The sequence below is a fragment of the Glycine max genome, chromosome 16 (genome assembly GCF_000004515.6).
Source record: "Glycine max cultivar Williams 82 chromosome 16, Glycine_max_v4.0, whole genome shotgun sequence".
NCBI lineage: Eukaryota > Viridiplantae > Streptophyta > Magnoliopsida > Fabales > Fabaceae > Glycine > Glycine max.
The window spans coordinates 3,563,215-3,667,994 of record NC_038252.2 but is presented as its reverse complement, the minus strand read 5'-3'; the positions used below and the strand labels follow the sequence as shown (position 1 = coordinate 3,667,994).

Here is a 104,780-nt window from a genome sequence, read left to right as displayed (position 1 = left end):
ACTGATCTTTGCTTTTAAGTACAAAGATGCCACTGTTATTTTTTCCTTTTCAATGAATGAATGAATGGAGTACATGTTACTGTTATCCTCACAACTAGTTCGCATATTCCAAAAATATTATTCTTTACTGATCAATTTTATTGATATTGATCATCTGCATTGTCAAATTGTACAGAAGTTGTGTGATATTATAATAGATCTTTTACGCAAATAAACAGTGGAGATGGAGTAATGTATAAACTAATCCTGGAGGATGGAGTGAATATTAAAAAAATTACGCACACTTTAAAATATTAAATTAGTAAAAGTTATCTAAAAAGATTACATCGTATTCATTTTTAGAGTATATATACACAAGTGTGTGTATGCATGTGCATGTGTATATATATGCATTCATATTTAAGGAGTCGTTTAATATATATGTTGATATATTTAACAATATGATCAAATAATTTCTTATACTTTTAAAATTTGTCCTATTTGATTTATTGAAAAATATAGTATGATCTCTAGTAAAAAAAATAAAAATAGGAGCAGTGTTCATCAATATTGTTTTAATACCTTTTATTTATATATGTGAGCCAAATAAAATCATAACAATACGAGAAATATTAACCCTTATACAACGCATACAATCAGACCATTCAGATCGAGTCTCTCAGTCTCAGGTAGCTCCACATCTAATATTTTCAGGGTTATTACACCAAGTAAGAAAGGAAAGAGATTTGCTCAAATGAAAAGAAAACCACGCCCAAGATTTAATCATAATCAAATTCAGTAGTCCTAAAAGATCATATGGCTGGTTTCTAAATACCACCACATTACTTAAAAATCAAAGATAGACCAAATAATTTGGATACCGAAATAAAGTCCGACATATATATTTAGCCTTTTTTCCTGTGTGCTGCAAGTAGTGTTGCTGTTCTTGAATAGAGGCTGATATATAGAACAGAATAAAACTCAAGGCAAGCATGAACTTTACTGCAGACCAAGTGGAAACATTAATTAAGGAAAAAAAATGCACTGTTTTTTCTAACATTAGAACAAAACACAAAAACACAGACTTGCTCTTGTCCCAAATTAATATTGACCTTAATAAATATTAAATAGTAATTCTATATCATTATTATTTAGGGGACAACTATTTAAGGTTGTCATTTAGGGAAAAATGGAGTTGTTAGGCCAAATGGTATCTTTATTGAAGTTTAGAAAAATTTAGTAGAATAAGATATCATTTGACTTACTATGTTATTTAACGAGATTTTGAGATATAAGAAAATGTTAGATTTTTTTTTGGTACAAGTAACAGTAATATTTTAGTCCCTATATTTAAGAACAAATTAAAGAGAGATTCAAAATTTTGTTAATTATAGAAGTTTATAAAACTTATGGATCAGACTATATATGAAACTATAGAAAAAAGATAGTCGAACAAAACTTGGTTTTGTATCGAGAAGTTTACTACAAAAGTAATTAAAAAAGAAAATAAATTATTAGTCTCAATGTAAAATTGTAAAGAATCAAAGATGTAGAGATGTTTCAGAATCTTGTAGAAGATCAATCAAAAGTCTAACTATGGTAGTTAAAAAATATAAATACTAAAAATTAAAACTTTTGAAATATTTTTTTACGAGTTCTTCTATTAAAACCTACCATTTAAAAATTGTTAATTTAGTAAATATAGGTCATTATGTAATGGTCTATATATGTACTAAACCTAACGGGGTTACCAAAAAAAAAATATATGTACTAAACCAATTGCATAAAACAATAGGGGGAATCAACGTTAAGGTCTGATACTCGAATTCTTTCAGTAAAATTTTGGACTCAAAACACTTCACATCTACAACATATTAACAAGAGAGTGAGAATTCACAAAAAGAGAGAGAGAGAGAGAGAACAACCCGAGTCTAAAATGTCATTTACATTTTTTTTGTCTCTTGCCAAATTTTTTACTTACCCACACAAACTTATTTGTGGTCATCAAGGAATCCTATAGCAAAATATGACTTATACTAATGAGGATTGGTTTTAACAAAAGGAGCTAGACTCCTGTAAGATGACAAACAAAGGGTCAAATTTTCGTTAGAATAAATTTTTACATCTATGTTAGACCATGTCTCAAGCATATATTAATTGATTAACTCCGAAAGAAGATATATGTGAGAAACCATGAACATATACAACTTTAAAGATATTGCATATTTTAATTTTATTAAAAAAACATTTCATATAGATGTTAATCATGTTATATCCATAACATACGGTGAAAAGATAAACAAAGAAAATAATTATGTGTGGCTATATTTTTCTAAAAAGAAATTATCTTCTAAAAATTTAATCCACCGGTGCATTTTTTTTCTAAAAAAAAATAACTAATGGCTCTAAAAAGGATTAATCCATTATATTTTTACAAGATAATTTCTTCTTTTTTTAATATTTTTTCATTGTTGCCAGCCTATCAGAAGTATTGCTTCTTAAATTGAAAGATCTTAAAGGATTCAAAATTGAGCATCAAATCAAAATTACAATTTGTGGGAGTGATGACGTGGACTAAAAGTTTAAAACTATTAATTAGGTACTATTGGATGAGGATCATGAGGTTTCTAATTTTTCTTTTTTCTGCGTCGTAACGTGTTCAACAATTATCCAAATGCATCATGGCCTCTAGGAAGCAAGTTGGGAGAAGCAAGCAACTTCCTCCCAATTCATTGCATTTAGCAAGATCCTGCTGTACTATGTCTATTATTGCTCGTTTTATCGTAATAAAATTATTAAATTTAAATGCAAGCGTTATTTTAAACATTAATTTTTACACGTTTTCACATAAAAATGAATTAGTTATAAGAATTTTGAAAATTTAGTAAGATAATCTAAAAATTAGATGTATACTAAAAAAGACAATACTACTCCTTTCTTCCATCCTTAAATGTAAGATTTTTTTTTTTTTATCTTCTTGTAAGACTCATTCTAATATTACAACTCGTGTTACATCAATAATTATTAAGTAATAACAAGTAAATCATGAAAAAAAGGATAAATACAAAGCTAATTATAATTATTAATCTAATATGAGTTGTAATCTAAAGAGTCTTGCAAAAAGGTTAAACAATTTTTTTTAAAAAAATCTTATATTTAGAGATGAACAAAAGAAGTCCTATTATTTTTTTAGTATACATCTAGTTTTTAGATTATCTAACTAATAATTATCAAGTTAACAAGAGACCTTTTAAAAAATATTGAAAACTCTAAAGCTAATGAATAGTTAAAAAGTAAAATCATGAGACTAAAAAATAAAACACATTTAAGTCACTTTTTATCATTTGGTATAGATTCTTTATCAAACTAGCAATATGTTTCAAAATTATAATTATAACTTTTTTTGAAAAAAATTATATAGTTACAACTTACAAACTACTAACAATACTTTATCAAGCAAAAATAAATCATATTAATGTTAAACTAGTGATCACAACATTACTACTCACTACCAATAGTCTCATTGACTAGATGAACATGATTAGGGATGATATTGAATAGAGTCTGAATAAATATATGTATCTATCATATTCACGCGGGAATAATAACTTTAATTTTTATTTTTGTACTCATTTGATACCTATATATTTATGCCCACAATTATTACTTACACTTTCCTCAGGTAAACAAATCAATAAAAAATATCAATTAAAAATTATTATAAGTAAATTTAGAATTCATTCTTAAATCATTTAAATATAAACCATAACATTAAAAGCAACAAAGCATAACCTTCGGTCATTCAAACACATGTCATAACTAAACAACGTTATAAACGTAACCATCTAACATTAAATAATAAAAAACTACATATTCACTTACTTATAACAAATTAAAGAAGAAATTTATCAAATAAAATTAAATATGAAGTCTTGTAATTTGAAGCAGTACTAAAAAAATGTTAAACATTCTTTTATCATAGTCTTGTAAATCTGACCGAGTTTAGGCACTTGCAGGGAAATTGAAAGTGTGGGATTTGACAAATTAAGCAAGACAAAAAAAATTGCTAGCTGTGGGACTGAGTGACAAATTGGAAAGGTTGCGCCCTAAAGTGAATATTTTGAAGGGAGAAATGTTATTTACAGAAGATGGAAAAAGTGTATAACAAATTTTATAATTGGGAGAGAAAAGACAACGAATAATAAGATATAATAAATTATGTAATAAAAAAGAGAAAAAAGTGTTATTGGGAGAGACGTTATTTACAGAAGATGGAAAAAAGTGTATAACAAAATTTATAATTGGGAGTGAAAAAAAGAGAGAAAAGACAAAGAATAATAAGATATAATAAATGATGTAATAACAAAAATAAACACAAAATATTTTGCATAAATTGTTGCTTGATGAATAACAATTCTTTTCCCTCTCAAAAAAAAAAAACAATTCTTTTGAACGTGATCATTAATAGTACACATTCAAAAGGAAAAAAAAAACAAATTCCTCCTATTTGATAATTTTTTCATTTATTTTGAGAAATTATAGTTTCTTTTTTTAATTATTTCAGAAACTCATAAAAAATAAGTAATTATTTCTTTAAAATTAGTTTAAAAATTTAATAAGCTCAAACATTCCTTGAATTAGTCATTGGAAAAGTTCACAATGCTTAGAGGGCGAATGCTTAGATTATATATAGTTAATTTACATTTTTCAAGCAATATTAGTTTAGAGACTGCAAAGTATATTTCATCAACAAATAGTGTTCAGTTGGCAAAGTCACCCCAAAACTTTGAGTTGGATTTTAATATGATTTTGAGTTGTATACTTCATACTTATAGTATGATAATAAAAAAAGACTGTAATTCAATCCCAATATTTGAAGTAGAAGGCACTATGCACATGAATCCGGTATGGTCGAACACCTCTTGTTATCTTCCAAAGGAAAACATAATAAACCCATATTGAGATTGATCATATGGTTATTCAGGGATATGTTTTTAGAATCTTTAGCTTATGCTTTAGATGTCAATTTATCAAGGTTATGTTAAATATAAAAAGATGCATATAATATCTCAAGTTAAGAAAAATGAAATATACAGATATGTAACCAATTTTGGAACGGATTAGATGGTTTGATGGGTCTGATTTATCCTAGAACTTGGTAAATTATGGTGTGAAAACCGAATTCAAAGTCACAAATTACAATACTTTGGAAAAGTCAAAATTGGTCAAAACCAAAGTTGATTCTACTGGTTTCAGTGCTTTGTTTAATATAGATCGATAATCACTCAATAATACGTTACTTCTACTTTTCATGGATAAAGTTTAAGGTGACGAGGTGCTTTCTTAGTTTTAAAATCAAGGCAAAAAAGTTAGCTAACTACTTATTATTGAGATCTTGTATTCGATCTAAAGTCAAGTAGATCATAATAAAAAGTCATCTTCCCTTGACTAATATCCCAATAAGGTGTGAAAGCTCACTAAATTATACCAAAATGTAATTACCTAACCATAAGACCATACTGAAACCTCCCACGAAATCCTAGTTAATGATTAATCTCAGCAAGACTCGTACCAAATATTCGACTCGTGGAACTCCCATTATTATACTATTATTGAAGTGTAAACCTTTATCTTCAACAATTAGAAGCATGGCATTAGACATCATCATTTGCGCACTAGTAAATTACAACTGAGTTGATCCATATAGGTGCATGATTGCTTCTAGTGTGATTGTTTAACCACTCAACCCTGTTTAGTTAGCATTGCATATAAAGAGTTCTTGAATGGCAAAGCTTTTCACCAACCAAATTAACCAAACCCGGCTTATAATTCAAAATTTGTATTATGAAGTTGTCAAATTTATCCTATATTTTAAGATGACTAGTTGGCATTGTCATGAAACTTGATCCGATCAAGGTACTGGATCAGTAGGTCAATGGTCTAATTGGTGGATTAATAATTAGTTCGATTTGATCTGATATATATTAAAAATTTAAAATATATGTATCTATTATATATAAATATATAACTAACATTATTTAATAAAGAAAAGTTCATCCATACTTTAAAATTCAAAATAACAATTGATATTAATGAGACATTAAAAAGACATCGTAGAGGTAATTCATTTTTTTGTAAAACCCACGGAATTGGACCAGTCCAATCAAGATCCAATGACCTGACCCGTCAAATTTGATCAGATTATCCTGAATCAATTGTATGACTGATCCAATAATAAAATCTACTCGATTAAATCATTGGATCTCGGTTGAACCAATTTAACCGATCAAGCCGAACCAAATTTCATAACATTGGTTACAAATATTAATTATATCAGTTAGATACAATTAAAAATTTAACCACATTTTTATTTGTGGTATGTTAAACAACTCTTTTAATTTCATATGTTTAATGTTTTTCCTTCATTAATACTGATGACCTTTGTGACAATATAGGATTTTCCTTTCTCCACAAATGGGATTATTATTTAGTAAACAAACTTGTTAGGCTTACAAGAAAGGTAATAATTCTAATCATAGATAAGATGATCTCATTAATTATTATTAATTAAACAAGAGTTTGTTTTATTTTTTAATCATATTATTAATATAAAATATTAATTTTATCAATGATTAATTTTTATTAAAAAATATGATCAATCATTTTTAATAAAATAAATTTAATTTGTTTTTATTCACAAAATTTAAATACCAAACATTTCTTAAAAGACCTAGTTCTTTGGCACACAATCCAAGATGATACTTTCTTCAATTTTGGCATTACAAACATTAACTATTGTCAGTGTAGGTGAAGTGGTTGAACATAATTGCAGATGGAAAGGACAAGAATAGTGAAGAAGTGGGTTTTCTCCCATGATTGTGCACATTTCCTATGTCATAAACAATCTTCTTGTCCTTTCTCATCTTGGTAGTTTCTTTTAAAACACTTTCATGCCGCGTCGGGAAACGTCACATCATCTACATCAAATAATTGGTATCTGTTCCCAGACACACTAAAAATTTCACAATGTTCATGGGGTTATCACATCATAATTTTTAGTGGATTTTTCACCTTTTGCTTTGTCTCGTTGAGACCTCCTTCCTCAAATTGCCACTTGCCCCCACTACATCTCCAATCACCCTTTATTTTCTTTTTCTCTTCATTGTCATTTTTGTTTCTTAATTTTCTTCTGACAAAATGTATGCTTTCTATGCAAAAGGAAAATAGAGCAAACGAGCAGCAAGCAATTTCTCATTGATCACAGGCTATTGATTGTTCATGTCTCCCCTCTTGTTTGGCTATAAAGACACAAAAGCTAGGATAATCTGTAACTGCATGTAAACATATCAATGAAAAGAATCATGCCACATTTGCCTGAAATTTAATTTATATAAACTCCTTATTGACATTAGTTGAGCATCAAATTGGTCTAATTATTTCAATGTTTACAATTAACCACTTGATAATGTAGTTAAAAGTTTTAGTAGTTTATAAATTTTCTATTTGGTACATTTAACCAATAAATACCTAAATCTATATAAATAGCAACTTTAATCTGAGAAAGAAATGTTTACCCTCAATACATCCACAACTAAGAACGAAAAGTAACACGTCCATGCCAGATCATTTGAAACAAATTTGTATTCGTATTGAATAGACTTAAATATTGGTATTCTCTATAGTTCTTATGGTGGATGTATAACAATTAACAAGAATCTTTCCGAGATCCTCTGAAAGAAAACAAGAGTGTTGGTGTGGTGGGAAAATTAACCATCTAGGTCCCACCAACAATTTATGTCCTATCACAGCGACAATCACATGATTTTCTGTGTAATATGTTTTTTTATAAGTATATAAAAAATTAAAAATAAACTTCTATTGCGTTGAATGAAGTGAAGAATCCAACGCAAGGGGAAATTAATTCACCAATCTTTATATAAAATACGTGTCACATAAGAATCAAGCCTGCTGAACTGTTTTTGTCTTGGCATAAGCATTTCAAAATGCTTGTAACTTTTACTAAAATTTTGGACATATAAACATTCGTATAAAAGGTGAAAACATTCACCGTATATGTACCTTATTAAAAAGTTGAGGAATGCTCTTTTCTCCTGGCAGAGTTTATGAAATTTAACAATAGTATTGTTGAATTTGATTAATGATAGGTTATATGATGCCGTAGAGTAAAAATTGTAGGGAAATGGTTTACATGGTAGAACTTCAACTGAAAGTATGCGCCGTCCAATTATAGCTTCTAAAGCTAAAATAGTTACCCTTGAATGTAAAAGGCTTTGGTAAGGGGATTGAAAGAAAATTTGAACTTTTGAAATAGAGGAGATATAATATGCCCAAAAAAAGAGTAAATACTAATTCGCAATAGGCTTTTACTCTATTGTTCAATAGAAAACGTAATAATAAATTTATTGACTTTATAACTTATATTTTAAAAATCATACCAATCATAATTTTTAACTAGTTAATAGTATTAAAAAAGCATAAAAATACTTATGAAAAAAAATACAATTATGAATAAATAATAAATATACCAACAGCACAAAAATGTAATGTTGCGTTGTTATCTAATTATACCGAGCATATTTTATTATTGATTGATTAATGATATAAATCCTTGATATACATTAATAATAATATATATCTGTTGAAATTTATTGCCCACAAGAATATTAAAAAAAAAAAACATTGAGGAGCGTTTATTTCACAAAATAATATTATATTCTCAATAACTAAAAATGTTATTTGTTGGTATATTTAAAAATGCGTTTAGTTCTGTGAAAAAATAAAATACATGTTTAATTACATTTTAATATTCCTAAAATTATTTTTTAAACTGAAAAAGAATTTAAATTTAAAAGAAAAATAGAAGTTTGTACATTCGTTGGAAAATAATTTTCCATATTTCTATATAAGAAAAATATCACTTTCAGTTGTTAAAAAAAATTCAAACTAGACCCCATCCGAATCACCCTGATTTCAAACTTTCAATAATAATACAAAATATGGGTAATCTTTTCCTTTTCAACAACCCTTCATCCCACTATCTTTTCCTGCGGCCTAAAGTCTGCTGCTAAACCAAACCAAGGGAAAAGAGCATAAACCTTTGTTTAAAATAAATAAATGAACTTGACTTGCAAAGCTAAAAGGTTGATAGAGTCTACTAAGTTGCTGGCATACAGAAAGCTTATAAAAAGCAATTTGAATAGTTATTATCACTCCAAAGTCCAAATCATCCTCAATGGAACAACATTAAGGCTGTTGCAGTTGAGAAGGGTCACAACTCTGGGTGGATATATATAGCATAGGGGGGTGAGATTAGGGGTTTAAGATTGATGCAATACCCCTAAGTATGGGACCATACAAAGGCCTTATTTGGAAAGAAGTTCCCTCTTATTCTGACATTCTTGAGCCTTGAAGCAACTTGGGGAAATCTGTAACCGTGGCTGTCCTAGACATCAGGTTCAGGATCATTATTGACCAGTCTCTAACTTGAGACGGTTAAAAATGAGTACATAAAATAAATCTTGGGTCATGTACAGTGATAGTTTGGAAACACAGAAAATGGAAAAAGACCCAGATACTAAGAAACTAAAACTACAATTTTGATATGGAAAGAAAGGATGTACACTGCAACTATCTGTACAGATTAATTCAGTCATTGTACTAATAAGGAAAGTGAAAAAAGGATGAGAAAAAATGGTAATGCTCAAGGTAGAGGAGAACAGGAAAGAGCCCTCTTGCTACTTTATTAGATAAATTATTAAATGGCATCAAGATTGCTTTCTGACAATCTTGACACTGCTATAGAAGCGCTTGAGATCTTTCATAGCCTTTTCCTCAATTTGAATAGAACGAATTGAGGACGGTGTTTCCACCTCAGGCTTGAACCAGCGACTCACACCGGTTGTTTCGGACGGCGAGCCTTGACAGGTAGGGATGGAAAATCCAGCTGTTGTAGTCTTTGGACTGTGCGAAAGGCTTTGTTGTTTCTTTCCCTGAATTTAAAACAACATCCTCAAATTGAACAACAGAAGTTACATAATACCAATAATGAGCTATCTATCACCCACTGATTCAAAGCAGACATTATTACACAATTACAACAGTGATATGAGGATAATAAGAACATGAAATGAAGCCTTAAATCACAAACCTGTTGCATTTGGATGTGCCTTAACGATGGCCGAGAAGGTTGGGGAGGAGTTCCGGAAGCAGCCCAAGGAGGGGTGCTTATTTCTCCATCAGATACCTGGGAACTTCGAGACGAGGTAACAGGTATTGGGCTGGAAGGAAGAAATGAACTCAACTTTATTTTGCCCCCACTGCCAAAATCAGAAAGATCTTCAACCTTATCTTTGCTCCCAGCCGGTTTGTTTACCTTTATTTTGCTTTGTTCATCCTGGATTTCACGAAGAGAAGCAGAACCCTTCGTGAACTTCGCCCCACCCCATGCAGGACCCTCGTGTTTTGGTGTTGGTGTTGGTGGAGGGGGAGCCACCTCCTTCGGGGCTTCATCAAGAGCGCCGCTCAGAAACATAGAAAGCCCACCCTTCTTGCTCCTCTTCTTCTTTGAAGCCTTTGGTGATGGACCCTTGGCTTTCAACAACTCTAAAGCATCTTTCTTCTGCACAACAAAAGCTAAATCTTTTCCACCCTCGTCTGCGCTGATCTGTTCACACACGGCATCCTCTTCCACCTATCAAATAAATTTCAGAATTTTAAGCAATACAAGGAACTATGCAACTAAGTCTTGTTGATAAAAGAAAGGAAAAGACAAAAAAACTACTTCGAGACTTATTCTTCAAAATATAATAATATTCATGTTAAGATGTTGGTGGTGTTGCTTCAATGTACAATCTCTTTAACAAGTGGGATTTCCTTGGAAGGTACAACTAGTTAAATCATATTTGTTAATGAAACGGACAACGACTTCTATATAAACATATCTTGAACAAACAACAATATGAAATTGCATATACACTCTTCTTAAATGAAAGCTCTACAGGCCTGAAAATAGGGCTCAAATCTAATAATGTTTTACTAAATGAATTACCTAAACCAGGAACTTTATAAGCAACCCATAAAGACTATGGAGCAATCTGTGAATTAGCAGTACTTCAGACTGCATATCTAAGACAGATTTTCATCAATGGCAAATACTCTCAATAAGGGTCCAATCCAAAACTATGCGTGATCAGTCTATAACTGGCTTTATCTAGTCTAGTACAGATTACTTCATGCTGGAATCCTTTAAACAGGAAAATATAAGCAAGAAAAGAAATTAAATGAAAATATGATTTTTCAACCAATATTTTCAAATATTAAGAACAGCACATCGAAGAAACTAACCTTTGAATCAGGAACCCCCATGATGTCAATGTCCAACAGGTCCTCAGATTTGGGAATGGCTTCACTTTTAGAGTAAACAGATTCTATTTCTGTCTGCTCTATGTTTGAATTGCCACTCTTTCTCCTTTGTTTTTTCGATAGTTTACCCTTCTTACTACCTTTCCCTTCTGGTAACATAGAAGATGATTCTTTATACCGTGATGTCTCAACAGGAACACCTAGCTCTGCAAGTGAGCTCTCAAGTGCTGACTTAGATTGAAGCTTTGCAATCTGCTGGTCATCAAGAAGATGCCCATTAGACTGCTTATCTTCAAGCATCTCAATCTGCTGCAACTTCTTCCTTATAGCTCGGACTACTTTGGAGATTTCTTTATTAGGATCATCCTTTGGCTGTAGAAAAGAATCTAGCCTGAGGACTTTCTCCAATTTCATGGGTTTGTCACGAGTCCTCTGAAACTCTATCTCACTATCATCCTCTTCACTGTTGATGATGGCAGGGAAAGTAGCAGTTGGAGTAGGGAGCCGACGGTGACTCCATGGCTCAGATGATCTCTGGTCGAACAACCTCTCGAGGTTAGCCAGAATATCTAGTGAGGCACTTGCTACAGTATGTGATGATACTGCAAATATAAAATCAAGGTTGCGCATGACAATCTCCTGTAACCAGTGAATAATAACAGCTTTAGTATAATAAACCACTGTACCATGTAAGGGATATATATCCAACTAAATATATCAGCAAAGATAAATTAAATTATAAGGACGATTGCCTGATGGTAGAATAATACGATCATTGTAATCTATCATGAAGATAATACTAAAGCTAATGTTAAATCTATCATGAAGAAAACTAGAACAAAAACACTTGTTCATTGTATGGAATACAAAAAATGAAAAAAAAAAATATATATATATATATATATATATATTATTTTTTCATAAAATACAGCATAGGAGGGAAAAAAAACTCTTGATAGCGGAGGTCCAAATAAAAAAAAAAGATGCAAGAAATCCTTTCATATTCAAAATACACAACAACTTTTTCCCTTATTTCTATATTTTAGTGATTCATACAAATATATAGTGGAAGTACTTTCATGTGTATGTTTTCATGTGATGGATGACATCACAAAAATTAAGAAGAAACAAATTATATAATGAATCTGAACAAGAAACAAAAGAGCACAGCTCCTACTTGATACATTATAATTCAAATACTTTGAACAGTAGTCAAAACCAGTACCTCACAATATTTCTTCAAATCATCAGCTCCAAGAGAATCAGCAATCTCAAGCAGTTGTACAGCATTTCGTGGCTCTACTAGACACTCGGCAGCTACTTTTTCACAAAGGCTTTTTAAGCTGGGTATAGATCTCTGGCTTAAAGTATCATTTTGCACATTAGATATTATGTTACTGGAATCAATATCTTCAAATAAAATGTCTTCATTTAACTCTTCCACATCATCCTTGTTATTCAGCTTGGATTTCTGAGAATTCTCAATCATGTTGGGAGGGTAGACAGGATGATACAGTGAAGCCACAATAAGTAAATGTGTTTCACCAACTGAAACTGATGTAGCCTTCTTTACACCATGCAACCGAGTTGCAACAAGGGGCTTATCCTTACCTTTCTTCCCATCCCACATGTAAACATCACCTGTAGCTGTAACTGCTGCAGTCCAGTACTTTCCAGCTGATATGCTCACCATATTCCTTCCACACATAGCATACAACTGTTAAAAAAAAATAAACAAAAAGGGGGGAAGTGTTTTTAATCAACATGTTTTGTCTCGGGAAAAATAAAATACATGTGAAGAGAAAAATTCAGAGCATAATAAGAACCTGTTGGCATCTAAGATCAGGATCAGAAGAGACCCAATAAAATAATGCACCATCATCTGTAAGAGCCATGCTGTGTACCATTCCAGCAGCTATAGAAACCACATTAAGTCGTTCCTTGCGGTGAAATTTTAAAGGAGTGCTTCCACTTTTCTTTAAGTTTCTACTAACTACTACACGTTTTGGAGTAACAAGTCGATGACCCCAGGTAAATACCTGCAAAATATGGAAAATTTGAACTTAAAGATGAAAACTAGAAAGTACTTTTATTTCCAAAAAAAAATGGAAAATAAAGTACTAACAAGTTGAAGACCCCAGGTATATGCTCGTGATAAAACTAATAATGGAAAAAATGCTATGTTTCATATCCATGTACCTTAAAAAATAAAGCAGTTGAACTTGAACATAATTTTAGGAAAGAACAATAATACTATAATAGAACTCAAACTTAGGTCTTATCCCCCTCTGTAAAATGTATATATTCCAAAACTATGTAATACAGGAGCAGTAGAAAAGAAAAATAATTAAAATTGCAGTTAGCTTTTATAATTTCAAGATATTTTAATTCATTTTGTGGCTTCAGTTTATGAGTAAAATTTTAGTCCAGATTTATGCATAGTGTTTAGGTGTGCCTTATTTGCAAGGCCCAAGGAATCTTCATGCCCTTTGGTTAGCCTTTAACTGAGGCTCAAATATGAAGATGGTAACTACAGTTTCTTAAAATTAAAAGAACTAGAACTTTTAACAAAATGACAATAATCTGCAATTAGTTACCTCTCCGTCAGATCCTAATACAATTGTGTGATATTTTGCAGCAGAAACTCTGGTCAAAGTCTTCCCCTTCAAGGATTCAACCACATGTGGGGTGTAATTAGATGCTGAGTTTGAGGTGCCATAACCAAGCTGACCCTCCCTGTTGCAACCCCAAGTAAAAACTTCGCCCAAATCAGAAACTACAGCAGTGTGTTTGTTTGCGGCAGCAACAGCAACAATTCTTGACCTCAAAGAAGATACTCTACGAGGAGTGGGTTGTGTATCAACGGAAGGGTATCCAAGCTGTCCCTCTGCACAACAATGAAACAAGAAAATAGACATGCCAATTATGTGTCATTCTCATTTTTCAAAAAATGCAGAATAAAGCATAAAGAAAGACTAATTCTTTCTCAATTAATCAGTGATGATTGGTAGAAACTAGAAAACCATAAGTATACTTGATAAAACAAAAAGCAGGGAAGGGATGCAGGGGAAAAGATTATTTGATTGCAATTTAGTTAAGTAGTTTACAGTAACAACTCACAAGACTCACAACTTATACAAACATGAATATCGTCAAGTTTTACCTCTATTGGATCCCCAGGTGAACACTTCCCCACCCTGGGTAGAAATAACCGTATGATGCTTAGCTGCAGCAATTGCCATCACTCTGCGGGAACCCAGACCAGAAGTCACCTGGCGGGGAGTGATGACAGCAGCTTGGCCACTGCAATGAGTATAACAAACTCTGATTGACAATTGTCCAAAAGCATGAACAGATGACAACGATAACCACCCCCCCCCCCCCCCCTCTGTTACTCATCCAAAAAAAGTTCAAGAAAGCAATTGTACAAATGAAACTACTGTTCAACTGAAAAAAGTTCCCATTTGCTATTTCTGTGAAATTTCTAACCCGACAAGTTAATAAAAATCACTATTTTGAAAAAATAAAAAAGCTGGCTTTTGCTACTAATTTGTCCTTTTAAAAGAAAGCTGAGTAACTGCTTCTTTTTGACAGGTATAATGCCACAGTAAACCAATTTAGGTTCCCAGAAAACACCATTAAAAATTAGTTCAACACCATGAACAAAATGTTTGAGACTAGGTACTTAAAATGTGACCATGCACAAAAATGTTCTACATCAGAAGCAATCAATACAATTATGAGCTTTATTGAGGGTTTTTTTATATTTTAAATGAGCATTTAGTTAGACCGTCAATTGGATTCTCATCCAAGGAATTCTAAAAAAGGAAAGTGAAGAAACCCAAGGAACTGTTTGGTTTGAGTAAACATTAGTTTTCATAGTAATTACAAAAATATCACCTTATTTTCACAATCTCAAATTTTTAAGAATTAGTACAGAAAATGGTGAAAAGGCAAACACAATGTTTTTCAAACCAAATTCTCTATATTCAATCTTCATAATCAATAAATATAATACCAATAAATATAAAAATCATGTTAATATGGATTCACACAGAAACAGACCACATACCTGTGTATATCAAAATCAGGATGCCCTAGACGGCCACCCCTCCCAAATCCCCAAGTATACACTTCTCCACGAGCAGTGAGTGCCACACTATGGAATTTCCCAGCAGAAATTAGTTTTATGAATGAACCACCAAGTGAATCAACTTTGCATGGTAACTTCTGAATATGCGCATTTCCAGTTCCAAGCTGATAATTTGCACCACTGCCCCAACTAAAAACCTCAGTAGCCACTAAAGATGAACCAAGAGTCAGAATGTCATCCTATATAATCACTTTGTACTGGTGACAACAATACAATGCATTCCAAGTACAGAAATATATACCTGAACTGTGTTCATCTCGAAGAACCTGAAATACAGAGCCAGATAAGAGATCTACAGGTATTCGAGATTTAGAGTCCTCCAGTGTAATAGAGGCACCATGCTGAAGAAGAATGCTTGCCGCAGCAAGATAACCAAAATGCAGAGCCCTGTGAAGGCTACTCCATCCTGACTCTCCATCCTAAAAAACAACACAAGTTTCAGAATTAATGGATTCAAAGAGATAAAGCACTAGTTAATGAATATTATTAATTGGCATCGTATAACATTGATTCCACTAATTCACCATAAAATAATAAATAACAAGAATGAAATTATAAGGACATTTCATTTCCTTACTAGTTAGGGTTGAAGGTTTTATGACAAGAAGATTATTTTCATCCCTAAGTTTTGCATCTCAAAAAATCAAGGAGATATCCATCACATCAATGCAATACAAGTTAAACATTAGAAAACTCAAAATATTAACCATGAACTGCCTTCCTAGGGAAGTTAAAAATTCATCTTAATTTATGTAGAGATATTTCCACCATTTTCTGAATTCAGCTAAGGACAGATCATGGCAAAGTAGTTCAACAATCATCTAACAACCATTCACCATTTGATGTGCAGAGGTGATTAGTATAAACATAGAGTGATCATCACAAGGTATAACAAATAAACAACCATCCCTATGGTCTTGACTCTTGAGAACAAAATACAAATGAAGTAGCAGAACAAATGCCTCAAATGGATAAGGGTAAGCAAATAAATGCCCAACTAGAAAATGCAGAAAAGAGAATTGTCATACTCGGGCATCAGGATCTGCACCAGCAGCAAGAAGCCTCCCTACAATGGGAATGTGGTTTCTCCAAGTTGCAATATGAAGGGGAGTCAGCCCAAAAGTGTTTCTCAAATTGATATTGCCCCCACTCTTCTTCAATGATGCCAAGGCCAGCTCTACATCGCTTAGAGATCCTTCTCTAACAACATGCCACAGATCCTTCTGAGATCCAGTACATGAAATCTTGCGACCTGTTGTCTGCAAATTCGGCTTTTGTACTTGAGGGGAAAGAGCTACTTCCATTATTACGAAATGTGAACTCCAAGTATCTTTAGCTATCTTTAACAATATTATTATTATGATTATGATTATGATATCATAGATCAGAAATATGACTCCAATGGCTCAGCAGTTATATTACATTAATCCACCACCGGATAACATCAAGACCTGGATTCTCAAAAACTATTTCATCTCCAGACTACACTGGAACATCTAACAAAAATATCCCTGAACCTTTAGTCCATCAGTTGATTCTCACTGATCCATGGTAATGTAAAATAGTAATGAAAACATCAACTAGAGATATCCACTTATACAAGGAATTGTCCCTTTGCTAATCTACCACCAACATCAACATCATTGCAGCCACCATCTTTACCATATTGTCAACTGGCAGCAACCATTGGTAAATCCCAGTATGGTTCACGGGCTACAGAGAAATCTGTCATAAACAGAAACCCTGATATAGGTAAGAAAAACATTACAGGGAAAATAATAATTTTGGGGGAAGAAAGACATAAAAGCATGCACATGCAACTAAAGTCTACACAGTCTCAGTCTCTCAAACCATACAAGCTGCTAAGAACCAACAAAACACAAATCAAACAGGTCTTGAAAAGAAATCAGACACTAAATTGACCCTGTGAAGTGTATAAAAAGGCATGACGCCAAAATGTACTATAAATATAACTTCACAACAAAATCACACCATCACAACAAGGTCAAAATGTAACGAATTCTAAATTGAAACCAGTGAGATTGGTGGAAATACAAGATCCATCGGTTCAGCAGTTCACAAAACTAAAAACCATCATCTAGATTATTAGAATTGAAACAACAAAAATTCAGACATTGATGCAACCCCTTGGCGAGGAAAAAGATACATATTTTGAAAGGAAAATAGCGAAGAATGCAAAAAAAAAAAAAAAAAATGCCATGAATCTATACAATTGATCTATGCACTCAAAACCTAATTCATCACTCTCCCACCCAACCACCATTTCCAAACTCAATAATTAGTCCAAAAAAAAAATTGAATCAATAAATGACAACAATCTCAAAAGAAAAAACCACCAAAGAGTACATCTCGAAAATCACAACAAGATCAAGACAAAGTGAAAAAACACAGCCTTTCAACGAAAATCAATGGACACCCAAAACCATAACAACGACAACAACAATGTAACACCAACCCACATAAAACATTTCGCTGGATCACCCAAACCATAGCCAGAAAAACATTTCCCACAGTGAAAAATGAAAAATGAAAAATTGAAGAGACCCAGATGGCAAAACATCGAGTAAAGTCAAGAACAGAAACAGAAGTGAAGAAAAAACGGTATAAAAGAATGCAAAGGTGAAAGGTCATCTTACCTTACCCGATGACGTGGTGAGAAACGAACCCAAAACTGAGCAAAGAATATATAAGAAGAGAAAGTACGCCACAATAGTTAAGCAGAAAAGAGTTATAAATGGTGACGATTTTTCGTTACCAAAAGAGTATCGAAACCCAGAATATACCCTTCTCTCTCACCAGACCAAAAAATGGCACAATAAAAATTTTATTTTATTTTATCTTTAAAAAAAATGATTTATTTCTTTCGTTATGTGAGAGAGAAGGGAAGACAGGGAGAGAGGAGAACTAAGAAACGGTCCCATCTAGGAGGGGTAGTTTCGGAATTGCGGGTGGTCTTTACGCTTGGACAGAAAGGCCCATGACTCGCGAGTCGCCAGACTTTGGTTCCAAACCACTTCCGCTAAACAAGTGTTCCAATATGACACGTGGCTGATTCTTCATCTGACGCGTGGTTAGAAGACCTGGGCTGTAGGACCACACAAGAAAAATAATTTTTTTCGTTTTTACATAAAATAAAGGAAATTTTTCTTTTACAGAAACGAGTCATGAATCATGTATGAATAAAAGAATAAATCATGAATAGGAAAAACGAGAGACATGCATCCTTTTTTTTTTTATCGGGTGCATGCTACTTTAAATCGATTTAATTATAAAATATATTTATGGAAATAATTTAATTACAAATTATCATATATATATATATATATATATATAATAAAATTATTATATATTATGATAATAATTATTATTATTTTAAAATTAAACTTTATTAAACTTTTAATTTTTATAAGAGATTAAAAATATAATTAAATTATAATATATATATATATATATATATATATATATGTCACCTTCATAAAATTTATTAGATGTTTAACAAAAAGAAACTCATAAAAAGACTAAAATTTCACAATTATAATATTTTTTAAAAATTTAATTTACAAAACTAAAACATAAAAATAAAAATATAATTATTGCATTAAAATGTAAAAATTAATAAATATTATTTTTAGGTATTTAATCTTATTTTATTATTTCAGTTTACAGGAACTGTTTTAAAGGAATTAATTAAAAATTTAACAAAAATTAATGAAAATCATAAGAAGAGTATATACGATTCATAGTAAAAATGCATTAATAATTTTTTTATATAAATCTGACTTTTTATTTCCTAATTTATGTCTTAAAATATTTATTAGCACTCTTCTTTAATAAACACTAAAAAATATTCTCAAACTATTGTTAAAAATGCAAAGAATATTTATAAAATATATTTAATTAATTCTTTTTTAAAAATATTAATTTTGTATATTTAAACATATTTTATGATATATGTAAATATTTTTTTTAAAAAAATAAATATTTAAATATTATTAGGACATTTGTTATCATGTGATTAATTATAAACATATATATAATACAGTTATAAAAAAATATACATATATAATATTAATATTAAGCCAAGTTCTCATATGTTCTTAGGGTTAATCTTGTAGTTAAGGTTACTCTTATAGTCACTAGTGAATCCACATATGAATGAAGAAGTATATTAGTACTTTCTCACTTTTAAAAGAATTCCTTGTTCATAATTTTTTACTTATTTTGTGATAATAATTATTAATTTTATTTTTTAAATAGATTGTCTGGATATCTTACTTTCGGGAAGGGGGAAAAAATATATACTGTGATGACACATTATTTTTTTTGTATACCAAGACTAAAATACTTTTTTTGTCCCTATAAAATTACCAAAATTTGAATTATTTCATTTAAAATTTTGGTCCTATAAAATTATAATGTGTTACTTTTTGGCTCAAAGCAAATATTGGGTGATTCTGAACCTATGTGTTTGATATCTATCCATTAAAATCTGGACATGTGTATTTCAATTTTGATCCCAACCATTATCATCCTCCCTATTGACCCCAACCACTCTCCATCTCACTCTCAATCATGCCCTTATTGTCGTCGTTAGAGAAGACAAATATGTGACCCATCATCACATGCATGCACCACCTCCCAACCCCATTATGTACCTTCATGTCATCATCATCACCTCTGACACCGCCACCATCAACCAAAACCCCAAATCACAAAGGTTTCAAACAATCTTGTTCTCTTCAAGACCTAATCTCTTCACCTTTGTTGCCATGGGCTTCTCAAAGAAGTGAAAAATTGAAAAGAACGGTGTGGTATGCAAAGAAACCAGATATGAACATGAAAAATGGCATTGTATATTCAAATCTGAACATGAGAAACGAAAAGAGCATGAGAAAAGACCTAAGAACCACATGCAAAAAGTCCAGAAGCAAAATTGTGAGCTATTCTGTAATTTCAACGAGGAACCAAATTGAAATTTTGGCTAAAACATCACCAACTTTCTCCATTTCAAGGCTCATCTAAAATAGAGAACTTAGGCCATAATTTGACTATTCTTTCTTCATGGTTTTTCTCTCTAAATTACAAGTCATTCTTGTCATCAAACACCATTCTTGAAGAGCCATTCTCTTGGCATTTTTTGTTGAAGACAAAAACCTATTAGGCATTGCTGAAGATTCACACAATTATCTAAAGGTTGCACTCAAATTAAAGACTACCACCCATTGTAAAAGATGAACAAGAAACAATCATTGTTGAAGACTACCTCTATTAAAGTTCGTCAATCTCTCTTATTTTAATGTCTTTTATTATGGGATAAAGTCGATGATAATTTAGTTGTATGACAAGATGTTTGGTGGTGTTTGTCTTGTTGGGTTTGTAGTTGAGAGTTTGTCTTTGTCCCAAACAAGAGGTTGAATGAGAGATTCATAATTAAGTACTAAAGTGAAAAAAATACCACAAGAATGGGGTTGAATTTGAGTTTTGTAAACTTTTAAATCCTTTTCAAAAGATAACAAGTTTTTGATATAAGTTTAGACTGAATAATTGTTCTAAGCTCATAAAGAAAATGTAAGTAGTCCGGGAAAAAAGGTTTAGTTTAGAACTCTTGTTTCAAAAAGATTGTTTGTTTGAAAAGACTTTAACAAAAAATTTAGTTTTAGGTGTTTTTGTGAAAACTTTTTTTGTCTTAAGGATTTACAAAAATTAGTTACTAAAACTAGTTCAAAGAGAAAGAAGAAAGTGCACAATGGATTTTTACATTAGTTCACCCTAACCTTAGGTTACATCCAGCCCTCACCCTTAAAAATGATATTTCACTGACACAATCAATCATTGTTAGACCAATAACCATTGGATTTCAATAGTCTGCCAGTACTTCCACTAGACTTCCAACCTAGCCTCAACTAGATCAACAACACCATTGGATTTTAACAATGCATTCACTACTAAACTTTCAACACCAAAAGGATTTTTGTGTTTTGGGACTGCATAAACACAAATTTTCACCTCGCAAAGGGTTTCCACTCAATCAAATACATTTTCTCATTTCTATCTTGGACCTATTATAGATTACAAGCTCAATAAAGAAATGGGTCACTTTCAACAAAGAGAGTTGAAACAAAAAATACATATTTCTCACACATATATCAAACTCAAGTTTTTATAACTGGAATGTTTCAACTTGTCTTCAAGATGCTTTTCAATATCCTCTTAAAGCCCCAAAGATGTCTGTTGAAGTGAAGCTCACTCAATTAACATGCTTGTGGAGCAAGTAGACAAACTTGACTGTTGTCATGACAAGACAACTTAAAGAGTCATTCCAAGGTGGTCATTACGAGGTTCATTCTAAGGAACTTTTTTTATGAGCATTTTGAGGTATCATTAGAATATTCATTTTGATATTTGTTGAGAAAAATCTATACTTGTAGTAGAATCAAACTCTTCAACATTATGATGTTCATAAGTCTTTTTTATGTAAGACATTGTTGTTCAGTACTTTGTCAAAAACCCAAGTACTTAGAGGAAAACATTATTCATCATGCAGATGGACTTTAAAAAATCTTTTGAGTTCTCAATTCTTTATAGTTGTTCTAAGATAATCTTTTTTAGCTACATTCTAAGCACCTAAGAATGAATGAACATATTTGTTTCTTAAAACATTTAACACAAATACTTAAGGAGAATGTTAGTCATCACCAAAACTCATCACCCTTATCATTTTTACATTATTAATGGTTTGTCATAATTAAAACTAGAGATGTGCATTTAACAAGTACAAGAGAGTAATTTAGCAGACCGAGCCTTCTATTTTTGTGTGTTTAGTTTGTGGCAATTTTAATAGCTAGAAATCATATTTTGATTATTGTATTTTTTAAATAATTTGTGACAGTTTTTAACTTTCATAAATTATATTTCATATAGATTTAGAACCATCCAAACTTAATTTGGAGACAAAAGAACAGCACATTATAATTTTTTTTATAGGAATGAAAAACAGATAAAAAATAAACTTTCATATATTTATAAGGAAGAAAAAAACCTATTTTAGCCGTATACCAAAGTCCACTTTTCTTTTGGCAGGCTAAGAACTGCTGAAACCACGGAAAGGTTGAAACTTTGATAGCCAATGAAAGATCAATTTATTACGGTGAGAATTATTTTAGAAAATTAAATGTGAATTATCTCCCTTCATTTTCTTTCATTTGCAATCCGTATGCCTATATTCAAAGAAAATTAATGTATGTTTGGTAATTTGGTCATGGGATGCAACAGTTATTGTGCGTCTGGATTTTTCTTTAGATATTTAATATTGAATGAAGCAAAGTAAAATAGAATAAAATAAAGGAAAGATGTTATTATATTATTTGAATATTAATTGTAGAATTAAATAAAATTCATGTTTTAATGTTGTGTTTGTACATTAAATAATTTTTTTGGTGCATATTCATATTTAATGTTTAAAAGAAAAATATAACTAATGTTTAAAAAAAAAACAGAATAGAATGACATAATATAAATTATAATTTTATTGTTCCAAAAAAATATTATCTTTGTACTTGTTCGCTTTCTACATTAACTTTATTTTTATTTACACATTATTATTTTTGGTCATATGATAGATTACAATGTATCATATATCATATACTTGAATAAAAAAACAATGTATCATATGTCATTTCCATATGTTTCTGCTGTTGTTTTTAATAGGAATCATTAAGGAGGTGATACTATATAGTGACATATTAAAGATGAAATGTTTTATAAAACTCAAGAAAATGATATGCGCAAAGTATTAATTGAAAAAATGGTACAGTCACTCCATTTTGATAGAAAAATAAAGAAAAATCAATTGGCAATGGAATTATTTTACAAGCAATGTTTTGTTTTTTGGCTACGTTTTACAAGTAATACTTTAAGTGCAGAACAAGTAGTTGAATAGATTGCAAAAGACGTCGTGAAAAGACAACAAATATGTAAGGATATGAATTAAAAGGGATAAAAATGTAACGAGATAAAATACTAAAATTAAGATGGAGCAAAATAAGACTTTTTCATTATATAAAAGCAAAATAAGACTTAGATCTGATAGAATGAGTTGAAGCTTTGAGATTATTATTAGATGAGTTTGTTTAAATTTTTTTTTTTGAAAAAAATACTTTTTTAATAAAATAAATAATTTTTATTTTCTTAATAAGTTCGTCTAATAAACTGATTCTGCGTAAAAAAATTATTATTTTTATTTATTCAGAGAAGTAAATCTGCTTATTAAAAAGCATTTTTTTTGAGTTTACATAAACCATCCTATTATCATTGCATCCCTATCACAATCAAAAAATTCAAACATAACTAATATTTAGAATTTATGTTAAACTTTGACTATAAGGCATATTTAAATAACGAAAGTTGAAACAAACAAACAAACACACACACACACACACACACACATATATATATATATATATATATATATATATATATATATATATATATATATATATATATATATATATTTTGATATCTCACATTTAACGTATGTTTGACATGAATATAGTTATTGCTTCAAAGTGTTGGTCGATCACAACTAAAGAAAATACCCTTGGCATTGTTGAACAAAAAGAAAGCTACCAAATTATTATCTTTCCAGGAACACACATATGAATTAATTAACATACGTACACTCATTTTTTTAAAAAAAAAATGTGTTAACAAGTTATAATTATAGTTATCTTAAAATATATCTAAAGTATAATTTACTAACATACTCTTCTAAAAAATGAGTGTATGTTGGCAAGTATTTGTGGAGATTTACTAACACACATTTAAAATGAATGTGTTAACAAGATATATAACTACAATTTTCTTAAATATGCCCTCTTAATTCCTCATATATATATATATATATATATATATATATATATATATATATATATATATTCATATGTTCATAAAACATAAAATAAATCTTAAAAAAGTAAATTCAAATAAAATTAAGGTTTAAGACATCACTTGTGTGATTCTGACATTTTAGAAGGTCCACTTATATAAGCCATAAATTCATGAAATAGATACTCTATTTAAAGTATATTTAAAATGGATACTTGGATTTATTTTATGTATGGGATTGATTGGTCTCACATGCATTCCACATGGTTCTCCAACTTCACTGATTTTATTTTTTTTCCTTTTGTTTCTATACATATTTCGCGTTGGCAAATGTATTGAAAGCCAAAAAGAATCCTTTCGGCTTCTTCTTTAATAAATTATGGGCCTATGGGTACTGAACACAATTGATAGGTACTTTCTCAACTTGAATTTCCCCTTTTTTTACAAAGTAAAGAAAAATGAAAACTTGTTCCTTACCTAATTTGAGATAAACTATTAAATTTATGTTTAATTAATCTGTCTATATCTTGTGGTTGAAACTAAAGTGCACATGTATTCTTGCTTGTTTTATTATAAATAATAATGCAACTGGAATGCGTTTATTCTATAAGAATTAATGTATGATGACAGTCTATTTATTGAAGGATGTAGAGAGCACACTAACTCACTAAGTCAAGAACACAAAAAGAAATTAAAATAGCCAATAGTTTAGTTCAAGTAAAGTAAAATTGTTTTATTCTATTCCAATTCCAATATTGAATCCAATTCAATCGTTTTACAACCGCGTTGATAATTATCTTTAAATTGCTCACTTTACCTTCTATCAGTTGGTTCCATTCGCATACACACAGTAGATAGATACTCTTTAAAAGATGTAAAAGCATTAATTTGAGGAGTCATGTAGTCCATTTTCTGAGTAAAAAACAAAAAGTTGAAGTATGATTTCCCAAAATAATTAAAATTGGAAACGTAAATTTTATTGCTTTTATCTGAAAAGAAGTAGAATGGTAAATGGTAAGTGAATTTTTCTTGAGCCAACTCCCCATTTCCAAATCAGATCAAGAAGGAAAAGGAGAACTATCATAATCAACTTTCAGGAACTGGGCCATTGAATTGTTGTGGTCTGTTTTGAAAGGCACGGTATACTTTTCCATTTACACATTCTTCATATACCCTTACTGAACACCAAGTACATTGTGTAGGATTTTAAATTTGAGTCCTAGATACCTAGTTATGTTAAATATTTGGAAAAAAAATTATTGTTTATAATAATTTTATCCTATTCAAATAAAACTCTTTTCAATAAAAAAATAATTGTGGTCTAGAAAAAAAAGGTATTTTATTGAATGGTGAAGAATATATACTACACTCAATTAGAACAGTTATTTATATTTATTTTTTTTGTTTCATAAGACAGTTATGTTTATACAACTCAACTACTTACCCTCTCCTTTGTTTCCTATAAAAAAAAAACATTTTTGTTTGGGCTGACATGTGCCCGTGTATACGTGTCCTTTTAGCTATCTACCCAAATCAGGTTGATGCCCTCCAAATAGATTTTGATTGGTAACATTTTCAAAATTAATTCCTCTTAAATCAATCCCTTCAAAACTAATATTACTAAAATCTAAAACAAAGAATCCTGTAATGTATTTTTATAAAAAAAAAAACGGTTTGAATTGACTGGTTAAACCGGTTCAATTGATAACCACTGGTTTAAATAATGATAAAATCAATCTGAATTAAATGCTACAGAACCGGTATAATTGACTGATTTTCCTGTTAACTGATTCGAATGAATTAGTGACCCAAGGACTTTATAAATGAATCAATATATTGTGAATATTGTAGATTTTTTCAATGTATAAAATGGACTCTTTATTTTTTGTCAAAAAAAATGAATTTTTTAATAATTTTTTAAGTAAGAAACCATAGGTTATAAATGTTGATTTTTTTTTAATATATATCAGTTCATTCAATTGGCCCAATAAGTCATTGCCCTTAACCCAATTGATCACGGAACTGAACTCATAGTATCCACAGTTAACTTTTCATGTTTCACACATTTATAATCAATATTTTTTTTTTCCACTAAAGAAAACATCTTTACGGACACACATTTAAAAATTATACTCATTAGATTAGATGAAGATTGATCAACTCAAATTTTAAATGTTTTCAAATCCAATTTATTGAGATATAAGTTATAACTACTTATTATTATTTTAAACTTTAAACGTAAATTAGTATTATAAGTCACGCCTATGTGTAATCATTAGACTAATATATTTGACAAATTACACTAGATTTTCTTTTCTTTTCTTAACAGTACTACACTCCTAGGAATACAGTATTATACGACCAAAATGACCTTTTGCTTGCTTTGTTTCGTTTTGAATTATAAAATATTTTTTAGAAATTTATTTATTAATTTTTGTAAGACTTTTTTTTTAAATATCTATATGCATTAATTATTTTTTCCTATATATCCTATTAAATTATTATCTTTTCAAACATTAATCATAAACAATTGAGTAGATAGAAAAATAAGAAAAGAATAATTTTCAAATAATAATACAATTAATTGATAGATTTAATGTGATTAATTAATCTAATTACTTTTCTTTAAGAGACATAAATTAGTTGAAAAAAATCTTATAATTAAAAAAAATGAATACAAAAATTAGGATCGGATGATCTCCAAATCAATAACATTGTTATAAACATTGATTTACTATTCCTAAGTTGTAAGAAATTAACATAAAATTGACTTAATAGTTGAAGGAAAAAAAAGAAAAAAAATTAGTGAATTTAAATCTCTTTCACTAAAAAAAATTAACAAATTAAGAATTAATATTAGAGGACCACAATAATAATAATAATAATAAGCTATTGCTACAGCTGTGTCTTATCATAATTCCTGATGTTGACTAATGGGACATATATAAACCAATTGACCTCTTGACCTATCCTATTAGGCGCCTCCAGATGAGGCTGAAGACCAGTAGCCATCAATATGAACCGAGTTATTAGGTGCATAAAAAAAACCTCATTAATTAGATACTTTTACTCTTGCTCATGTAATAAGATGCAGTCAATCCAAGTCCTGTGCACAAGAATTTTTGTTTTTACAGAATGTGAACACTTTGGAGCACCCAAATGCGATGTAACATGTTTAAAGAAATGTATTTTATTAGAGATATTGACAGAGAAAGACCTTTGACAAAAGATAAAAATGAGGACATAGCTAGCACGTGAAACGACAATTGATGACTGTACAAATTCAAAAAATTTATCCAATAGTTCAAAACTATAGTATTATTAAAAATTTTGTCTGTATGCTGAGGAGTAAGGAACACTTTGATTAGCCGACAAGACCGCCACCATATTGATCAAAAGTGAAGTGCACTAATATAAATTCATCAAATTATTACGCCTGCTAGGATCCTAATAATTGTGATTATTAGAGCATGGTCAAAAGTATATGCTTGACTTGTTATTTTTCATCCATGTTACAGTTTGAAACACACAAATTAGACCGAATTGGAGCTAACACAACACAATTCTTTACAATTTCAATCAATAGCATCAGCTAAGAAATGAAATTTTGTAGTCTGCAAGATGATAATTTCCCACAGAAATCTTTGGAACAATATGTCAAGTTATACATGCACAACAATTTTTCTGAACTTTGACAAAAGAAATGCAGTAGCATCACACCTATAAATTTCCTTTTCACAAAAGGGAAAAAAAGAAGAAACCAAAATCACTCTTGCTAAATTATATGGAAGTAACAACTAAAACACCAGAGTGACAAAAGAATACAAAAAATAGGATTAAATTGAATCACCGCACTTGCCACATGCATCTAACCGTTGGAGAGGAAGCAAGCAGCACATGCTCAGAAAGACCAAATAGTTTCAAACACGTGTTCTGAATGTCCTGATGAAGTGACTTTGATTACCAAAAATTGTGGCCTATGCAGCAGCCACTGACGGTTCCTGCATCAATAAATGAAACCATGTTACCAACTCATAATATGTTTCTCTTCCACTCATTATATGTTTTCCTTAACAAAATAAAAAATTATAGGTTTAAAATTTGGAATAAACTTAGATATAGTTCTTTAGGTACTTAGTGTTAGTGTTGTTTTCCAAATCAGAATTAGAGTTTCACCTCAGTAATCTATATAGTAAAGGTTTGCATTAAAGATTAACATAAATTATTGCAATGAAACTCCTTTTCTAATTGGAAAACAACACCAAAAACAATTACGGAACTATATCTAAGTTTTTCCTTAAAATTTCTTGTCTTTATGACTGACATTGCAAGAGCATATCAAACCTTTGATGTCAAGTTTGAAACAGCCAAATGAAATTTTTCTCTAGTTTTAGAACTTGCAACATGTCCAGCCTTTGCCACCTTGCTAAAAGCACCATTGAACCATGCTGTTCCAGCAGTCACATATCTGCAGCAGACAAGGACATACCATTAGCAAGCATATCTTTTATAATCATCATCCAAATAACATACAACCTTAGGGTCCAATTAAGTCATAAGGATCATCATGCATATTTAATTTCTCCCCAACACGTAGTTAATCCAGGTAATAGACTTTGTATTTCCCTGTTGGATCTTACCACAAAATCATAACAATTTCATGGAGAAATCCAAGTGCAGAAATGGAGATCATGTATTGTATTCAACCATACCTGCTTGTTTTGACAGCTGATCCAGTGTCATTTATCTTCCTCTCAGCTGCAATTATTGCTGCCATTGTTTTATCTGACACCTGAAGCCTCTGATCCACAGACTTGACTTTCTGGTTCATTGCAGCGATGCCTACTGTCAATTTCTCCGTCAGTCCAACTCTCTTGTCAAAAGAAATGACCTTTGCAGATGCATTGGCAGTCAATTGATGCTTTTCATCAAATGCTTTAGCTTTGTTCACTGCATCTTGTCTTATTGCTGAACCTTTCGCCAGCATATTTGTAACTGCATCTTGTGCTCTACTAAGGTAGATTCTTCTATTGGTGGGGCTGGCTATCCCCTCCTGAAAGAGAAATAGTATAGCAGACCATGAGCTCAATCAGAAAAACAAAATGTGAACAGTTTATAATTGTTGCCTAGCTACAAAATCAAAAGAATGCACTGCTTAAGATTGTAAGCATGTGATGCAGGATTGACACAATGGCAAGAAGCCCCAAAAAGTAGTTAAGATTGTTATTGACATAACTTGCTTAAAACAAAATATCATGATTGAAACTTTCTTTTTTAACAGTTTTCAGAATTGCAATGCTAAAGTAATAATCCAATATATTCAAAACACACTCAAATTTACTAACAAAGCCATGGGTATAATAAAAATAATTTCAACTACTTTTTAGCCAACTGAAAATTCCCATGAAGAACAGCTCATCAAGAGAAATGGATCATGCAAATTCTTAATCTGGATTTTGGGTTTTACCTCAATATTTGAGGAGACGTTCTCAGAATTCTCAGAAGGAACAACATTTATAGCATTTTCCACCACTCTTACTTCCTGCATTAATTGCTTCTGATAAGCTCTAAATTTTACATCAATATGTGTACCATGATATAAGAGTTCTTGCTATACTTACCTGCATCTCACGATTTGGTACATAGTTCTCAGCTGGAGTTATCTTCACAACCTGGTCTACTATTGTTGCTCCCTGAGAAAAAGACAACAAAAGTTTTACTCCCACAAGCCAAAAAGTGCAAAGGCTTAAATAAGATCTATAAGTTCTCAATTCAATATCAAGACCAAAATGTTATCATGTCAAAGGATAACAAGCCAGAGAGGGAACGGAATTGACTCAAACATTAGTAAAGATATCCAAATAGACATTGCTAGAGAAATATAGACCTTTCTGATGTGAAAAAAGATTAGGCTCTGTAATTTGTAATTCTAATTGCAACAAAACAGTACTTTCAAATTAAAATGCTATGATGCTAACTTAAAGCCTAATTCTAATATATTAAAAAATACAACAGAACTTCTACATACTTGCAATCTACTTAACATAAGTTATATAATGGCATCTTGATTCTCAAGGATTTCAATGTTAAGGTTTCCTTCAGGAGTTGAAGCCTATCTCACTTGCACCAGAATCTGATACACATCATTCATCAGAAGTCAAGTCAAGTCACTTTCCTTCCCTTTCTTTGAAGTGAGCTGCATTAAGTGAAAGATATATCCTTAAGAAACCTAGTTACTCCATAGTACCAATGTACCATGTAAGTCATGTTTTCTTTTTTCTTAACTACCTATAGCAAGATGTGCAATCCTACAACACATCTCAGTACCTAGTACCTACCGTGGCAACATGAAAAGTTACTCAAATCCACAATGTGCACCATTCAGAAACCATAATATTCTCAACGATCTGTTTGTGCTTCTCAGCACATCCAAGTCCAATTCCAAACAACAAGGGACCATCAAAATTGAACATAAAACAAACAGAACCAACTTATATCCTTCCAGAGCTCCATTAACAAAATCATAAAAGGAAAAGAGGTATTACCGATAATAATAATGCAATTTCAAGTGCTTTGGGATCTTTAAATGTCACATATGCAGTCTTTGATTTCCCATCTTCACTGCAACAAACAGACACACAAAATGCAATCATATTGAATTTGACTTCTCTCAGCAAAAAGGAAAAGGAAAAATACACAAGAGTTCAAATCCTAAAGCAGAAGACTTCAAGTTTATCTTCAATTACTTTGCTTGACTAAGATAAGGTAAAAAAAAAAAAAGGAAAGTAGATTAATGCACCGTGAGTCCGTGACAGCACAATTTCCACTAACAGCTGAACTTATTAAAAAATTATACCCTGACCTGTCCTTCTTTGTTTTATTTTGATTTAATTAATACAACTTCAAAAAAAATCATTAAAATTTAAAACCAAAATTAAGAACACCCCATATTTCTTCTCAGTATTTTCCAACACCCACCCCCTTTTTTCCGTTCTGAGCACCCTTCAATCAAAGTTGTGAAGATTGGAACTTACAAAAACTGAATCCAAGCAACAAAAACATGTACCCCCGCCCCCCAAAAAAATGCATTTTGGCATAGAAAGTACCCACCTCAGGATCTCAACATGCTCGATTTCTCCAGAAAAGGAGAAGAACTCGTGAATCTCTCTTACACCAGCTAGATCTGAAAGCTGCTTAACTTGAACAGTCCTCGTCTGAAATAATCAACAGAGAGAGAGAGACCCAGAAACAGAAAATCAAATAATGCTCCAATTACAACGAGAAAAGGGTAAAAAGATGGAGTCTTGAATTCAAAGAAGAAGTGAGAGCTTATTACCTCAGTTACCTGCATTGCGATTTACTCAGTGGAAACTGTATCTGTTCTGAGAGCAGAGTTGTTGAAGAGAGAGAGAGAGAAAGAAAGGGGCCACGCGTGCTATGTTCTTCAGAGTGATGTATGTTGTGTCACCGAACAGAATAGAGTTGCATTGAAGAAGAAGAAGAAGAATAAGAAAACAAAGATAAAGAAATAACAGAGGAATGTGTGGTGTTAGAATGTAATAATGTCCTCAGGTACCTCGTAAAGACCAGGAACAATGCAGTGATTCTCACGTAAATTCCACAATTGCCCCTTTTAAAGTTTCGGATATTTTTTTCTTTCTTTTAATAAAATAAAAAAGATACTGGATCTATGAATTAAAATTGGAAGAGCCGAAATTAAAGGTATTTTTATTTCGAAGCAACATTCTTCTTCTTTATTTGGTGCATTTAAATTCTTTTCTTTGTATTGGAATTTGTAAAATATTTTCTAAACTTTAATTGAAAAATAATTTCTTGATTAAAAACTGGTTTTGAATATATATAAAAAGTAATAATCCTTATTTAGGCTCATTTTTTGGGGTGATTTTTAGTTATAAGTTTAAAAGGTTATAAAAACAAAAAAAAATAGAAAAAAATTACAACTTTCAAAAATCTTAAAAATATAATTTTTGTCAAGAGATTGGACGTGAAAATACTTTGTGATTATTAAAAATAGTAAAAATTATTAAATTTGATTGGTGTATGAAATATTTTTTTATCAAAATAAAAATAAAGTGTTTTTTGTACAAATAATACGTATGGTTGATTAAATATATCATCAATAAAAAAATTCAATAAACAATAAACAGCACAAGGAATCTAGTCCACCAAGTGGCTGCTTATAGACCAAATAACCAACACCATTAAATCATTGCAATAATGCTACTGTAGAACAAGAAAGCATTCGTTGTAGTCATATATATTGGCCTATTGGCCACTATTACCTATTAAGATAGTAGCAAAAAACACTATGTTAACACCATCAATGTCCTTGTCTAGAAGAAAAAATCAATAATAGAGTCGTGCGAGTTGGGAAGTCATAGAGAATGATGTTATACATACGAAAAATGTTAATAACCACACCTTTTTAATATTTATTAAGTGAAATTTTATGATAATCTCTTTAATAAAGAGTGATATAAGATTGTATTTAATAATAAAAAGTTATAAAAACTTTAAATATGTGTATGTTTATTGTAATAACTCACATAATTTTTTATGTGCTCAAATAATTATTTTTTTTTCACAATTCTTTTATTAAAATCAATTCTATTACAGACAAAGTTAAATACTAAAGGTAGACATCTCTTTAATCGAAAATTCTAACCTTAATTCATATGTTAACTAGAAGTGTTTAAATCTAAATTGATCTAAAATAAAAATAAAAAACTACTAAAAAAAATCAAAAATTGAAACAAATTTATTTTTTTGGATTTGTTTGAATAATTTTTGTTTCTCATACGATTGATTTGATTTGGATTGCATATTTGTGTTTTTGGAACCTAATCAAATCACAACTCTTATAGTGTTTTTTAATGTTATGTATATTAAATTTATCTAGTATATACCATTTTCTTTTTTAGACATTTTTTGAGATATATTTAGTTGTACTGGTTATTATGTTCTCAAAATTTTATCAATTTAGTCAATTAATTATAATTTATATTGATTTAATTGTGTTCTTTTTACATTTTATCAAAATTAAGCAACTATAAATATATAGTAAAAAGTTCTTATATTTATATTTTTTTTAAATATATATTATTTCAATTTTGACGTATATCAAAGAATGAGACTACTTTAAGTTAATATAAAATTTAACAAAGAGACTAATCGCTATTGAGATAATGAGATTAATTTAAGGAGTTAACTTTCATAATAAATATTTTTTTTAAAAAAAATTAAACTCTTGACCATATTTTTAAATAACAAGACTAATAGTTTTTATTTGAAGAATATGAAAATTTTAAATTTTGGAGCATTATTATATATGTTTAAAAGTTTAAACTAGTTTAAATTTGAACATTATTTAATAATCAAGTATTCACTTTTAAAAAATCATAATTTTCTTTTAATTTTAATTATTTAAATAAAATCTAATAGTGTATATTTATAATTCTCATTTGTTAACCATAAATATTGTTGTTTGTTATGTGTGTGCCAACTCATTGTGTCACCTTCTTTGATTATCACGGGACCCTAGGAATAAACCGTTTATTGTTCACAGACTTTGTAATTATTTTATTATAAGAAATAGATCAAAGTAAAAATCAGTTCCGGCAAACCGGCTTATATAATGCTAGGCCAGGGGTTTGTAAATACTAAATAGACATTTTATTATGTGAAACACTTTCAAGTATTGATTAAATTTTTTTATAAAAATATATTTATTGTGGAGATTATAAAAAAACATAAAAAAATTCATGAATAATATAATTTTATATAAAAACATTTTCACTATTACTAAATTAACCAATATCTCAACAAACATTTTCCTCTTATATTTATATTTTCTTCTCTCTAAAAGTTAAGTAGTATTTACATTTCATTAACTATTTTATATATCTATACAAATAATACGAAGAGAATTGACTAATATTATTTTAAAAGTAATTGTTAAATGATTTTTTTATATTTATGGTATAATAAATATTATTTTAAATATTTTTTATCATATGTCTAAAAATATACATCTTTGAAAAATTCTTGAATTAATTATACTTAATAATGAGTACCTCGTCCCTGCCATAATAGTTATTTCTAAGTATTTAAGGCAAGTCATAATTTGAGGTCTTTATTCAAATAGTACAATTTAAGTGATAACACATGTTGAATTTGTAAAAAAGATCCTTACATAATACATCTTGAGAAGAGTAAGAAACTTTAAGTATAATTAAGTCACGCACAGAAGATTAATTTCATAATCATGCCAAAGGATTGAAGTTTGTAGTAATACCTAATGACAAGTGATGGAAAAAAAATAGGTTATCCTTTTGACTTTTCAATCCAAGTTCCTTTGACAAAACAAATTCATAAAATATTTTATTTATTTATATCCTTTTTAATTTAATGTTTTTGGACTAATTATTGAGATAAAATAAAGTTAAATCTAGGTTAAAAAAACTAAAAAATAGACTTTGTTTTTGTTTTATCTAAATAAAAATTGGATGCTCAGACACAACCTATGTTGTACATAGCATTTCTAAATGGGATTAATATAAAACTCGCATGATACATATGTTACAAGCTAGTCTAAATTAAATCTAAAACATTAAGCATGTTTGGTTCTCACATCACTTTTTTGTTTAAAAAACTATTTTCTAAAACAATTCTACACTACTCCGAATCAATTTCCCATAAAAAAATCTATAAAATTTGAAATTATTTCTAAAATAAGTGGTTTTAAAAAAAATCAGAAACAACTAAAGATATGTTTTTTTTCTATTTTTTTTTGTTTTTCATATGTCTCTTTCTTTGAAAATATTGGTTCGAAGCATGACCTAATCCTAAATATAAACACCTCTTAAATCTTAGTTCAGATATTAACCCTTTCTATTAAACTCAACTCCAATTGGTCCCTTTTTCTATTTTTAAGTGCTCTTTTCAATCGTTCATGTGATAAATTTTCAAAAAGCGAGATTAGAAACAAATACTTTCAGATGTACTTAAGAGGCAAATAAATTATATAAATTTTTTAAAAACAGTGAACAAATAAGATCTTAGCAATAAACAAAATGACAGATTTATATCTACCCATATATATTAACAGTGGGGAAAGTTCTATGAAACATCAAGATTAAAAAGTTCATGAACTTAGTCCCAAGTACAAGCCTCGTGACAGATCCCTTTCTTGAGACATGCGAAAATAATGAATTGTTAAACAATTCAATTCAAAAGATGAAATCCAATCATCTTAGACTTCCGGGATTTTTGTTCCAAGACAAGTATGATGCATCCCCAAGTGACCTGCATATACAACAATAAAGCAATGTCATCATCTATTTGCCAGGGTCAAACATTACTTAAAACACTTTAATTTAAATTAAACAATGTAAGCAAGAAAGACAAATAATGAGTCATCTTAAGATATTATTTAAAAAATAAAAAAATATTATTAAAATACGTAAAATTATATTTTTTAAGATTTTTTTTTAGATTTTCTTATGATTTTTACGTACAATAAATATTTATTTCTTTTAATTCTTTAAGTAATGTGGTAAGGATTCTAGTTAGGAAGATCCCAAAAGAAAAATCAATCTTAAAGAAAAAATCATGGCCAATTTGTTAATGTTTTTAACCATAAAATTAACAGCACCATGAAATATGTAGTAGTTCGTCACCTTGTCTGCATCACATATAGAAGTAGGAAAGCTGCAGCAAATAGCAAGGAAATCCCACCAACGAGAATATATGTCATCCCCAAGAAGTGATTTCTTCCATCAACCCTAGTTGTGGTGGAAAGAACAAAGCTCTTTCTGCCTCCAAACTCGTATGTATTATAATTGTTTTCTATTACAAGCATTACTTCATCATTAACTTCAATATTGCCAGTCTCAATCTTTCCATACAGTTTTTTGAAAGTAGGCAGTGCTGCTGTCCGCATTCAAACAATGAGATCCTCTTGTTCACTCAACTGGCGCATGCCACATGTTGATCATGATAAAGATTAATTTCTCAAAATATCAAAAGGTAAAGAGGAATTAAGGCCCCATTTCTTTTGTTTTCATTTCGTGCATTTACTTTTAATTTACAAGTTACAACATTGTCACCTTTTGTTTTCAATATCAAGATATAAGTGGGTTGGATAATTAAGGTAAAAAGAAAGAGGATAGATGGTCAATATCGCAAGCTGGATCCTCTCTGCTACCAAAAATTAATAATACTAATAATTAACATTTAGACAACAAAAATAAAATGTTGTTTTCACTTTTTGTGTATAAATATTCAAAAACAAGAAACTGATTGAAAACAAATTGACAATTTGGTAAATTAAAAATGAAACTAAAAAATGAAGATACAAATAAGGGGGCAAATTTTCTCAAAATAAAAAAAAAGTGAACATAAATACAAATTATTCAGCAATGAAGATTTATTTACCGGTAAGCTCTGGTTAAGTCTAGCACCCCCAATCAAACCTCCAGCCTGAAAATTCTTTGGACCCAAATTTCCCTTTTGGTCACTCGTCCATGCTATGTTCTTTTTGTTGATCATCAAATCCTTGTTATTGCTTGAAAGTTTGTATGTGTCATTAAATAGACTCCATGCAATAAGGCCACATGGAACAATTGGTTTATGGCCCTTGTCATTTGGTGTATAGTCTTCGGGACTACATGTGCCTACATCATTCTCAGATGCTTTACTCCTCAGTTGTCTATCATCTCTACTTTTAACATATCTGAAAATATCATCCAAAATTCAGGTAGGGAAAGATCATTTCAACATTTAGCATAAAATGATTTTTTCCCCCTTTAATCTGATATATTGAATTTTGTACAACATGAAGTCCATGAAAATTAAGATGTTCTATAGATAGATGTGTACACCTGTATGCAGAAAGGGACATGGCACAAAATCAGAAGAGTAAATATAGAATTAATTTTTGGAGTTGAATTAGATTAAGTTGAAATTCAAGAACCGGAAACAAAACACTATTATTGAAGATGAAAAAGTACAAAACTCGAATCTAATGAGGAGGCCTTTCTACTAAAAAGTGAAATGAAATGCCAAATCAAAAGCACTGATGCAAAGGAAAAAGGGAAAAAAAGATTTTGCTAGTTAATTGTGCATACCGGCGATGGTTTTGGTAAAAGTTCTTAAGCTGATAATAGACATAAACAGGGGCCTTCAATTCATTCTTAACCTGCAAAATTTGCAGCAAATTATCTTTTATAAAAGTCGCAGCCTAAACTATCATATTATAACAAACAAGGAGAAGTAAATTCCCCAAAGCAATGCAGAACTTCATTTTTCAATCATATCAGTGATAAGCAATTGTACTACAGTCAATTTCATGGTGCAAGTTTTGTTTGACCCGAAGTCTTTAATATATGCCACTGCATCATTTTTATGATCAGGTGGAAGGCATTCATCATCATATCGGAATGGAACTTCCACCACCTGCATCACAAGATCTTGTTCAATACACATTCAATTTGAGTACCAAAATTCTACTATTTGATACCATGAAATATACTAAAATGTGAGAGATATAAGGTGTCTAGTGGTGAAAGGAGAAGAAAATGGGAGAGAGATCGTGGTTTTGAATTCTTCGGCTAACAAAAACCAACAATTCTAACAATTAATATTTATTGATAAAAAAAATAATTTAGTAAGACAATTTCTTACACTCCCTGATGCAAACATGAAGCAAGACCAACAAGAATGAAGATGAGTTCTATAACCGTAAATATTGAAATGGCCTGGAAAACAAAAAATAAAATCATTGAGAAAATCTAGAAGAGACAAACAATGTTTCCATACTATGATTCTGTTGTGAAACTACAAAAGTTACATTGGAAGTTGTACCCAACTAGGTGTTAGAATTGGTTGCCATGCATGAAGTTCTTGCTGTGAGAATCTAGAATCTACCACAAATAAAAAAAATAATTAATGAGTCACAAATGCTATAGAAAACACAGAGACTCCATCGTGTAAAAAATAAAAATAAAAGTCCTTCAGATTTAATAATTGAGAAACAAAAGAGCCGTAAGAATAACACAATAAAAAAGGTAACATTTTGTTTAACAAAGAAACCATAAGACAATGAAAATAATGATGTTTATTCTCGTGATGCAATATGATAGCTAGATATATATCCTGTAACCATTCTATAAAGAGAAATCAATAGAATTCAATGGATAATCTCATTAATACAAATGTTTATATGACAATAGAATCAATCTCATGGGATTCAAACATTTTTCAAGATCCTAAATGAACCAAAGTTTTGCAAATCCAAACATTTTAACAAGCACCCCTAAACATCATGTTTATAGTAAAAAACCCATGTTAATCATCAAAACCCTGCATCATTGTTATGCATGGACATTTCAGGCACCTCAATGAAATTCACCTAAAATCCAAAAATTAATTAATTTGTAAATATAACAAAATTGGTGGGAAGAAGAAAAAGTTACATTTGGGCTTCATGGCATTCTTTGATCGTCCGTCTGCGACGGCCACCGAGTTGGATGGAGGTTCTACAGACATAGCCACGATATTCAACGTGACTAAAAATGGACGAAGCAATTAGGAGAATGTGATTGAAAATAACATGCAAATGCAAAGTGCGAGATTTTGGGAAGAATTTTTTTTAAAAAAAAAATAAGGAAAAAAAAGAAAGCTTGGCATTAATTTTCCCCCTCTCTCTATTATATATTTACATCCATAATACCTTTCAAAAAAAAAAAATTACATCCATAATATTTAGGTGTATGCTGTATCTACCTGTCTGTTATGTTTCGGATATTTGAGGATGGTAGTGATAGCTCTTGAATCTCAAAGCAGCACACACATTTGGAGTATATTATTCACAAAGTGTAAATTATTTTCTAGCTCAATTTCATTTTCAGTGGAAAAAATACTACCAACCACTCAAAACTTAATTATTATTGATATGATTGGTAAATAATTGTTTTAAAAAACCAATAGAACTAATTCATATATACATATATATGTGATAATGATAATATATCAATACATATAATATTTACTCAAAATTTTCAACTTTTTGAAATTATTTTTTAGGCTAAATTATTAATTTAGTCTCTTTATTTATAGTTCATTTTAGTCTCTTTATTATTAAAAATTTTAAATTGCTTCCCTTAGTTTTAAAACTGATGTAATGTTGCTCTTTTCGTTAGGGCCATTGAAATGCAATTGGTCGAAAATAGTAACGTTGCACCAAATTTCAAAATTAAATATCTGATTAATCTTTTTAATAATAAAATGATCAAATTGAATTAATTAAAATAATCTAAAATCAAATAAGTAATTTAGTTTTTTTTTGCACTTATTTTACAACACCCTTCTTCATTTTCTTTTTTATTTATAAATTGTTGTACCAAGTAAAAAACTCTCACTCCTCAATTGGTTTTGAAGATGGGACTACAAGGTGGCTTTTTCACGTGTGCAACAAACAGCATCAATGAATGAGCATCATCTCTCCTAGCTAATTGTCTAGTCCTAAAAGTGAAGACCGTGCACCTATTTATATGTACACCTGTAACGGGTCTGTTTTGTTTTGTTGTCCGAATTTGGAACTTGGTACACTAAACCCACTTTTAAGTTTTCTCCATCATCGAACCTACAATTCCCTTAAATTCTTTTTTTTTTTTATTCCATTCTTTCTTCATTTTCCACACCGCCAATTGATGAAATTAAATGCAGTCTCAAAGACAAAGTTGGGCATACATACACAAGGTGCGAGATGCATTTTTTAATGCTAAAAAGTAATATGACGTAAAAGTTGTTTTAGCATAACTACCGAATGAAACGAGAGAACAGACGTATAAAAAAAATCAAATGAAAAAAGAGAATTTGGGGAAAAAAATTATAAATGAGCATTCAATATGTAAATGAATATCTAATGAGAGAAAGATAAAAACGAAAAAATATGGATGTCCATATCACTTTTTGGAAAACGTTCAAGAATAAAAGGCTACCAAATTTGTCTAGAAGGTTGATCATGTTCATGAACTCTTTACATTTGCTTCTTAGTTAACTAGCATTGCACTCTTCGAAGTTATAGAAGTACAGAGAAAAAATGTTTTTAAAACTTTTTTTGTTAAATTTATTCTTGGTTCATGTATTTTTAAATTAATGAATTCAAGTCTTTCATTTTTATTTTTAAATATGTGAACTTAATCCTTTTTTATTATTATTTTTTATTGAAAGTAGAATATCTTCGTAACCAAGAAGTCATCAGACTAATGTTTCTGTTAGATAAAGAAATTGTGAGTTTTATCTCTTCACACAAATCTTGTTTGAATGCACTGTCAAAAATCAAACCCAAATTGTCTACCACTTATGCTGAACCTCGTTGATGTAACAAACAATTTGGTTTAAAGTTTGTGGCGATCTAAAATACAGCTGTTAGCGATTTAAAACTCTAAAACTTGCATGCACAAATTTTTAAACTGAGCATTTTGTGACAGTTTTATACTGCTGCAAACAGAGAAGTTAGACTCACTTGCACCATAACTAAACCCCATCCCATCAGCCCCACAAGCCATGGACCAACCGATCGAGAACCATCACTCAGAGCATCCAAATTCCAAACCCATAACCATCACAAAACCAAAACAAGAAAAAAAAAAAGTGAACGAGATAGAGTAGAAGGAAAAAAAAAGGATTCCTTTTTCCTTTCGCGTTTGCTGACTACTCCAACATTTCGACCAAATGGACTTGTTGGGTTGAGTGACCAACCTCTCTGAAGGTGCTTATAGGGACATGGAGTCTGGGTGTAGGCCACAGTGAAGATTTATAACCACTTCCTTGCCGCTTTGCTTGGTGGAAATAGTTTTTACATTATTTGTGATCCTTAAACTAAAAGTTGCATCAGATTTTGTAATTAGGTCTTTAGAATTGTCAAAACTGCTACAAATTATATTTTTTTCACTTTACTGTACATGTTTATAGCCATCGTAAACTAACTCTAATGACTTAATTATAAGAAAATTACAAGAGCAAAGATTCAATTATATATATATATATATATTTTTTTTTTAAAAAAAAAATTTAAGGCCTAAATAAAATCCTCAATTAATTTACTCAATAACTTAATTGATAATACACAATAAATTTGTGAAGAACACTTGAATTTGATTTTCTGAATCAAAAGATTAATCTCACATCAATCTAAAAGGAGTAAAGAATAAAAAATTAAAAGAATAATCCTAAAAGGGACAAAGAATCTAATTATGGTGATTAAAAAAAATGTTCAATTAATTTATATTATTTGATCTATGCATGTTTAATTTATCACTCAACTTATGGACGAATTATGAGACAAAAACCAATGGGTGAATTAAAAGAAGGATGTAGATACTTTTATTAACCTCATTTTCCTACAAACGTCCGTCCGTTTGTATGGCTGAGACAAACATACCGCAAACATACCCTCTATAGGTTGTGAAAAAACAATTACCGCAATGTATTATACCATACTGCATAATGTTGTGGCACCCTTATATTAGGGACTTTATTTTTTCGTTTGACAATACTGTACCCTTTGATAGGCTCCATTGTAGCACTCCTTTTTCTTTATTAGTCATAATTGCTTTGCCTAACAATAAAAAAAAATGAAAACAAAAAACTGGCATAGAGACTCTGAAGTTGATAATTTGGTGCCTGTGTTAGGCCATAATAGGCTTGCATGCATGACAAACAATCCTCTTCTTTGATTTCATTAGGGCTTCTTTGTGGAAGTGTTCAACGACAATAGAGATAATCAAGTATTTGCAGAGGACACAGCATTCGGCGGCGAATCCAGCCGGTGGCCGTGGCTCCTTCGTGTCATCGTTTTCGCCGTATTTTATTGGTACATTCACATTCCTCCGTTCGGGCAATTTCGTCGTTGTTTCAGCCTCACCAGGTACTGCTACATTGCGTGCAATGGATCGACAGGTAGGATAAGCACACACATATATTGATTATTAAAATTTATTTTTTTGTTTGTGATATTGAACAATATTCATCGAAAAATATTAATATCTTAAATAGATTTAATCTTTGATTACCGAGAGATATCCCAAGGTCACCCAAAATACAATATTATTAAATCTACTTTTATTCAATCTAATTAGAGAATGATTTGAATTTAATTAAGTAATCTAGTTTTTATATTTTTTTAAAAATACATCAAGTTTTTGTTAGTAATATATGTTTCAGAATACGATCATGGCTGACCTAATAAGAGTAAAATAAATTATTTATTCTTAATTTTTATAACACAATAACTACATATATTAATAAAAAAAAGTCACAAATGCTAGCAAAAAAGGTTCAAATGTAAATTTTATTTAAAATAATAAATTTCTCTTTAAAATTTTCTTTAAGCCTCATTTATTATTGGGTCAGGCTTGATAGATAAATGTTCAAAATTTGAATTACATGTCATTGATATGAGATCAGTAATTCAACACATAAAATAATTATAATCATTATACTAATTTTAATAGTAACCATGTTAAAGATTTTTATTGTTATAATATTTTTAAACATTGATTATTACAATTAATACTTTTCATTGTATGCTTAATGATATATATATATATATGAGAATTTATTTTAATTAAACTAAAATATGAGTAGTTTAATTTAAACTTAGAGTACATGGAACTTTTTTATTTGTAAAATATTAACTAATTCTCATGGCTTGCTTCGTCGTATAGTATTCGCATGCGTTGTTATCACGAATGGTACAACTTGAATGATCCCAATATTCCTATTTCTTAGAGAAATATATATATAACGAAGGAAGAGTATTTGTTTATAAATATAAACAATATATAGAAATTACTAACCCTCAAGCTAACGAGACTTGGAAAGGTTAACAAGGGATAATTCTAGTTCATGATCGACGAACCCAAAAGGCAACCTTGAAGCCCTTTTTATTTTACCTTACCAGTCTCTTCTATACGTTCTATATGTAAAAGAAGCTACGGAGACACACCAACATATATTAATTGGTTCCTCTTCAACCTAAAAGCAACTCACACACCAAACTTCTGGAATAATGGAAATTACCAAGCATGCTAATCGGTCTTATGAAGATTTTGATCCTTTGTTTATGTGGCGCAGAGAAGAGGGCCGTGACACCCTTGAACTTCACCTTCCAGGCATGTTAAATTGCATGTATCTAAAGTTATATATATAAAAGAGTTCAATAAGTTTTTAATCTTTGATCAATTTTAAATTTTGAGTTATAATCTTTCTATTTTATTTTTTTTAGATTTATTTCTTGTTTATTTTTATTGTTTATAATTAGTACTTATAAGGTTAACTTTTTGCCCTTTTATTGTCCATTTTTGTCTCTCCTAGGGATTAGTTATCAACAATAAAAATTAATAAAAACTAAAAATAAACAAATAATTTTGGATCAACCAAACACAAAATTCGAAATGACAAAAAAACGTATATAATCCTATAAAGAATAAATAGCATATTTCATGAATGGTTCCACCTCTTCATAAAAATAGCATATATATATATATATATTTAATTTATGCATACTCATATAAACATTTTATACAAACTAGACCACACATATTTCATATTTGTTTTTTTTTTTTTCAGGTTTTAGGAGAGACCAAATAAGAATTCAGATAAACCATGTTGGTTTGTTGGTAATAAGTGGGGAGCGTCATTTCGAAGGAAATAGATGGAAACGTTTCAAGAAAGAATTCGAAATTCCATCACACTGCAATGACGATGCAATTCATGGCAACATGATGCAGAGCATTCTTTCGGTGGTGATGCCAAAGAAAAGTCCTCAAATTAACCAAGAGGATCAGCAAGAACACAAGAAAGAGAAAAGGGCAAATAAAAAAGAAGAAGCTGAAACCTCAACCAAAGAGGCAATAGCTGAAGAAGATATGGCTCATGCAGAAGAGTACCAGCAGTTTGAAGAAAATTATAATCACGTGGGGCCGTTACCACAGGAAACTACTAGAGAAGTTGCCCTAAAATTCATGCTTGTGATGGTTCTGATATTGGTTATAGCAAGTTACCTAGCAGATGTAAGCAAAAGCCTCATGGCCCAAGGTGCTTCATATTTTCACAATTAGAGACCAGGATCTTTGGTTCTGGTTTAATTAAGGTGATTGCGTTGTAAATTTTAATGATGCGAACAAGGAGAAAGTTGTTGTGTCAGAATAATTTATTTGGCGGAATTGATTGCTTGTTTAATTTACTTTTGAAATAATGGATATCCAAAATGATGCAAATTAATTCAATGTGCAATTGCTGCGGTTGATCATGGGTTTTTACGCGCGTTTTTCAATTCAGCATTATTCCTGTTTTGGGTGAAACAAATCCTCTAACTACGTGCCTGATCATTATTTTCCTTCAAAAATAGTATATATATCGACAAAAAGAAAGATTATATATAACTTACACTAACGAAAAATAAACTACAGTGTCAAATTTTTTTAATATTTAATTATTCATTTAATTCTTATACTTGTATCAATTTTAACTTTTAACCTTTATACTTAAAAATCATTTCTTTTTATTCTTTTACATATTATTTTTAATTTCTTTCAGACGACTGAAACCAAAAAAGATAAAAATGAGAAGTATAAAATCTAAAATAAATTAAAAATAATAACACGTATATGAACTAGAGTGAATCATTTTTAAGTATAATAACTGAAAAGTAAAATTTGTATTGGTATAAGTACTTAACAAGTAATAAAACTTTTTTTTAATTTGTGAGACAAGACAAAATCACTAAATGATGGAAACAACATTTGGTAACCACCAACAATGATTAAGTGATGGGAGTTTGAACTTCTTAAGTGATAAACACATTTGATTATATTTTTTATGTGATATTCATATATTTTGATATATTTTATTTGACAAAACACATAATTTGGTATAAGTTTGTGAAAAGCAAATGCTTAAGAAGTTTTATGTGAAAAAAATTAAAAATCTTAGAATTTTGATGTAAATCAAAAGATCAAAATTATGATAATTTTCTACCACTCCGTTAATTATTTATGTCTATGATTTGTCATCTCTCACTTATAGATTACAATAATCACCTATCAAATTTAAACCCTAATTAATTGATAAGATTAAGAGATAATTAATTATTTAATTAAGAAAAAAATAGAAGAATGATCTCCGAAGAATATTACAAATAAGGAATGATAACCTCTTTTTAATATCTTTTGTTCTATGAGTTTTGAGAGAATAGTTGTGTGAGAGTCTTTTAGTTGTGGAGGAGTGTAAAGATCAAAATTGGGATGGATTCTTGTCAAATCTCCTTTTCTTTTGGTATATTTGTGTTATTTATTGGGATTTTTAGTTTTGTCATGGTAGTGAGCCACTAATCTCCTTAATCAGTCTAGTATTGTTTCCTTTTTCTTTTTTTTTCTGATTTTAATGAAACACTCAATGTTTTCTAGTCAATTAATTTTCTTTTTATTTTTTATTGTTAATTTAGAAAATTTTAATCTATTGTATAAAGTGATCATATGTGTAATTGATTGACCTAAGAAGAGATTATCTCTATGTAACTTGCATGATCAAACTAGTCATAAGAAATTTCGATAGATTAATTAATTGAATTGATCACCCTTATTTTAAATTTAATCCTTTGACCTAATATGATATTTTTATAATCAAATGAGTATTAATTAGGACAATGAGTTTTATTAAACCATGACCAAAGCCTAATAATTGAAAACATTGATAATTGACAATATTTGTAGTTTGATTAGAATTAGAATTGGGGAAAATTAGGGTAAGTATGAAATTATAATCCTAGATTGTTTATTATAAGTGCGTTTAGATCCACTCTTCTATTTTGATTCTTATTTATTAAATTAAATAATTTGACCACAATTGTCTTTCATTTAATTTAACCATAATTGATTACTTTTATAAGATTAATTGTTTGAAAAAATAATTGATCCTTTGAGTTCCATATGAAACTTTTGATCTAGTGTTATTATTGTGTAAGATACATTTATCTTGTACAAGTATTATTTATACGTATTCATGTAGTTAAGAATTTGACTTTTCATCCATGCATATGAAATAATAATTGTTGAAAAAAATAACACAATTATGAGTGTCAACAGATATTCTAGTGATTTATAGAGATATTCTTTTACGATCACATGCATGCAGAAGGAAAAAGAAAAATCAACAACCACGCAAATAAGACATATATCTTCTAGTCCAAATCAAATTAGACATGTATTATTAAGATCAGCTAGCGTACAACAACAAAATAAGTCATGATAATAATTCATTCATTCAACAAGCAGGGAAAATCAAACAAAAAAGAACACACATAAAGAAAGATGCTCAAGCAAAGATGGCTGCGATGGCAAGGAAGAGGAGTCCAAATAGAGATGAAACTAGAGAAGGAGCAGAAGAAGTGGGAGCAGGAGCAGGACCCTGGGCTTCAACGTTGATAACAAACTTCATTTGATGAGCAGCGCAGTGGTTTCCTACGCCACAAACGTACCACTTCTTCCCTTCCGTTTTCAGCACTATGCTGTCCTTTCCGCTCGAAAGTACCTCGTTGTTTGCCGTGAAGCTGCACTCCTGGAATTCTGTCCCATTCACTTTCACCACGTTGTGCTTCGTCTTGTCGTAATTGAACCCTGCCCATTCATTAACATCAACACACAGTCTTCATCTTAATTAGGGATCCAACAAAGTCTTACTTACTACACACTATTCAAACAAATACTTAGAATTGGATCCTAATTCTCGATCTGCGGTTGGAAATTAAATCGCGCATTCACGTAGTCACTCAATTAAAATCGTCTGATAAAAGATTTAACAGTTCATAAATCATTCAGTAAATTCAACTAAAAAACACCTTTATAATCATGACTGCAAATAATCCAATTTCGTTAGAGTTTTATAAGCTTGAATTTTGACTAATTAATTATCATGATTTTTGTCATTAAAATTATAAGATTGATTTGCCAGTTAGAGGAAAAAATATAAGAAGAAATCATGGATATAAGTTTTTCCGCTAATAAAAACTAATTATCACAGTTTTCATCTTAGGAGAAAAAGGGAGAAACGTGTTACTATACACTAATCAAACAAATAATTAGAATTTTATAAGCTTGAATTCTGACTAAGTAATATGATTTTTATAGTTGGAGTTATAAAATTAACTTAAATAGTTGAACGGAAAAAGAGAATTTTTTTTTCATACTCTAATCCTATCCAATGAAAAAAATGAATTTTTTTTGGAACTTACAAAGGGTGTCACCAACACGGAAAAGTTTGGCCTGTGCCCACGCTGTGTAGTTGAAGTCAAGAGTCCAGCCAGTCCCATCACCCACAGTGAAGTCAGTTGCTATGGCAACTGAAGAAAGCAAAACCATGGAAACGGCAAAGAAGGTCAAGCGAGCTGCAGAAGCCATTTGATCTGAACTAATGAGTTAAATTAAAATATATGAAACGAGACTTGGACTAGCTAACAAATTAATGTCTATCTATGCAAATATGTTATTGCTTAGATGAATTAATTGTTAGCCCACATCAATTTGCATTTCAATGTTGACTATATATAGGACTTTGTTATGTATTGATTTTATCGACATACATGGAACAAGCTTCCTACCAAGACAAGGGTACCGGATCAGGCCGGCTTTTACCATATAACTTGTATTTACACGCAGGGATATAATTTTTCTTGACTTAATCATAAAGTGGATAATTATTTTTATTCATAAATATTAATTCTTAAAGGGTACAATTGTAAATTGTAATAGTCTGAATAAAATTATACTTAATCTATAATTATAAGTGATAATAAGTAATAACATATATATCTCTTAATCAAATGGTGTATGATTTAAATTATGATATTTAATATGAAATAAATTATGTTAAAAAATAAATATAAATTTTATGTGTCCTTATGATCTTAAATAAAATTAGTAATTACTTCTAATAATAGATACTTTTGTATTAATATTATGATAAAAAAAAAAGAATTATACATTTTTTTGTTTAAGGTTTTTCTCGGTTAAAAGTTAGAAAATATGTTGAGATACAAAAATCTATTTAAAAGCTGACATATCTTAGTAAGTATTTGCTTAATAATAATAATTATCTGTCAATTATATAAGACATAAGATATATTTATTCCTTTGTTTCGGAATGGTGAGTTCTTCAATATATGCCATGTGGAACGTGTCAAATGGATATTCATTGGAAAAGAGTTATTTGTTTCCCGCGGCCTGCCTTCCCTGTCGTATTATTAGCTTGCAGACTTACATGTGTAAAATGTATAGATGCCAAAACAATAGTTACCGTTGTGATGATTAATGTTTTGGTGACTATAATACATTTTAATCACCACTTTCTAAGTCAATTACTAGTGTAAAAATATTAATACGCACAAAATAGTAGTATACATCTAGCATTTTGACTAAGAAAAAACAGATTATTTAAATTTTAAATGCAGAAAAAAGATTGAAAATCTTTTGTAATTAAAATAAAATTAAGAATATTGGAACTTGTAGAGAACTAGAGAGATTAAAATTAAAGAAGGGAAATTACAATAAAATTCATAAAAGAGAATGTCTATGTGAAATTCTTAAACAATCTCATCTATAACCGGATTCATTTAAAATTACATCTGTTACTCTTAATCTATTCTATTTGTTCTGAATAAAAAAAAAAGTTTTGTTAGGCACATGTGAATACTAAATGAAAAAATTTCCCTCTAAAACTGAAAAAGAGTAAATTTGTTCTCATGGCTTGCCATCTGCACTGTTTAGAAATATGATAATTTACATGAATTAGGGTTTGGATAGCAAAATATAGAATGGAAATTTGTTCTCACTTTCTTCACTACAAAAATAAAAGTTATTCACAATTACTTTTTTCAAAATGACAGTCCCTGTCGAATCGTTTCAAAGACAAATAAAATTAGAAAAATTTATAGCATTGGATTAACCTAAGTCAAACTTAGAAATATGATTCAATTTGGTTCATACATTCATTCATTCTCTTATAAATATAAAGGGGAAAATTTTATCGAACAATTTGTAAGTAACTATAAAAGAATTTGAAAACACATAAAAACAAAGGTGAAGAAACAAAACAGAACAAGAACATAATACAAGTCAAGTTTAATATCATCAATCAAATTCACTAAATCAATGTAAATCGAAATATCACAGTTTCTAGTTCGATCAAATCAATCTCTAAATTGTTTGAAATCGTAAATTAGGTTGGAAAATCATCCAAATAATTTATGATTAAATTTCAAAATTAGGAAATGAATCCATAACCTTATCCATTTTCAATCTTAAGCATAATCATAATCATGAAAATCAAAAATAAGATTGGAGAGAAAGATGAGCATTCACAAAGATTAAAAATACTAAACTAGAAGTCAAATTCAGCCTTACTTGGAGTGGATCCTTGGATTAATTAATTGTTTAGCCCTCAATGATCATCAACAATGGAAAAACCATGAAATTTTGTGCAAGAAATGAAAGAACATAAGTGAAAATAAGAAGAAGAATAAAGAAAAGTTGAGAGAAAAAGAGAGAAAAGAAAAAACTTGCATAACAAATAACTAATTCATTTTTTTATAAAATGAAGTAACTAACTAACATTATTATATAGAGTGACTACTCAAAAGGAATGGATGAGTCTTGACTAGGCCCATTTAATCTCCCTAATTAAACTAAGTACACCAAACAAAACCCAAACTCACAATCCAATTATTCAAGTGTAGAAATTCTGACTTCAAAGTTTAATTTGACCCTCGAGATAACAGGATTGACCAAAACTTATTTGTGACAAAATTGAAGATCTTTTTCTTATATTTTTAGGGATTACTCACACGCTCCATTTGGAGTTCTGAAATGTCCTCTAGGCCCTCTATAAGGCAGATAGGTCAAGTATGCACAAAATCTAAAAATTAGCTACAATTCTCAATTAAACTCAATCTTTTTCTTATCTTTCTAGGGATTATTCACACGCACTAACTATATTTTGTTTTTTACCTGTAAAATGCAAATATATAAGATTGAATTATAATTCATTCTAAGTGTAATTTGAACTTAAAAAAAAAAGTGTAATTTGAACTTAACTATATTTGTGTGTGTTGATTAGAGCATTAGTTTCTACTTCATATAACTTATTAAGTCAAAACACGTTAAATTTTTAAATGTATATGAATTTATTAGGTAAAGTTGGACGATAATGTCTAAATAAAATTTTGAATGTTTGGTAGTGTTAATGTCATTTTTTTAGTTAAATTAAATATTTTAAAAAACCACCCAAAAATAAAATTAAAAATATTAAAAATCGCTAAATCAATCCAAACGAAACTAGAAAAGATTGATCTGGATATAATATTTTCAAATCGAACTATATATAATTTTTTTATTTTTTATGTTTAGTTCAAATGATTTATTAAAAGAAAACCCAAACCAAATCAAATAGCATCACAAACATAGCATTTATATCCTGCACTCCTACTATTGCATCGGACACCTCATAGCATTCTAGAAAGCTCATTCAATTTATATTCTGAAATGAACTTTCCGAAATTTCCCAAATGTAATGAGAGGTGTAGGATGCAATAATATATGTGCAGTATACAATAGCCCACAAACCCCGCCTTAACGAATGGGCCTTTAATTTTCAGGCCGATGAAGTGACCTATTGCCCAAATTTCAAACCCAGCAACAATCGTCTTCTTCCTCAGGTTCGTTCTCGCCGTTCTGCGTCTTCACCGGCACCATTATTCCTCTAACCTTCACACCCTTTTCTCAGCTTCACTTCCGAAGCAAAGCATGGGTAACCCTCTTTCCTTTAAACTTTAAAATTTATTATTTTTCAGTTTTGCATTTCAATTTCTTTCTTTTTTATTGGGTGTGTTTTTGAATAAACTACATTTCAGAGAAGCAAACCTTGGAGAAATCGCGCCGGGAACGAAGGAAAGAATCCCGCTTGGCAAAGAATGCATCAAAACATCACTCCTGGCTCCTCCACCAGGTAACTCTATCATAGCTTTTTTTTTTTTTGTTTTATTTGTATGTATTGTTTTCTTATAAAAACAATGAAAATTTTATTTTTAATTTCTTGTTGTATAGAAATCTCGAGCTTTGAAAAAACATGGCAACAATTCAGATTCAGAGTTAGAAACTAAAAGCAAATCCGACACATCAGTTAGTCCTAGTGTCAAGGAAACACAAATTGAGAAGTTGGAATCTTACTCTAGGAAACATGAGACAGATGAAGAATACATGTTGTCAGAGGAAGAACATGGTGGTTCTGTTGCAAAGAAAAAGAAGAAAACAAAGAAGGGTTTTTCTAACAAATGTTCCAGCAAGAGCATGGTGGAGATGATGGGCCTGCAGGATGTTTCTATAGCTGCCAAAAAGGATCTAGAACTTGAAAGGAAGCTTTCCAAGAAGCTCAAGGTGAAGGAAGGAAAATTGAGGGGACTGGATGATGGGCTGAACATAATACTCGATGGAATGTCGTCAGCTTTTGATTTCATGGGAGAAGGGGGGGTTCTTGGTACTGGTGAATTGTCCACGAAGAGATTGAAGAAGAGCTCATCGACTAAGAAGGACAAGTTTTCAAAGAAAAGAATGAAAGTGGAAGCAATGGATGATGTATCACGGCATGTAGAAACTTCTGAAGAAGACGTAGAATCGGATGATGTTCCTGATAGTGCACCTTCAAGGAAGAAAATTAAGAAAAGCAAATTGTCGGGTCAACAGAAGGAAGACAATGCGGAGGATGATGGTGTTGGCATATCCAAGCCTATGAAATCTTGTGGAATGGAAGCGGAATTGGGGGATGCTCCTGCTGAAGTTCCGGAAAAGAAAGCCAAAGAAAAATATATAGCGCCTCACTTGAGAGCTCGTGCAGGCAATGAACCTGAAGAGCATACTCAAATTCGAAGACGTGTGCGTGGTAAGTAGGATAGGCTTTGTTTTGAATTGGCATTTTTAATTGTATACCATTAATTGCTTTTCTTTCTACTTGAACTTTTTTCTTCAGGCCTTCTTAATAGACTTTCTGAATCTAATGTTGAGTCAATTACTGGGGAATTGTCCTTGATCTTTCAGGTATGTCGCTCATATAGCAGTCTTGCAAATTAATGTTTGTTTGATTTCTTGTAACAAAATTATGAGTTTGTTTTGAAATGGATAAAAGGAGAGGTGAGCAAGAGGATGAAGATGATTCTAGGAAGGCTTAAAACTTAGTCTCCCCCCCATCCCTTTTATTCCGCTATTGCACTTAACATTTTTTAATTGAAAAGAGCTTATCTTTTTAAATTATTTGTGAGGTTGTGCCCATTTCTAAAGATAAAGTGATTAATCTTATTCCACTGTTGCCTTGTCAAAGTTTAATTAGTTTGGAAGAAATAAAGTACGAAGACCTTTTGCTAACTCCAGCATGGAGGTTGAAGTCACTTTAGGGCATAGATTGATAACTTTTATGAATTAGAACAAGTTTGGTAGAACATTTTTTTTTTGTTGAATCATCTTGGTTATCTTCTCCACGTAAAGAATGAGTGATCATTGTAAAATCGTTTGTGCTGCTACTCTTCCCCTGCTGTTTATGCTTTAAATTGAATCATATAGGATCATATTAACTATTGGGAACTTCTGGTGCAATGATTTTTCAAAGGATAGTTACTATTCCAACTAATTGATTTGTCCACTCAACATACATACTTATATGCCTATGTTTCTTATGTTTTATTTTTCCATACTAGTAGCTTCTTTGAAACAAAAGCAGTTTTGTTCCTCTGGAGTTTTAATAGTTACTTAACTTCTATGATGTAATCCGTTGCAGTCTGTTGCTCGTAGTGTTGCTACACAGATCTTGACTGAGGAAGTTTTGGCATCATGTTCTAGTGGTCCTCGTGGAAATCAACAGTTAAGGATTTTTGCCTTACTACTCTTACCTCCCTCAGTGAAGTTGCTAAATCCTTGATTTTTTGTTTTTTTATGTTGGAGGCAATTTGTTGAGCTCTATTTTGGTTTTAGGGGAAGGTCAGAAAATAAATGAAGATATTCAATCGAATTTAGTTGTAGTCTTAAACGATAGGATAAGATGAATTTAAGCTTTTAAAGATTGATTGTATAAGGATTCTGTCAGATTTAGTTTTAGCCTTAAGCCTTATATTCAGATGCTCCAACCAGGAAATGTGAAAACATACAACATTAATGGCATAGGAAAAGGAAGAGGTTGAGGATATTCTTTGTCCATATGAGAAGGTAAAACATGGTTAAAAAAGCTTGTTTGACAGTGATATCTAAGATATGATTGAATCACTCTAGATACTCTGGTGCAGGAATCTGTATAGTTTAGAATAATTAATCTTGGGTGTCGAGATTGAGGCCATTGTTATTATTGTAAGCATTGTGTAGGGATTCAGAAAGTTTTATTTGGTCTTTGGAGATGTCAGATTCTTCGTCCTTTATCCTGTGTTAAATACTATGTTTGTCCCTGTGGCAATCCTAATTCCTGTAATTTTTCCTGGTGGCTGTTCCTGCTTTCTATCTTTCTAGCCTTTTTATGTTGTTGTGTTCATTGTAACTGAAATTTTTTTTCTTGTGAAGGTATGCTGCTGTTTTTGCTGCATTTGTTGCTGGGATGGCATGTTTGGTCGGTGTTGACTTCAGTGCAAAGTTTATGGCTTCCTTTGCAAAATGCTTTGAGGTATATCATGCAAACAAATAAATTAAAAACCGATTTGCTGATATGTTTTTTACTCATTTCCCTTTTCAGTTTTAGTTTCTTCTCCAGACCACCTTTTGCTCTCATTACAGTGTTTTAGAGATTACAAAAGTTATAATCTTCGTATATTTTCTGCCCAGGATGAGTACAATAAAGAAGACAATCTCTCCTTGCGGAATCTTACTCTTCTCTTATCCTATTTATGCATATTTGGAGTCTGTTCTAGGTGGGTAAACTGTACTGCACCAAACACTTTATATTAACTTTTTGTTAACTACATTTTTCTAAAATATATCTTGTAATGCTTTTTCAGTGATTTAATATATGACTTTCTGGTCATGCTGAGCAAGCGTTTAACTGAGGCAGATGTATCTATCATTTTGGCATTGTTACAATGTAAGTGTTCTGTCTTTTTAGTTTTTGGTTTGTGTTCAGTTCTAGTTAGAGCTTCCATGTATGTAAATGGTAGAGGTTTATATAAAAGTTTCCTAGTAATCCTTATCTCTAGCAGACTGCTATATCATCATATGCTTAAGCATTTAATGGAAGTACCCCATTGAAGTGATTACTGGTGAAATGGATTCTTTTCCTTTAAAGGCTTTTTGTGTTTGTTGATACCATATCCATTTTGTTTTGTTGGGTTTGCATGGGACTACTTTGACAAACTTAAGATTGTCAGATAGCTATAGTCATACAGTGCAACCTTTGGTTTGTTCATAGATCTAACCAAGCTTGGTTGTGGTATCTTCACTGAAAAATTCTGATAGTGTATCAAGCACTATGGGTATTCTTACATTCCTCATTTTTTATATCTGCAAGACAGATCTCTTCTGTTTGCTTTATTTTAATCATTTCTACCACTTGAGTTTCAACCATAAGATTTTGATGCTGTATGAACTATGGAGCAGAATGTTGGGCTATAAAGACAGTCACTAGGAGCATAAGCTATTAAACTTAGTGTTGCAGAGATAATAATGCTGTGGTAGATGAGTGTACATACAAGATAGAGGATAAAAAATGCATACATTAGAGAGAAAGTAGGGTAGCATCTGTTGAGGAAAAGATGGTATAATCTTGCCTAAGGTGGTTTGGCCTTGTGAGAAGAAGGCTAATAAAAACACAGTATGGACTACGGAGTGAACCAGATGCTGGATAGCCATATAATTAGATGTAGGACTAGGAGACCAAGAAAGGTCTAGGTGAAACCATTAAAAATAAATCTATAAATGGATTTTCTAAGGATTCATGATAGAACACATGGCATCATTTGATTTCTGTAGCTGGCACAACCTAGTGGGAAAAAGGCTTTGGTGGTGGTGGTTGTAAATTTGTGTATGTGGTTTTTACCTCTTTCCTCTCTTCACTCATACATTTATCCCCTTAATTATCTGAACTGATGATTCCATGTAATATACAGTGGCTACTTCTCTGTATAATTTACAACGGAACTTGATCAATTAGTGAACCATCTGATTTATTTTTATTTTATTTGTCTGAATAGGTTGTGGGATGAAAATAAGGGCTGATGATCCAGCTGCCATGAAAGATTTCATTCTTAGTATTCAGAATACATCAAATAAGTTGAAGGCTTCCTCTGGAGATGACAATGAAAAGCAAAATAGTAAAAGAGTGAGCATGCTTTGTTTTATCATAAAAGGGAAAAAACTATTTTTTCTACACACATTCAGTACTGATTACTTGGTAACACTTGTAGATGGAGTTCATGCTTGAAATCGTATGTGACATCAAGAATAACAAAAGAAAGCCAAATGAGGACTCTGCACATCACACTCGGATTAAGAAGTGGTTACAAAAGGTACCCTGTCTCTAATTTGTGTTTTGTGGCATTGTTTGTTGTTGAAGTTTCTTTTTGCAAAGATATTACCTGTTATGTTCCATTATATTTTTTTTCTCAAAAATAAAATAAAACATTACCTTGTACTTTGCTAAAAAGAAAGCTAAGTTATATGTTGGTTGTGCTTTGCTAAGGCAATCCCTTTTTTTCTGGATAACTTACTTGGTCATCTAAGAAATGATGTTCCTGTGGCCGAGCATCCTTGCTGCAAATGCTACTGTTCATAAGACCAAATAATGTACTTTCTTTAGAGCTATTCAAACATATATAATTGAAGATCCAAGCTTAGGTATTATGGTTTAGGGAGTGTCTTTGACAGTTGAAATTCTTGGCTTGTTGAAAGACAGTGTTGAGTTCCATTCTTACGATGCGAGTAGTTTCAGAACAGATGATCTTGTAAAATTTTCAAAGGTTTTAAATTTCTTCACAATATCAGCCTCAATTTTTTTTGCTCTCTTTGTTAAAAGAAGATTCATACTCTTGTTTACTAACTTTCCAGACTTCATCTGCTTGGTAGCTCTCAAGTTGATTGATTTCTGCATCTTTTAGTTGTTTTGTCTTTTGCACAGCATATGTATTGTGAAAAAGATACTTGTGATCATCATTTGAATTGTTGTTATTCAAAAGACATTCATATGCCCTTCAAATTCTTAATTTAAATTTTGTTTTCAGTTGAGAGTTGATGACATTTTGATTAGAGGGTTTAAATGGAGCAAGTTACTTGATCCTGACAAGAAGGGCCAATGGTGGTTGTCTGGGGATGTGGCTTCTTCAACAGGTAATGTTGAAGAAGTTGCCAACAGAATAGACAAGGATGTTCATGAAACCCAAAGAATGCTTCAGCTCGCTGCTGCTCAAAAGATGAACACAGATGCCCGAAGGGCAATCTTTTGTATAATAATGAGTGGGGAGGACTATCTTGATGCATTTGAGAAGCTTCTAAGATTGGAGTTACCAGGCAAGCAGGTAAGCCTTTCATTTCCTTCATTTTTTTAAACTTTAGAAATGTTTTATTTCAATTCTGCAGCCTTCTATCTTGTGATATACAGGACAGAGATATCATGCGGGTTCTTGTGGAGTGTTGCTTGCAAGAGAAAGTTTTTAACAAGTATTATACAGTGCTGGCTTCCAAGTTATGCGAGCATGACAAAAATCACAAGTTTACTCTACAGGTATTGATTTTCTCTCCTTGTAGGATTTAGATAAGAACTAAATTGTAGAATTGTGTAGTATTTGCTTCATGAGTCAAAACAGTTACATTTTATAACTACTTACATAGAGGAAAAATATGACAAGAGGAGCATTTGTTATGAAAAATATGAGGAGTGCATCATAATTGTTGAATTGTGAATTGATAGATGCACCTTATGCAAGGGTTTGCATGTCCAGTACCAAAAGAAAAAGCACTTTTCTCCCTCCTGCCAAAACAGCAAAACCTTTAAAATGAATTGGATGAAAATCATCCAAAGTGGATCAAACTGTCTCATAAAATGTGCACAGCTTTTGTCTCCTTACTCCAAAAGTGCATGTCGAGTTGAATCAACAACCAACAAAATCTCCTTTTATATCTATTTTGGGCATATTGTATTGAGGTGCAATCTGAAAAATTAGGATGCAAATCCCAATAAGAAACAATTAAACTGAATACTTCAGGTTTTTTTTAGGGAATATTATCAGATAGCTTGAATTGTTTGCATTGAGATTGTCTAATGAATTTCTTAAGCAAAATGAATTTGATAAACAAATTTATTTATTTTTAACAGCTAACAAATTATTTGCACTCCATGAGGCCTTCCGGTGGTAATGGTACATTTTTAGTTTCATGGATTTAGATGTTTTGTTAATAAATTTTCTAAATCTATTTACTACTTTCTAAATCTCTACTCTCTCTGAAACATTTACTTTTTTCTAAAAAAGAAAAAAAATGAACCTACTAATAGCTAGACTTTCTCAAAGATTTTCTTATACCTTAGAAATTGATGATATTGCTTGCAATAACAAGAGCAAGTTAACATGTTCTAGTTTTTTTTCATATATACATATAGGCATATTGACTTTCAAATTCTCTTAAAATTGGTGAACCATGGCTAAGAGGTTTACAACAATCCATGCTTAGGAATTGGAATCTGAATCGTGTTATTTTACTAGATATTTTTATAATAATACATTACTGTATGAACCGTTTTCATATGTTCTTTTCCAATGATTTTATTTGCAGTTTTGCCTGTGGGACCAGTTTAAGGACCTGGAGTCAATGCCGCTAATGAGGTCAATGCATCTTGCAAAATTTGTGGCTGAAATGGTTTCCTCTTTCACTCTCTCCCTTTCTGTTTTGAAGACTGTGGATCTGAATGATATCACCCTATTGACACCAAAAAGGATCATGCATTTCCGCATTCTGTTTGAGTCCATTTTAGAGTATCCTGAAAACCTGGTATGGAATATCTTCACACGTGCAGCAGTGACCCCTGAACTTGAAAGTTTTAGGCAAGGCCTTGAGTTTTTCATAAAGGAGTATATTGTGAAAAACAATAAAGATCTAAGTCAAAAGTTTAAGTTAGCAAAAAGGGCCCTTAATAATGTGGAAGGAATTTTGATGTGAAAGTAAATTTTGGATTCTACCCAATTTTGTAGCTTAAAATTTGTATCCATTTTTATGGCAAGTACAGGTTGGCACATTAATGATGTCTCTAGAGAGGAACTGTTAAGCTTTAGCGGATAATTTGGAAAATTTTGATTATCATTGCCTTGATTAAATGCTGTAAAGTATTTTTTTTTATTGAAAGTGGAGTTCAAAGCTTGTCAAGTATTACAAACTTTAAGGACAAGTGCCAAAGGTTTGAAGCTGAGGTTTAGGATTTGTAAACGGTTTAGAAAATGGGTAATGTAATCTCTTATATATTCTTCCATTAGTTTTCTAATATTTTATAAAGAAAGAATTAAATGAAACACAAGTGAATATATTATTCAATGTTTGGAAACATGAAAACATTCAATATTTACTTTATTTAGAAAGAGGTGATTGAGGAAAATCCTTTTAAAAGTCATCATAGAGATGCAGAATATGAGAATAGGCTATGGACTTTATTCTCAAGATGTCATGGAATCTCCAAGAATGTTGGAGTGTCTATCTCAGCAACTATCACAGTAGCTGATGGTAACATGTCATCATTCACTGTTGTTGAAATCACTTAGGGTGTGTTTGGAAAACTGTTTCAACCACGTTGAACATAAGTTTTCCACTTTCCCATGTAAAAACGGAGAAGCATGGGGACCTTGGATTGGCGTTTAGGTGGACTGAACATAGATACAAACACGCACTAAATAACCATACTAGTGTACTTGTATTGTGAAGGAGAATACTGGTTGTTTCACCACATATATTTGTACTATAATCACGTTAACAAAACCATACCCTCCCAATCAATTATTTCAAATGATTAATTTGTACTCTTGAAATTTGTACAAAATCATATGATTAAGAGAAGCACCACAAAAAGAAGCGTTTAGGTAGACATAATAATAAAATTATCTAAATAGCTAAAGGTGTTTCAGACTAGCCACTTGTGCTATTGCATGCTTTCACGCATTAATTTACGGGAAACACCTAGTCCTGTCTTAGTTTAATTTGGAAAAAATATATTTTTTCTGTATTTTTAATAACAAAACTCAATGAAAAGAAAGATTTTATTATTAGTATAGTTTTGATACAAATCCTTAACCATGTGTTTGGATAGAGAATTTTCAAAATGCTAAAAAATTTGAAATGCAAGTAATTCAATTGAAAGCAATTAAATTTCATTCAATTACAAAATAACTTGTTTGGATTATTTAAATTTTGAATCTATTTTCACATAAATTCAAAATTGTTATTAATTATTAATTTTAAATAAGTTTTTTTTTGTCGCTCCTCACTTTCTCTCTGCAACACAGCACACTCAAACAGTGAGCATTGCTATAGTTGCAGTGTTGCACCAGCACCATTGTACTACAAAACACTCCACCATAGTGATTTCTGGTTGGTGGTGATCTTTAAGCCCAAGTGGAGGTTCGCTGGTTAATCTTCTCTCTTTATCGGTGATTTGGTTCAACTCTTCCTGCCGCTGATTTGGATTCTATGTTGGAGAGTGTGGAAATGATCATCAACGGGTTGGGGCTCTGGCAAAGATGATCATTGACGGGTTGGGATTTCAGTGAGGAAGGTTCGCTAGAGAAAAATAATCATGGATGCACAATTGGGAGGGATAGGAAAGAAAATACACATACAAGAGAAAAATATCATTGAGTTTGAGACACTCTTATGTCTGCAAATGAATGATTTTAAAAATTCCAACTCTTTCAACGGAATTTCAAATTTTCAATTTTAACAAAGATTATCCAAACACTAAATTTAAAATGATAGATATTTAATTTCCTTTAAATTATTATCCAAACACTAAATTTAAAATGATAGATATTCAATATCCCATTTAAAATAAATTACTTTCTTAAAAATATTCATCCAAACACAAGGTAAGGGAAATTTGGTAGGAAAGAAATTTTTTCATTCCTGAAAATCATAAATCTTAAGAATCATATTTCCTAAAATGAATAAAATTTATTTGGTTAATCATTTTGATCGATTATTTTAATTATTTACCACATTATATAATTTAAGTAAGAATATAAATTTTTTTATTTTAGTAAAAAAAAAAATCAGAAGATCATCTTTCAAAATTTTCGTGAGAAACTGATTAAAAACATTTTTGAGAAATCTCTTTATCCAGGAATGTTATTCTTTTAAAATGCATACTAAACATGAAAAATTAAAATTTTCAACCTATAATTCCCAGAAAACTAAAAATTCGTCTCCTATCAAACATCCCCTGAAAATAAAACAAATAGAATAATTTTGTATGAAAATAAGAAATAACGTTAAGGACGGCCCACCCACTTGGAATAAATACGTAGACTAAAGTTTTTCGTTTGGGCATAGCATTGACATTGGTTATTGTACAGATGTTGCGTGTGTCTATGACAAAATTCAATGCTTAAGTCAACTTACAACATGTAAGGACAAATATATCCATCGTCAAGGGATTTTGTCACATACATTGATGAATTATTAGTATTGACTCTGCAAGATAATTAATGAAAGATACATTAAATCATTAAGTCTAATTTTTGGTACAAAAAATATGACATTGCGTTTGCCGGGAGTCGAACCCGGGTCTATTGCTTGGAAGGCAATTATCCTAACCGTTGGACTACAAACGCTTCACAAGCTACTAAATTAAAAGTAATTATATAAAACCTCTAATCTGGCTAATTTTGGAAAAAAAAGATTAACTATATTTTGGATCCTGCATATTTTTTAGTTTTCATTTTTAGTTCCTGAATTAAATTTTGATTGATCTTAATCTTTAAAATTTTATTTTGTTAATAATTTTAGTTTTTACCATCAAATACAATTGTTAAATGATGATGTGATATTATTTTTATTATTATTTAATTATGTTTTGTGACGATTTTCTTTTTTAAATTACTTTGTAATGCCATAGGAACAGAGACTAGTCAAAATTTAATTTAGAGATTAAGAGTGAAAACTAAAAAAAAATCAAGACCAAAAACATAATAAAAAAATGTATTAAATTCTTATTACAAAGTGAATTCATATGGCATTTAAAATCATATCGTTGGCCAACAAAAGTGAACTCATATTATAACTTTAATACACTTTGATTGGAAATGTTGTTAGCCTTAATCTTATTCCCTTATAAGGCTGACAAGATTTCAAGAACGAATGTATTAAGGCACTTAAGACTCCTAGGTGAGCTCAATGATGTCTTGGTCCATGGGGAAACCGCGGATAATCTTCTACATACACAATAGAAAAACAATATTACTCAAATGTGATCCAATTTGACACTTCTTGCTCCCCTTCATCTTTGCTGTGTCAATATCAGCTTCTTCGTGCCACATTTGCTGCCTTTTCCCTTTCAGGGTAAAATGCCCTCAGTTACAGAATCTCAAGTGTACAATGTTATCACATCTCAGTGAAATTATAAAAAAAAAACTACTCTTTAGTATGTGAAAAAATATTTACGAGCTTAGCCAAATGTTTGTTTTCCCATTATAAGTGTGGTTACATCCGTAAATTTAGGTTATATAAGAATGTTTACGATAATGTAATCCAAATAGCTATAGCTTATTAATTAGTCAAGGAATTAATTAGTTTGTTTTTAAGAAAAAAGAAATACTCTGAAACCTTTTTTTCTTAAGCATGTATTTTGAAATACTCGATATAGATGCTCATAGTTATTTGCACAAAACTGGTAAAATTCCAGATCAATAAGGATTGCGGCGAAGCCGCAAAGATACAACATTCATTAGGGAAAACAGGAGTGGGGAAAAATAAGGGGGGAGGGGTTGAGGAAGAATCAATTGCTCACAGAGCATGCTAAGACACCTAAATATTCCACACACAGTTATTGAAACAACCCAATATAGAGAAAATTTTTCTTTGGTGTATTATAATATAAAGCAGAACCAAATGACTTGGAAGATTCTACTTTCTTATACCATTCACTTGGCAAGTTCGTTGCGGATGAGTTTTGCTGCGGCAACCATGTTTGTGAGGGCTGGCTTCACCTCAGTGTACTTACGGGTCTTGAGCCCACAGTCAGGGTTCACCCACAAGATGTTCTTCTCGAGCACTGCCAGCATCTTGTTGATTCTGTCAGCAATTTCTTCAGTTGGTGGTATTCTTGGGGAGTGGATGTCATAGACACCAGGGCCAATTCCAGCACCATACTTCACACCTTCGCGGAAGACTGACAGAAGCTTCTCGTCGGAGCGAGAGTTCTCAATGGTGATAACATCGGCGTCCATGTCGATGATGGAGTGGATGATGTCGTTGAAGTTCGAGTAGCACATGTGAGTGTGGATCTGTCAATACGAAAAGTTGATTATTACAACATATGTGAAAATGAGGATGAACAAAAAAAATTTCTAATTCAGTGATTTGCGATGATCCAAAAGAGTGTACCTGGGTGGTATCCTGGACACCAACATTGGTGATTCTGAAGGCATGGACAGCCCAGTCCAAGTAGTGAGCTTGCTCTGATTTCCTCAGTGGAAGACCCTCTCTCAAAGCAGCTTCATCAATTTGGATAACAGTGATGCCAGCCTTTTCAAGGTCTTCCACTTCGTCCTTGATAGACAAAGCAATCTGGTAGGTGGTCTCAGATCTGCAGATGGATTCATACACTAAAGTTAGAAACAGCAACGTGGTGAATAATTGTTAACTTCACGTTACCCTCCTTGATGTTCATTTTTCGGTGTGGAGTTTATACCTAGGTTGGTCATTTCTAACAAAGGACCAGTTGAGAATGGTAACAGGACCGGTAAGCATTCCCTTCATTGGGCGCTTGGTAAAGCTCTGAGCCAGAGATGACCAGAAGACGGTCATTGGCTTTGGGCGGCTCACATCACCATAGATGATCGGTGGCTTCACGCAACGGGAACCATAGGATTGCACCCACCCATTAACGGTGAAGGCAAAGCCTGACAATTGTTCACCGAAGTACTCAACCATATCATTTCTCTGCAGTGAAATGCATATACAATTAGTTGGAGGTGCTGCAATTTTGGAATCAGCAATCTAACAATAAGGAAAGAAAATATGCAAAGAGTAGTTGCTCTTCAGAAAGAAAGAAGCTATCTTCAATTCAAAAGACTAATATTTAGTCATGTTATGAAATGAGAGCGGACCTCTGGTTCTCCATGAACAAGAACATCAATATCAAGCTCTTCTTGAAGCTCAACAACTTTGCGAATTTCCTCCTTAATTGACTTTACATACTCTTCCTCGGAGATCCTGAAGAAAACAGCATAATGATCAGTAAAAGAAAGGCACATGATCAATGAAAACAAGGCAGAGATCAGCAGTCTCAGCATTCTCACTTGTTAGCCTTGAATTCACGGCGTACCCTCCTCAGTTCTACAGTCTGAGGGAAGGATCCAATAGTGGTGGTTGGCAGGATTGGAAGGTTGAGCTTCTTTTGTTGAGAATCCAGTCTGGCACTGACATTTGTTGCACGGCGATGATCTGAACCCTTCAATGCAGCAGCCTGAGAGGAAAGAAAAGAAGCCATGAGTAACAGCAGAATAAATATTACAACATATCCAAGTTAACAAAAAGGGCAGTTGAAATAAAAGCACTCACAGCCTTCTGAACAGCCTCGTTGGTCACTCTTGGAGAAGACTTCCTTGAAGCCAGAGCAGCAGCATTACCAGAGAAGAAGGCCTGAGAATGAAACCACAAGATATTTTTCATTAGTGAATTGTGTGATGAAACAAATAGGAATTTGCATAATATTTTTTTTCTCATAGTTCCAAAATTAATCATGAATTTTCTTAATTCTAATTCTTGTGATATACTTTTTTTTGCTTCTCTTTATTCATTTAATTTGTTTCTCTTTCCATTGCACTATTCCACTCTTTCAACTCTTTGTATAAAAAAAAGAAATCTTATTCGCCAATTTATGAAATTATATAATATTTATATTAAAATATGATCTTATTGTAACTTAATATTTTTAATGAAAACCTTCTAGTTGTGTGTAGTTATATTTGGCCCCAATAAATAGCATGTTGCATTGTTTTAAGGAAACAGATATATAATCAGATTATATTACCTCATCCTTGTGGCCAGACAATGCTTTAGCCAATGCGTTAACTTCAACAATTTTTTGGGCAGCAAAAGCTAGCCATGACTTGATCTCATCATCCAACTTGGTCTCGTTAACTAGATCAACAGCAGTGTGAAGAAGGGAGGAGGAGGTGGACACAACAAGCTTATCTGCATACAGTTTAAATAATAGATACATCAGGTAACTATAATAACTGTAAAAGTCTCCCAAAATTTACTCTGAAACACATGTTTAATAAATACCTTTGCCCACAATGCCCTCAAGACCCTGCAAGGTAGTGAGAGAAGCAGCAAGGTCATTGGCCCAGATGTTCCTTCCATCAACCACTCCAGCAAAGAGGTATTTTCCGCTGGGAAATCCACCCTTGATCAAATCAAGAGTGTTGGTTCCACGGACCAAATCAAATCCATATGCAGTGACGCCATTCAGAGATGTGAGGGTCTTGTATGCCTCAGCAGGGATGTCAGCAAAGTAGGTCTCAACAAGAACATTCAAACCAGACAAAGCAGGCGCAAGTTCTGCATATGCGTCAGTGAATGCTTGCAACTTGTGAGACTCAAGGTCCAAGACAAGGGTAGGCTCATCAAACTGAATCCATGAAGCACCAGCTGCCTTAAGGTCAGCAATAACTTCCCTGTGTTTATAGTTATAAGCAAGTTAGACAAATGACATGAATATACAGAGAAAATTACAACAACACTCAACAAGTTAAAATTCTTACTTGTAGACAGCAAGAACCTTGGGAAGGAGAGAGAGGAGAGAAAAGGATTTCTCAACTCCCTTGGCAGGCTTGGAGAGCAACAGGTATGTAACAGGGCCAACGAGGACCGGAACGGTATCCACTCCAAGCTGCAAGACAAATAAATATACATTCAATGACAATGTTGATACATACAAGCATACAAAAAGGGCTAAGAAATCAACTTTTTTATCACAATGACCCACACAGGACAACATGTGAACACAACAACTGCCAACAGAACAATTCCCTGTCACGCACTTGCTCTTGGCCACAATAAATGAGAAATTCACAACAAGTGGTAATTAACACAATCATTTCTCATATTTCACCCTTATCTAAATGAAGTGTTGCACACAGCAATGCTTCTCAATTATATTCAGCTAAGCTATTGCAATTGGCTTTTAAGTTTTGACACAATTATAGAAAAAAAAAAAACACATACCGCCTTGGCCTCCTTGTATTCATCAACAGCCTTGTGAGAAGCATAGGTGAAGTTCACATCAGGGCCCAATTCAGGGACAATAAAGTGGCTGGATCAACACAAAAATAACAATTCAGGAATCAGATCATTACACCACAACAACACACCATTAATAGAAGACAGCATTAGGAGGCATCATCACTTACTAGTTGGTGTCGAACCACTTGGTCATCTCCATAGCTGGCACGGTAGCATTACCTCTGGCCATGGAGAAGTAGGTATCAAACCCAATCTCGCCGCCGGTCCAGCCGTACCTTGGTGGAACGGCACCGAGGGTGGCGGTGGCGTCGAGAACCTGGTCATAGTGAGAGAAAGTGTTGCTGGGGATGTACTTGATCCCAGCATCAGCCATCTGCTTCCAGATGGATGCCCTGAGATCAGAAGACACCTTCTGCAAATCCTCGGCGCTGCTCTTGCCATCCCAGAAAGACTCGAGAGCGAACTTGAGCTCTCTCTTGGGACCCATACGGGGGTATCCAACGATGTGAGATGCCATTTTTTTCTGTCGCAACAGATCAAAATCCCAAATCAGTTCACAACGAATAACACATGCAACAAAATTCATAGATCATGGCAATAATATCCGCATTAACACATGCAACAATATTCAATAATCATTACAATAATCTCTCATATCCAGGAGTGCAAGCAGCTCACTCTCTAGCTAACTCCTACTAAAACACTCTTCACTCTCCACTCTCCACCATTAGTTTAAAATTCATTGAAAAATACAAAAATCATAAGTGAAACTCATTGATTAAATAAGATTCCAATAAATTTCAAACAACATCAGAGAACAGAGAGTAAGATGCTAACATTTCTCATTTCCATAATAACACGTGCAACAATATTCAGAGATAATGACAAATTAACAACAACACATATATCAAGAAAGACTACATAGCGAGATTCGTATTCCCTATGTTGCATGAAAGGTCACACTTGTCATTTCCAATCCGTTGAGCAGAAGCACGTGAAAACACACACACACACAGAGAGTATAAACTAATGACTACATAGCAGTTTTAGCTACTAAGATAAGTTCACACGATTTAGTAGAAGAATGATTCTCATATCAAGAAATACTAGATTTGAATAGTGTTATAGAAAAAGAGCGAAATAAGAGCAAAATCGATTCAGATCCAGAGCAGATCTACATATTACAACGACAAATAGCAACAGATCTAGAACCGTCACAATCATTCACAGAAGTTGAGCATTACGTTTTAAGTGTAGATCTGAGGAAAATTACGGAGTGAAATTGAAGTGTTGAAAGAAGAAAGAAGAGTAAGGGAAAATGAGAATTGTGGAACGGATCGTGAAACTTAAGAAAACAAAGGAAGGAGGAAGTGAGAGAGAGAGAGAGAGAGGGAGAGAAAGCCGGTGAGAGAGTCTCGTACCTTGCGGGTGAGAGTAGGAGACTAGTTCTCTGTGGCTTCTTCTTCGCTTCTGAGGGAGCAAGTTGAAGCAGAGAAGAGAGTGCGAGGTATTAGGAGTGGTTTACGGGTTATTTATAGCCGTTTTCAGCCCCAGATCTGAGTAGCTCCCTTTTCTCTTCACATTTTCTTCATTCTTGCTATTAATGACTTATTAATTAAAAGAAAATTCCTACTTTTTTTTTATTTCTATGGCCATGAATTTGTGGGTGCAGGGGTTTTACATCTACGCGCGCTTCTGTGGCCCCTAATGGCTGCCAGTCGGTGTAAATTTAACCACACTTCTGATTTTTATACCCCTAATTCACACTCTTATTTATACTTTATCATTTCTTTTCTATTAAATCATACTACTTATTATATTTATACTTTTTATTCTTCTCACTCAAATATCAAATATCATATAAATAATGTTTATACATCTTCATTCATTTGAGAAATGCGCAGCACAATCATATGAACATGTTTATTGTAGTAACAGTTAAAATTTATTAGAAATTAGTATACATTTTTGTGTATCTTATATTTTATATAATCAAGTTTTTACAATTTTTATTAACTTGTGATTAATAAAAAATATTGTTAATATTTGTTTGTTGTGGAAATATATGCTGTGATCATACGTGGAGCTGTAACATGACTTTCTGTCACCGAGTGAAGGACACGTGTATTCAACTATTACGCCACATTGCCCAATGAGAAGATTTTTTTTTTATATAAAAAATATATAAAAGTTTCCTTTACTCTCTTTTTTTTAATGTATAGATAATTAAGTTTGAGATCTCGTGTAAACTAAGATTAAATCTAGTGGATTAAAAAAATTTATTTTTTATCCTTAGGAAATTAAAAACTTCCTTTACATCATGTAGTAATAAATTAAATGATGGGAGACATATGTTGAAATTAAAATTGAATTATTTGGATATTATTTGAATTTAATCTTTGATAGAAATTATTTTTAATTAAATTTTATTTATCTTTTGACTAAATTCTAGATTAGCTTGATTAAATTTTATTTATCCTTTGACTGAATTTTGGATTAACTAGGTTTCTTTCCCTGATAAATTAAAGGGCTAAGAAAAAAAATAATCTAGTAGTGATATTTTTATATTAAAAAATAAAAAATATTGGTTTTGTTTACTAAAATTGGTTTTTTCTATTCTTCTAAAAGTTATAATTTCAAGTTATTGTTCTGATGACTTGTTATATAATTTTTTTATATCATTCAAACAAAGTATATTATTTTTAAATCAATTTTAATTAGTGTAAAATTATATGAAATTAACTTTGTCACAACTAAATTTTAAGGCCTTAAAAAACCTAGTTTTCAAGAAAATCGAATCGTATAAAACATCATTGATACTTTTACAAATACTTACTTATCTTTAAAATCTTTGATATCATAAATTATTTTTGAGCCTCAATTATTTTGAAAAATAAAGTTCAGTGAACTTAAGTTAAGAGAGCAATGCTCTTTCATCGCTTTTCCCATTCACAATTCAAATTTTGGTTTAAAACAAATTAAACTCGTTATTACTTAAATACATTCAAGTTAGGAAAAACCATCAATTTCAACCCGCGTTATATTATAAAATAATATACTGTATTTTTTTATCAACAAATTATCTCGAAATCAAAGTCAAAATTCCAACTTTATACGAGAAAGACTAATGATGTGCTAACAGACGTTTGTTAATCAATTAATATAAAAAAAAGACGTTTGTTAATCAGTAGGCATTGATTTAAAAATAGTTTTATTTTTAACCTAAATATAGATTTGTTTTTTTTATATTCTGATCCTTATAAATCTTTATTCGTAAATTTATATGTTTTTTTACTTTTAATTCCTTAATACACAAAATTACAAAAACTAAAAATGAAAAAAAAAAACTTAAAGAAACTAAAATTGTAAAATCGTTAATTTACAAAAGACTAAAAAAGAAAAAAACATATAGAAACCAAAATTTTAAAAAACAACACAAAATTATAAAAACTAAAAATATAAAAAAAAAAAAAAACTTACACAGATCAAAATTAAAAAAAAAAAAAAACATCAACGTACATGAATTAGGTTTATATTTAAGCCTTTTGTTTTTTTGGTACGTTTAATAGTATTTGGTACAAGATTTATGAAATTGCTTAAATATACACACAGAATATTCTCGGTACTTTATAAAAAAGAAAAAGTCACATTACTCTGACATATAACAGGCTGTATTCTTCTTATTTTAAATTTTATCTGTCTGTTGCTTATACTATCATGTAGGACTGAAATTAACTCTTCTCTGTTTTGAATTGTATTGTTCTGTTAATAAAATAGCCAAGTCTAAAACTAACTTGGATATGGAAAATATTTTAACTGTATATACCACCAAAAGCTAAACATGTAAATTAAAATAATTTATAGATGGACTATTGCTAATCAATAAAAAAATATTATATATGAAAAGTTTATTAATTTTTATAATAATTACTTTAATTCACTATCCATATTAAAGCTAATTAAATTCTATAGACTATACGCATTTTCAAACAATGCATCTGAAATGTCTTTATGTACTCTCGGACATGCCATTAAAAAGAATCATTTACTCTGACAAGAGAAGGTAAAGATTGTTCTTGGCTTTTATTGTCATTACCATATAATAGGTTGTTCATTAGGTTAGACTTAGCACACAATAAACATTCGTGGCTGACATTGAAAACAAAAGCAAGATATTTATTTACAACAAATTATTTGGTTTGGTGATACATAGGTCAAAAGCCTGAGTGTTTATCACCAATAATAATACTGTAACACTTTTGTCATTTGTTACACACGGCTCAACCAGAAACACTCACCTTATCAAGTTACTTTCTTACTTAGCTTCCTCTGCTACCAGCATGACAAGTGTGAAGCCACACTTTACACTTCATTTTCCTCCAAGGCACTTTTCAAACATATTTCCAACAACAACCCAATGCGATCCCCTGCACTTCATCTCAAAACTGCAGGATGTACCGTTCACAATCCACCATTAATTGTTTCATAAAAAAATATTAGCTTAATTCAAATTTTAGTTTCTTAAACATTATAATTATGTGATTTTATTCCATGCTTATTTTATTGTGGACAGAATGAGATTTACAAACGTATTCAGACCTTTTCTTTTACAAAACAATTAGATTTACTTTAAAATGCATGCATCATGTTTTAAACGGACAACTAAACATATTAGTCTCCTCAATTTTAATTATACTCTCTCTAAATTCATATATAAACAAAAATAATTAATTTCATATTAATTGAAAAATCAATTAATATCATTTAATTTTATTAATCTTAAAGTAAAAAATAAAACTATTTTTGAAATGTCTTTTATAAAACTTTAGCATCATAAATAAAAAGAATCGTTAAGAATAGAGTTATAAATAAAGGATGTCGATAAGGATAAATAAGAAAAATTAGTTATTTATTTACATTTAAGTTCAACGTATAATATTACTTTTTTTTTATAGATACTAGTCCAAAAAGAGTATCAATCAAGTCTTTTAGATATTGGAAATGTTCAATTTTAATCTCCAAATAATGTGGTCAAGTATTATAACTGTATGATTTTTTCTTATATTTTATAATTAGGCCATTGAAATTATTTTTTTAGAATAAAAATTACACTTTGAGGACTAAAATTATAAGTTTGCAAAATTTAAAGGACTCAATTATATAATTCAAACCTAAAAAATTAAAATTATACAATTATAATATATAAGGGAGAAAATTGTAATTAAGCCTTTTTTTTTTTTTGCAAACACTATTTTAGAACCTGTGGACTGTTAGAGTGTTAGATACAAACAGAACACCGTGCCACATATATATTTAAACTGTAGAAGATCTGCATCCAACAACAACACGTTCATCCACGACCGTCACGCGCCACATAAACGACACCTCCGAATCTCAGCAACAAAATTATGGAGAATAATGCAACACTTGTTTGAGGAATGCTAATACTACACTATCTAACATATTCTTTTTAACATACATTTTGTTTTTATTAAAATTTAATAGAAAAAATTAAAAATAAAAGAAAAGAAAGATTTATTAAATGGAAAATGAAATCCACTAACATTATCATTTTCTATAAATTTCAATTAATTGCGGAGAGTGTAATAGAAAGTGTTGTTAAAATTTATCTGTTTTTATTTACTAATTTACTAATTTTAACATACTTTTTATGACTAAATAACTTATGTGTGAAGTATAGAAATTAATTTATGTTTTATCAAAGGAAATTTATATGTAATTTCTAATAAAAATATATTTAAACATGGTGTAATAAATTTACTTATGTTAATGTAGGAGTATTTGGGAAATCAGTGGGTGGGGTAGAGGGGGGGTTGGTAATGGTAATGGAAGTTGGTGGGGAATTGGTGGTGGGCCCCACGGTTCGAACTAGTTTGCACGATGTGTTTTAAGATTATTGTTTTTTAAATGTTGCTAATAATTATTTAATTGGCATCCTATAATGGAATACCCATATTGCCCTACGCTTAGTGCTAAAATGACGACTTTAGCCTTCGGTAGGTGTGTAACGTGCCTTTTGTTTTGTCGTGTACATGCAGGGGTTGGTGGAATTAAAAGCCTCGTAATCTCAGTATAAAAAGCTGGGAGGGAGTCACAAATTTTTAGGGTAAAATCAAATTTAGATGTCTCATTTATATTTTAAATTTTAGTTTGGTTCTTTAAATTTAAAAAACTTCATTTTGCTTCTTTAAAAATTCTTGGTACCATAAAAAATTCAAACATATAATTCTCAGTTAAAGTAATAAAATATCTTTTAAAAATTTGTTTCAGGTTACATTCAACCTTGATTCGACCAATATGTAAGTCAAAGTTAACAATGTTAATGTAAAAAACTGACAAAATAACTATATGGTCTAATAGAGACACAATAAATATTATAAAAGGCTATAGTAAAAAAATTTAAACTTAAAAAACCAAACTGAAACATAAAATTAATGTAAGTAATAGACAAATTTTATTTTTGCTTAATTTTAGTATTATGAGTTTTTTTTTAACTCAAGACATTTTTTAATTGAGAGTTAACAGACTAATTTTTTATGTACTCAGATTTATTTAAAGTGTTAAATATCTTTCAATTTTTTTTTCATACATTAAGGTGTGATTTACTGTTTATGATTTTACATACATGGTATAAAAGTTAGCTTGTAATTGTATAAAATTTTATTATTACTTAAGAGTTGAAAATTGTTATATTAGTTTATTAAACGTTAAATTAATTTATAGGTCTTGAATTATTTAGTATTTTTTTTCAATTAGAGAACTTCTTTTTAGTCACGTCCTTTCGTCTAACTATTATTATAAAAGATTAACCAAAAACAATTAATTTTTCTGTGATTTTAGTATGTCAACTTTTACATGTTTGCATTAAGTATTTTTATATCTCCAAGTCAATATTTTTACCTCAGGTTGTGAACCCAATATTTTCAATTGGATTCTTCAACAAGTACTCTTATTTCTTCATGTCCAATCAACCCAATTATTCTATGACAAGCCTCTCCAAATTTCACCCCACATCAATCTTATGGTAAACTCACACAATTGACTCAAAGAATTAATTTTTCATAACAATACTTAGACAAAATAATCTAATTAAAAATAAATACAAGTGTCACAAGGATCTAAATGAAAGAAAGAGAATAGTTCAAAAACCGAATTAAAATTATCATAATAATTCAGACACCTACAAACTAATTTAACCTTTATTAAATTATAAATATTTATTATAATTTTTTAAAAGTAATTGATAAATATAAAAAAGATAAATGAACATATTTTTATGTTATTTTGTATAATTTTTAATTTTATTTTACAGATAAATATATTTATAAATAATTATATTTTTAGTTGTTTTAATGAATTTTGAACTCTTACAAATTTGTGTTTACGGATAAATTATTTTAATTATAATTTTTAGTTTCAATTATTTGGATTTTAATTTTGAACTCTTCTACTATTATTTTTATATTATAGCTTAAAATATTTTTAACTAATTTTAAAATAAAATAAAATAAAAGGATACATTTAATTAGTATATGTCATATTTTTATTATGTTAATTAATATGATAATATCATTGTATATTTTAAATATCATTGTTTATTAGTATTGTCGAATTAATTAATTATCACTATCTTGAAGTACGATTCTAAAATAATAATAGAAAAAATGAAAATAGTGTAATGATTTAAAAAATAAATACAAAAAATATTATAAAAAAAAGTAACAGGGAGAGTAAAGTAAAATAAATTTTCCATGTATCACTCAACAATATATAAGGATAAAAGTAAAGTAAAAGATAAGAAAGTAAAGCTAAATATTACTTTAAATAATGTTTTAAAAATAACTCTATATACTATTAAAAAATTATCAAATTATGTTAATATCACATATAAGAGACATTTGGTACATCCCAATATTTTTTTAAAAAAATAAAATGAAAGAGAGAGGGAATGAAAATTAAGGTTATGGTTGACAAAATTAGTTGAAAAGTAGGTGGAAGTGAAAAATTGGAAGTTGAAAAATTAGATTATTAAATTAGAAGTGTTTGATAAAATTAATTATTAGAGTAGTTGAAAAATATAAGATGATAAAAATATAGTAATACCAAGATTTATTTCTAAAAAGGTAACAAAGAAAACAATAAATATATCAAAGATAAAAGAGTTGAAAACATATAAAAAATTAGGAGTTACTATTTTAAAAAATGTTACTTCAAGTAAGGTTTTAAAATATGTTAAAAATTACTAAGCTACTAAAAAAGGTTTGGTTGCCAAACAACCAAATAATTTTTTCAGCTAATAAAAAAGATAGAAACTAACTCAACTATTTTGTCAAATATAAAATTAGAATGTACTAATATATTAAAATTAGACTTTATATATAATTAGTAAGATGATAGTGGTTAAAGACATAATATTGTATTTTCTCCTTCTCATAATAAATGTCATTTTTAATTTTTTTTTACACAAATTTAAAAAATAATAAATAGAAGAAAAAGAATAATAATTTCATGAAACTAACCTTATTAATATTATATTGAGAAATTAATATGATACTTACAAGGAGTGGTAGTGAAAAAAACAATTAATATTAAATTAAAAATTTAAAAATGACACTTATTTTGATTTTTTTTTTCTTCTTACATGACACTTATGATGAGATGAAGGAAATATAATTTATGTGAAACAGTGAAAGGATTAAGTTAATTCAAGTGTAACTTTAAAAGAGTTATTTCTTAATTCATCTCACTTTTCATTTTCTCTTAATCTAAACTAAACGTTAAAGTTAAATTACTTGTTAGAACCATTAAATTAAGAAAAAAATAAAAGGTGAAAAATGAAAAATAGCTTTTAGAGTAAAAGATTAATTTAATCTCTTCTTATATTGTAATTTTAGGTAAGGGACAACTTAGTTAAAAAAATATAGAGATGAAAAGTAGATATCACCATTATGATAATTTTTTTTTAGAGGTGCCATTATAATAGTTATAAATTATATAGATGATCAAATAAGTTTATCAATTACTAAAAAAAACTAAAAAGTAACTGAAAGTGTAAACTTATATGTGTAATGTTGTTTTGATTTGAATTTTTGTTTTTTTTTTATCAAACATGATATTAATATGGAATATTACACAAAGTGAGTATTTTCTTTTCAATGTTATTTATTTCATATCTAATATTAGAATTCATATTTTGGATCACTTAAAAAGGAAATATAAATTATTATTATTTGTGTCAACAAGTGTGTGGGTGGGTTGAATTTTGTTGTTTTTTAATCCTTGGATAACAATTTTATTTGCAACATTGTCTGTTTATCAGCTTAAATTGTGAGTATAGACGAAGTGAATATTTTCTTTTTAACATGATTTGCTATATATCCTGGAACACTTACAAAGGAAATAAGAAAATACAAGCTATTATTAAGTGTGTCAAGGGTTGAATTTTGTTGTTTTGAATCTTTGGATAACAATTTTGTTTGCAAGTTGTTTTTTTTTTTGCCTGCTTGAATCATGCGTCAGTAAATTCTCTTTTTGAGAGATAAAGCTAATAGTTAAATCGTACAACTTGATATTATTTTTTAGTTATTGAGGATTGCTCGATAGCCTTGCATATGTGGTATTCATGTGTGCGGTGGTTGCATAATAAGGATAAGGCAAACTTTGTGCAGTTTCAGAGTTGGAATGTAACACCCGGAAGACGAAACGACAGTCGTTTTGGATTTCCAATCCCTTCGAATGTCTTAGCAAGATCAAGGAAAGCTTACCCATTTCTGCATATATAATACGGTTGAATGGGTTCATGATGGTGTGATCACATTCTTTTTGTATTATGCTTTAAGTGTTGTCATACATATTATAGTTTTCGGGCCCTTCATAGGAGATAAACTTTTAGATTTTGGGAAATATTAAATTTTCATGTTTATGTTTGATATTCATAAGAAATGATATTTTTTAAATAAATTTTTACGAAGATTTTTCATGAAAAGGTAATTTTTTTATTGTATGATATTTTTATTACATTAACATAAATGATAAAATATCACATAATTTTTCTATGATTTTAAAAAACTTATCTAAATATTTATAATGATAAACTAAATAAATTTTATTTATTTTTAGAATTTATATGGTTCCCAGACATCATGATTATCAAACGTAAAAAATTTCTTTCCTAACAAATATTCTTTAGAATTTAGTTTTTTTTTTTTGCATGACACTTGTTTACGTGATAGTCAGACTTATATTGGTATTGCTGAGCTAATTGATATATATATATATATATATATATATATATAAGATAAGGACTACAAGAAGAGGATAAAGGGTCTTATGTCAAATGTTTGAAAGTCAAAGGAAAAGTTTGTAAGCAAAGTAATGTTAAATAATTTATTAAAGTTTATTCGATCAAATAGTTCAATCATGACAATACAAAAATTCATTTAGTTTGATATTCAATTGGCAGTTTGGCACAGTCAAATTTTCCTAACGAAACGATCGAACTGTTAAAAAAATTGTTGAGGAGGGTTATATATTATTTTCTTTTAACAAATAATTTATTATTGATTAAAATTTATAAAAAATTATATAAGAAAAACTTATTAAATATTAAATGAAACTTACTATAATTTATAATTTTTAAAAGATTTCAGTTAATAAAAAGGAGAGTATTAAAAAAAAAGGTGTTGTTGACATTTCTCAAAATCTGTTTTTTGAGACGAGATATCCCAAGATAAGAAAGGTGCATGACGCAAAGTTATATATTTCACGTTCAAACATTCCAATTTTTTTCAACATATTTTAGTAATAAATTAGGTAGAATACTACTGGTGTAGTTTGAAAAGGCAACACGAACATTTGTATCGTTGATTGGTTTAGAGAAAAAAAAAATCCTATTTGTAAGTCTGTGAGGGGTTGGACATAGCTAGAGAAATATTTGGATGAACCAGATAAAACTTTTGTGAAGTAGTGTAGTTTTGATTATTATAAAAGGCATAGTATCATAAATAATAATCTTTGTATTTGGTTCAGGAATTTCAAACTTTTAAAGAATTTGAAATATCTAAAATTTAAATGTTTTAATTTTAATTTTCTTTATTTTTCAAATACTTTAATTTTTAAGGAATTCTCATAAATTTTCTTTATTTTTCAAATCCTTTATTTTTCAAATTTCCTTTGAAATATCTAAAAAAATCCTATTTTTAAGGAATTCTCATAAATAATAATCTTGTATTTGGTTCCATTTTAAATTCTTTGTTTGAATAGAACAATTTAATTTCTTTTATATGTAAAATTTCAATTTTATATTTTAAATAGATGAAATTTTAATATTAAACTTTATAGAAAATAAACACAATCTAATTTTGAAATATTAATTAAAAAATATTTTTAATTTTTAATAATTTATAAATACAAAATATTGATAATTTTAATTACGGTTGTTTTATCTTATCATAGTCAGTCATGTTTTTAAACCAACATCAACTAAGACTATTTTTCAGTCGACATCAAATAGGGTTTTCTTTTTGTCAAAGCATGTCGAAAATATTTGTCAGCTGATGTCAGTTGGAGCTATTTTTTGGCTAACGTTAGTTGAATCTATTTTTCAATCAATGTTGACTAGATTTTTTTACCAACTTCGACTAGGATTTGTTTGGCCAACACCGGCTAGGGTCTTTTCGAACAACATTGACCAAAGCTATTTTTAACCAACATCGGCCTGAAAAATCCTAGCAGGCGTTGACAAGAAAATCTACCCAATATAGGTTAAAAAATAGATTGGTTGATGCCGACCAATAGAACCTACCCGATGTCGGCTGAAAAACATCATTGGTCAACGTTGGCCAAAAAATCTCTAGTTGAAGTTGGCTAAAAAATAGTCTTGACCAATGTCGGACAAAAAACCCTACCCAACATCAGCTATAAAATAGCCTTAGCTGATGTTGGCTAAAAAATAACTCTGACCGATGTCGATCGAAAAAACTTTAGTGGATGTTGACTATAAGAACCTAGTCGATGTCGACTAAAAATAGTCATGCCCGATGTCGGTAAAAAAATACCTAGATGGTGTTAGCAGAAAAAAAAAACTCTAGCCAACATCAACCAAAAAACCTAGTTAATGTGGTTAAGAAATAGCTCTGGTTGATGTCAGTAAAAAAATCCTAACCAACATCGGCTAAGAAAATCTAGTTGACCTCAGCCAAAACACCCTAGCTAACATTGGCTAAAAAATAACCCTAACCGATATTGGCTAAAATATAGCTTTGACTGATGTTGGTTGGAAAACCTAGTTGACGTCGGCTGAAAATCCTTAATAGGTGTCTACTCAAAAGTTAGTCATGACCGATGTCAATAGAAAAAATCTAGCCAATGTCGGCCAAAAAAATAATTGGTCAACATCAACTGAAAAAACCTGGATGACAACGGCAAAAAAAATTCTTGGCTGACGTTAGCAAAAATTTCTCATGACTGACGTTAGTGAGAAAATAACCTTAACCAACATCATCTAAAAAAAATTTAGTTGATATTGGCAAAAAATAACTATGGTTGACATCATACAAAAAATTTATGATCGAAAAAACCTCGGCCAACGTCAGTGAAAAATAACTTATGTCGATATCGGCCATAAAAACCTTGGTCATCCGTAGTTGTGAGTGTTGAACGAGAAAGAGTTGCAAGCAAGAACGTAAGTTAGAGTAAGCATATCCGAAAAAAGAATTTCAAATTTTATATTTTTTGAGAGAATTTGAAATCCCACTATTTTAGCCTATCAAAATAATTCATAAAAATACCAAAAATTAAATATTTTTTCAAATACTCTATCCAAACAAGTTATTTTATCACGAATTATTTTAAATTTCTTAAAAAAAAAAAATTACCTATTAAATTATTCTATCCAAACTCACTATTACTTCATTTGTTTATTATCAACCCGAGTGATATGAGTTTTCAAAATGACTAACAAGAAATTGAAACTTCTAGCACATGCATGAGTTTAGACCACTTGGACATGTCGTGATACAAATCCACTAGATTTTCTTAATTTCAAATTATTGGACCATTGTTTTTATTAATGTGTTTAATTGTCAGTTTAATTCTCAGATTATTTTTTTCATTTTCCTGTTCCCCTTCACCGTGTCGATACAATTTCTCAGTCCTTGTTTAAAGCACACCAAAAACACTTATCCTCTTCTTTTTGTTTTTAATGCTCTGGACCTAAGTTTGAGTTTTCCTCCTTGTCAATTCTATAGCCTCAGGCTGAAAAATTCATGTTATATCCTCAGAGTTGCGTGAGATACCACGTATAAGTCCGACAATGACAAATCACGTCTTAAAAAACAATCATATTTCATCTCCAACAAAGTTTCCAACATAAAGTACACATGAATCTTCTTTTCCTACTTATTTAGTCTCTGAAATCATCAAGTTTGCTGCATATATAATATATATCAAATAATTTTAGAAAACTAAGGATCTTATTATTCAAGTGATTACTATACCAAGTATTTTAATTTGTATTTACTTACTATTACTATTTGTTTCACCTAAATTGTTTAATACTAAGTCAACCAGAAAGTTGATTTAGAATATATATTTGTAATTTTTTAAGCTGCATAATCTGATTAATTAGAATCTCTTAAAAGATTTGCTTATAAACCTTTAATTAATTATTCTTTTTATTTTAATCCTTCGTAAGAAAAAAGGGACTCTAAGTAATCTAGATTTAAACAAAAAGATAAGAAAAATCTGATTAAAAATTACTTTCATCAAGAATTAAACTCAAATAGTACTCAAATGAGTTAATTTGCACTACTTGAATTATTACATATAAAACTTACATATGTTATTATTGTTGCTTATTGTAGAAGACCAACAATATATTTGTTTTAGCATTATTAAGTATATTTCTACTTGATTTAGCTTGTAAGAAGCTTCAATCTTTTAATTATAACAATTAAAAGCAAACACCTCGTCAAAAACTAATCAAAGGCTTCGGTCTTTTAATAATAACAATTTTGATGTGAACACACCAAGAACAAGGGGTTAATTTAAATGGTACAGAAATTAATTCTTAATTTCTTAAATAAGATCTCATGTTTGATTTTTGTGAATGAAAAAATGTAATTAAAAAAAACTAATTCTATTAAAAGTAATCAGTTAAGTTTTCTAACAAAAGATTGATCATCCATAAAAATAATAAATATTCTATATTAATAAGATGATTAAAAAAAAATCTAACATGAACACTTAACGTATACCATGTCCCAACATGCTTATAAGCTAAACCTGAAAATAAAGCCTTATTCAACCTAATTTATTTCCATTGCTCTTTCATTCAGATTCCCTCTTTCGCAGTAAAAGCTAAACTGGCTAAATTGTGTGCTGACAGTATTTCCTTTGCTCTTCTTAAAAGCTAAACTTAGGCACGCAGTATATCATTAATATATAGCAAACACTTCAAATTCAATATATTAATTTGTGTTGGAAGCAGTATATCGTTAATACACCAAACATTTCAAATTCGTCAATGTCATGTCATTTTTATAAGTAATATGCAACCAAACTCTTATTAGCAGTTAACAAGCCACTTCTTCATAATTATATATATTTTGAAGTGCCCATATAATTTTGGGGTCAGCCTTGTTTTGACCTCCAAAAAATCATCTTATGCATTTTCAAACGTGTACGCTCTAACTGAATGATACATGCCATTGATATTGCACAGACACATGCCTTTATTTGACTGATTCACTAGAGACATGTAGCAAGACCTCTTTTGTTTTGGAACAAAAATGTCTTTACCTTTTAGACATGTCATTGTGCAGTTGTGCCGATTTTTAAAATATATAATATATATTTTAACATATTAAAAGTATTTAAGAGTATTATGTAATGTCGCTTAACTTATGTATAAAAAAAATGTCGCTTAACTTAATTATGCATCAAAGACAAGATTGATTAATTTTATCCATACATTTAATAAAAAAATCTCTTTTGAAGTATTTAATTATTTGTGATAAGTTAAAAAATGATTTTTCCAACAATATCACTTTATTAATTTTTCGGTTACCATATTATTGATATCAAATTTTCATTAATTTTATCGATAATTAATTTTCATCAAAATATTTAATTGACTGCACTCTTAGTAGGATCTTTTAAGTATATTTTTTTTTCTATCTATTAAGTTCAAACATAATATCTTATGAACCAGTACTATATTAAGGATTCATATCTAGTTTGATATGGAACCAATGCTTTTTTGGTTGAGCTTTAATAGTTTTATAATGCAATTCATATTTTTCAATTTTGAATAATGCAAGTGTGATTTTATTTTGCAATCTATTTTGAAATGTTTATATTTTTAAGTAATATTCTATGAATAATTTTTTTAAAATATAATATTAGTGAACATATAGTTTAATAAACTTTTTATTCAAAATTTAATATTTTATTAATTATTTTTGAAAAAATGATTTTCATTTAATAAAAAAAACACCTTCTCAATTAAATAATTAAAGTTAAAAAAGTATAAAAAGATGTCTAATATATTATCATTAATATATTTATATTTTTTTAAAATATAAAATAAATATATTATTTATTAAAATTTAAATAAAATAAATACTATTAAAGAATTTTTAATATAATTTGTTAAAATTTGATTAAAGATAATACAACTTATGAATATTATACTATAATAAAAATTATATTAATTATCCACCGAAGATATTTTAAAATATTGATGAACATACTTTTTTACTATTTAATTCATTATTTTCCTACTTAAATAAAATTTTGGAAAATATTTTTTCACCTTTTTAAAGTTTGTATATTTTGAAAACAAAATAAAAAGTGAAAAAAATTAATAAATATAATGAGTAATATTGTTAAAAGAAAACCATATATACTTCAAAAAATATTTAGAAAGTAAGAGAATTATGATAAATATTAAGTCATAAGTTAATGTTGTGATTTCACAACCAGAATTAAAAAGTAAAAACATTACAAAAATTAAAATCAAAACAAAATTTCTTAAAGTGTTAAAATTAAAATCCTATTAGATATAAAAACTAAAAAGTTATTTAAGTTAAGCCTTAGGAAATGATACAGCTAAAAAAAGGTCACATGAGAAAATATTTGTCAATTTATATTTTATAGAATAAAATGAATAAGTGATGCAAAAGAGGCTAGAATCAGTTGCGGTTTAATATTGTGTAGTGTCGGCACCACGATAACTGTCGGTGGTACCACGGCAAATCTGAGGTGCTCAGCACTCACGTGACGTGGCCCCCATCCCAAGTAAGAAAACAGTCGGTGATCATATCAATATTTATATATAAATACTAAGAGTATTATTTAATAATATTCACATATTTATCATATCATTTATTTATGTATAAGAAATAAGCTTTCTTCTTCTTGGTACAGGAGATTACAAGAGATTAAAAACCACGGGAAAATCAAACCTTGGACTGAATTTTTCCAAGCTATTTACAAGTTAGTTGGCTTCTATTCTAACATGCTTGAAGTGAATATGTTGACTATACTGAATAAATACTACTTAGCATCTTCAATTGTTTGTAAGTATTAAGATCTATTTTCCTGTTCCTTTTGTTTCTATATTATAAATTATATATACTATTTAATTTAGAGAATGAAATTCTTATATATTCTCTTCAATCTCTTAATTCGAAATTGTTAATACTTTTTCTCTCTTTTATTGAAAGATATATTAAACACATATATAATTTCCCCAACTAATAAATAAGTATTTCTTACAATCATTTCAAATACATTTATTTTCTTAATCGTCCATCCTTTTCAATATAAAATAATATTACATTACCATTTTAATTATCATTATAAATTTAAAATATATTTATATATTTAAAAATATTTTATTAATTTATTTCGAATTTAATTATAATATAAATTTAAAAATAATATTATAATTATTTAAAAAATATTTTTCATGTGTAATGCACATACTAAAATATTAGTTAAAAAACAAATTTGAAACTTATAAATATTTTAAATTATGTTCCAGCCAACACCAAGCTCATTAGATGAATTTCAAAGTTAGACATTGTCTAGTCTATAGTTGTGTGTTGTCTTTTTCCAATGGTGGATGAATTTATTGTAAGAGAAAGTCATTATTTTAACGAGAGATGATATTAGGGATCAATGGACGATAATTTTGGCTCCATGTGTACATTTATCCATCTTATGGTGTGATTTTTGTGGCGGTGTTTGTTAGTTTGATCCATGGTAATTGTGGATTTGAGCTAATTAAGTACTGAAGCTAAAATTTGGGAGTGCCCACATCATCTTTAATATGAAGTTGAAGGTGAAGGCATTGTTGGCGAATGATATATCATATATAACAAATTGTAGATTAGATGTGAGAAAGACCATTTTTACTTGAGCTCCTGAAGTCATCAGTTAAATGCAGAGTGGGTTGACAAATCAAATTGAATAGAAGAAGATACAAGAGTGTGATCAGTTGACGTATATATCAAATTAACTGTGTTAAAACTTGCATGGATGTAATGTTTATGTGCTGTGACAAAACGAAATGCGTTAAACATTTTTTTTATTAACAAATGTTTGTTAGAAAGATAGTTTTGTTAGTAAAAGAAATTAAACTCATGATTTTTTTTTCTTTCTCTCTTAATCATCTAATCCATCTTGGGATCAAAATCACCTGTACCTTATGTTTCATTCTGTGTCTCATCCAATAAAATATTACCACACCATTTAATGATTACAACTCACTCACAACATATGATTAACAATATTTTCTTCTTTTCGTTATTCCCCATCTCAAATCTAAACCACACTCTTTCTTCCTCTTTGCTAAAATGCCGTTGAAAAACACTCCAAAACATCACCATGCAACTCCCATCACACCACCGTGCCTCATTGACAACAGCACTCTACTTTTTTTTTTCCTTCTCGGTGGCTGACATTAAGGTTGTCATTAAGGGATCAATGAGAATAATTTTGGGGGCGTTGGTTATCACTAAGCAATGAAGGTTTTCTCATGGGATAGGATGAAGGATTTTACCACGGTCAAGACTTGAGATGGAGAATAACAAAAAAAAAATAAAATATTGTTAAACATGGGTGAGCTGAAATCAATAGATGACTCACAACATTTTATTGGATGAAACAGAAAATGTGACACAAGGTGAGACTCATGATTTTGATCCCCAATCTTGTATCTTCAAGCGTGCTAATAATCAAAAAGCGCAAATGTGATGTTAATGCATATTTACATAACGATATGCGAGGATGTAATCTCAATAGTGACTGCAAATTAAAATGTTGAAGCGTGCAAATATAATTGTTGAGAACTTTAATGCAATGTTAAATGGATTCAAATAGTGTTTTCCTAATCAGTATTTTGTTACCTGGGGTAGGATTGTTATTGATTGGAGTGATGTTTCCAAACTTAAGTTGGCAGTGCTTTCAAACAGTTGTGTTATCAATGGTAGGATTTAGTAGTTTTAAAATAGTAGTACGTAGTTGATTTCCCCACCTGGTCACAAACTTTCATATTTTTTTTCCCAGGGAGATTAACCTTAATTAGGAGTAGTGCCGAAATATATATATATATATATATATAGATCACAATTTTTATAATTGCTTATAGGAAGATCGAATTCTCACAAGTGCCAAATGAATATTGTATTCTATTAATGTTTATTTATTGATAAATGTTAATTATTAATTTTTGTTAGAAAAAATTTGAATATGCGACTTATTTCTCTTTCTCTTCTCATTTAGTGATCAGATGAACCTTATATCTACTATTAATGTTTATTGGTGGAGTATTCACCAAATTTATTTTAAATTATAAATTATCAAGGGAAAGAAAGGAACATGAATATACTTAATAATTTAATTAATAAGCACCGTTGGTAATTAAAATATTGTAATTGTGGTAAATGATAAGAGAAGATAAAGTAATAAAGTATTAGAGAAAATTAAAGAAAAAATAATAGAAATTAAAATAACAATAGAAAATTAAGGTAATAAAGTATTAGAGAAAATGAAGCATTAAAGTAATTTTTCTTTGAAATCGTAGCATTAAAGTAAATTTTAAAACATCAACACCATAAAGTATTTGATTATGTTTAATATGGTTAAGCATTAATACCAATCTAAGAAATGCACAATTAACTTTATTTGAGTTATTGAGTGTGCTGAAGCTAGAAAAACATCTTCAACCATATACTTCTTATCCTTAAAAAAACCCACATACATCTTAAATAGTAGTAATAAATAGGGGGAAAATTAGAATTACGAAAATATTCAGTGTAAAACGGTACGGATTGACATGTAAGGATTTTGGGGGATAAAAAAAACATTTTCCTCTCACCTATATCATTAGAATTTTGATTATCTAACAATTTTGATTATTCGTACAAAATAGCAATTATGTAATAAATATAGTCAGATTCTTTATATAAGTAAACTAGTAAAGAAAGGGTCTATGTATGAAGAAAAATCCTTAAATCCTTTTATTTATTGGAAACTGAAAATCAAGCTTGAAAATGGATGTTCAACAAACCCTCTTACTCATATGGTTGTAGTTAGGTGCTCCTACTGGAAACCGTTGATGCACGTTACAGTAAAAAGTGAGCATTTTCTTAAGCAAGTTTAAATGGGTGGATATCAACCAAAATAAAAGATTGAATGGTGGATGAAGAAAATCATGTACAATTTACTAGTTTATAGAGGAGAGAATTCGTACCCTTAGATCTAAATGTTGTTGAAACACCCTTGCATTTGCCTGAAGCGATATATAAATTGGAACAAAAATGATAGAATATCCTATAAGGGCTTTATTGATTAATCGCCTCCTCAATTGGGTGGTTCAGCACGTGGTTTACCTGGTTGAGATTTGAGAGAGGTTTGGGTGGGATACTCAACACTCAATGAAACTCCAAGGTTGATGGCTTGATGCAAATTAAAATTGTAGAAAAAGAAAAAAGTACATGCAATATTATTTATATTCTAATTAAAATGAAATTTTGACCAACCCTTTTAAAAAAAACAACTTTTATTATTATTACTTTTCCTTTTATTATCATCATAAAAGATAGAATATCATTCTCATCTTTTGCTTTATGATATCTTGAAGTACTTGAGTGGAAATGACACTTACCTTGTCAAAACGACATCCATGTATAGTAAGTTTTGATAACGTTTGAGTGAAAAGGAAAGTGACCAAAATAATACGCTTGAGGCTAATGTCACACAACCCACCATGATCTTCTTGAATAAGACTTGGGTTTATTTGGAAGTTCAATTTCAATTGTGACTGGTAGGCTAAATAAAAAAAAAAGTTCATTTGAGACTGGAGAGTAGGTATACACAAAAATCCAAGTAAAAACTTCAAAGTGTTGGTTTACATTCCACATAATCTGGGGTATCTAAATTCTAAAGTGATCACCAACCCAACCTTTGAATAAAATTTAATTTCCTTCACTCCTAGCGCGGTTGGTGATCTTCTACATGTCAATTTTCATGGTGGCTTAGCTAGCTATTCACAGTTTATACCAACCATTGAGTGTTACGTTTTACAACCAACATGAAAAGTCCTCTTATATGGTACACATCATTTTTTTAGTATAAAAAAAATACGAGACTAATGTTGTTGTCATTTTTCAGCCATCTAAACTCTTGATGCCATTTTTGTCTCTTCCCACATAGATTGCAAAAATGAGATTTTAGTCATTTGACTATGGTTTGTTTGCTCGTCAAGTTGATACAACAGTTATAGCGACACACCGAGAAAAAAATGGAGAAAATTGAAGGCTAGAAATGAGTGTTATTTCCCCCTCCCCCCACCTCGGAAAAAGTCAAATTACACGTATAAAGAATTATAGATTTTAGTAGTATTCTTGGTCTCTAATTTATTTGAGTTGATTGAAAACAAATAAATCATTTAAAAAATTATAACGTGTACGTAAGCTAGAAATTAAGTTGCGAGCCATTAGTTTTTTGGAATGTCATAAAGCCCAACAAGTGCATCTGTTGCAGTCAGTATTCATTGGCCTCCCAAGAACAATAAATACGTCTTTAATTGGGTGTAAAACTTTTTTGGGGTCAAATTACAAATTAACTATTTCAACAATAAAAAAACATTTTTTTTTTCCATAAGTTATCGCATACTATACATAAATCACCACTCACTTGGTCCTTATGCATTTAGTGATACTGTAGGCATTTTTTAGCATGTTTATTTCAACTTAAATTTAGAAAAATAACTATATTTTTTTTCGAAACTCTCTCATAATGCTAGAAAAATTAATATGTGATTATTGTCATACTAAGCATGCCTTATTATTTATTAACTATTTTTCTTACTTGGTTAATGCTAAATACACCATTTTTTTATTTCATTTTCCTAATAAAAATCCTTTAAGCATTGAAAATAATCCATCCAAACGCATGCTGGTTGAGAGGCATGTAGATTTCTTTTGGTGAGCATTATGGGTTGATAAACAAAATTAGATAAAGGGTTTAATGAACTTATTTGTCAACAACACTTAAATTTATCTTTTTTTTTTCATTTTATTTAATCTTAACTCAATTCTCAAACCAAGACAAAAAAAATAAATGTAAAATAATAAAGCCCATGATTCAAATTGGTATTTTCTTTTCTAAGTACAGTCCCCTTATTAGAATAAATACTCATTACAGTTAAAATATCTTTATATCATCAATCAGGAAGTACATTCCAAAATTGATGTTTACTTTTTTGTATTTTGGAAAGTACTTTCTGACCTACAAAGATTTAAACATCATTTGAAAACATACAAAAATTAAACATCAATTTTGAAATGTACTTTTTGAAATATATAATTATAGGTTTTGGAAAATACTTTTTGAAATACAATTTTAATTTTTTATTCCAAAAAGTACTTTCCAAAATTTAATGAAAAAACATATTGCATTTGTTTCAAAATCCAAAAAAATGATCATTTGAGTAAAGTGATAGACAAAGAAATTATTTTAATGTGTCTATACTTCACCACTTAAACTTCTAACCAAATTATACAACATGTGCAAATCAGGTAGGGAAATTCAAAACTTGTAAACATTTTTCCTAGTTTGTAACAAGATAATAAAACTATCAAATAACTAAAACCAAGAAAGTGAGAAAGAAATGAATGTTTTATTGCCATGGACGTAAGTAAAACAAAGAGGAGTCTTATTTCAAACCTTATTCTTTCCTTCACATGACCGCACACTCCCTCTCTCCCCCCAACAATGCATTCCTTCCATGACAACAAAACATTTCTTATCTCTTTCATTAGAATTCTTCCTTTGTTTCATCCTATTTTTTACTTCCATGACAATAAAACATTCCTTTTTACTTCATGTTTTTGGTTTAGTTATCTAATATAATAGATTTATTATCTAGCTACAAACTAGGAAAAGTGTTTACAAGCTTTGAATTTTCATACATAATTTAAATGTGTGTAATTTGATTAGAGGTTCAGATGGTGAAGTATAAACATATTAGAATATTTTCTTTATCTGTCACTTTATTGAAATGACCATTTTTTTAAAAAAAATTTGAAACAAATACAACATGTTTTTTTTATTAAATTTTGAAAATTACTTTCCAAAAAATATTTGGCTTATGAAAAGTACTTTCTAGAATTCAAAATCAAAATTGTATTCTAAATAGTATTTTCCAAAACCTATAATTATGGGTTCTGAAAAAAATATATTTTAAAATGATATTTAAATTTTTGTATTTCAAAAAAAGAATAATTTTCATAACGTACTTTCTTGAATGACGATATATGAGTATTTTTTTGAAAAAAAGTGGAATGAATGTAGTAAATGTCATCTTCAAAACAAGGAGTTGATTTGTTTTGCCCAAGAATTCTCTTCATTTTGAGAGTATTCTCTTTAAAAAAATTTATCATCAATTTACCACCCGTCGGATCGCATCGAATAATAATTTTCATAAACTCAGTTTAATATTATTACAATAAGTAATGAAAATTAAGCAGAAGAAGAAGACGTTTGATAAAATGAACAAATTTCCTGCACAAATTACAACAATAATCTCAGTGATTTGACGAAGCAGAGAGCAAATTTTAGCAGCTAGAGAACAGCCAAAGGCATTGACCGGTCAAAGCTAGCCCGAATCTCCCTCTCCCTCCTCCTTGCAACCTTCTTCATCCCTTCCGCCACGTGTCCCGCAGCACCACCAACAAGCACCCTGGCAATCCCACCATACCCCAACGCCTCCGCGATCTGCAACGCACTCACACCCTTACTCGTCCTCGCCTCCACATCCACGCCCCTCTTCACCAGCACCTCCGCCACGTCCCCATGCCCCGCCTCCACCGCGCAATGCAGCGCCGTGTACCCCTCCTCATCCCTCGCGTCCACCTCAACCCCTCTCTCCAACAACAGCGCCCTCACCGCCTCCACGCGCCCCTTAAAACACGCCCTGTGCAACGCCGTCCACCCGTGCTGGTCCCTCCCGTCCACCGCCGCTCCTCCCTCAATCAGCCTCTTGATACTCCTCACCTCCCCTTTCCTCGCCGCCACACACAACCCATCCCCCAGCCTCAGCGCGTCGAACACGCTCGCCTTTCCTTTCTCCACAGCAACATCATACGCAGTCTCTCCCTTAAAATTCCTCACTTCCTTATTAGCTCCCTTATTCAACAAAAGCTTCACCATGCTCTCGTCCCCCACACCCGCCGCCACGTGCAGACACGTGTCACCGTCTCTTGAATCTCTAATGTCTGTCCTCCCCTCGTTCGCCAGTAACAGCCTCACGCAATCTCTCAAACCTTCTCTAACCGCAAGGTGCAACGCGGTGTAACCGTCTTTGGTCAACGAGTCAACTCTGGCTCCTTTCATCAACAGTAATCTTAATACCTCCACGTGTCCTTCTCTCGCCGATAGATGTATCGCTCCCAATGAAGAAGATTCCGTTCTCTCTGTGTTTGCCTTGTGAGCTAAGAGAAGCTCCACGATTAGTTCCTCTCCGGAGGAACACGCTGATTCTAACGCGGTCTCGCCGGAACGGTTTTTTGATTCCACGTCGGCGTTGAATTCGAGGAGGAGCTGCACGAGGTCGGGTCTTCTTTTAGAAATCGCCACGTGGAGGAGCGTGTCTCCGTTTTGATCAACGGAGTCAACGGCTTTCTTCCACGTGTGTTCACTGTGTTCCAGCACTTGTCTGATTTCATCGATGGACCCGTCGTGGACTAACTGTGCCAGGATCAACGAGCCGACGAAGATGATCTTGATGCCGCTGTCGATGAAGACTTGTTTCTTCTTCGTGGTGAACCAGTCGCTGGGAACGGATTCGAACATGGAGGAAGGTTCTTTCACGGTGGCGCCGGGAACCACCACGCTGTGGATGAGGAAGGAATCTTCGGACTGTGGAAATGAGTGTGGTAGAGTGGATCCTTGTGGAAGATTGTAGAGTATTTCTATTGTTACCGTGGCTAACGGAGATATGATTCCCGATTGTGGCTTCACCGTGTAACGCGTTTTGATCAACGGTTGAAGCCTGAATGCTACGGGCATGGTGTACATGACGTTGCGTAGGGTTATTTGGCCATGACATTTTTGGCCTGGCTCCATCCTTATTGTGACCGTGTTTGTTGGATCAACTTTTATCAGCCTGTCCATCTGATTGTTGAGAGTCAAGGTATTAAATATCCGTCGTGTTGCTGTTTTGTCAGGTTTTTTTTGTTGATATGATGACAAATTACAGACAAATGCGATTAATACAATCCTAATTGTGGTCGCAAACAGTTAAACAAACTTTGATATTAGGACCCAAATGACGATCGTGGACAAATGTTGCGGTTCAGATCATGGTCGCGGAGGATTGTTTTTGAAAAACCTTGAGTTGAGTTACTGGTACGTACTCTTTGTTGTTGTTGTTGTTGTTTCTCAGTTCTCTCAGTTTAGGGTTTTGAAGAAGAAGGGAATTATGTGGATGAATGGCCGTGTGCCTTTAAATTTTAAGGGAAGGGGTAATGGGAGAAACTATATGTGTGAGGGGCCGGCTTGGTTTACTAAGAAAATGCCAAGTGGTGCTGTAAAAAACAATGGTGACTTGTTCTATTCGGCGTCTCTAATGAACTACGAAGTAAAGCACGGTTGTGTAAGTTAAAAGGATGATAACCAATCTCTGTCTTCTTCCTGCGAGTTACTATCGTTGTAAAGGCCAATTTGTTGTTTAATGGTGCCTTTTGTCTTTAACTAATTAGGAATTGTGACGTTTGGTTATGGTATTGTACATGGATGCATGTTGCCCCAAGAATGAGTATAGATTTCTAATGCTGCTAAGATGCTTTTTTATTCTATTTTCTCTCCTTTGTTTTCTATGTAATTATGTACGTATTATGAGAAAGTCACGTTTGAAAATACGATTGTTTATGACAGGTAATGAGTTATCAGACAGTATTGTTTCTGTTACTTTATTATTAGGTTTGGTCGTTTGGGAAAACATTCTGGGGGTGATCAACAAGAAATGTAAATTTTATATATTAATCAATCTGAATGATCAAGGTACCGGTTTGGCGGCATATTCGATTACTTGGCCAACTAAGGTGACATGGTTTAATTATTAAATACTGTAATGTTGTTTTCTTCTTTCAGTGTTACTGGTTGGTTTTTGCCTTTTACTATAGTGGCCGAGCATGCAGCCCAAAATCTCACTCCTTGTTGCCATTTGCAATCACACCCTCGTTTATTTCAATTTTAAAATTAATATGGGCAGGTCAAATATTCACCCCTAAAAGTGTGTTAAGAGATAATTTTGTTATTTTGCAAATTAAAGGATCAATATCATAAGAAAATATGGACTTTAGTGTATTAAGAGATCCTTTTTTACACTTTTTTTTTTGTCTTAAAGAGATTACGAATGTTGATTCCAATTAATTAGATCAAAAATTATAATTATCGTTGATTTAAGAAAATTTTACACTAAAAAAATTATATTCAAATTCTCATATTAAATAAATAATTCCTTTACATGTAAATATAATAAAATCTTATATGACTGTACTGCGTCAATAATGTGAGTTCTTCTTTACACTGTTTTGTACATGCATGAATGCACACTTTGGGCAGTACATTATCCTACAAAATAATGTTTTTCCCTTCATCTTTTTGAATGGTTAGTTGGATAATTTTTTTGTGTCTTTCGAAAGCAAACGTTCATGACTCCCAAATTTCAACAACTTATAATGCGGGTAACAGGCAATTTAGCAAACTATATAATATGTTTTCTCAATCTCCGTGAAATGTTGAAAATTCAGACATTGGCTTAATAGAATAATAGTTTATCTATTGCCTTTCCTAAAACTTTTTTGGGTTTGTATTATTGGCTGATAAGATATAAAAGGTTATTCTCTCTCTGTCACCAACACAGTCGCTCTCTATATTTACTGGAAACTGCTGCATGCAAAATCCATTCATTGTTGTGAGAGTGATACTATATGTAGCTGTTTCGATTTGATTAGTAGTTTTTGTTTTGACGTATTGTATGGCATTGTGAGTTATGGTGAATGGCAAAAAAACGCTATAAGAAACAGATCATATCTTCTTGTCGAGGAAAATATTTGAAAAATAGAATATTCCTGGGATCTAATATATTATTGTCTTACCAACGAGCAAAACAATGGCCATAAAAGGACAATTGGAAAATGGATAAATCACTTATATTTCGTCCTTAAATATATCAGCACTGTGAGACCTTAATTCTAGAAATTAAGAAAATTAGCACAAAAAATCTTACAAAAAGTCAATCAATTACATTAGTCATTACATACAACATTAACTTAATTAAGTGATATTATATATATATATATATATATATATATATATATATATATATATATATATATATATATATATATTACTTATAAATAAAAATGATAAAATTATTAAGTTTAGAAACTTAAGTTGAACATCAAGGATCTTGTTTTAATAAGATGCGTAATTTATTATAAATTTGTTAATTTTATTTTCAATTTCTACCTATAAAAAATTAAAAAAACTTAAAGTTGAATAATTTGCAATTTTAAGACTGCCACCTAATCATCCAAACCAGCCATAATAAACAACTAATCTATTTATACTTGCAACTTTAAATAAAGACTTTATTTTACATTTTGGGATATTTTACTATGTAAATAAGGTGATACCACAACCACACTATAGGTGCTTCAATCAATGTTTGGCTATAAAGGCACATTACGTGTGCTTTTTTTTCCTAACACAAACTTAAATGAAACAACATAAATGAAGTTTCAGTACTGATGTAAATGCACCGCTTAGGAACCTTTTCTTACTAGATGTACTTGGACACCTTTTGGTACTTAAATAAATTCACTAAGTTTTTGTTAGATAAATTCAGTAAGCAAAAATTCTAACGGTTTCTTGCATCAACAAAGTTTGGCGGTAAATAAAAAAGGTTTGTTTTTTGTGCAACAATTATTAGTAGATCAAATTGATTTATTTTTTAAAATTTGAGAATTAAATGAAATCTTTTAAAAATTTAACACCAGATTAATTCATTTTAAGAACGTGAAGATTAAATTAATTTTTTAAAAAAATTAAATTAAAGCATTTAATATAATATAGGTCCAAATTACTAATTAAGCTTTTTTTAGGTGTCGCATCCAGTAGTTATCTGAAATTGCACAACGAATGTGAATTTTACGCGTCAAAAACAACTTCAAGTAAATTATTTTGATAAACTATTATTTTATTTTGGATTATTTTAGTTTAAAAGTCATGATCAGTGGCTTATAATAAAATCTCAAGAATAAAATGTGATTTCACTCTTTCTACGTTTTGAAAGGGGCCTCTTTCTTTGTTTCTCACAAGATGCATTACTAAAGTAAAAAGAACAGAGCAAAATTGTGACGAGTTCAACTTTCATCATCTAATAAAGGCGAACAAAATTACAAAGAAAAATTAAAAGGTATAATGTAATGTAAAGACCAATAAAAATTTACAATAACACAGCAAATCAGTTTTCTAACAAAAAGAAGTTACAATATTTACAATGTAGACATGAGAGTAACCAAAGATTCAAGGCCAAACGAGATCCACACACACCCTCGACTCTAATGGATTTTCCACCACTATATCTTCGGTTTTCTGGGTGTTCTTCTGCATGAAACCTTCATCTTTTAATGTTTTTTTCGCAGCAACAGCACAAGATGATGAGGTTATGGTAAAATTAGAAGAAGGGTATGCTGCTAAGAGAGCTTCAGCATCCCACTCGTGATTGTGAACGAGTTCTGAAAAGAGAAGCACGAGCGAAGCCATTGAAATTCAAGATCAAGAAGAATCTAGATTAGAGTTGTGTATGTAAAATATTGGTTGTAGGGGTGAGAAGAAAAATGTCAAAAGTTATATATAGAGGAACTAAGACAGGAGTTAAGTCAAATTAAAGAGGACACACACAGATTCATGTTGTTTGTGTTGGCCAGTTGTTTTGTTTGTGACACGGATTCATTCATAAACAGTGGCTCTGTTTGCCGCTGATTTCCTCTCTCTCTTCTTCTCGTACCTCCAGGTAAATCTTTTTGTTTTTGTTTTTACAATGATATTGTTATCAAATAATTAATTTTTATTAGAGATCTCATACATACATAAAATAAATATTCTTTTATATAATTTATTTTATAATTAAAATTTAAATCTTATATAATCGTTATTAGTTCGACATAAATCTTTTTTAGGTTACTTTATTTAATAGTATTTCTTTTATTTCTTTTTATAAAAATAAAGTTAGATAAACCTAGTTTACATGTACATAGATAATGTGATTTGATGGGAGAGAAAACAAAATTTTCAAATAAATATATACTATATATAGGTGTTTAATATTCATATATAATTACTCTTTTTATAAACACTAAATTTCATTATTTTTTTGAAATGGATAGTTTCATTAATCTAAATTTTATTTAATTAAAACTTTTCATGGAGTAGCAACATATTCCAACTTTTAATACCAAGAAAAAAATGTTCGATTTTTTTTCAAGAACGTAGTGTTAAATTCCTTAAAATTCATGTATAAAAGAACCACTGTTTTCTAAAATCTCTCTAAAAAGTATTTAATGTGTAATATAACTTTGAAATATAAAACTATATATTGTACTTGAGAACATTTGATTTATTTTAAATGATACATATATAAAAAAATTATAAAATTTAACAGTTAAATTATTACGGTTATGTTTTTTTTTAAAATATTAAATGAAATTAAAAAAAAATCAGAATAAATATTTTTTTTTTGTCGGTAACGGTGCAAGAGGTGAATAAAAGACGTATATTACAAATACGTTTTTTTATTCGATTATAATAACGCATTGTAGAAGTCGTCGTTTTATTGTTTATTTTATTTCTTAACATGTATTAATTTATTAAATAAATTATACTGACATTTATATTTTTTTCTTATATTATGCAGGACATTTTTCATTTTTCTATTCTTACATCAACTTCTTAATTACTTAAAAAAATACATTAATACTCCTTATACATTACACTGATTTTTCTTAATTATTTTAAAAAAATTATATCTTGTATCCTTATAAAAAGAACTTGTTGTTAACATTACAAAAGTAAGAAAATTATATGCAATGTTGATTAAGTTTGTAAATTATTTCAGCTAATTTTTAACTTTTTTTTATAAGTTAGAAAATTTTGTTTGAATATTTATTAAATAAGTTTTTTCTAAAATAATTTTTAATATTTTTGAAAATACTACTTGAAATAATACTTTTTAAAATATTAGTCTCTAATTTATAAATTTTTATATTTTATTATTTTTTACCCTTAAAATATTTATTTAATTTTCTTATTATATTTTTTAATATATCATTTTATATTTTTTAGTTATTAATTAATTTTTCAGCTTTTTAGTTATTTTTAACTAATTTTTATCAAATATAACCATAAATAATATAAAAAAATAAGAAAAAAATTATATTATATATAATAAATTTATTAACTTTTATAATAATTAAAATTATTCTTAAAAATAATTTATATAAAATAATTTTAGACTATCACATCATCATAAAACTCTTATTATAGAGCATGCTGCAAAAGTTATTAGAATGAAGATTGTTCGAATTTTAGAATGATCTCTGAAGTGTGAGGATCTCTAAATCGTTACGGCAAAAGAAGTCTAATAGTCGGCAACACTAAAACAACTCGCCTACAAATACAAACCAACGAAACCACTGATGGTTTTTTAGGGTTTTTGTGGGCAAAAAGTCAAGGCTTTATCCCTACACTAAGATATTTGCTTTATAGGTGCTGATCACCTAAGTGGGTTCTTGTTTTTGAGTGCTCTTCACTCTCTTCTCAACATTATGGGTTATGTGATTATTTTTTAGAGCTTTTTCAGATAGGAGATTATGAGTTTCTTGTAATTTATTAGGTTATAGATTAATTTTTCTCTTCATGTGTAGTTATAGAAATTTTACATATCATAAAAATTAAATATGAATTCTCTCGTTAAATAAATTATTTTTAATTATGTGAAGACAATAATTTATACTTTATACAGTTTAATTTCACGCTTATAATTATTTAAAAAAATGTTATGTTTCCACTGTGATTTAAAATATAAAGTCGAATCTTTACAAATACGATCATAGTAATTTAAAAATGTTCGTATAATTATAATTTCCCCCTAACAGCACCGTTTATGGGACACGTATTATTTTTTTAAAAGTTAAAAAATTGAACCTCAAGCACACCATTAGTTTTTAAGAAAAAAGAAATTGTGCTCTGGATCAGGCCTGGTTCAACAATGACCCATGAGGCTACTTAAAAGGCCAGCCAAAGTTCCAAGAGTTCTAAAGATATTTTTCAGTTTTTGGAGCTTAAACACGATAGGCATTTTTCTCACCCTCACTTTTTTCTATTATCACCCTCTATTTTATTTTTAAAAAAATTATGAATTTATTTTCTATCCTTAGGACTTGTTTAAGTAAGCTTATTTAAAAAGACTTCTACGAGAAAAATAAAATAAAAAATAAACATTTTCATTAGTTCAAATTAACTTATGCACAAATTAATTTATAAAAATTCTCTCATTTTTCAGAAAAAATTATACAAGAGAACCTCCATAGATTAATTTATGCATAAACTAGTTTTAATTTATGAAAAAATTCCTTTTTTTTTCTTCTTATTTTCTTCTCACACACATTTTAAACTCTTCTCGACTCTTATCCCTCTCATCACTTTTTGCCTCCCACACACTCCCTCTATTCTAACTTAATTTTCCAACCCGGTTCCGTTGCGGTTACATTGTGGTATTTCATGTGATTGAAAACCACATTGCAATCGTTGGCCGATGTGGTTGCAGACAAAACAGCAATATTAAGGTTGCGGATCACTATTTAAAATCATGCTGTCATGTCATACTAATAATACTGATAATTTAAATTTTTATTTCTTTACGAATATATACAATCAAACATAACCAAAGCAGTGGGGTTACAAACCAACCAAACCGCAGACTATTAGCAACCAGAAACACGCACAAATATAGATTAAAATTCACAAGAAAGAAATAAGAAAAGGCTCAACCATCACTACTATGCTCCCATACACCTGCAACCGACAAGGAGGAAAATAAATCAGAACATATGCTAGCAAACGTTAGTCACTATTTTAAAAGAAATCCTAATTGGTGTGTCTTATATTTCATTCTTTTTCTATCACATCATTTGATTTATTACATTTGCCCCCTTTCTTTTTATCTTTATTTTTCCTTTACTTTTTACGTCTCAATTTTTTTCTCTTTCTTTCACTTCTTATGTGTCAATTAATTAGAATGCAGTGTACACTTATCATTGTCCATTTTAAATTTGAAGATACATGCAGGAGCAGAAAGCGATGATCATAATGCTCTCCAATTATAGAAAATAAAATTTCACGAATAATCCCATGATTATAAAATCTTAAGTCACCCCAAAAATGATAATAAAATAAGATCTCAACACACATGGTGCTATTGTGTGACTTGTGTCAAAAGGTATAATTTGCTACTGTTAACTCAAAAATCATAGATGAAAATAAGATCATAAATTTCCTAACTCATTATCATCCATGTGTGTAAAGATCAATGTTGAATTAAAATCTATGACGAAAAATAATGTTGAATTAAAATCGTAGAGAATTTTGATAAGGCATAATAGAACAAGATAAAACAATTTAAAGTTCACCTTATCTTATAACACAGATCATCTAATCACTATCACTGCCACTGCTACTGTCATGGCCATCCTCATGGCCATGTTCACGCTTCTTTTTCTCCTTCTTCTTCTTCTCGCCCTCGCCATGAATTTTGTCCTTGATCTTGTCTGCGAAACCCTCTTTGTGTTCTTCCCCATGTTGCTCCCCTTTGTGTTCTCCACCATGGTGTTCACCCTTGTGCTCCTCCTCTTTCTTGTGCCCTCCCACATGAAGGGTTTCCTCAATCTTGTGAATGATCCCTGACATTGTCTCTGTTTTTTTCTCTCTTTCACTTAGCTAATTCTCTCTTGTTTTTGTTTTTGGTATGGTATATACTATTGAATGGTATTTTATAGGCACAAAAGTGAGGGATAAAGCGGAAGCGTTGTTAATTTGTTAGAGAAAAAAAATGTTATCCACCACTTGTGATGAAATTATGGGAACGACCATGAGCATGTTCTTTACGAGTGGGTGTAGTCGTTTATACTAATTTTGTTTTAAAAAAATATACAAATCTGAAAATCACAAATATTAAATATTTGTAACAATTATAAAGTTATACTATAATTAAATTGATCACAAGTAAAAAAAATTAAGTTTATCAACATTTTTTGGTGGAAATGATCAAAGGTTTTAAAAAATAATTTGCGGACCATAATTTCAATCATAATATCATTGTTTTTGGAATCACGGTGATCATAATTATAGTCACATCAATTGCGATATGTTGGAACTTGGAATAACAATGTAATCACAATAGAATTTTTTTTTTCTGCTGATCTAACCACAATAGATACCATGTAATACTACTAATACGCATTGATAATTTAATCTTTTATTTCTTTAAGGATAATATACAATCCAGCATAACCAAAGCAGAGGGGTTACAAACCAACGAAACCACAGACTAATAGCACTCGAATTAGCAACCAGATACACGCACTATTTCTCTCGCTCATAAATATAAATGACAAGTAGGAAAAAAAGAGAAAGACACAGCCCTCACTACTATGGTCCCATACACCTGCATCAGACAAGGAGGAAAAAAAAAAATTAGAACATATGCTAGCAAACGTTAGTCATTATTTATTTAGAAAAAAAATCCTAATTTTATATACTTCTTTCTTATATTTCAATTTTCATGTTTTTCTAATCTTTTTTCCATCACAATTTTTTTATCATCTTTCTTTACCTTTTACTTCTTCCTCATTTCGTCTTTTTTTTCTTTTCTTTTTTCTTATCTCTCAAAAATGCAGTATACACTTAACATTATCCATTTTAATATAGAAGATATACATGCAGGAGCAGAAATTGATGAATTATATATATATATATAGAAAAGAAAGTTTGACGAATATTCCATGAATATAAAATCTTCAGTCGGTTATATTAGGCTAAAAATGAGATCTCAACGAGCAGGGGTGCCATTGTGCCAAAATGCATAATTTGATTTGTTAGCTCAAGTGTGATAGAAGAAAATAAGATCATAAATTTCGTGATTCATCACCCATGTTGTAATAGAAAAATGTGGAGAATTTGGATAGAGCATAACATAACAATGCAAAACAAAAGTATACCTTATAAGATATATAGGTGATGCAGCAGTGGGAGATAATCTAATCACTGTCACTGCTGCTGCTGCTGTCATGGCCATGTTCATGCTTCTTCTTCTCCTTCTTCTTCTTCTTCTTCTCGCCCTCGGCGGTGGCGCCACCCTCCTCGCCGTGGATCTTGTCCTTGATCTTGTCTAGGAACCCCTCTTTGTGCTCTTCTCCTCCATGGTGCTCCGGCTTGTGCTCACCAACATGATGCTCTCCTTTGTATTCAGTACTGTGTTCACCATGATGCTCCCCTTTGTATTCTCCACCATGGTGCTGCTCACCCTTGTGCTCCTCCTCCTTCTTGTGGCCTCCCACATGAAGGGTCTCCTCAATCTTGTGAATGATCCCTGACATTGTCTTTGACTTTTCTTCTCTCTTTCACTTGGCTTGTTTTGTTTTTGGTATGATCTGACCCCAAGGGATGAATGGTATTTATAGGGAGAGAAGCTAGGTATAAAGTGGAAACATTAATGGATTTGTTACGAATTAAATAAAAATAGTGTAAATAACTAAATTCTTCTCATAATTTGTCACATTTTTTTTTATTAAATTTATATTTTTTTATCTTTTTATAATTAGTTTTTTAATGCATCACATACTTTTAGAGGGGACAAATTTAAGTATTTATCCAGATGAAATTATGGGAATCACCATGGGCGTGTTCTTTGCGTGTAATCATTTATAATTATTTTGCTTCCAGAATATATCCAATCTGATGCATGATGATACGATTTTCCTTTTTAAATATTTCTTGTAACAATTATAATAATGTTATATTATTTAAAGATTTGAAATTTCATTGACATTTTTGTCATTCAAGTGTTTTATAAAATAAAATAAAAATGATTATTTTTTGACATTTTTAATTCATCAACATTTATTGGTGCAAATGATCAAAGTTTTAAAAAGATTTGTGACTGTTATTTTAATTGTAACGTTAAGATTTCTGGAGTGACCAAACCATGATTGTAATGGTGATTATATTAATTACATTTATCTATAATGTATATATTTTTTTGCTTGGTAACGAATTGAGAGGTACCAAATTAAAGTATGAATAATCAATTAATTAGACAATGACCTAGGTGAGGCTTTAAGCTTAAAGGCAAACAGGTGTCGAGTGGTTAAGGCGCAAGCAATTGAGTCGTTAAAATTTGAGCATTTGGAACCTAATTGTAGCTTTTCCTGTGTATTACGGAACCTATTGAGAGAATGAGACAATGCTTACGAATTGCAAAGACAAAGAGAGAATCTTTTAAGTTGGGATATGGCCATGTATTATGCAAATCATGACAATGTCTGTCCAAATTGTTAGGTCCCTTTAATCAGATAAGAAATGCATTTTATAAAGTTAATTATCCTGTATTATAGATTACTACTTTGGGATATAGTTCATTTCCATTTCATATTTTCTTCCCTTATTTCAAAACTAAAGGAGAAGTAGAAATTCTATGATAGATATTAGCCAACTCTAGAGAAAAAGAATAAGTCATGGGAAGAAGGTATGAGGACATAATCATGTCCAAATCCATCACATGCTTTCTCTCCTTTACTTTTTAGTCTCTCTTATTTTAAAATAAAAAAATTAATTAGGAAGGAGGGTAAAAGAGTAAAGAACAAATAAAGAAAGAAAAATGATGGTATTATTTTGAAAAATATTCTAAAGCAGAATGAATGAAATAGGGTAGCGTGGAATGAGGGGGAAGATGACCGACTGACCGACCATTATGGGCCACAAATAAAAAATCCAAAAGAGGATAAGAAGGGCCCATTGAAAACTAAATAGGGCCCACTTTCCGTATCTGAGGAAATTAAAGCAGGAAAGAACGTTATTCTTGAACGCTTTTCTTTTTGTTACCGACCTGAATTTAAAAGATGATCGTTGAATTAAATGAAGATGGAAGAAGTAAGAACCACTTGTTTATTTTTGAAAAGAAAAAAAACATGTCAAAGTATTTTAATAAACTAGTATATAGTAATCTCGTTATTTAATAACAATTTTGTTAGCATTTTTTCAAATGCTCTAAACACACCTACTAAGAGTAAAGACCACTCATTAAGGAATCACTTGTCAATTTTATTTAATGGAATTATAGATACTCGCTATTAAAAATAATAGCTAATAAAAAAATAAAATATTTCATAACTTGATTATCTTCACATGCCTGCAGCGCATCGTTTGATAACTTTCTTAAATGAGGACTCATCCTTTGTTTCATTCATATCATGACACGTGGATGGTCTTAAACTTGCCGACAGCCTCACTGACCGTACAAGAAAAACTTTTTTTTCTTTCTTTTTTTGTTACACAAAGTGACAAGAAAAATTTAACAATTGGTGTATGTATATTTCCTAGCTTTACTCTTAAGTCAAAAACTTTAACTGGTTATGTTTAGTGGAAACTCCTATCTTCTTTTTTCATTTCCAATGCAAGAGGATCGAATATGATATTATTAAGATCACGTAGCAAGAGGATCGAATCTGATATTATTAAGATCAATAACTTGTTAGTAGTGTATGTACATTTTTTTTTTAAATAAATTTTTTAAAGTAAATCATACCCAACTGTCATGGCGGTATCGGATATTTTATTTTATGAGAGCCAAAAATGTCAAATATTACTGAAAAAGTATTATAGAAGAACTTGACTGAGTATAAGGGAAATAAATCATTAAATTTTGAAATGAATGTCAAGCTGACAAATTAGTTGTTTTTAAAACAAGAAGAAGTTCATTATTTGCTGAGAAATTTTTGGACATTTATGTCATCTCCATTGAAATTTTTGGACATTTATGTCATCTCCATTGAAATTTTTATTGGCTAATACTCCTCTTTCTAGGAGTACATAGCTTAGAAGTTGTGCAAGACCATTATTTATTGGCATGAATATGAAATGTGATATCAAAAAACCGAATGATGTATTTTTGTTACATAAGAAATCAACCATAATATAGTGTTTTAAGCCCCACAGCAGCAAGATAAAAAGCTAAATTGATTGGATGAGGAAATTGATTACAAAATTAACAATATTTGATTAGATAGCTAGCTAACTTATTGACTCCGCAAAACTAGTTCAGATCTTATTAAATTAGCATGGTGATACTTATTTCATTTTCATCCGCTATAGGAGTTTATTAAACCGAAACAGTTGAAGCAAGAAATGCAATCAAACAAGGCACAACTATTTATACATGTATTTTCAGTGTCTTCTCTATATATTGCTTTGTACACTAACCAGTTCCCATTATACCAAAGTCAGTTATGGGGCAAAGGCTACATACATTAAACCTATATACTAGAAAATCTAATAAGGGTGAATAAAAAGTTATTTAGCATCAACAGTGTTAGGATCATCTACTACACGGATAGGAACAATTGGTATTGAATCCCACCATTCCCTTAACCGTCTATTCCCTGTTCCACTTCCAGAGGACTTTCCTAATGTCATAGTGAAGCTTTGGAGAATGAGAGCCATAAGGAAGAATTTGAATGGAATTACTGCCAATAAGATTGCCAATCCACTCATTGCCACCATCACTAAATTTGCATGCTGCCACGGGAACAATAATGACTTGTATTTATTAGTAAATAAAAGCAACCATAAATTGTAACACACAGCATTATAGGATAGAAGGAGCAAAAAAACAAAACTATCAATTGCGATGCAGAAATGAAGAAGCATAACATATATGAAGACTAGAAGAAGAAAAAACTCATAGTTATCACATTCAACTAAAATCTAATTCCAGCCTAGAAGAATTAGAACAATCTCATAACTAAACAAAAGAACAGAAGTTTTATTGATATGGTCTCTGGATGTTACATTTTCTCCCCACTCTTGATCTCAAGTCTTATAGTAGAACTCACATAAAGTTCACCTAATAATGGAAAATGTGTTGGAATGAGTGTGTCAAATGGTATCTTGCTAAGTGCATTATTCATTTCTATACACCTGTATCTAAAAGTATATAGTTTTTTAATGGAAGCAGAAGCAAATAAAAGTAAATTTAATACCGCTGGTCCCTTTGTCTTTTAGGCAATATTCATTTTGTGAAGAAATCATAATTACAAAAAAAAAATTGGCCTATTTATTTTAAATCACATTCTCTATTACAGGTAATATATCTGTGACTGCTGCTGTTACACCCCTGAAGGCTTTCATATACATCACTGGCACAAGGTACAACATGTGCTGTTATATCAAATTCAAGGGTGAAGGATGACTGATCAATGAAATATGACTCCATTCTAAAACAAGCACTTATTATTTGTTAGAATCAATCTTCACTGACATCATGATAACTGCTGAAAAAAAAATCTTACAAGTACCTTATCAGCCTTTGAAATAAGTATTGACCATATCTTTAGCATTGCTATGTTTGCTATCTGCATCATGTCATGAACAGTATACAATCCATGCTGGGCTGAGACAATGCTCTCCATCGTAGATTGATCAGAAGCCATACTGGATCTACTGATTACTATCTCGTTACTTTTATCATGAATATTTTTCTGTCTTGCATCAAGCATCTTTATTATTGCCCAAATCAAGAAAACTGCAAATGTCTTGCCAACCCATTCCCTGCGTTATCCACGTGATGTTTACATACATTTTAGCAAAACTCACTCATGGTCATGGAAAAAATTTATGAGTCTAACACAATTTGACCATTAAAACGAGTAAAGAAATGAGAACTTACATATAGGTGATCATCAAGGATGCAGCAAGAACAGCAAGAGTAATTATTGGCCTTTCCCATGTGAAGATTTCTTGAAACCAAGGGACTGCATTTTTAAGTGGCTTCAGTAGTTCCTATACAATGACAAATTAGCAAACTATGATTAAGTCTCAACTTCAAACATGCCAATGACGCCATGCTTTCTTTCCATTTTAGGGCAATCCTGGAATCTTGTTCTCAATTG

At 30.3% G+C, this 104,780-nt stretch overlaps 11 protein-coding genes and 1 non-coding gene across 21 annotated transcripts in view; 2 read left to right on the top strand and 10 right to left on the bottom strand.

Annotated features, from left to right (window-relative positions):
• Positions 1–9,181: 9,181 nt before the first annotated feature.
• Positions 9,182–18,404, bottom strand: LOC100814063 (uncharacterized). Of its 4 annotated transcripts, none has more exons than XM_006598905.4 (11): positions 18,172–18,404; positions 16,543–17,239; positions 15,756–15,933; positions 15,434–15,662; positions 14,525–14,664; positions 13,959–14,248; positions 13,188–13,400; positions 12,587–13,078; positions 11,344–12,000; positions 10,148–10,690; positions 9,182–9,989 (listed from the first exon to the last, which is right to left on the bottom strand). In XM_006598905.4, exons 2-11 carry the CDS (start codon positions 16,816–16,818, stop codon positions 9,765–9,767), a joined length of 3,243 nt encoding a protein of 1,080 aa, XP_006598968.1. In that variant the 5' UTR covers positions 16,819–17,239; positions 18,172–18,404; the 3' UTR covers positions 9,182–9,764. The 4 variants fall into 4 exon arrangements, with proteins under 4 accessions (XP_006598968.1, XP_006598969.1, XP_003548714.1 ...); XM_006598906.4 differs by having other exon boundaries at positions 18,177–18,395; XM_003548666.5 differs by lacking the exon at positions 18,172–18,404 and adding an exon at positions 17,995–18,112.
• Positions 18,405–27,984: 9,580 nt separating this feature from the next.
• LOC100812446 (binding partner of ACD11 1) lies at positions 27,985–32,020 on the bottom strand. 2 transcript variants are annotated; one of them, XM_003548663.5, is made up of 8 exons: positions 31,755–32,020; positions 31,529–31,632; positions 30,964–31,039; positions 30,040–30,111; positions 29,886–29,960; positions 29,131–29,471; positions 28,763–28,886; positions 27,985–28,419 (listed from the first exon to the last, which is right to left on the bottom strand). In XM_003548663.5, the coding sequence occupies exons 1-8, from the start codon at positions 31,767–31,769 to the stop codon at positions 28,396–28,398; spliced, it is 831 nt and encodes a 276-aa protein (XP_003548711.1). In that variant the 5' UTR covers positions 31,770–32,020; the 3' UTR covers positions 27,985–28,395. The 2 variants fall into 2 exon arrangements, with proteins under 2 accessions (XP_003548711.1, XP_006598967.1); XM_006598904.4 differs by having other exon boundaries at positions 31,764–32,015.
• Positions 32,021–35,685: 3,665 nt separating this feature from the next.
• Positions 35,686–38,986, bottom strand: LOC100779116 (ALA-interacting subunit 3). Its single transcript, XM_041010831.1, is given in 9 exon segments — positions 35,686–35,743; positions 36,118–36,410; positions 36,875–37,172; positions 37,319–37,320; positions 37,563–37,637; positions 37,778–37,908; positions 38,139–38,196; positions 38,303–38,361; positions 38,914–38,986. Coding segments are annotated over 9 exon segments (1,047 nt in total).
• Positions 38,987–43,423: 4,437 nt separating this feature from the next.
• LOC100527560 (alpha-crystallin domain-containing protein) lies at positions 43,424–44,651 on the top strand. The gene is given in 2 exon segments (NM_001361486.1): positions 43,424–43,617; positions 44,075–44,651. Coding segments are annotated over 2 exon segments (594 nt in total). The 5' UTR covers positions 43,424–43,514; the 3' UTR covers positions 44,566–44,651.
• Positions 44,652–46,819: 2,168 nt separating this feature from the next.
• Positions 46,820–47,901, bottom strand: LOC100806565 (blue copper protein 1a). Its single transcript, XM_003548659.4, has 2 exons — positions 47,736–47,901; positions 46,820–47,121 (listed from the first exon to the last, which is right to left on the bottom strand). The coding sequence occupies exons 1-2, from the start codon at positions 47,899–47,901 to the stop codon at positions 46,820–46,822; spliced, it is 468 nt and encodes a 155-aa protein (XP_003548707.1).
• Positions 47,902–50,945: 3,044 nt separating this feature from the next.
• Positions 50,946–58,745, top strand: LOC100778579 (nucleolar MIF4G domain-containing protein 1). Its single transcript, XM_003548417.5, has 13 exons — positions 50,946–51,304; positions 51,408–51,502; positions 51,601–52,432; positions 52,520–52,587; positions 53,321–53,403; positions 54,091–54,190; positions 54,349–54,434; positions 54,522–54,604; positions 55,710–55,837; positions 55,923–56,024; positions 56,736–57,029; positions 57,113–57,235; positions 58,282–58,745. The coding sequence occupies exons 1-13, from the start codon at positions 51,301–51,303 to the stop codon at positions 58,663–58,665; spliced, it is 2,382 nt and encodes a 793-aa protein (XP_003548465.1). The 5' UTR covers positions 50,946–51,300; the 3' UTR covers positions 58,666–58,745.
• A 2,502-nt stretch (positions 58,746–61,247) lies between these two features.
• On the bottom strand, positions 61,248–61,319 carry TRNAG-UCC (transfer RNA glycine (anticodon UCC)). Its single transcript has one exon. It is a non-coding gene; the product is annotated as a tRNA-Gly (tRNA).
• A 992-nt stretch (positions 61,320–62,311) lies between these two features.
• LOC547643 (methionine synthase) lies at positions 62,312–67,447 on the bottom strand. Of its 2 annotated transcripts, none has more exon segments than NM_001248865.1 (12): positions 62,312–62,990; positions 63,091–63,292; positions 63,398–63,648; positions 63,816–63,921; positions 64,008–64,174; positions 64,270–64,350; positions 64,742–64,905; positions 64,999–65,390; positions 65,478–65,605; positions 65,941–66,028; positions 66,126–66,481; positions 67,380–67,447. In NM_001248865.1, coding segments are annotated over 11 exon segments (2,292 nt in total). In that variant the 5' UTR covers positions 66,476–66,481; positions 67,380–67,447; the 3' UTR covers positions 62,312–62,627.
• Positions 67,448–88,953: 21,506 nt separating this feature from the next.
• Positions 88,954–91,577, bottom strand: LOC100778044 (protein VAPYRIN). Its single transcript, XM_003548416.5, has one exon. It carries the CDS (start codon positions 90,661–90,663, stop codon positions 89,113–89,115), a length of 1,551 nt encoding a protein of 516 aa, XP_003548464.1. The 5' UTR covers positions 90,664–91,577; the 3' UTR covers positions 88,954–89,112.
• A 5,860-nt stretch (positions 91,578–97,437) lies between these two features.
• Positions 97,438–98,538, bottom strand: LOC100792959 (protein SRC1). Its single transcript, XM_014768608.3, has 2 exons — positions 98,247–98,538; positions 97,438–97,632 (listed from the first exon to the last, which is right to left on the bottom strand). Exon 1 carries the CDS (start codon positions 98,521–98,523, stop codon positions 98,269–98,271), a length of 255 nt encoding a protein of 84 aa, XP_014624094.1. The 5' UTR covers positions 98,524–98,538; the 3' UTR covers positions 97,438–97,632; positions 98,247–98,268.
• Positions 98,539–98,801: 263 nt separating this feature from the next.
• LOC100306661 (uncharacterized) lies at positions 98,802–100,318 on the bottom strand. Of its 2 annotated transcripts, XR_418626.4 has the most exons (3): positions 99,834–100,318; positions 99,198–99,280; positions 99,076–99,163 (listed from the first exon to the last, which is right to left on the bottom strand). XR_418626.4 is itself a non-coding variant. In NM_001251408.2 (2 exons), exon 1 carries the CDS (start codon positions 100,209–100,211, stop codon positions 99,873–99,875), a length of 339 nt encoding a protein of 112 aa, NP_001238337.2. In that variant the 5' UTR covers positions 100,212–100,262; the 3' UTR covers positions 98,802–99,280; positions 99,834–99,872. The 2 variants fall into 2 exon arrangements, 1 of the variants encoding a protein (NP_001238337.2); NM_001251408.2 differs by having other exon boundaries at positions 98,802–99,280; positions 99,834–100,262.
• Positions 100,319–103,018: 2,700 nt separating this feature from the next.
• Positions 103,019–104,780, bottom strand: part of LOC100777508 (uncharacterized) — a 6,489-nt gene continuing 4,727 nt past the window's right edge. For 3 of the 4 annotated variants that reach the window (XM_003548415.5, XM_041010768.1, XM_006598902.4), the window contains 3 exons: positions 104,558–104,670; positions 104,187–104,439; positions 103,019–103,407 (listed from right to left, as the gene is read on the bottom strand). In XM_003548415.5, the coding sequence (XP_003548463.1) occupies positions 103,183–103,407; positions 104,187–104,439; positions 104,558–104,670 (591 nt within the window). In that variant the 3' untranslated portion in view covers positions 103,019–103,182. Of the gene's footprint in view, positions 103,408–103,560; positions 103,736–104,186; positions 104,440–104,557; positions 104,671–104,780 lie in introns of those variants that run through there. The other variant, XM_041010769.1, reaches the window with a different exon arrangement.

Coding starts and splice junctions, on each gene's coding strand:
- LOC100814063 (XM_006598905.4), bottom strand. CDS start 16,818: ATGGAAGTAGCTCTTTCCCCTCAAGTACAAAAGCCGAATTTGCAGACA. Junction 15,934..16,542: donor GTGCAGATCCTGATGCCCGA/GTATGACAATTC, acceptor GTTGTTTTTTAG/GATGGAGAGTCAGGATGGAG. Junction 12,001..12,586: donor ATTTGAAGAAATATTGTGAG/GTACTGGTTTTG, acceptor CACTGGTTACAG/GAGATTGTCATGCGCAACCT.
- LOC100812446 (XM_003548663.5), bottom strand. Junction 31,040..31,528: donor GAGCATGTTGAGATCCTGAG/GTGGGTACTTTC, acceptor TGTTTGTTGCAG/TGAAGATGGGAAATCAAAGA. Junction 28,420..28,762: donor TTTCAAACTTGACATCAAAG/GTTTGATATGCT, acceptor TTATTGATGCAG/GAACCGTCAGTGGCTGCTGC.
- LOC100806565 (XM_003548659.4), bottom strand. CDS start 47,901: ATGGCTTCTGCAGCTCGCTTGACCTTCTTTGCCGTTTCCATGGTTTTG. Junction 47,122..47,735: donor CCGTGTTGGTGACACCCTTT/GTAAGTTCCAAA, acceptor ATGAATGGGCAG/GGTTCAATTACGACAAGACG.
- LOC100778579 (XM_003548417.5), top strand. Junction 52,433..52,519: donor AATTCGAAGACGTGTGCGTG/GTAAGTAGGATA, acceptor TTTTTTCTTCAG/GCCTTCTTAATAGACTTTCT. Junction 54,191..54,348: donor CCTTTGCAAAATGCTTTGAG/GTATATCATGCA, acceptor TTTTCTGCCCAG/GATGAGTACAATAAAGAAGA.
- LOC547643 (XM_041010199.1), bottom strand. CDS start 66,475: ATGGCATCTCACATCGTTGGATACCCCCGTATGGGTCCCAAGAGAGAG. Junction 65,391..65,477: donor AAGGTTCTTGCTGTCTACAA/GTAAGAATTTTA, acceptor CTATAAACACAG/GGAAGTTATTGCTGACCTTA. Junction 62,991..63,090: donor GTGTCCAGGATACCACCCAG/GTACACTCTTTT, acceptor TCGTATTGACAG/ATCCACACTCACATGTGCTA.
- LOC100778044 (XM_003548416.5), bottom strand. CDS start 90,663: ATGGACAGGCTGATAAAAGTTGATCCAACAAACACGGTCACAATAAGG.
- LOC100792959 (XM_014768608.3), bottom strand. CDS start 98,523: ATGTCAGGGATCATTCACAAGATTGAGGAAACCCTTCATGTGGGAGGG.
- LOC100306661 (NM_001251408.2), bottom strand. CDS start 100,211: ATGTCAGGGATCATTCACAAGATTGAGGAGACCCTTCATGTGGGAGGC.